Source organism: Mobula hypostoma, chromosome 19 (genome assembly GCF_963921235.1).
Source record: "Mobula hypostoma chromosome 19, sMobHyp1.1, whole genome shotgun sequence".
Classification (NCBI taxonomy): Eukaryota; Metazoa; Chordata; class Chondrichthyes; order Myliobatiformes; family Myliobatidae; genus Mobula; species Mobula hypostoma.
The window spans coordinates 8,034,256-8,178,434 of record NC_086115.1 but is presented as its reverse complement, the minus strand read 5'-3'; the positions used below and the strand labels follow the sequence as shown (position 1 = coordinate 8,178,434).

The 144,179-nt window shown below is 41.6% G+C and overlaps 1 protein-coding gene across 1 annotated transcript; it reads right to left on the bottom strand.

Annotated features, from left to right (window-relative positions):
• Nucleotides 1-22,747: 22,747 nt before the first annotated feature.
• On the bottom strand, nt 22,748-132,469 carry sufu (suppressor of fused homolog (Drosophila)). The gene is made up of 13 exons (XM_063071283.1): nt 132,135-132,469; nt 120,184-120,318; nt 98,114-98,250; nt 76,543-76,685; nt 66,245-66,330; nt 64,997-65,069; nt 63,481-63,634; nt 54,940-55,060; nt 40,499-40,543; nt 36,253-36,387; nt 34,295-34,433; nt 28,762-28,830; nt 22,748-25,110 (listed from the first exon to the last, which is right to left on the bottom strand). Exons 1-13 carry the CDS (start codon nt 132,269-132,271, stop codon nt 25,021-25,023), a joined length of 1,464 nt encoding a protein of 487 aa, XP_062927353.1. The 5' UTR covers nt 132,272-132,469; the 3' UTR covers nt 22,748-25,020.
• Nucleotides 132,470-144,179: the final 11,710 nt, after the last annotated feature.

Below are 144,179 nucleotides of genomic sequence, written 5' to 3'. Positions count from 1 at the left end.
CACCCAGAGACCTGGGTTTACAGTAACAAAACACGCAGAGACCCGGGTTCACAGTAACAAAACACTCAGGACCCGGGTTCACAGTAACAAAACACCCAGAGACTTGGGTTCACAGTAACAAAACTCCCAGAGACCCAGGTTCACAGTCACAAAACACCCAGAGACCTGGGTTCACACTAACAAAGCACCCAGAGACTTGGGTTCACCGTAACAAAACACCCAGAGACCGGGGTTCACACTAACAAAACACCCAGAGACCTGGGTTCACTTTAACAAAACACCCAGAGACCCAGGTTGACAGTCACAAAACACCCAGAGACCTGGGTTCACAGTCACAAAACACCCAGAGACCCTGGTTCACAGTCACAAAACACGCAGAGACCCGGGTTCACAGTAACAAAACACCCAGAGACCCGGGTTCACAGTAACAAAACTCCCAGAGACCCAGGCTCACAGTAACAAAACACCCAGAGACCCGGGTTCACAGTCACAAAACACACAGAGACCCAGGCTCACAGTAACAAAACAGCCAGAGACCCAGGTTCACAGTCACAAAACACCCAGAGACCTGGGTTCACAGTAACAAAACACGCAGAGACCCGGGTTCACAGTAACAAAACACTCAGGACCCGGGTTCACAGTAACAAAACACCCAGAGACTTGGGTTCACAGTAACAAAACTCCCAGAGACCCAGGTTCACAGTAACAAAACACCCAGTGACCCAGGGTCACAGTAACAAAACACCCAGAGACCCGGGTTTACAGTAACAAAACACACAGAGACCGGGGTTCACACTAACAAAACACCCAAAGACTTGGGTTCACCGTAACAAAACACCCAGAGACCTGGGTTGACAGTCACAAAACACCCAGAGACCTTGGTTCACAGTAACAAAGCACCCAGAGACTTGGGTTCACAGTAACAAAACACCCAGAGACCGGGGTTCACACTAACAAAACACCCAGAGACCTGGGTTCACAGTAACAAAACACCCAGAGACCCTGGTTGACAGTCACAAAACACCCAGAGACCTGGGTTCACAGTAACAAAACTCCCAGAGACTTGGGTTTACAGTAACAAAACACCCAGAGACCCGGGTTTACAGTAACAAAACACACAGAGACCGGGGTTCACACTAAAAAGCACCCAAAGACTTGGGTTCACCGTAACAAAACACCCAGAGACCTGGGTTCACAGTAACAAAACACCCAGAGACCCAGGTTCACAGTCACAAAACACCCAGAGACCTGGGCTCACACTAACAAAGCACCCAGAGACTTGGGTTCACCGTAACAAAACACCCAGAGACCGAGGTTCACACTAACAAAACACCCAGAGACCTGGGTTCACAGTCACAAAACACCCAGAGACCCAGGTTCACAGTCACAAAACACCCAGAGACCCGGGTTCACAGTAACAAAACACCCAGAGACCCGGGTTCACAGTAACAAAACTCCCAGAGACCCCGGCTCACAGTAACAAAACACCCAGAGACCCGGGTTCACAGTCACAAAACACACAGAGACCCAGGCTCACAGTAACAAAACACCCAGAGACCCAGGTTCACAGTCACAAAACACCCAGAGACCTGGGTTTACAGTAACAAAACACGCAGAGACCCGGGTTCACAGTAACAAAACACTCAGGACCCGGGTTGACAGTAACAAAACACCCAGAGACTTGGGTTCACAGTAACAAAACTCCCAGAGACCCAGGTTCACAGTCACAAAACACCCAGAGACCTGGGTTCACACTAACAAAGCACCCAGAGACTTGGGTTCACCGTAACAAAACACCCAGAGACCGGGGTTCACACTAACAAAACACCCAGAGACCTGGGTTCACAGTAACAAAACACCCAGAGACCCAGGTTGACAGTCACAAAACACCCTGAGACCTGGGTTCACAGTCACAAAACACCCAGAGACCCAGGTTCACAGTCACAAAACACGCAGAGACCCGGGTTCACAGTAACAAAACACCCAGAGACCCGGGTTCACAGTAACAAAACTGCCAGAGACCCAGGCTCACAGTAACAAAACACCCAGAGACCCGGGTTCACAGTCACAAAACACACAGAGACCCAGGCTCACAGTAACAAAACACCCAGAGACCCAGGTTCACAGTCACAAAACACCCAGAGACCTGGGTTCACAGTAACAAAACTCCCAGAGACTTGGGTTTACAGTAACAAAACACCCAGAGACCCGGGTTTACAGTAACAAAACACACAGAGACCGGGGTTCACACTAAAAAGCACCCAAAGACTTGGGTTCACCGTAACAAAACACCCAGAGACCTGGGTTCGCAGTAACAAAACACCCAGAGACCCAGATTCACAGTCACAAAACACCCAGAGACCTGGGCTCACACTAACAAAGCACCCAGAGACTTGGGTTCACCGTAACAAAACACCCAGAGACCGAGGTTCACACTAACAAAACACCCAGAGACCTGGGTTCACAGTCACAAAACACCCAGAGACCCAGGTTCACAGTCACAAAACACCCAGAGACCCGGGTTCACAGTAACAAAACACCCAGAGACCCGGGTTCACAGTAACAAAACTCCCAGAGACCCCGGCTCACAGTAACAAAACACCCAGAGACCCGGGTTCACAGTCACAAAACACACAGAGACCCAGGCTCACAGTAACAAAACACCCAGAGACCCAGGTTCACAGTCACAAAACACCCAGAGACCTGGGTTTACAGTAACAAAACACGCAGAGACCCGGGTTCACAGTAACAAAACACTCAGGACCCGGGTTGACAGTAACAAAACACCCAGAGACTTGGGTTCACAGTAACAAAACTCCCAGAGACCCAGGTTCACAGTCACAAAACACCCAGAGACCTGGGTTCACACTAACAAAGCACCCAGAGACTTGGGTTCACCGTAACAAAACACCCAGAGACCGGGGTTCACACTAACAAAACACCCAGAGACCTGGGTTCACAGTAACAAAACACCCAGAGACCCAGGTTGACAGTCACAAAACACCCAGAGACCTGGGTTCACAGTCACAAAACACCCAGAGACCCAGGTTCACAGTCACAAAACACGCAGAGACCCGGGTTCACAGTAACAAAACACCCAGAGACCCGGGTTCACAGTAACAAAACTCCCAGAGACCCAGGCTCACAGTAACAAAACACCCAGAGACCCGGGTTCACAGTCACAAAACACACAGAGACCCAGGCTCACAGTAACAAAACACCCAGAGACCCAGGTTCACAGTCACAAAACACCCAGAGACCTGGGTTCACAGTAACAAAACACGCAGAGACCCGGGTTCACAGTAACAAAACACTCAGGACCCGGGTTCACAGTAACAAAACACCCAGAGACTTGGGTTCACAGTAACAAAACTCCCAGAGACCCAGGTTCACAGTAACAAAACACCCAGTGACCCAGGGTCACAGTAACAAAACACCCAGAGACCCGGGTTTACAGTAACAAAACACACAGAGACCGGGGTTCACACTAACAAAATACCCAAAGACTTGGGTTCACCGTAACAAAACACCCAGAGACCTGGGTTGACAGTCACAAAACACCCAGAGACCTGGGTTCACACTAACAAAGCACCCAGAGACTTGGGTTCACCGTAACAAAACACCCAGAGACCGGGGTTCACACTAACAAAACACCCAGAGACCTGGGTTCACAGTAACAAAACACCCAGAGACCCAGGTTGACAGTCACAAAACACCCAGAGACCTGGGTTCACAGTCACAAAACATCCAGAGACCCAGGTTCACAGTCACAAAACACCCAGAGACCCGGGTTCACAGTAACAAAACACCCAGAGACCCGGGTTCACAGTAACAAAACTCCCAGAGACCCGGGTTCACAGTAACAAAACTCCCAGAGACCCAGGCTTTTTCCCAGGGCTGAAATGGCTAGCATGTGAGGGCACAGTTTTTAGGTGCTTGGAAGTAGATATAGAGGAGATGTCAGGGGTAATTTTGTTACGCAGAGAGTGGTGCGCGGTATAGGCTGCCGGCGGCAGTGGTGGAGGCAGATACGATGGAGACTCCTGGACAGGTAAATGGAGCTCAGAGAAATAGAGGGCTATGGGTAACCCTAGGTAACTTCTAAGGCAAGGACATGTTCAGCACAGCTTTCTGGGCCGAAGGACCTGTATTGTGCTGTAGGTTTTCTATGTTTCTATGTTAATTTTACGAAGTGTGCAGAATGGACACAGGGGTTAGGATGGGAGTAGAGATAGTACTGTGCTAGCCATGAAGTACGTGTTCTGGAATCTACACACGGGCTGCGTTGAAGGCAGAGTGGGCATCAGAGACGGGAATGAAGGTGGGCAACTGTAGGCAAAGTTGCTGGTGTTTTGGGCTTTGCCTCTCAGACTCTGGTGAGCTACAATTGGGAGTATTGTGTGCGGTTTTGGTCACCTATCTTCAGGAAAAAATGTAAGTAATATTGAAAGAGTACAGAATCAGGTTTAGTATCACCAACATACATTGTGAAATTTGTTGCGGAGGAAGTACATTGCAATACATGATAATAAAAACCGCGAATTACATAAAGTGTATATATATATATATATATAAAATCGTTAAATTAAATGAGTAGTGCAAAATAAGTAATGAGGTAGTGTTCGTGGGTTCAATGTCTATTCAGAAATCGGATGTCAGAGGGGAAGAAGCTGTTGCTGAATCGCTGAGTGTGTGTCTTCTGGCTCCTGTACCTCCTCCCTGATGGCCCCAGTGAGAACAGGGCATGACCTGGGTGGTGGGGGGTCTTTAACGATGGATGCTGCCTTTTTGAGGCACCGTTCCTTGAAGATGTCGTCGATGATGAGAGGCTGTTGCCCATGATGGAGCTGGCTGAGTTTACAATTTTCTGCAGCTTCTTCCAATCCTGTGCAGTGACTGCACACCACACTCCCACCACCCCACACCCCCTCGGTACATCTCTAGAAATCTGCGAGAGTCTGGTGACATGCAAAATCTCCCCAGACTCCTAATGAAATATAGCCATTGTCGTCCCTTCTTTGTAATTGCATCAGTATGTTGATCCTCAGAGATGTTGACATCTAAAGGATGTAGAGAGAAAATTTACAAAGATGTTGCCGGGTCTGGATGACTTAAGACCATAACACCATAAGATATAGGAGCAGAATTAAACCATTTGGCCCATCGAGTCTGCTCTGCCATTTCATCATGGCTGATCCATTTTTCCTCTCAGCCCCAGTCTCCTGCCTTCTCTCCTTCTCTCTTCATGACCTGACCAGTCAAAAATCTATCAGCCTGTGCCTTAAATATACATAAAGACTTGGCCTTCACAGCTCCCCGTGGAAAAGAATTCCTCCGATTCACCATTCTTGGGATAAGGAAATTCCTCTCTGTTCTAAGGCTGTGTCTTCTGGTCTTAGACTCTCCCACCATAGGAAACACCCTGTCCACATCCTCTCTATCAATGCCTTTCACCATTAAATAGGTTTCAATAAGGTCACCCTTTATTCTTCTGAATTCCAGTGAATAGAGGCCCAGAGCCATTAAACATCTTCATATGACAAGCCATTCAATTCTGGAATCATTTTTGTGAACCTCCTTTGAACCCTCTCCAGTTTCTGCACATCCTTTCTCAGATACGGGGCCCAAAACTGCTCACCATACTCCAAGGAAGGCCTCAACAGTGCTTTGTAATCCTTCCTTTTATATTCAAGTCCTCTTGAAATGAAAACTAACATTGCATTTGTGTTCCTCACCACAGACTCAATCTGCAAATCAACCTTTAGGAAATTATGCACAAGGACTCCCAAATCCCTTTGCACCTCAGTTTTTTTGTATTTTCTCTCCACTTAGAAAATAGTCAACCCTTTCATTTCTTCTACCAAAGTGCACTTCCCGACACTGTATTCCATCTGTCATTTCTTTGCCCATTCTCCTAATCTAAGTCCTTCTGTATCTTCTCTACTGCCTCATAACTCCCTGCCCCTCCACCTACCTTAATATGGTACTGAAACTTTGCAACATAGCCATCAATTCCAAATAATTGACATACAATGTAATATGAGGTGGTCCCAACACAGACCCCCGTTGAACACCATTAGTCACCGGCAGCCAGTCAGAAAAGGCTCCCTTTATTCCCACTCTTTGCCTCCTGCCAATCAGCCACTGCTTTATCCATGCTATAATCTTTCCCGTAATACCATGGGCTCATAGTTTGTTAAGCAGCCTCATGTGCAGTACCTTGTCAAAGACCTTCTGAAAATCCAAGTACGCAACATTGCCTGATTCTTATCTGTCTATCCTGCATCCTATTTCTTCAAAGAATTCCAACAGATTTTTCAGACAATATTTTCACTTGAGGAAACCATGCTGACTTCGGCCTATTTTATCATGAGCCTCCAAGTATCCTGAGACCTCATCGTTAACAATCGACTCCAACACCTTCCCAACCACTGAGGTCAGACTAACTGGCCTATAATTTCCTTTCTTCTGCCTCTCTCCCTTCTTAAAGAGTGGAGTGAAATTTCCAATTTTCCAGTCTTCCAGAACCATCCAGAATCTAGCGATTCAATAGGTAGGTACATTTAATGTCAGAGAAATGTACACAATATACATCCTGAAATTCTTTTTCTTCGCAAACATCCATGACAACAGAGATGTGCTCCAAAGAATGAATGACAGTTAAATGTTAGAACCCCAAAGCTCCTCCCCAGTCCCCCCTCCCACACATAAGCAGCAGCAAGGCAACGATCCCCCCCACCAGCAAAAAAGCATCAGCACCCCCCCCCCACCGAGCACTCAAGCGTGCAGCAAAGCGCCGGTAAAGAAACAGACTTGCAGTACTCCAAAGACTACTCGTTCACCCGGTATTCAACATACCTCAGGCTCTGAGGTATTTCACAGCGAGAGGGGAGCCAATACAAACAACTCACTGACTTATGGTGTTAAAAGTCTGTTATGCAGCTTTTTGCAAGCTCCAGAGGGCTCAGCTCTCTGGACACACAGCCAGCAGCTAACCCACTGCTCCCGATGTTACGTGTTCTCCCGCGACGCCTCAGTCAGGGACACCAGCCTTGAATCAACCCGTCTCCAGAGCCACGAAAATCCGTCATCCTGAAGGCATGCTAGTCTTCCAGGCCGCGTCCTTGGCATATCGAAAAGTGGCCGGTCGTGAGGCCCCAAGAGCGGGTCCCATTCCCACAAAGAACCAAAGTCAGAGTGTAACTCCAGGTCAGGGTCCTCAAAAGAACCTTGAAAAGGGAAAAAATGGATATCAAAGATAGAAATGGAGCTGTGTCTGAAGATACAAGCAAAGGAGTCGCCATTTAGCGCCATCTTGACTTTGCTCCGCTGTTGTTTTGAAAGATCATTACTAATGTATCCACAATCTCTTCAGCCATCTCTTTCAGAACCCTGAGGTGTAAACCATCTGGTCCAGGTGACTGAACTACCTTCAGACTTTTCATTTTCCAAAGAAACTTCTCCCTAGTTATGGTAACTTCACACACTTCATGCCCCCTGACACCTGGAACTTCCACCATACAGTGAAGACTGATGCAAAATACTTATTCAGTGTGTCCGCTATTTCGGTGCCCCCCATTACTACTTCTCCAGCATTGTTTTCCAGTGGTCTGATATCCACTCTCACCTCTTTTTTACACTTTATAGGAGCTATAAGGAAAGATTAAATAGGTTGGGACTTTATTCCTTGGAACGTAGAAGATCGAGAGAAGATTCGATAGAGGTATACAAAATTATGAGGGGTATAGATAGGGTAAATGCAAGCAGGCCTTTTCCACTGAGGTTGGGTGGGAATACAACTAGAGGTCATGGGTTAAGGGTGAAAGGTGAGAAGTTTAATGGGAACATGAGCAGAAACTTCTTCTGTCAGAGGTGGTGAGAGTGTGGTATGAGCTGCCAGCGCAAGTGGTCCATAAAAGCTTGATTTCAATGTTTAAGAGAAGTTTAGATAGGTACATGGATGGTAGGGGTATGGAGGGATATGGTCCGAGTCCAAGTTGATGGGCTTAGGCAGCTAAATCATTCAGTACGAACTAGATGGGCTGAAGAGCCTGTTTCTGTGCTGCAATTTTCTATGACTCTGTCACAATCTTCTGCCCGATGTGAGTGAGAGAACGGAGAAGAGAAGATTGCATGCATTTCCTAGGACTCTCTGACTCTAACTGAACAGCAGACCAAGATGCAATGAATTAGCAGCAAAGAGGTGGAGGAAGGAGACACAAAGGAGGCAGGAGAGAAAACGTAAAACACACCTGTATCATGAAGCAGATGAACAAACTTTGTGATATGTTAAGGGTGTGGCTGAATTTACCTCTGAGATGGCCAACACTACTGAGGCTGATCTCCGGTCAAGATCTGAGGACGTGAGTGAGCGTGCTTGTGCGGCAAAGCAGGGTACCTAATTTTTAAACAGAATGGATTGTGCAGATGCCGGAAATCCAGAGTAACAAACACAAAATGCTGGAACTCAGCAGGTCAGGCAGCATCTGTGGAGAGGAATAAACTGTTGACTTTTTGGGCCAAGTCCCTTCATCAGGACGGGAGGTCAGAGAATGTAGGCTGGCGGAGGGGAATGGGTAGAAACCAGATTGGGGGGCGGAGGGAAGTAGGTGAGGGAGGGGGCGAAGTGTGAAGGTGGGAAGTGAGAGGTGGAAAAGGTAAAGGGCAGAAGGGGGAATCTGATAGGAGAGAAGAACAGAGCATGGGAGAACGGGAAGGAGGAGGGACAGCAGAGGGAGGTGATGGGTAGTGAGGAGGGGAGAGAGGGGACCCAGAATGGGAATGGAAGAAGCGGGGAGATGGGAGGGGTAGAGAAATGACTGGAAGTTAGATAAACTGATGTTCACGCTGTCAAGTTGGAGGCTACTCAGATGGAATATGAGGTGTTGCTCCTTCAACCTGAAAATGCCCTCATTGTAGCAGTAGAGGAGGCCATGGACTGACATGTCGGAATAGGAATGGGCAGAGGAATTTCAATGGCTGGCCACTGGGAATCCCCAGATATTTTTTCTTGTCTCACGGCAAGAAGTGGAAGGAGTTTTTGCCTGGCCGAAGCAAAAAGCAGAACTCTCTTTCAGACGGGAACTTGGAAAACATCAGTACAAAACGAGGCTATTCACTTTCTTGAACTAATTCTGCCATGTGTAATTTGTGACCCGACTTTAAAAATCTGTTAATCCTAAATTCAAATTTAATGGCCCACTTAGAAGGTGGCAGATTAACTTGGAAGTACTGGCTTTCGCCTTCAAAACCAAGCAGAGGTTCAGCACTCTTAAGCTAAGGCACAGCTCTAATTAATATCGAATCCAGAGCACTCGTCATAGATGTCGGTGGGGTAGCACACACCCCAGCAGGTTTCCCCAACTTCAGAAACAAGAAGGAATGATTGCAAACGTTATGTTAGTGCAAATATGCTGTCCCCGTTTGCAGATGTAAGTAAATTTGATTTAAATAACTGTAATTGCTTCCTAGTGTCATTTTTACATTTACGAACTAATCTCATGTTACTCTTTTTTTAATTTCATAATTTTGTGTTTTTTAAATGCTTGTGAGCATTCAGATTTTGGTATGTGGTAAGCCTGAGAACGCCACTTAACAAGATCTCACAGCAATTCTGTGGTCAGCGTGGCATTTTATTTGCCAGGAACTCACCAATGTGGAAGCAACAGGCTTTGGAGAGTAGGACTGGACCCAGACACTGACCGAGTTCTCAAGACAATTACCAACCCTTACAATGAAATGCAGAGCTAAAAAAATGTAACACTTCAAACAAATGTACTACATCTTGGTGGCACGGCCGCGTAGTGGTTTCCATAACCACGCCAACAACCCGGGTTCAATTTTTTTTAGGTTATGAGGACACTCAGTCCTCGTTTATTGTCATTTAGAAATGCATGCATTAAAAAATGATACAATGTTCCTCCAGAATGATATCACAGAAACACAGGACAAACCAGGACTAAAACTGACAAAACCACATAATTATAACATATAGTTACAACAGTGCAAAGCAATACCGTAATTTGATGAAGAGCAGACCATGGGCACAGTAAAGAAAAGTCTCAAAGTCCCAATAGCCCCATCATCTCACGCAGGTGGTAGAAGGAAGAAACTCTCTCTGCCATAAACCTCCAGGCACCAATAACTGTCGGTGCATTGGAAGCACCCGACCGCAGCCGACTCTGAGTCCGTCCGAAAACTTCGAGCCTCCGACACAGCCTCTCCGAGCACCATCTCTGCCGAGCGCTTTGACCCCGCCCCGGCCGCCGAGCAACAAGCAAAGCCGAGGACTCGGGGCCTTCTCCTCCGGAGATTCTGGACCACACAGTAGCAGCAGCAGCGAAACAGGCATTTCAGAAGATTCACCAGATGTTCCTCTGTTCTCTCACGTCCATCTCCAGCAAATCAGGATTGTGCACAGCACCCTCCTTGACAGAAACAGACATCACCACCAGAGTGGCCGCTGCGAGCTGCGTCGCGCCGCCATCTTCTCCTCCCAATGCTGTCCATGAGAAGTTATCCGTTCTCCCGTGACATGACCCTCCAGATGCTCCAGTTCCTTCCCACATACAAGGTTAATTGTTCGACACGGGCTTGTTGGGCTGGAAGTCTGTTACCTCAAATAAATAAATTAACTAAACTCTGAAAGGGTGAATTTCCGTAACTTGGCTTGCTGTCCCATGCGGGATGCCTGTGTTGTATATCAACAGCACTTGCTACACGTTCAAAGAACTTCCACATCTTCAAAGAACTATCTCTAAATAAAAATAATAAAAATAAATCATTCTAATAACTTTTTGTTAGTGAACACAGCTGCAATGTCTTGTAATTTAACCCCGGTGTCCATCTGGAAAATCTATTGCTCATTTCCTCCTGGAGAAGTGCATCTTCCCTAAGCTTCAGGGCCAAGAACTGCTCTGAACAGGCCAAGGCTGTGTCCAACTGAGCACATCCTCTCGCTCCTTGTTGAAAGCTTTGCAGAACTGGAAGTTAGCATTCTCCAAGAAAACTTGTTTATTCCATCCTTAATGTTCTAACGTTTCCTGCTGAAGGGCCCCAGACTTTTTCGTCTGTTAACGGTGAATTTTCTTGCACCAAACGCTTACTCTTCCCAAATTGTCACCTTCATACTTGAAGCATCTCTGACTACTGTTGTCAGCTTAATGAGCTATGCACAGTTACAATAGTTAACTTGGCTTCCGGCAGATAAAAATACACTGGTATCCAACATGAGTGGCAATTTATGTTAACATCATAGGACTTTACAGTAGAGGCCATTCAGCCTACGATGTTGTACTGACTTTTTAACCTACTCTAAGATCATTCTATCTCTTCCCTCTTACGTAGACCTATTTTTTTCCTATAATCCACGTGCCTATCTAAGACTCTCTTAAATGTCTCTAATGTATCTGCCTCGATCACCTCCCCAGCAGCCTATTCAATGCTCCAGCCACTCTTTGTAAAAAAAAAATACTCCTAACATCCCCTTTTACTTTTCTCCTATCACCTTAAAATCATGCCCCCTGTAATAGCTATTTCCACCCTGGGTAAAAATCTCTGGCTATGCACGCAATCAGTGTCTCTTATCACAACTGCTGAAGAGCATTTAATCGCTTTTCAATGATTCAAAAATAAAATGAATACCCATCGAGACAATATGCTTTATGTTTTCCCCCAAATGGAAATGTTCGCATTTCAAGGTCAAGTGGCATTCAGAACTCCCTTTTCTCTCCACCAGCAAACGTAGCTACCCTGGGTTTTGGAATTGGCAGTTCTTTGTAGATGATCTTATTTACACCATATATCTATTATCATCACTAGTTTGTGATCCGGAACCCTGGATGAGCTCCGTGATCTGCAGCCTCCTGAGGGCCAGATGAGAGGTATTCTAGTCTGGCCACCAAGAACATTACAAGGTGCTCCAGTTAAGATGGTGCCAGCATACAATGCTTGCCTGGTCAACGTCTTCCAGGTAGTCCACACAACTGTTTATTTCACCTCTTTTACATCTGCTTTTCATCTTCAGTGTGTTTCTGGGAACTGTTAGAGCCCGCGATTTACAGTTTGCATATCCAGTGAGCGATCCCGTGCTTTGCTGCCTCCGGGAAGATTCCAGGAAGTGAGTGCGAGCTCGTGATGAAGGAGCTCAGAGACAGGGCGCGAGCCGATGATTGACTCCATTTTGCTGATTAAACTGAAACATCGAGGCGAATGTGGAAAGCGAGCGAGGGTTCAGCTCTGCCTGCCTGCCTTTTGATCTCTCAGTATTGTGGGCCAAATCAAAGGTGGTGACAGATCAGTATTTAGGAGGAAGTCTGACAATCTGGCTGAGTGATGCCACAACAACAAACTCTTACTCAATGTCAGCAAGACCAAGGAGATGACTATAGACTTCAGGAGGAGGAAGCCAGATGTTCATGAGCCCGTCCTCATCAGGGGCTCAGAGGTGGAGAGGGTCAGCAACTTCAAAATTCTTTAGTGTTGCAATTTCAGAGGAGCTGTGCTGGGCCTCGCAAATAAGTGTATTTACAAAGAAAGCACGGCAGCTCCTCTACTTCCTTAGGAGTTTGTGAAGATTCAGTATGACATTTAAAATTCTGACAAACTTCTATCGATTTATGGTGGAGAGTATATTGACTGGCTGCATCACAGTCTGGTATGGAAACGTCAATGCACTTGATTGGAAAATCCTGCAAAAAGTAGTGGATACGGTCCATTCCATCTCGGGTAAAGCCTTCCCCGTCATTGAGCATATCTACGTAGAGATCAGTCACAGGAAGGCAGCATCCATCATCAAGAACCCCCATCACCCAGGACGTGCTCTCTTCATGCTGCTGCCATCAGAAAGAAGGTACAGGGGCCTCAGGGCTCACACCATCAGGTTCAGGAACATTTATTACTCCTCAACCATGATGCTCTTAAACCAGAGGGGATAACTTCACTCAACTTGACTGCCCCATCACCAATCTATTCCCACAACCTATGGACTCACTTTCAAGGATTCTTCATCTCAAGTTCTCAATATTTATTGCTTATTTATTAGTATTACAGTATTATTACTCTGTTTTTGTATTTGTAGTTTGTTGTCTTTTGCACACTGGTTGTCTGCCCTGTTGGTGGGGTCTTTCACTGATTGTATTATGGTTATTGGATTTATTGAGTATGCCTGCAAGAAAACGAATCTCAGGATTGTATATGTACTTTGATAATAAACTTACTTTGAACTTCGATTGAGGCAAATATCAAGAAATGACAAAAAATCAAGATGTTAACAGTAGTTTAAATCTGATAACTCAAGATGCTGGGACTTTTTTTATGCATCAAGATTAAAATGCCACAGCTTCAATGAGAAGCACGAATCAGCTTTTTAGCACCTTGCCAGTAGGTTGTTTTGTAGAGAAATTCAAAATAGCTGGTGAAGTCAATCATTACTGAGTTCAATTGTTCTCGTAGGATGACCTATCCTGCGCTCCTGCGCACAGATGCATTCATAAGGAAGGCACTTGAGCATCTTTCTTTCTTAAGATGGTTAAGGGGGTTTGGCTTGTCATGAAACACTGCTTACATCACAGTTGTGTTCAGAAGTTTAAATGCACGAGACTGTAAAAAGCTGCAGAGCAGTGGACTCAGTTCAATACACGACATGCACATCTTCCCCGACGTCTATCACCAAAGATCCTCTACTGTCCGGCGTGAGGTACAGAAGCTTCCCACACAACCAGGTTCAAGAGAATCTACTTCCCTTCATTGGGAAAATCAGGTTGGTAATGGATCTCAAGAGGGTGAGTTTGTTGAATGCCTACGAGATGATTTTTTTTGTGCAGTTTGTCATTGAGGTTACTAGAGGATCAGTTATACTGGATTGGTGTTATGTAATGAACCAGAGGTGATTAGGGAGCTTAAGGTAAAAGAACCCTTAGGAGGCAGTGATCACGATATGATTGAGTTTACCTTGAAATCTGATAAAGTCTGACATAGCAGCATTTCAGTGGAGTGAAGGAAATTACAGTGGCATGAGAGAGAAGCTGGCCAAAGTAAATTGGAAGGAGCTGCTGGCAACAATACAGCAGAGCAGCAATGGTGTGAGTTTCTGGGAAAAAAATGAGGAAGGTACAGGATAGATGTATTCCAAAATCAAAGAAATACTCAAATGGCAAAATAGTACAACTGTGGCTGACAAGGGAAGTCAAAGCTAATGTAAAAGCAAAAGAGAAGGCATACAACACAAAAATTAGCGGAAAGACAGAGGATTGGGAAGCTTTTAAAAACCTATGGAGCGCAACAAAAATAATCATTAGGAGGGAAAATATGAAATATGAAAGCAAGCTAGCAAATAAAATCAAAGTGGATAGTAAAAGCTTTTACAAGTATGTAAAAATATAAAAGAGAGATGAGAGTAGATATAGGACCACTAGAAAATGAGGCCAGAGAAATAATAACAGGGGACAAGGAGATGGCAGATGAACTAAATAAGCATTTTGCATGTCTTCACTGTGGAAGACCCTAGCAGTGTGCCAGATGTTGAAGGGTGTGAGGGAAGAGAAGTGAGTACAAGGGAGAAGGTACTCAAAAAGCTGAAAGACCCAAGGGTGCATAAGTGACTCGAACGAGATGAACTGCACCCAATGGTTCTGAAAGAAGTAGCAGTAGATTGTGGAGGGGTTAGTAATGATCTTCCAAATCTCATTGGACTGTGGCATAGCGCCAAAGGACTGGAAAATTGAAAATGCCACTCCAGTGTTTAAGAAAGGAGGAAGACGGCTATAACACTGGAAGAAATTATATCAGTGATTAAGACCTTACCTACTGGGAAAGCTCCTGGCCCAGATGGATTTACAGCAGAATTTTTTAAATGCTATGCGGAGGAGCCAGCTCTATCACTGCTGAATATGTACAATGAGTCTATAGAGCGGGGTAGTTTACCCCCTACTTTATCACAAGCGCTAATTACATTGATTCTGAAAGAGGGTAAAGACCCATGTGAATGTAAGAATTATAGACCAATTTCCCTAATCCAAAATTTTATCAAAGATCCTTGCAAACTGTTTAGATGTAGTAATAACATGGTTGATACATAGTGATCAGATGGGATTTATCAGGGGCTGCAGCTCATCTGATAACATAGGGTGTCTGGTGAATATTATGTGGTTGGTGGCCGATAATCAGTCACCTTTAGCAGCTATCTCACTCGATGCTGAAAAGGCATTTGATCAGGCGGAATGGGGCTATCTGTTTAAGATTCTTCAATTTTTTTGGATTTGGACCCATCTTTTTATAGTAACCCTGAAGCAGTGGTTCAAACTAGTGGTTACATTTCACCTTACTTCTCTCTCGGAAGGGGTACCTGACAGGGCTCCTCACTTTCTCCAATGTTGTTCTGTCTAGCTTTGGAGCCCCTGGCAGCAGCTAACAGAGAGAATGAGAACTTTATAGGGATACCTGTGGGAGGACAGATTCATAAACCGATGTTTTATGCGATGATATTTTATTATTTGTGTCGGACCCGAGTCGATCAGTGCCATGTCTTTTTAACATTATAAAGTCTTACTCTAGATTCTCAGGTTATAAGGTTAATTGGACAAAATCAGAAGCGCTACTGTTGACTGCATATTGCCCTGCATCTGCTTTTCACCCAGGCCAATTTCACTGGCCAAAGAAGGGTATACGATATTAACTTTCCCCTCAGTTGAAGGATTTAGTGAAGGTAAATTTTGATCCATTGTTGCAGAGAATTTCATGTGATGTAGACAGATGGTCGTCATTGTATTTGTCAATGTCCGGAAAAGTAAATGCCTTAAAGATGACTAGCATTCCAAAGATTAATTATCTGTTCCAATAGTTACCAGTGCAAATCCCATTAACATATTTTAAGCAATTTGATAAAATAATTAAGGCTTTTATTTGGAATGATGAACGCCCATGCTTAAATTTTAACAAATTACAATTGCTAGTTGAAAGGGGGGCCTTAGGTTTGCCAAAGTTAATATATTATTACTATACCTTTACTCCTAAACATTTAGCACATTGGTCTCTCCCTCCAGAGAGAGCGCATCCTTCGTATCACATTGAGTGTTCTGCTCGTCCTCCCATCCCTCCATTACAATGTTTGTCTATCAAGTTACCTCCTGAGGCAAGGTCTCACCCAATTATATCGCATATGCATTTGTTCTAGAATAAACTAGCCAGATTATTTAAATTTAATCCATATTTGAATGAAGCCTCGAGTATCTGGATGAATCCAAAGTTGTGTATTGATAAGTCCCCTTTCTTCTGGAGGGAATGGCAAAGGAAAAGCATAATTAAATTGGGAGACCTTTATAATGGTGATAGTTTAAAACCTTTTAATCGATTAATCCAACAGTACGATATCTCAAGGTCACAATTTTGGAGATATCTTCAACTGCGTCATTTGCTGCATACAACTTCTGGTTCTACACAACAACCCCACAAGTTGCTACAAGTCTGTCTACTGTACTGGCTGCATATGGTAAAGGTCACGAAGCCTCAACTTATTATTCAGCTTTAACACAAATCTTCGGGGACAAAGTTCTGTTGGGTCTTAAAAGAGCATGGGAAAAAGACCTGAGTGTGACTTTTGAGACAAAAGAGTGGGACAAAATTTACAAAAATGTCAAAACAATGTCAAGAGACCTGAGGGTGCGCCTTATTCAGTTTAAGATCCGACACCGTTTCTGTTGGACTCCAGCAAGGTGACATAGATTAGGGTTGAAAAACACCCCTGAATACTGGCACAGTGAGGTGGATAAAGGGGACTGAGTACATGCACTCTGGTCCTGTCCCAGAATTCAAGAATTTTGGACTATGATACATAAGTATATCGGTGAAGTTTTGGGTATTCAACTCCCTTTCTGCCCCTAGACTTTTAGTCTTGGGAAACACACTTGGGTTACTTGGGGATAAACACTCTCAAAATTGGATCCAGACAAGTATAATGGTAGGAAGACAAATTATACTCAGAGGTCGGAGGAACTTGGGGGGGAACCATCATTTCAGGAGTGGGCCACAGAAATAGCCAAAGTGGCAGCTTTTGAACACGTCTTACAAACAGTTTGATACATTGGACATCCATACACAAAAATGGGGCAAATATTTAGGTTTCCGGGGGGGGGAGGAGATAGTGGTGAATGTGTGGTGAAGGATATTACTGAACGGCAACCTTTTCTGTTATTAGAGGTCTAAATAAACACACATGTTATATTGATATTTATTTCTGGAAAAAAAAATTAAGGAGGAACACAGCAGAAAGGAAATTATAGACCAGTTGGCCTGACCTGAGTATTTGGGAAGATGTTGGAGTCAATTGTTAAGGATAAGGTCATGGAGCACTTGGTGACACAGAACAAGATAGGACAAAGTCAGAATGGTTTCCTTAAGGGAAATTCTTGTCTGATGAACCTGCTGGAATTCTTTGAGGAGATTACAATTAGGATCGATGAAGGGAATGCAGTGGATGTTGTATATTTGGACTTTCAGAAGACCTTTGACAAGGTGCCACACATGAGGCTGCTTACCAAGTTAAGAGTCCATGGCATTACAGAGAAGTTATTGGCATGGTTAGAGCATTAGCTGATTGGTAGGAGGCAGTGAGTGGGAATAAAAGGATCTTTTTCTGATTGGCTGCCAGTGACTAGTGGTGTTTCATAGGGTTCGGTGTTGGGACCGCTACTTTTTATGCTGTATATTAATGATTTAGATTATGGAACAGATGGCTTTGCTGCAAGTTTGCAGCTGATATGAAGATTGGCGGAAGGGGGCAGGTAGCGTTGAAGAAACAGGAAGGCTACAGAAGGACAGACAGATTAGGAGAAAGGGCAAGAAAGTGGCAAATGAAATACAATGTTGGAAAATGCATGGTCATGCACTTTGGTAGAAGAAGTATATGCGCAGACTAATTTCTAAATGGGGAGAAAATCCAAAAATCTGAGATGCAAAGGGACTTGTGCAGAACACCCTAAAGGTTAACTTGCAGGTTGAGTTGGTGGTGAAGAAGGCAAATGCAATGTTAGCATTTATTTCAAAAGGGATGTGATGCTGAGGCTTTATAAGGCACTGGTGAAGCCTCACCTTGAGTATTGTGAACAGTTTTGGGCCCCTCATCTGAGAAAAGATGTGCTGGCATTGGAGAGGGTCCAGAGGAGGTTCACATGGATGATTCTGGGAATGAAAGGGTTATCATATGAGAAATGTTTGATAACTCTGGGTCTGTACTCACTGGAATTTAGAAGGATGAGGGGGATCTCAGTAAAACTTTTCAAATGTTGAAAGGTATAGACAGAGTAGATGTGGAAAGTATGTTTCCCATGACGGAGAATCTGGAACAAGAGGGCAGAGACTCAGGACAGAGGAGCATCCATTTAAGACAGAAACGTGGAGAAATTTCTTTAGCCAGAGGGTAGTAAATTTGTGGAATTTATTACCACAGGCAGCTGTGGAGGCCAGGTCGTTGAATGCATTTAAGGCAGAGCTTGATAGGTTCTTGATTAGGCACAGGATCAAAGGTTACAGGAAGAAGGCTGGGGAGGGGAAGAGGATCAGCCATGATTGAATGGTGGAGCAGACTTGATGGGCCAAATGGCCTAATTCTGTTCCTATGTCTTATGATCTATACGGTTCTTGGGGTATTTGACCCAAACCTAACTTGCAACACAGTTTAGGAACATCATGACCACTATGCATTAAAATTGATTTATTTTGTTCTAATTGTGCTTCTTTGTAAAAAAAAAGTTTAATTATGTTTTTGTAAATCATAAACCCAAGAGATTCTACAGGTGCTGGAAATACAGCACACACAGTGCTGGAGTAACTCAGCAGGTCAGGCAGCATCTATGGGAATAGATAAGCAGTCAACGTCCCAGGCCAAGACCCTTCATCAGGACTGGAAAAGAAGGGGACGATGCCAGAATAAAAAGGTAGGAGAGGGGCTGTTGGACAAGCTAGGTGATGGATGAAGCCAGGTGTTGGGGAGGGAGGGTAGGTTAAAGTAAGAAGCTGGAAGGTGATAGGTGGAAAAGGCAAAGGGCTGGAGAAGAAGGGATCTGATATGAGAGAGTGGGCCATGGGAGAAAAGGAAGGAAGAAGGGTACCAGGAGGAGTTGATAGGTAGGCAAGAGGCTGCAATAGGCCAGAGTGGGGGAAATAAAAGAGGGAAGGGGGAGGGAAAAATTACTGGAAGTTGGAGAAATCAATTTTTGTGTTATTAGGTTGAAGGCTACCTTAACAGAATGAGGGATTGTTCTTCCACCTGACGGTGCTTTCATCACGGCAGGAAAGCAGGCCATGGACCAACAAGTAGGAATAGGAATGGGGATAGGAATTAAAATGGCCAGTCACCGGGAAACTACACTTTTTTGTGGATGGAGCAAGGATGCTATCTGCCTGTGATGTTGCTGTGAATAAGCTTTTCACTTCACCTGTGTACACGTACTTGTAAATACGACAATAAACTGGACTTTGACAATTTTTTCCAGTTCCTTGGAATAAAATCAGAATTCATAATATTGACCAGCTTGTCTAATATCCAACTCCAAACTCAAAATTAAGTCACCCACACCAAATCAGCATTGTCAAAAAGTTTCGCCATTGGGCAGGAGGTCCTACTGGTGACATTAGTTATTAAAAGAGCTGACAAACTCATTCAGGACCCAGTAATAAGACTGCTTGGATCTTATCCACCCCGAGGAACATGGACAGTTCTAAACAGGGTCTGAATGAGGAATGGGCATTATGAACACTGAATGCAATGATTGCAGGACCAGACAAGCATCAGATTTATTATCAGACTTAGATATGTCAAATTTGTTTTGTAGTAAAGGAACAAGGTTAAAAAAAGAAATAACAAGGTAGTGTTCCTCAACTATTTAGAAATATGACAGTAGAGAGAAATAAGTTGTTTCTGTATCATTGAGTGTAGGTCTTCAGGCAGAGAGGTACCTCCTCTCCAATAGCAGTAACAAGAAGCGTGCATGTCCCAGATTTTTAAGGTCCTTAGTAATGGATGCTGCCTGCTTAAGGAACAGCCTCTTGAAGATGTCCTTGGTGTGGTTGTGATGGAGCAGGCTAAATTTACAACCCTCTGCAGCCTCTTGCCAAGAGGGTCATCCTGTGCATTGGAGCCTCCACACCAGGCAGCCAGTTAGAATGCTTTCTACTGCACATTACAGACACATCAAGTCTTAATAAGTTCACATTTAAGATAAATTCCATTTTTGAAAAAACTATATAGTGCCTTATGACCCAGGATTCATGTTGCTACACTGCTAGCAGCCTGTAATAAGCATAGGTAACTTGCACTGAGAGTCACTGTGGTGACAGCAAGGATTCTTGGAGCATGCTGGAGGAACTCAGCAGGTCGGGCAGCATCAGTGGAAACGACGAGTCGACGTTTCGGGCCGGAACCCTTCGTCAAGGAAGGAGGAGGAAGGATTTGAAGAATGCTTGTAGGTCCAGTTGAAAGACCAGTAATTTGAAAGACAAAGGGGTGGGGGAGGGGAAGCTGGGACGTCATAGACAGGAAAACAATGAGTAGTAGGAGGCGGAACCATGAGGGAGGTGATAGGCAGCTGGGGGAGGGGGCAAAGTGAAATAGGGATAGGGGAAGGGAGGGGGAGGGAATTACCAGAAGTTGGAGAATTCTATGTTCATACCAAGGGGCTGGAGACTACCTAGACGGTATATGAGGTGTTGCTCCTCCAGCCTGAGTTTAGCCTTCTTCTACTACCCATTGTTTTCCTGCCTGTGCCGTCCCTGCTTCCCCTCCCCCACCCCTTTGTCTTTCAAATTACTGGTCTTTCAACTGAACCTACAAGCATTCTTCAAATCCTTCCCCTTCCTTCCTTGTTCAGTCCTAACGAAGGGTTCCGGCCTGAAACGTCGACTCATTGTTTCCACTGATGCTGCCCAACCTGCTGAGTTCCTCCAACGTGCTGTGAGTGTTGCTTTGATCCAAGCATCTGCAGATTATTTTGTGTTAGCAAGGATCCTTGTTATGTTGAACATCAACCTTGATCAGCATGGGAGAAGCAGCATTTTTTTGTTGATTATATTTTAAATTTCATTTCTCAAAATGTGATGCAACTTTTTTGAGGAAGGAGTGTGTGGTGGAATAAGTGGTGTGGACGTGCAGAGTCAACACTGGAATTTAGTGAGTTCAACTATGTTTGCAGCTGAAATACTGAAGCTTAGAATATAAAACTCAAATTCATCATCTTCAAATGTTTCATACACCTACTTTATTAAATGAAATGCTCATTAGTTTAACACTGGATTCACACCTACCAATGGTTGAGGTTCCACCATTACACACACAGGTTTTGAATCATGATTTCTGATACTTGACCTGCTACTTCATTATAACACCATTTTACTAGTCAATCCTTAATGGCGTAAAGGATTAGTTTTCCCATAAATGTTGACCGACGAGGTATTTCCCAGCTTGTTCAGTTTGTTTTTAGAAAAGCAAATGATATTGCCCTCTATGCAAGGAGAATGTCACAAAATCAAGATTTGTGAAGCCAACTGCAAAGTACGATTCTTGATAGGTAGCAAGATCAAACCTGAAATTCCACAGTATGTACTTAAATTTCCATGCTTTCAGAAAAAGTGAATATTGTGACTGTACAGATTAAAATTAGTGACATGTATGATCAAGATCTAAAAAACTTTGATCAGAAGGACAAGGGAAAATAGGTGTCGAATAAACTTAGGAGAGGATGAAAACAGCAGAAGTTCCAAGGATAGGAAAAACATAAGACAAACGATAGTGGTTGGTCAATGATTTCAAAAAGTTGATGAAAAGGACTGAAAACATTTTAAATAATAATGAATACTTTATTGATCCTGAGTGGGCAATTCTTAACAAGAGTCAAACCATTACTTCAAATTCCAATAATCTACTATAAGACTACTTAGAAATCCTGATGTTTTAGCATCATGCTCACAGGTAACATTTCCCACACTCCCATCCAACTTACCCAGGTCCTTGTTCCCACCTTCCCCATTCCCGCACTAGGGCCCTGTTTTCCAAGCTCTTTCTCAGCTGACCAGCATCTCTTTTTTCTCACTCCCATTAAACTTCCTATGTTAACTGGGAAATTTACTATATCCCAAAAATGAACACAAATATACTGGGGCAAGGCCTGCATCAATATTTCAAGTGTGCTGGACAATTGAAGATATTACTGTATTTAAATTTACAATGAACATCCTTGTCATCAGTCCCAATACTTAGTTCTCCTTTACAGGTACTGAAGGAGAGAGATTTTAGTTTCAACTAGGTTGCAAGCAGAGCACCAGTCAAGTGAGACAAACTAGAGCAATAGGCAAATGAAGTAATTAATGACAAAGGACAATTTCTCAGTACCAGCACAAAATGACAAGATACTGACCTCTGAGCTTTGGGTATTACTGAATATTGAGAATTACCAACCTGAATAATACTACCCAAACGCAGATAACAGACTGGGACATGCATCTCTCCAGAGAGTGACTTCAGGGGGAAATTAATTATAAAGTACACAGTGGGGTAAAAACCCTAAAGAGGAGTTTTCTTGAAGCTGGCATGTACAGAGTTAGCAAGAAAAGGTTTTTGTATGCTTCTGAGTAAGAAGGAAATAAAAAGCCAAGTTAAGAATTATTTTCCTATAATAGTGTAGGAAATAACTCCACAGATAAAATATAAACTAAATATAAACAATAAAAAATATAAACTTCAATGAATTCAGGAAGTGAGAATGGTGTGAAATGTAGTTATATAGAATAAACCTTTATTTTCAGATAAATGGATCATTGTACAGACAAAAAAATTAAACAGCTTGAAATATGTTACCTTAATGCACAGATTACTGGTGGAATCAGTTACCTTAACACACACATTACTGGTGGAATAGTTTTAGTGATTCAAAAAATATTACAAAAGTGCAAGACAAGCTGCACTACACACAAGGTAGAAAAATTTACATTAGACAACTACAATAAAAACACCTGCTAGTATTCTTCATTTTAAAAATAGTATCTAAAACATGAATTACACCGCAGTTCTGCAGGTGATCCTCAATGAAATCTGTAGTGTGACAAGATCTATGCAAAACAAAAGCTGCACACAAAGATGAACTACAAAAATGTCCATCTAGAATGCCAATTACAAGCTACTACTGAAGTGAATTGAACTTTGAACTAGCCTTCGAGACTGTGGCAGGACAGCATCAGGCTTTATCCATTAATGTCAGCAAACTCATTAAATACATGTCTAATCTTCTAAAGCCACATGGATGACACGGGTGACAAAGTTACAATTATTAATTCTTAGCTGCTAGTCTGAAACAATCGTATCTGAATGCAGATGACATTACCGGACTTTGTGTCATAAACAAGACTGCATAGTAAGAATCATCGTGGAGTAATCACTCCCTCCGTCACTGATTAGATGTGATTGCTGTACATTCCACGTGCAAGATGCACTGCAGTAACTTGCCTAGTCTTCATTGGGAATTCCCTAATACTTTCAAAGCAGCTCCACCGTTAGGCCTGCAGTAGTTAAGGGAGGTGGATGATCACCGTCATCCCAAGGGCAGTTAAGAATCAGTAATAAATGTTGTCCTTACCAATAATACCCCAAACCCCAATCTGTGGATTAATAACAAAATGATTGCAAGACATCTCATCCTTCTTCCGCACAATTGCCAATTACTTCAGAAAGAGAAATCTTCCTTATGCAAAGCTTTTATAAGCAATTAGTGAATCCTCAGCTAGAGTAGTGTTCAAGTTGGTCACTCAACTTCTGGAAGAACACCAAGAAATTGAGTAGAGGGATGAGGAAATATGCTACAACAAAAATCATGGACAAGGAACACCAGCTCCAAGACCAGGGAAGTCTGGTTTAAGAGAAAACTAAGGGGAGAATTAATGGAGGTACTCAAAAATCCCTCCCCAGAAGTAGAGGAGGAAGAGTAAATGGAGGACACAAGATTCAGATAACCAGCTAAAGTATCATGAGGTTAGGAGAGTTTATTAAATGTGGTTTCATTCGATTTCGATTTATTTATTGAGATACAGCACAGAATGGGCCCTTCCGGCCCTTCCAGCTGTGCTGCCCGGCAATCCCCCGATTTAACCCTGGCCTAATCACAGGACAATTTACAATGATGAATTAACTATCAACCAGTAAGTCTTTGGACTGTAGAAAGAAACCCACACGGCTCACAGGGAGAACATACAGGCAGCGGCAGGAAATTAACCTGTGTCACTGGTGTTGTAAACCATTGTGCTAACCACTACTCTACCGTGCAGATACGTTAGTGAAAGGTGAAAATATTGTCATGTACTGTCACCCCACTATGCTGTTAGAGGCTATGACCCAGTGGTGTGGGGAAAATAAAATAACCCATCAAAAATTGAACTACTGATAATTTCACGTATTTAAAAGTGTGTTTAAACAGAGAGACAATTATAATTAAAGGAAAAAGTTAAATAGGAAATGCCTGAACATCTTTCTTTTCACGGAGTTACTCCAGCGATCTCTTATAATTTCTCACCCCGCCCAATAGTGCTTTGATTGTGGTGAAAACATTGTAATAAAATTGTACAAAAGTAATAAATCTTGAGGAAAAGAACAAGTCTCCTGCTGTGGAACACACCTTTGGCATGATCCACACATCAACCGGACAAGTACAATTTTAGACAAGCCGTACTTGGTCAGCACTTAAGTCGTCAGAGATAAGATAGGCACAATAAGCTATAAAAATACTATGTGCAACCCATTTTCTTGCTCCCTTCCCATACTAGTCATCAATAACAGGTACGGTGAGCTAAAGTACACACGTCTCCAGTTTAGTCGGAATGGATTTAACATTAGTGTGACTTTTTAACAGTTTTAAACTACATTGACTAGGTAGCCATCCTTTATATAACTACTATATACTGCAAAAATTATTTTTGCAAGTTTGGAAGTGGAACATAAAGACAAGGCATTTTTACATAGATAACATTTAGTCTTGATATTCTCCGCTACTGCAGAGGACTGTCAAATGCTGATTCGGGTAAAATTGTGATTTTCAATTTTTTCTCTGGCCAGCTGTACTCCTTTGGCAGTTTCACCTGAAGAAAATAATAAACATATTTAGTGAGTAAAGTAAAACTGGAAATGGCATCAATAGAAAATTAAACATTTAATAAGCAACAGTAGAGCTACTTGTTCTTTACTGACCTACTAATAAACCCTTAACTTAGAAGGAAGAAATATTCTGTGAGCTGCTAATCAGAAGTTGGTGGCTGGTTTGTGATGTTCTGCTTGTTTCATAGAAACAGCATCATCAATTTACGATTCTGAGGCTTCAGTAATCACCACACTTGTATGATACCTACTGATTTAATTTGCATAGACTGAGCAATCTAACTTTCAAGAATATAACAAATGTTTGTGAATCAACCTCATCCCCGGGATTGTGGACTCATTCCTTCAGTGAACTGTTATTCGTTTTCAAATTGCCATGATTTAATTTTTTTTTGCTTGCATTTCCTTTATTTGATCTCTCTGCACCCTGCCCCCCACCAATCTCTGTTCCTCTACATCTCTCTTTCAACATCCATTTCCACTACCATGGCCTGAATGACTTCTGTCCAGTTGCACTCACCCCCATCATTGCAAAGTGCTTTGAGAGACTAGTTCTATCACATCTGAAATTCTGTCTGCCCACTACCCTGGACCCCCATCAATTTGCCTATCGCACCAACAGGTCTACAGAGGACGCCATCTCCATGGCACTTCACTCTGCCCTGACCCACCCGGACAGCTCCAACTCTTACGTCAGAATGCTATTCATTGACTTTAGTTCGGCATTCAATACCGTGATCCTCTCCAAGCTGATCGTCAAACTTCGCCAGCTTGGTAACAGCTCATCCCTCTGCAATTGGACCTTGGACTTTCTGACTAACAGACCCCAATCAGTTAAGTTAGACAACCTCTCCTCCTCCACTCTCACCCTGAACACCGGTGTGCCTTAAGGCTGTGTGCTGAGCCCTCTTCTGTACTCCCTTTTCACCTATGACTGTGTTCCTGTATATGGTTCTAACTCCATAATCAAGTTCGCAGACGACACCACGATGGTTGGCTTGATCAGAGGGGATTACAGGACAGTCTACAGGGATGAGGTCCAGCACCTGGCTGCATGGTGTGCCAACAATAACCTGACCCTTAACACCCAGGAGACCCTTAAGACCAAGGAGATCATTGTGGACTTCAGGCATGCTAGAAGCCACATTCACGTCCCCATCTACATCAACGGAGCTGTAGCGGAGCGTGTATCAAGCTTCAAATTCCTTGGTGTCCACATTTCCGAGGATCTCACCTAGTCCCTGAACTCCTCCATCTTGATCAAAAAGGCACAACAGTGCCTTTATTTCCTGCGGAGCATGAAGAAAGCTCACCTCTGTCCCAAGATACTGACGGACTTTTACCGCTGGACCACTGAGAGCATACTCACCAACTGCGTCTCAGTGTGGTATGGCAATTGTCCTGTATCGGACCACAAAGCACTCCAGCGTGTGGTGTAAACTGCCCGGCGGATTATCAGCACCCAATTGCCCACCATTGAGAACATCTACCATAAACGCTGCCTGGGCAGGGCAAAAAGCATGGATCTCACCCTAACCATGGACTTTTTACTCTCCTCCCATCCCAAAGACACTACAGAAGCCTCTGCTCCCGCACCAGCAGGCACAGGAAGAGCTTCTTCCCTGAGGCTGTAACCCTGCTGAACCTCACATCACAGCGCTAAGCAGTATTGCACCCATATTGTACTGTCTCAGTACTTTCACATTTGTGTGCTGTATTTTTTACTCGCAGTTATTTTGTAAATAACACTATTCTTTGCAGATGCTAACTGCATTTCATTGGCTTTGTATCTGTACTCGGCACAATGACAATAAAGTTCAATCTAATCTAATCTAATTTCATTTTGAAACCATCTACCCTAATTCACCATTTTCAGTCTGTGTGTGTATATGTATGTATGTATATATATATATATATATATAAAGCCTCCAATTGATTATGCAGATACTTTTTTTCTGTTCATCGAGTTTACCGAAACATTTGTTGTCCTATTACTACCTTGCACTTCCAGCAACATTGTAAGCAAAGTATTTTTGAGATGCAGGAATAGACTCTGAGATGTCATACTTACTAATTTAATCTAAAATTCATAGGTTAAATTAGTTTTGTACATCTTGCAAAAATATAAGAGAATCAACCAGAACAAGCGGGATCTCCCAGTGGCCACCCATTTTAATTCCATCTCCCATTCCAATATGTCCATCCATGGCCTCCTCCACTGTCGTGATGAGGCCACACTTAGGTTGGAGGAACAACACCTTATATTCTTCTTAGGTAGCCTCTAGCCTGATGGCATGATCATTAATTTCTCGAACTTCTGGTTATGGTCCCACCCCCCGCCCCACTCCCTCTCCATTTCCTATCCCTTTTTCCCTCTCTCAACTTATCTCCTTGCACATCCATTGCCTGCCTCGGGTGCTCCATTTCCCTTTTTCTTTCTTCCATAGCCTTCTGTCTCTTTTACCAATCAACTTCCCAGCTCTTTAATTCATCCCTCCCCCTCCCAGTTTCACCTGTGCTTCTCTCCCCTCCCCCCACCTTTTAAATCTACTCAATTTTTTTCTCTTGTCCTGCCGAAGGGTTTCGGCCCAAAACATCGACTGTATTTTTTTCCATAGATGCTGCCTGGCCTGCTGAGTTCCCCCAGCATTTTGCAAGTGTTGTAAGAGAATCAATCTTACTTTTCATAGATAATAGTGAAATTTTTAACATTTCTTCTCCCCACTACAACTATGTTTCACTTATAAAACCAGAAACAGTGGCATTACCAAAGGTAAACATCAAGCAATTAATGCCTTAAGGCACATATTACAATTATAATAATAGATCCAAGTGCTATTTAAATTACTGGCACTTAAGTTGACGATAAGTATTCTCGACTCCCATATGGGACTCCAGGTTAAAGATCTTCCCTGCTTCTCCAACAACTCAGTAAGAGCCTCAGAAGAACGAAGATTTTAAAAAAATCATTGCTCAAATTTGATTACTGAAATGATCAATAATTGCTTGTGCTACACTATTTGATCATACCAAAGAACAGCAATTTTACTCCAAAATATTGGAAAGATTTGAATAAATTCTAAAAGTGCTTAAAATGTACTGTAGCATTTAATTTCTCTAAATTACCAACTGCTTTTAAACAGTGAGGACAAAGGAGGAATTTCTACATTTACTTAAATCCAGGCAATCATGACTTTGCTTCAATGTTATTTTTAAGATATCAAAATTTACTACTGCAATACTTATAGCAGAAAACAATAGTAATTTTGACTATGAAATTGCAGTTTAGGGAGAAAGTTTTCTTACAACATTTTATGAAATGTTGAAGACTGTTTACTTGTTACTGCTGCCTGACAGTGGAACAAGAGAAAACAAAGTTCTAGTTAAATTGGGGGGTGGGGGTGGTGTTGTAACACACATACTACATTAACAATATTCCAATAAAATCAATGCTTTGAATAACCAAATGAAGGTATGTAAATTAACCTGATGGTAAATGTGGTTGCATTGAACACAAAATCAATATTGTACAAACTGGGACTCTAAGGAATACATATACTGTACATATTTCTCTTTATACATGCACATAAACCAAGTTTCCCTTAATCTCTAATGACTTGTTTATGAAATCTTACTTCTTCTGGGGAGGTCAGGTCTTCCAAATCCTCTAACATCCTTTCCACAAATTCTTCATTCAGCAGAATCTGCAAACGGTTACAACAAAGTTGAGGTGAATAGACACTTCCTTCCACATGTCTCATCATATAATTGCACTCTGAGCAAACTATTGGGGCACAGTCTGATATCATCTTCATTCAATGAGGTAACGTCACATCAAAATTGAGAATTTTTACAGATTCTACAATTAACCCATTATGAATATCCCTTGAAGCTTAAAAACTGCCTTACCTGCAGATGCTGGAAATCCGAGCAACACTGTCAAAAAGCTGGAGGAACTCAGCAGGCCAGGCAGCATCTATGGAAAAGTGTACAGTTGACGTTTCGGGCCGAGACCTTTCAGCAGGTCCTGCTGAAGGATCTCAGACTGAAATGTCGACTGTACTCTTTTCCATTGTTGCTGCCTGGCCTGCTGAGTTCCTCAGGCATTTTATGTGTGATGCTCCTTTTCACTCTCCCTGGTCCACCCATAGTTTTATACACTTCCATTAAGTCTCCCTTCACTCTCTGTTCCAAAGTAAACAACCCTCAGCCTTATTTCTAACTTCAGGTGTAGTCCTGGCAGCATTCTCTCAAATCCCCTTTGCAACCTGTTGTCCTGTCACATCTATTCTACCAAACCAAAGACTTTCTTTGGTTCTAGCAGAATTTGAACTCCATTGTTTTCCAGTGCAATAAATACAGACATCCCACCTCTCCCGGAACTTCCGGAAGTCTCCCACATATTAATAGTGGCTCCCTGATGCCCGCAAATTATATACAATATCACAGAAATCAATTTTTTTGAGAGCGAGCGAGAGAAAAGCAAGAGAGCGCGCGAGAGCGACGAGAGAGTGCGCGCGCGAGCGAGAGAGAGAGAGAGCGCAAGCGAGAGCACGCACGCGCGAGCGCCATGGCAGAGTGTTCCAAAAAAAATATAAAATGTACGTCACCCCAGACTACACTAAAGTGTACCCCTGCCTAATACGGGTCCAAATAATGACAGTGTTGCTCGCTGCACTGTTTGCAACAGTGACTTTTCTATTGCCCATGGTGGGTTAAAATGTAAAAGACATGTTGAGGTGAGTTTAACAGGTGTCATTTGTTCATTAGCATAGCTAACGTTATTTAAACTAGCTGGCCAGCTGCTAAGGAGCTACTCTATTGCAGACGTCCCATCTCTCAGTCTCCCGCAAATTGATGGTGCTACCTCCCTGAAATGAGTTTTTGCAGGGTGGGATGTCTGTAGACATGAAAACCAAAATATATTATTTTTCTGGATTATCTTAGGATATTAGTGATCTATTTACATTAACTCTGAAGTCTTTTGCTTATTTGTCATTGATTTTTTAAGAACACAAGCAGCTCCAGCCACTCCTCCTCACATATTTTTAAGCACAGAAATGGCATTTGATTGAAATGTATGAAACATATATTTGTGCACCCTCCTAACCCCCAGAAAAACAATTCCTGAGGAACACGGCTAGAAGCCATATGCAAAAAATGAGATGATTTATTTGTGACTTTTGGGATCTCTGCAGGTAAATTGAAATGTTATTCCCTTTTTCCATTTACTTTTAAATTCTTTGTCAAGTTTCCTTTAATGCCTTTAAATGCATGAAGGACTAAATTGATAGATGGGATCATTAGTGGCTCCTGGTTGACAGGGACTTTTAGAGCAGTGCACAAATGAGTGTGTTCCAGTGAGTCTGAGTAGACAGAGCAAATGTATACACATCCTGAAGGTTTGTGCTGGTGCAAATTAAATGCCTAGGAGAAATTTCCTTCTGCCAAGTCCTTTAGTTGAGTGATGTATGATGAGAGCAAAATTGAAGCTTGTCAGTGCCATCACAAGTTTTTAAATGTTCCAGGGGTATTCTGTGCATTGGACTTTTTGAAGGTGATTTCTTTCATTTCTGATTACTAATGCTAAACTGATGCAAGTATCAGGGTCACACATGCAAATTTAAAATCTGCAGATCTTCAGCATCTGAAAGATCTCCCGTGTTTATGATTTGCAAGTTTCAGGACAGGTTCTACTCTTCTGTCATCCAACTAATAAAACATTTCCACCTATCATTGGAACTGGGCGCTTTAAGTAATGTGTAACTGCATGTTGCAGTACCGCCCGTAACTATTTGGGCTTTCCATATGTAGCGGTTCTTTAAAAGAATGTCTAATTGTGTTGAAAGCACCAGTTTTTTTTTATAAAATGCATTGTAGTTCACTTAAGTTTATGGATGTTCTTTTAAAAGCTCAATAGAATGTACTTCCACTACACTTTTACATTCCAAACATTTTAAACAATGTAAAACAGAATCTCAATTATTCATTTTGTATCATTGTAAGCTGACTAAGTTAAATTTATGACTTTTGGTTATGGAACTTGCAAGAGGAGAGAGTTTCTCCCTAATTGCTCTGCTCTACCAAAACCCTTAGCTTTTGAAACATCCCACTTTCTCCACTTTAAAGATAAGTGATCCTAGTTTTTAAACTATCTTTCCACAAAAACAGGCTCCCCTGACTCTGCTGTCATCCTGTTTAATCTTTCACTGCTTTCTAGTGCTTTGAACCTTTCATGTGACGTTTAGTATTATACTCCAAACTAAGTTGGGTCTTATCATTGAGCACCATGACTTCCTTATTTTTCTATTCTAAAGGCCTATATATTTATTTAACTTGCTCAACCTGCCTTGCCGTCAAGGATACGTGACAAGTCACTACCTCTAACTGTGCTCTTGCAAAATCTGAGAGCCATATCATTTAGATTACACTGCTCTTCTATTTATTTGCAAAACATTGTTTAGTGGATGCCTATTTTCCCAGCTGTATCTGTAGCAGATTTTTAGTGTGTACAGAATGTCCAATATTAAAGTTAGTGATGAATAATGCCCAATTTTAGCTCTTTTGCCAAAATAATGCTACTGCACACTATAAAGTCCTAAATCTGAACATACAAAGGAAAATGGTGAGAGAGCTAAATTTAACGAGGTGCTAGTGGAGTTTAGGTCAAAGCATGTAACAGTGTCACATCAAAGGTATTGATTGGAAGTTTTAATGAAGTACTAAACAAAAGAAGTAATCTATTAATAATATGGATTGAGAGAGTTGTAGTTTTGCAATACTTGGTACTTTTGGTACTTGGCTACCAAAAGACTGGGGGAAGGACTTTGAACACCTCAGCTCTGTATATTTTAGACCAACTGTTCTGTAATTTCTTTAATGTTGGTTAAAGCTTATGGAATAAAATTGGTGCGGGACTGTGAGAAGGGATTTCAAAATGAGAATTTTTTGCAAAATTGTGTGAGCAGATCTCTATTAGATATAGATTAACAAGAGATTCTGCAGATGCTGGAAATCCAGAGCACCACACACAAAATGCTGGAGGAACTCAGCAGATCAGGCAGCATCTCTGGAGAGGAATAAACAGTCGAAGTTTCAGGCTGAGGCCCTTCATCATGACTATGAAGGATCTTCCTGCTGAAGGTTCTTGGCCCATTACATCGACTCTTTATTCCACTCCATAGATGCTGCCTGACTTATTGAGGGGCTCCTGCATTGTGGGTCCGTCAGATTTGGATTGAGACAACTCATTTGTTCTGGAAATGTTCTCTGATTTTCTCCCCCCCCCACCCCCGCCATGTTTTTTGAAATAATTTGGGAAGCAGATAGTTCAAAAATTTTACTGTGTATTTGGGAAATGAGAATGCACAGCAAATAAAATTAATGTAGCAGGTTCTGTAAATGTTTTCATTATGCTGTGAAGTCCTTGAATGAATTGTTTTCAATTAAATTATGTTTATTCTTGAAATGCCTAAATATCTATGAACTGAAAGTGCTATGCTTTGCATTCAAGATTGGTTGAAAAATCACATAGGTTATAAACTAGCTACTTGGGTACTGCTGAGAATCATTGCCATTCATCTAGTGTCCTCTTGTTTGAGGGTGAAAGGGAAACCTACTTCCTCTAGTAGTGAAAATAATAATTATTAAAGTTTTAAGCCATATGGTATTAGCAGAGCAGAGTTGAGGAACTTGCTGCTTTCCACAACCTAGTAGTGCAGGTCCAGTGGTGGTTAAAAGCCCTCAGCAGGTATAAACGTAAACACGAGGAACTCTGCAGATGCTGGAAATTCGAGCAACACACATCAAAGTTGCTGGTGAACGCAGCAGGCCAGGCAGCATCTCTAGGAAGAGGTACAGTCAACGTTTCGGGCCGAGACCCTTCGTCAGGATTAACTGATGGAAGAACTAGTAAAAGGACTATGAGCAAGAGCTCTTACTAGCTCTTCCTTCAGTTAGTCCTGACAAAGGGTCTCGGCCCGAAACGTTGACTGTACCTCTTCCTAGAGATGCTGCCTGGCCTGCTGCGTTCACCAGCAACTTTGATGTGTGCAGCAGGTATAAATTTTCATTTTACATAGACCTATGCCAAAGATGTATAGGTAAGACTGTAAATATAAATTTGGTTAAGAAAGTCATGAGCTTTCATAGGCAATTCATTCCATGAGGATCACCAGACCCAGGCAGTTACTCTCCCAAGTTGCCAAGGCTGATCACTGATAACCCACCCCACCACACCCACAACCAGTAGTTTATTATTTCCTGTCAGTGTCATCTTACGTACAGTCACTTCTGTGCCGAGTGTCACTTTATGTACATACAATCAGTCTATGTATACAAGCTGACCTTATGTATTTGTATTTAGTGTTTTTTATTGTGTTCTTGATGTTTTTTTTTACGCTGCATCAGATCTGGAGTAATAATCATTTCGTTCTCCTTTATACTTGTGTACTGATAAATAACAAAAAAAATCTAGAATCTTGAATAATGCCAAACTTATATTAAAAAATTTAGAAGTTACAGTTTAATTTTAAATGAGGACAAAGAGAGAAAGACAAAAATAGAAGTAAGGCATGGTCAAACAAAAATGCTTAAACAAAACTCCATCGGTTAAAGCATGCCGGCGAGGGTTTTGTAAGGAATGCCCAGAAACTGAGTATCATCCGGAGGCACAGCCAGCAGCAATGCCGGGATTTCTGCACAGATATAACGGCAGAAATGATGATCAGATCAGGAACCTTAATTAGGGTCATGTAATGCTTGTCAAATTATAAAAATATGGAAGTAAAACAGCTTTTAGAAACGTGTCAGATTATGACAGAGAACCTGCCAACTCCATGTTCTTAATTACAGATTTCTTTTTGTATGTTAAAACAATACTTGTACTAACTTAAAAGTGGACAATTAATGCAAGTGGGAGAGCAACAGAAAAATGAAGATTATATTTTAAAAGAATAATCACTAATAAAACCTTTAACGTGATTTGCAAGGTTAAGATTCTTAAGAAGAATATTTACGTAACCAGCCAGGATGGTTAGTTAGAAGTGGATAGTTATTTAACTTCACAAGAGGAGGAAGGCAAATTATTTTCTGCTATTGGCATAGTAATAATTGATTGATCACTTAGCCATAATGAGTAAAAGGCATGGCAGTAAAGCAGATGCTCACCTGTAGCCATGGACCGTGGGCTGCATATGGATGGTCCTCTGTGGCAAACGCCCCTTCAACTCCAGTAGAGACAAATGTGATCGCTGTATCTCCTGTTATGCTTTTGTAAGTAAAGTGCCTTCCATGTAACAATCTACCTCTAAAATTTAAAAAAAAAGCAAATTTCATCACAGACTTGTATTTGCTTTCACATATACAGGCTGCTTCGATTGAAACTATTTCTGAGAAGCAGCATAATACATTGACTAGGTTTCCACTAGGACTGGAAGAGAGATCCGTGCCTGCAGTCATGTGCTGTGGATGCGCTGTTGGACCAGGGGAGCCAAAGATATACATTTTGGCACACAAACCTACGGCTGGGTCAACTTTTACTTGAATTTTTTTTGGTGGGGGGGAGGGAGGGGAGAGTTCCACGTCTAAAGTGGAATGAAATTATCTGAGGAAGTAAAAATTAATTCTTTGTTGGGTGCAGGAGACTTTCACTTTTATTTATTTAGCCATCCAGTGCAGAGTAGACCCTTCCGGCCCTTCGAGCCACACCGCCCAGCAACCCCACAACGACAATGAACCCTGACTTTATCATGGGACAACTTACAATGACCAATTAACCTATCCGGTAGATCTTCAGACTGTGGGAGGGAACTGGAACACCTGGGGAAACCTCACGCATCCCACAAGGAGCATATACAGAGACTCCTTACAGAACGGCATCAGAATTGAACTCTGGATCACCTCGAGCTGTAATAGCCTTGTGCTAACCACTACGCTCCTGTGGTGCCGATTGATAAGTATTTCATTGTAACTTTAAAATATACTAAAAAAAGGAAGAACTGGAGTAAAGATGTTTAATTTTAATCAGGAAGTTTGTACAGATAATGATGACTAGACTGTTCTATTACATCTTAATACCCTGACGACTGTGCAGGAGTTGTGATAAAACACAGAATAGTTTACCAAAGTCTCCTAAGAGCTAAAACAATGTGAATCTCTTCTGGATCAAATTGTACTTTTTAAAAAATATTCAGGTAGGATGTAATTCAACAAACTTAAATGCTGAACAGTTCTTTTTATCAAAGAATGTGGACGCATTAAATTTGATCCTAATCTCGATGCAGATTCTGAAGAACATTCATGGATTTTGGAAATAAAGCAATATGGAAATCCCACTAAATTTTACTGAGATGGCCAAAGCTACACTGGAAAGGAAAATTGCAACTTTGAATAGCTTTTAAAATGGTGCAGAAACTAATTTAATTCTTCACAATTTTCTAACAACACCAAAGCACAAACTTACTGCTTTGCAAATGTCTAATTATCTTATTTGTCCCATTGTTCATCCCGCCAAAGTTCATATCTATTACTTTATGAAATAGAAGGCCATTTGGCCCACCGAGCTGAGTCAGCTCCCGGTGTTTCCATTGTCCCATTCCCTGATTTCCCCGCAGCCTATCTTCTCCCATAGAGACATGCCACTTTAGGCCCATATCTCTCCCAAACCTCCTGCCACCTGCCTACACAAGGAGAAACTTACAGTAGCCATTTAACCTACCAGAATACCTTTGGAATGTGGGGATACCAGATGCAAGGCAAGAGCATGCAAATGCCACACAGACAGCACCTGAGGTTAGGATCAAAGCCGGGTCACTGGAGCTACAAGAGCATTAACTGCTGCACTGCTATGCTGCCCAAGAGTAATAAAATGCTTTCTTGTGATTGAAAGGTCTTTTCAAAGCTACTCTGAAAATTGTTAGAGTACATTTTTTTCCTCTAATTTTCCTAGCCCAAACTGCCAGTTTTTACCTCAAAGCCCATAACTAAGTCGTAACATTCTGCCATACAAGATTCAATCTGCATGTATGGATTTTCTTTGATCCTTACTAGTTCAAATAATGTTTATAGTGTTACGATGAAAGCTTTCTAGATTTCATTTCTTTCAGCAAAACTTAGCAACTGTTCACCTCAGTGACAGTGGAATAAGAGTTCCTGATTCCTGGTTGAATTTAAGGTGTACACTCTCCAGCTGCCTGGTGCGGATCAATTCGTGAGGAACAATAGCAGCAGAACTTTCACTCTCCAAACTATCTTTTCTAGTCCTAGAAAGCAGAACAAGGAAACAAATTAAAATTATTTTATCACAAACAAGAGAAAATCTGCAGATGCTGGAAATCCGAGCAACACTCACAAAATGCTGGAGGAACTCAGCAGGCCAGGCAGACAAGAGTTTGGGTCCGTGGCATCGACTGTGCTTTTCTCCATGGGTGCTGCCTGGCCTGCTGAGTTCCTCCAGTGCTTTGTGCGTGCTGCTAAAATTTATTTATGATAGTTTAATACAATTAAAGAAAATATCAAAAACTAATATTAATCTAATAAAAATCTAAAGCTTGAAATTAGGCAATTATGCACATTGAAATCCTGGCATGAATGCCACAGGACTGGACACAATTTAGTGTAAGTTGTGTAAGATGACACTGGAGTGTGGCAACTTGTTGCAAACTGCTCCCAGCAGACCCGCTTCTTAGCACGCTGGAGGAACTCAGCAGGCCGGGCAGCATCCGCGGAAAAGTCTGACCTGCTGAGTTCCTCCAGTGTTGACCCCAGCATCTGCAGATTACTTTGTGCTTACGAGACCCACTTCTTACTTCTATTTCAACTCCAACTTATTAACAGGAGCCCGTTGGCCATAGTGTGGGGACATGGCCTCCAAATAATCAAATTCCAACCAGCAGTTATTCACTCAAAGCAACAAAATGCCCCTGTATTTCATCAGGCTGGAACTGCACACATTACCAGGTGATCAAATACATGTTTACACATTTCTTCTATTTTAAAATAAATTGGCAGGCTTGATAACTGAATTATGCTGAATCAAGTATCAAGGATCACGTAATACCCTCAAGTTTCCATAGACTCCAGAATCATAAACAGTATTTAACACATTGGAAAACTGGTTTATGATCACCTGCAGAACTCTCAATGAAAATTAACACAGAAACATTTTTCAGATCACTTGCTTGAAATGTTATATGTTCAGTACCATATAGACAGAGCTGATTACACTGGGGAGGGGTGGAAGGGATGCAAATATTCCTATGTTCACAGAACTCAATGCCCAATCTAAATGGAGTAAACCCATTTCTCTTTATCCTCTAACGAAAACAGTAAAATAAACAATACAGATTATTACACTAAGGAGTTAGCCATTTCCATATTAGTGCAATTTTGAAATATAAGCATAACAACATTTTCAGAGTTCAATGAAGGGAACACAATAAAACAACAATAAATTAGTCCAACAAGTTATTTTTTCCTAGTGAAACTTTAAAACATTTAAGACATCCCAGGTACTTCTCTTTGCTCCATTCAAAAGTAGTTTGTCATAAAAAAAATCTGTAAAAGTATGAGTAAAGGTATTTCAAATTGCACTAAGTTCCCATTTGAACTTTTTTCAGAAGTCTCATTTTCCTCTTGAAACTATCACTCCATCTGATATCTTGCTCAATTTATTATTATTTTTGGTCTTTTAAAATCAGTGTTATTTGACTGACTGACCATGGGGAGGAACCATTGTGACCAAACCCACCTCCATTCCCAACGTTCATTTCCAACAGATCTAGATGGGTCTTCTTCAGGACCAGCACCCCTTGTCTGAACTTCAATCAGTCTAACCTGGTCAGGTATACTTTGGATGGTACAACCAGAATTCTGCAATTTATACCTTTATCCCTACTTCCATTTAATAAATTGTTTTAAGGCTCTTCTAGCAGATAACAAAGATATCACAGAGATAACAAGATATCAAAGAGAACACAGGCGCTCACATGTTGAAATAGGGTAACATTATGAGAAGCTCTGGCCTCAACTCCAGGGACCCAAGTTCAATTGCTATCTGTTAAGATATTCTTCCGAGGGATCCTCCAGTCTCTTCTCATATCCAAAAAGACCTACTAATACTGAAATATTCTTTAGTGTAGGCAGGTGTCAAAAGAATCAAAAAAGTGAGAAATTAAAAAAGAATTGGGTTGCATGACCCCAGGGAAATAGGACTGATGCGATTGTTCTGCTGTGAGCCAGCATGGATTCAATGGGCCAAGTAGCCTTCTGCGATATGACTTTAAAAGGAATGCTGTTAGATACCTAAAGTATAGCTGCAAGGTTCAATTTTAGGGACATTTCTAAGGAGGAGAACCTTAGAAATATTTAGAGAACCTAGTCCTGTGAAGACATTATTGTTGCATACTCTACAGCAATTACAATTCAGATGACATAAAAACACACAATGCATCACAGGTAGGAACAGAGTACAGGGCAAAAAGATGGCAGAAGCAGGATCAGGCAATTCAGGCTTGAAGGAATTTCTGAAAACTGGCTAAGATACTGAAACAAGCACATCGAGGCACTGAAGATGAAAATGATTTTAGCAGAAATGCATAAATGAGCCTATCGTCAAAAAGAAAAGGAGAAGCTGAAGGAATTAGGGTCATTACGGAAAATGTACTGAGAGATCACTCAGTACGTAACAGCACGTTCAAGTGATGCAGTTAGGAGTGAAGATGGGCAAAGTTTCTTCGACTTGGATGTGTTAATGAGGTAAAAGATTAGGGTCAAGAGGATAATGTCTATGAACAGTCAGGTTGCATCTCTGGGAAGGGACAAAAATATGTTGTGCTTCATTGCTAAATGTTACAGCAACACGACCTAATAAGGATCTGCAAAGTGAAGATAAAAAGATATTAAACACTACGCCACAGCCGATCCTGTTAAGTTCACTGACAAACAGAAGTAAAGAATTATGAAAGCTTTTAATATGCTGCCAGTCTGAATTACATATCTCAGCTTTAAGGGAGCTGTGGGGGAAGTAGATTGTCACATAGGATTTGTTTCCATGGTGTCCAAACAATTCTTAACACATTAAATGAGTGAAAATTTGATTTACATATGTACTTTTAACTGTAAACAGTTATTTTAGTTTTCTAATTAAGTGGCAAAAATACTGATAACAACCATGATCCAACACAACTTAACTCCATACAGTAAAATTACCACTTAAACCACAAAATGCCAGTGAATCCTATTTTCTCCAAATATCCAAAACCTACCTCTCAAAAACAACCCTAGAAGTACACTGCCCATTTCTTTTGGATTTTAGCCACTCACAACCATAATTTTAGAAAGCAATAATTGTTTTAGATCTACTTAAAATTCAATACACCAAAATCTCTTTCATATCAAGAAATTCAAGCCAACAACCAATTCTAACAAGTGCCTTTTATGGATGGCACCAAATTCTGAAGCTTTTCAGTGGCTAAAAATGTGCAAAATTAAAAATGAATAAAAGAAATGTTTCCATGTGGTTGGAAGGCAAAAACTAAATGATTTATGGTTAGCGTATTTATAATGGAAACATAACCTAATAGCCCACGAATCCAGATTTTCATGCAATAAAATGAATAGCTGGGCTATCCCATGTATGGCTGTGAACTGGACCCTCCCGCAGTAATAGGTTTCCAAAGAGAAAAATAAGGTTCAAAAGTTAATTAATTAACTAACTATATATTTTATTGTTAATTTTTATTTTAAAGGAAGTTCTCTGGTCCAGGTTAATTATTTCCAGCTTTTCATTGCAATGAAGTAAAGCAAACATTATGCTCAACATGTTTTTTTCCAGAAACTAACATTCTAACCTGAATGGGTAGCCACACTTCAAATATTAGTTAAAACAGGTCAAAGTATCCCTGTGGCTTTTATTGTGCATCAGTAAAAGCCAGTTCATGTTACTAATAAAAGATGGCACTTACAGAACACAAACTCTACAATAACTTTGCGTAATGTAGTTTTACAAAATTTTACGATAAGAACCACTAAAGTGTCGAAGAATTCAACTCTGACTTGCCAATTGCAGTATTGTATATTGGTAACAAACAGAAAATTTCCCACTAATTCTAATTCAACTCTACATGCAATCATTAAATTATAACAACACATCTGACATGACATGAAATTTTTAAAAATGTAGTAATTTTTTTTCTATTAACTTTGTAATGAAAATGTGTGACAAGAATATACGCATAGGTTGGCAAAAAAAAACATTTGAAATTTCTCAGCTTAATGATCTTTTTAGCTAAGTAGAAATGCAAGTATAATCTGAGCTTCACAACCCCAGAGAGACTGGGAAAGGGTAAGACAAACTGTGCATTATATTCTTACCTTTCAGTTTGCTTGCTCTGGAAATGGCCCACTGATTGCACTAGTCTATGGAAAAATTATGGGTAGATTTGTACCAAAAATAACCACAATGCCATATTTCAAAAACAAAACTATTTAGATTTACAACTAGGATTAATATTTGATTTTTTTTGATCTGTTATTTTCAAAGGTTGAAACATATTCTATTTCTTTAAATCATATGAAGTTAGATATATTAATCTCAAATTTTAGAAAAATATCAAACTATGCTTCATGGAGTGCAGTATTATATGTTGGAAGCTTACATTATAACAAATACAAAAGCTACATTAGCATGTATACTGCAACATGCTTTAAACTTAGCAAATGAGAATCTATATTTAAACAATCATGAACAGTTCATGGAAGGAGTTCTCATTATGTTGAGGTCATTATTATCAAAAAGCTCAAGGAAAATGGGAGCAAATAATTCAGATTTTACAACAATGGTGCCACCACCTCCATGACGTAGTACAGTTCTTTCTGCATTTTAAAAACAAATATTTATTGACTTAAACTCTCTTCTACTTAACTAGATTCACAAGTAGTGTTACCTAAACCACACATATGACATCCCCATCCTTTCAACATTCTGCATAGCTTGGTGATTCTGTTTATAATTCAAAATTACCATCTGACGCAACAAGGGAGAAATTATAGGTAAACAGGGGTACATCATAATCTTAAACTGTTAACACTGCCCATCTGTTAGAGAACGTGACATAATAGTATTTTCATGTTTGACTGTAATGTCTCTTGCACATCACTACAGTCAGTCTCCATAGTACAGGTGACCCCCAAACTTATGCCCTTATTGAGTTCATAATTCACCATTGAAAATGAAATTGGTTCTCACTGTGCATGTGCATGGGCTAACTAAATATAAAATACTCCCCCCCCCCACCAATTTATGTTTCTTCATACATGCAGGTGGCATAGCTTTATATTATGAACTGTTTGCTAGGAGCGTACCACTCTAACACAAAGTCATTTATATGGCATGACCAACTGAGGCAACTATCTTGTTCATGCTGATGCAAGGAACTAACTCAATAACCTAACATACAAAAAGCTACAATTTACTTTAATAAAATGACGAAGCCAGAAACAACGGAGTGGAAAACAACTGGTATTACAATCACAGGGGCTCTACATACACGCTCCCACGGTCGACATCCTGGATAGACCAAGAAACTATTTATTTCACTTCTTTCATGTGCTTTACAACTGTTTTTTTTTGTCTTTAATGTGGTTCTGGAAGTGTTGGAGCCTGTGATTTGCAGTCTGGAGATTGTTTGGGTGTTTCAGCACTCTGCAGTCTCCGAGAGGATTCCAGGAGGCAGCGGCAGCAAGAACAAGTCTCGTGGCAAGGAGAGGCGCAAACAGATGTTAGACTCCATTTTTGCAATTAAAGCTTCCACTGTTCGCTGGCTGCCTGCCTTCTGATCACTGGTGAGATCACTCTGCTGCTGGAGAGGGGGGAAGACTGCATGGCCTACCACTGGCCCGGAGAATGTTACCCAGGCTTTCTGCCTTCTGGATTTGGATATGAACTTGGACTATGGACTCCACTCCCTCCCACCTTCCCCCCCCCCCCGCAAATCTTATAATTTTTTTATATTTTGTTTTTTGCCTTACTTTGTTTTTCTCATTTTCTTTAAACATGGGGAGGGGTGGGAAGGGGGGGGGGTTGCAATGATCATGCTGCCGTTCTTTTCTTTCTTGGTTTCGTGGCTATCTGGAGAAGAAGATTTTCAGAGTTGTATACTTCGATAATAAATGAACCTTTGAACCTTTATTTTTTGAACCCTGGATTCCCTTTTAAACATATTATAGCAAAACAAAACCATTAATTTTTGATGGGCGTATTTTGAGAGGAAGTATCAAAAAGGAGCTAACATTTAATGAGGAAATTACAACATGGAAACAGGTCTCAAATCAACCAATTTGTCTGGATGTTTATCGTCCATAAATAGTAAAAGTTCTATGAAGCTGCTCTGTTCCCAAGCATCTTTATTCTCTTCCTTCAAACAGTAATCTGACAGTCTTAATCACATCTGTTCTCTCGTTTTCAGTTCTACCATGTACACACTAACACCAACACAGTATCTATTCCAAGTCCAATAAGACAAAGAACACGGGATGTTTTTTTTTAAATGCACCTTTAATGTAGGAAACGGTCCCAGGGTCATAAATTAGATAGACCAATCAGTTATTGGAGCAGGGGAGAATGAAGAAATGACATACGATTGATCAAAAGTGGGTTCTAAGGAGTGACAGAATTCTTGGAAGCAGAAATAATTATGCAGAGGCGTAAGTGGGGAATTTGAGAGCTTGACATTTACAGAGCTGATAACATAGGCAGTAAAGGTGGAAGAATCTGCTAAGATATGTGACTCCAAAAGCATTGGAATGCAGTGATCTTGAAGGAATAGAGTTGCAGAGGCAGAATAGGGCAAGAATGGATTTGAACAAGTACACATATCCTGCATCTAATGTCTTGTATTCTAGGAATGTAGGTTAGCAAGGGAAAGTTGGGATTCTTGCGAGGCGCAGGAAGGCAGAATTTTGATTAGGTGTAACTTTACCAAAAGAAAGAGATGCCAGAGAAGGGAGCATCGGAATAACTAAGTCTTAAGATTTTTAAAAAGGCATAATGAGAGATACAAATGCAGGGGGCAACTTGAGCTCAAGTGCAGTATCCAATGCACAGATTCATTCAGCTGAAAACAGCAAACGGAGAACAAGGATTTGGGGGGGGGGGGGCGGGAATACCAGATGTATGGAATGGCAACAATTTTATTCCTTCATTTATTCTTGAGCATTGCCCATCCCAACAGCTGTCATTTTAGAATCAAAACAATTACATTGACCTAGAACAGTCAAAAGGAGACTTGACAATATTTCTTTAACTAAGTTACATTATTTAATCACACGAGGTTTAATGACAAATAGATTTTTACTTGCAGCTTTCAAGTGAATGAAGATTTTAAAGTATTTGAAATGCCACAGTGGGATCTGAAATTATGGTTTGAATGCCACTCCAGTAGGATAATGACCACACTATTATACCATGTGAATGGCTCTGGTCTTCAGTGTTCAATGCAAACTTCAATTTCTGCCACATTTTGGTACAGGAAATTATTTTAGAATTTTGATGGTGTATAGCACTATAATGAAAAGTATAGAATAATGCCCTAGCTCATGTGCAGTGGGATATTCTTAGATGTTGTATTTCAGGAGTTTCCTGTACTAAACTGACTTGAACGAGTTCAGATAATTTAACTTGAAAACAAAGCTGAAGACTTAATCAACAATTTTAAGTTTGTTTTGAGCCCTTCTGATATGGAGTATTATCAACCACAGTTTAAGATGTACATCTTAAATTAAAATACATCTTTTGGATTTCAATTCAGTAGAAAGGCAGAATTACAAATCTAAAAGAAAAAAATGCCCTCAAATTGTCATTTTAGGCCCACTTGTGATTTAATTCTCTTTTCAATGGATGGGGATGAGTCATATCTAATCTATGAATTCATTCCTGAGACAAGACGACCTGCCTGCTAGGCTAGAAACTCCAGCAGAATATGAAGGTAAGCACTGCTAACCTATAAATGTGTGAATAAAGATTGTTCCATACCCAAATATAAAAATTCTCTATGGTATACTACATATAACTGAACAGCAACCATCTTTATCTTTCAAGAGGAAAAATAAATACTAAATAAACTAAAATTATCATTAATACTATAATCATTGTCCAAACACTAGCAAAATCAGATGAGTGTTTTCTTTAAAAAAGTTAAATTTAACTTTGAAAGCTTCATATAAACATGTACAAATATTAAAGAGAAAGCCTTAAATATAGAATTAATTTGATCGTTTTATTGAAAAAAATTAGTTTAACCTTTATGAAGAAGATCCAATTTTGCTGGTGAACTCAAAGTTCAAAGTAAATAGACGTTACCACATAAAGCTGAGATTCATTTTCTTGCGGGCATACTCAATAAATCCATAATAGAATAATAACCATAATAGATCAATGAAAGACCACTTGGGCACTCAACCATTGTGCAAGAGACAACAAACTGCACAAATAATAAATAAATAAGCAATAAATACCCAGAACATGAGATGAAGAGTCCTTTAAAGCAAGTCCATAGGCTATGGGAACATTTCAATAATATGGCTAGTGAAGTTGAGTGAGGTTATCCCCTTTGGTTCAACAGCCTGATGGTTAAGGGGTATTAACTGTTCCTGAAGCTCCTGTCCTTCTCCCTGATGGCAACACCGAGGAGCGAGCATGACCTGGGGTGGTAGTCCCTGATGACCGATGCTGCTTTTCTGCAACAGCACTCCACATAGGAGTGCTCTATGATGGGGGAAAGCTTTACCCGTGATGGATTGGGTCGTATCCCCTACGTTTTGTATGATTTTCTGTTCAAAAACATTGGCATTTCATACCAGGCTGTGATGCAGCCAGTCAATATACTTTCCACTACACACCTATAGAAGTCTGTTAGTTTTAGATGTCATGACAAATCTTCACTAACTGCTAAGGAAGTAGAGGCGCTGCCATGCTTTCTTCCTAATTGAACTTATGAGCTGGTCCTCCAAAATGATCACACTGAGGAACTTAAAGCTGCATATGCTCTCCGCCTGATCCTCCGATAACGACTGGCTCATGGTCCTCTGGTTTCCTCCTCCTTAAGTCAAAAATCAGCTCTTTAGTCTTGCTGACATTGAGTTGCGGTTATGACACCACTCAGTCAGACTTTCAATCTCCTTCCTATATGCTGACTCTTCACCTTTGATTCAGCCTACAACAGCAAAATCGAAACTGGTATTGGAGCTGTCCTTAGCCACACAGTCAAGTGCAAAGTAAGTAGAGCAGGGGACTAAGCACACAGCCTTGGAATTGCGAAGGAGATGTTGTTGCCAATCCAAACTGACTAGGGTCTGCAAGTGAGGAAATCGGATGTCCGATTGCACAAGGAGGTATTAAGGCCAAAGTCTTGAAGTTTATTGATTAGTTTTGAGGGAAGATAGCATTGAACGCTGAGCTGTATTTGATAAAGAACTTCCTGATGTATGTACCTTTGCTGAACAGATGTTCCAGGGTTGAGTGAAGAGCCAATAAGATTGCATCTGGTGTGGACCTGATGCTCCGGTAGGCAAATTGGAGCGGATCCATGTTGCCTCTTACGGCAGGAGATGATGTTTCCATCACAACTCTCTCAAAACACTCCAACACTAGGGATATAATTGCTACTGGACAATAATCACTGAGGCAGGTTACCACATTATTCTTAGGCACTGGTATAAGTAAATCCTTCTTGAAGCAGGTGGATACCTCATACTGTTGAAGTGAGAGGTTAAATATCTCAGTGAACATCCAGTAAATTGTTTAGCACAGGTCTTTTCATGGGTTCACCCTCCCGAGGAATGCTCTTACAATATTAGCTTGTAAAACTAATATTAACTTTTTAGCAAAACTATTTCAAGCTAGCAAAATTATACTTACTTTAAAGCCTGAAAAAAAACAAGTAGATGCAAATTAGACATTACCTCAAGCCATGGCAAGTTTAGATTAGCTAACTTCTGCAATTTTTACAGAATCATTTTCTTTCAAAATCAGTGTAATAACTTATCCAAGTCCACGCCCATTCATTATTAAGCCAACATTCTAACCTTACTGATATTGCAAAGCAATTTCTCCTCAAAAGATAATAAGTATTTTGTAGTATGTCCTGTGATAGCTTAACAGTTCCACATACCTGATTAGTGTACAAGCCGACTAGCACCACAATAGATTTGCTTATTAGATTTGTCCAAATCAACTTGATAAGTGCTATTTTTCTTGAATATTTAAATGGTTGCAATATGAAATTAGCCATTCTTCCAAAATGATTCAACACCCTTTCAATTATTATGCTTATGGTAAGTTTGGAAATTCACATTAGTCCATGGCATGCCATCTCTTATTAACATGTAAATACATTAATGTAGAGCATTTGCACATTTCCTTCTTCCATTTCTAATACTCTGTTTAAAGGACACTCTCACTGATTCTAATCTTCCCTCCAGATTTATTATTAATTTTGATACATCTTGAATGTTTATACTCAAAGTTTAAAAAATCTTTTGATGTTTATCATTTTCCCTCCCATCTGCAGTTTTTGCCTTTTATTAAGGGTTATTTGTCACGTGTACAGTGAAATGTTGTTTTACATCAACAATCACTGTCCAAGGAATGTGCCCACTAGTGTCACCATACTTCAAGTGCCAACATAGTGTGCTCACACTTTAATGACACTGACCTTTGGAGTGTGGGAGGGGATAGGAGCACCCAGAAGAAACCCACGTGATCAAGGGGAGAATGTACAAACTCCTTACAGAAACGGGACACAATCACAACAGCTGACACTGCAAAGCCTTAAGCGAATTGCTACACTATTTATAGTAGTTTTGTATTTTTCAATTCTTGAACTGTTCTCAAAGATTTTTTCTTTATTGAGTTCTTGCCTCTTAGGAGCTGGTTTTGCATCAAAATCCTTTTTTTAAAAAACTACCTTGTACTGATCTACAAAGTGCTTCGCTCATTAACAGATTTTGTCTGTTTGCCAAGGAGAGTCACTGTCCCATCACACAGAAGAAAGCCTCAAGCAAACCCATCATCTTTGCAGCTGATTTGCATTTTTCAGTTTCAAACAGTCTACTGAAACCAATTAACAGAGTTAAGTGTTAGCACACTGATGTTGGTTGGACTCAAAGAACAAATGAGATAAGAATTTTCTTCCCAAATGAACACTGGTATATCAATTGGGCTTTTAAAACATTTCAACAGATTCATTGTATGGATACAAACTTGAAACTGACTTTATTTATTCCCCAGTTACCAAATTAGAATTTGAACAATGCAGACAACTATTTTGAATACATTTCAGAAATTCACTGCTTTGTTAACTGCTTACCAATTTATATAAAAGTTAAAATAGCTCTTTAAAACCACTCTGACTTTATTCCATGTTTTCTACCATTTCACAGTTTGTCTACATTTTCAAATACCAAGTTGCCATAACTGGATGCCATGAGTTACCAAATCGTAAGTAGATCTCTCTCGTATGACACCATCTACTTTGAGCACCCCACCCTGTTGTACTTCAACCTGATCCCTTGCTCCAACCCAAATATCAACACAGGTCCCAGGTCCCACTAATTCTGCAATTTCAACCTTGTCCGTCATAACTGCCATCTCAAAGTCCCAAGTTTCTTTCCAGTAACTTCAGCACAGAATCTGACCTAGATGTCCACTGCGGCATTGAGGAGCTGCTGCATTTTTGGAAGGTGTCCTTTCCACTTTGGGCATCAAATGAAGACTTGCCTCTTTGGTTGTGATACATTACATAGTATTTTTAGAACACAGATTCAAAATGATTGACAAGTGAGCCGAAGGTCACGAGGAAAAGAAATACTGAATGCGAAATGCACTGTTTGATTGGGCAGTGGCAAAACATTCAACACAACCCCTCAAATGCTAATCAGACAAACCTTTGTAGACAAATGAGAAGAGTGTGCAGAAGTGGGTCTAACTGCATTGATTTTTCCTAGAGCTGAATGCATTTAATGGGCTGAATGGCTGCCTTCCACTCTATTATTTGATTTTACAACAATATTAACAAGAGACTTTTCCTGCTAGACATGTTATAGCATTGAATATGCTTATCCAATCCTTTGAATTTGCACACTTCAATTTTTACATGTTCCAGCTATTAGAAATATATTCACACCTTTAATTTCCCTTCACAAGTTGTACAACAGTAGTTGCTAAATAAATATGTCACAATATTAAACATGTCTTCTGTGAGCCAGCTCATGGAATCCATCCCATCCATCTGAAGATTATGCCAGGGTTCTAGATGATCTTGTCTGTAGGTTGAGGATGGGATATTGATAAATTTCACTACCCTGACCAAATTCATTCCTGTCAGATGCTTATTCAACTCTTTAGAATGCTGTTAATGTAACTGTTTCCACTTCTAACCCAGACTGAATATTCCAGACCATCTAAAAAATGCCTTAATGCCACTTTCGGTTCTTTTATCTATCAACATTCTATGCCTCTTGTCCTCTAGACCTTGACCCCTTTAACATTATTTAGGTCCAAGTGGAAGCTAACAATGAGTTAACCCAGATCAAAAAACCTCAGTGCTTTAAAATGAAGGCACTACAAATAATAATGAAAAATGGCTGTGCACAAGACTCTTTCTGGAAAATCAGATCCAGACGGCTATTGAAGTTGACAGTTTATTGAAAACTGGTTACTTGGGTATGCCACGGGGATTAGTGTATTTTTAATTGATGTTTCCCCCTACCCCTAGCTCCAAAGCATTTGTCCAAGTCACTTCTAAAGACTGATGATTTTGAAAAGTTAGAGCACAGCACCCCCAGCCAGCATTTTATACAGCACGATCTGTTACAGGGAAGATACATCTTTCTCTCATCTTTTAGTTAATTTATAATAGTATTGTTCAACAAACTTTGCTTTACTTAGATATATCTCCTTTCTAAAGTCAGATTGCCGTAAAGACAAAAGAAAGTAACACATGCAAAAAGCCAGAGGAACACAGGAGGTCAGGCAGCATCTATGGAAAGGAGTAAACAGCCGACAATCCAGGCCAAGGCCCTTCTTCAGGACCGAGTCCCGAATAACGGTCTAGGCCCAAAACGTTGACTGGTTACTCTCTTCCGTAGATGCTGCTTGACCTGCTGAGTTCCTCCAGTGTTTTGTATGTGTTAATTCAGAATCCAGCATCTGCAGACTTTCATGTGTTTGTGATCATAGAAAGTATGAGCCCATTTGAATACCCCACAGCATCAAGCATGGGCAAAATTTGTCAAGTAATCAAAATACTTCCTTCTTTGGTGCATCACTCCTTATTTGGGTAATTAGGTCAATATGGGAGCCACATATAGCCAACAGAACAAAAGGGTTGCTAGTTTATGAGGCAGTGCACTGCTAATGTAGGGCTTCTACATACCCCGGATCCATGCCCTGAGAACGTCCAAACCATCCTAAATGATCTGCTTCCATTTTCAATGGTCCTAATTCTCAGCCTTTTCCAAAAAAAAAATAAAAGCTTTGAGTACATCCCTGAACCATTTTCTTTACCTGCCTGGTAGTCGCGTTACGGAACAGAGTTTGGAACCATGTCCCTTTGTCGAATCTGGTGTCTAGCATGGAAATGAGCAAGGTAGCTCTATACAGTTGAGTGAGAAACAGAGGCCTCAATACTGGTAATATTGACCTGAGACAGCCATTAACATTGGGTTGTGTATCTTTTAGCTGAGTTGCGGATTTTATGAAACGAGCACTGCTGACTTGTATCTAGTGCTTAAAGATGCCAGCTATAGGTAAACCGGATTTCGGAAGCAGGAATCACTGTTACCCAGAGACGATGAGATCAGTACCAAGTCTTGGGTGTTGATATTCAAGGATACTTGACCTCAATAACAAAAAGGCAGTCCTGGTACACTGAAGGTGGTTGGGAATTTCATCCCTGGTATCCATCTTCACCAAGAGGGGAATTCTGAAATATGAGTAGTAGTCTGTGCATTCCAAGATCTTGTAGAGAGGGCCTTTATTGTCAGAGGGCAGTGTTGTACATCTAAGGCAGGTTGGCAGTGGATCTAGGCCTTGCAGATACAGTCGGCCCTCCTTATCTGCGAGTTCCGCACGTGCGAATTCAACCAACCATGAATTGAAAAAACCCGGAACAGCTCTTCCAGCACTTGTTGTTCGAGCATGTACAGACTTTTTTTCTGTCATTATTCCCTAAACAATGCAGTACAACAACTATTTTACATAGCATTTACATTGTATTAGGTATTATAAGTAATCTAGAGATGATTTAAAGTATACGGGAGGATGCGCATAGGTTATCGTGGATCAGGATCGAAAAAAACCGCAAGTAAGTAAGTCGGAACAGGTACATCCAGTATTATTTAGTGTCAGTCAGTCAAACGTTTGTCTTAGTATATATTTTACCTTTCTATGCATATAAAACATTTAAGAAACGTATGTTTCAGCGCCGTGCTCGGGAACAGAAGTTCCTGAGTTCGATCCAGTGACAGACCGCTACCAAGCGCGCTCTCCATCCATGCCGGGTTGATGTGGAGGATCAAAAACCCAAAACACCAAAACCCAATAATTAAACCACTGCATTGCTTAGTAATAATTGTAGCTTTCATCGGGGCAGGGCCTTTTTCACTTTATCCTTTAAAATTGTTCCAATCGTTGACCGACTGTAGGCTAACACTTTTCCAATGACCAATGGCATTTCACCTCTTTCCAATCGCTTTATTATTTCCACTTTATTTTCAATCGTGATCGTGATTCTTTTCGTGAACAGAAACACTGCAAATTCAGAGCTCCGCCGCGGGTCCTAATGTCCACCGCACTGAGACAGGTTAAATAAGGTCCGGGGTTCTGCTGGGTCCTAAGGTCCACCGCATTGAGACAAGTTGAATAAGAGACTTGAGCATCCACGTTTTTTGGTATCCGCGAGGGGTCCCGGAACCAATCCCTCGCGGATAAGGAGGGCCGACTGTATTGAGCGTAAAGGTAATTTCCTCTCATGCCTTGAAAAATTTGATGATATCTTGGAGCTCAGCCTCTCAGTGTGCACAAATGCAAGTATCACTTGCATGTTGTATCTTGACTTCAGAGGTTCAGGTGACCTTGGATCTAAAATGCTGGTTAAACAGTTTCCCATTAATTCTGAAGATTAGCTCCACTCCCCCTAACAATGAACTTGTCTCTGTTATATAAAATATGGATAATGTCCTGTCAAACAGGTGAAGCAGCAATTTGTTCTGGAATTAATTTCACCAGAAAAGATTTCCTCTAAATGAGCTACACGGCTCTTTTTAGTTTAATCTTCCACTATGAGAAGCCCGAGAGGAAGTTCCCACCTAATATTACCATACTGCATGAAGAATGCATGGGAGCAACTGCCTGATTTCATAAGGGCACTTGAGGAATTTCCAGCAGTCTCCAAGGGACCCAAAGACATCTTTACAACAATGAACATTATATCACTGCAATTTTATGGGTACTACATTTTACCACAGTGCCAACTGTTAAGTTTGATTACTAAGAAAAGCAATAGGGTAGGGTAGCTGGGCACAAGACAGGTCCTCTGAAATGATAACACCAAGAATTTAAAGTTGCTGACCCTCCCCACCACTGATGCTCTGATGAAAACTGCTTCATGGACGTCTGGTCTCCTCCTCTTGAAGTTAATAATCAGCTCCTTGGTCTTTGACATTGAGTGAGAGGTTGTTGCTCTGAAACCATTCAGCCAGATAGTCAATCTCTCTCCTATATGCTAATACAACATCACCTTTAATTCAGTCTACAACAGTGGTGTCATCAGCAACCTTGAATATGGCATTGGAGCTGTGCTTAGCCACACAGTCATTAAGTGTAAAGCGAGTAGAACAAGGACTAAAGTACAGCATTGTGGTGCTCGTGTGCTGATAAGAGATTGTGAAGGAGATGTTGTTGCCAATCCGAACTGATTGGGGTCTGCAAGTGAGGAAACTTGAAAATCCAATTGCACAAGCAGGTATTGAGGCCAAGGTCTTGAAGCTTATTGATTAGTTTTGAAGGGATGATAGTATTGAATGCTGAGCTGTAATCAATGAAGGACATTCTAATGGATGCATCTTAGCTGTCCAGATGTTCCAGGGTTGAGAGAAGAGCCAATAAAGTGCACCTGCTGTGGACCTGTTGCTCCGGTAGGCAAAATGCAGCTGATCCAAGTTGATTCTCAGGCAGGAGTTGGTATGTTTCATCACCAGCCTTTCAAAACACTTCATCACTGTGGATGGAAGTGCCACTGACGATAGTCAGTGAGGCAGGTTATGATGCTCCTCTTAGGCACCGGTATAATTGAAGCCTGCTTTAAACAAGTGGGTGCCTCAGAAAGCCGAAGTGAGAGGTTAAAAATCTCAGTGAACACTCCCAGCCAGTTTATTAGCACAGGTCTTCAGTACTTGGCTAGGTACCTCACCTAGGCCAGATGTATTTCATGGGTTCAGCCTCCTGAAAGATGCTTGCATGTTGGCTTTAGACTGAAATCACAGCATCATCAGAGACTGTGGGAGTGCTATTTCCATGTTTGTTTGTTGTTTTTTTCCCCCCAACAGTCAAAGCGAGAATAGAAGGCATCGAGGTCATCTGGAAGTGAAATCCTGCTGTCTACTTCGCTTGATTTAACTTCATATGTGATAATAGTATTCCAGTCCTGCCACAACTGTCGCACATCCTTAGTTGATTCAAATTTAGTCTGAAATGTCACTTCACCTGCGAGATTCCAGGTTTCTGGAGGTCATACCTGGACCTCTTAACTTTATTGGTCACTGGACTTGAATGCCTCTAACAAGGCCCCCAGCAAATTGTAGCTTCTGGTTGAGGAACACTCAGAATGATTTTGTAGGGACACACCCATCTACAACTGTTTTAATAAAGTCCGTGACATCCATGGTGTATTCATTCAGGTCGACAGACAAGTCCTTGAACACGGTCCAGTCCACTGGCTAGAAGCAATACTGTAGCCGCTCCTCTGCCTCCTGCAACCTCCTCTTTGTTGTCCTAATCGCTGCAGCCCTGCTTTTTAGCCTCTGCCTGTATGCAGGTAGGAGAAGGACAGCCAAGATTTCCAATTTACAAAAATTCAGTCCGGAATGGTAGGCATATTAACAGCATTCCAGTGTACTGGGACGTCTGGTGCTACAGATTATATGCTCATAGTAATTGGGCAGTGACTTCTTCAAGCAAGCCTGGTTGAAGTCCTCAACTATGATTTAAAATGCATCGGGATAGACTGTTTCTTGTTTAGAGACAACATCATGCAATATTTCATGTTTGATCATAGTCGACTGCTGCTGGCACATAAATCATGGTCAGAATTATGAAGGAGAACTCCCTAAATAAATAGAATGGGCAACATTTTACCATTTGGTGTTCAGGGATTGGGGAACAAGTTCAATAAAACCACCACATCGGAGCACCACAGAGGCTATCAGGAAACATACATTTTGCATTTTCTGAATCATCCTGTGAATCAGGAAGTCTTTGGATCTCCTCACTGTATGTGGCGTGCTAGGAGTAAGCCATGCCTCAATTACACATACAACACAACAATCTCTCATTTCACTCCAATACAGCAATTTTACCAACAACCCACATCAAAGTTGCTGGTGAATGCAGCAGGCCAGCAGCATCTCTAGGAAGAGGTACAGTCGACGTTTCGGGCCGAGACCCTTCATCAGGACTAACTGAAAGAAGAGCTAGTAAGAGATTTGGGGGGGGGGGGGGGAGATCCAAAATGATAGGAGAAGACAGGAGGGGGAGGGATGGAGCCAAGAGCTGGACAGTTGATTGGCAAAAGGGATACGAGAGAATCATGGGATGGGAGGCCTAGGGAGAAAGAAAGGGGGAGGGGGGAAACCCAGAGGATGGGCAAGGAGTATAGTGAGAGGGACAAAGGGAGAAAAAGGAGACAGAGGAAAAAAAAGAAAGAATGAAATATTATATATATATATAAATAAAAAATAAATAATGGATGGGGTACAAGGGGGAGGTGGGGCATTAACGGAAGTTTGAGAAGTCAATGTTCAGGCCATCAGGTTGGAGGCTACCCAGACGGAATATAAGGTGTTGTTCCCAACCTGAGTGCGGCTTCATCTTTAGATTTCCTCGTGTTTGCAGCAATTTTACCCCCAGTTTACTAACAAGATGCTGGGTAAAGGGGGTCTCATTCCTCTGTTTCAGTCTGATTTGGAGAATCCCCCCCGCCAACCCCTCCTGCCTTACTTCTAGCCATGGTGATGAACCTCCATCCGCTTAAAGGTGCCATACCTACTTGTTAAGTCTACCGAGTCTGAAGATTGCAACGTTTGTAGTTCATTAAGTCAATTTAAAAGTATGTTGTTCAAAGGAAACTTGCATGCTGCAGATTGCAGTGAGAGTAATTCAGAGAGATACATTTCGAAGTATTGTACGTAGCCTGCAGAACGTTGCTGTGATTCACTGGCGCCATCTTGCAACTCTTCAATGGAATCTAGTTTCCCATGTTCTCATTCTAATCCACCATTAAACAAACCTGTATTATCTCAGCTTTGTAATAAATAACTAATTTTGTGAAAACATTCGAACTGTTAAATCAAATATAAAATTTATATTTGAAGGACCATAGCCTAAAAAAATCTAAGCAGAATTAGGATTGAGGAATGTCAAATGGGAGGTATCAACATAATGTAACAACAAACATTCTCTACACTCCCAAAATTCTCAAATTAATTCTTGATAACTCCAGGCTATTGGAACTAATCTATTAAAGTTGCAAACAACTTACTGTGCTCGATCATGATTCATCCCGTTCTGCTGCTGGGGTTTTTGGGAGCTGATTGGTGGCAAAACTGGTTTGGTATTCATTTCAAGGCCCCTACGCAGGACCTCTCTGATTTGCTCTGTATCTGAAATTAGAAAAGTAACTTCTTGAAGCTGGTTTTAAGGCTGAAAGACTGAACAGAGGGATCATTAATTTCTACCATGTCTCCAAGTTTACATAATTAAAACAAACCTATAGTGGTTTTGCTGGGCCAAATTTGTTTAAAAATTGATAAAAAGATTTTGGAACATGGAACAAGTGTCAACATATCATTGCCACTTAGCCAAGAAGAGAAGGACGAGCATGGAAACATTAAGTACATCCAACTTGTTGATGCAAATACTTGGCCTTTAAATACAATACTACTTGCATTAAAGTACAGGCCTCCTCTGCAATAAACAGCAGCATGGAGCATAGAAATCCTTCCCATAAGCTTCTAAAATATATTAAAAGTATAAGAGTTTTTAAAGCATTTGTGAATTTTCATAAGTTTATTCAAAGCAAAAATTCAAATCTTTCATTTACCAAGTTCAAAGTACATTCATAATCAAAGTATATACACATTATACAACCTTTGGGCTCGTCTCCTTACAGATGGCAACAAAACTAAGTAACCCCAAAAGAACTCATTAAAAAAGACCATCAACACGAAGTGCACAGAGAAAAACAAATCGTGCAAACAATAAAAGCAAGCAAATAGCATTCAGAACTGAAGTTTTACAAAATGCACAAAGCCAGACGCCGGACATCACGGCAGCTGGATGCAGGCCACAGCCTCAGTTCATCACAGCACGCAAAGCTGAACAAACTTTACGCAACAGCTAGAATCACCCCGTCCCTTGCCTCCAGACCCACCACCCTGAACCTTTAATTCTGGCTAGGCACTTAAACCATCCAAACATCAGGTCATTCCTTGCTCTTGGACAGCTCTGGGGTTGGAACTCACCACCACGATTTGGCCCGAACCTGACCTTTCCAATTCAGTCCAGCGCTCAAAGTCGATCAGACATCAGGATTTTCCTTGCTGCTGCCTCCACCATGCCTCGCCTTCACCTCCTCCTGCCTCTGCTCACCTAGCCTTGTCTCTTCATATTTCTCCATAGGTACCGTTGATCGTAATGAATAGGCGCTTAGCAATTTTCTGTTTCGTATTTTACCTCCAATAAGTACTTGCTGGACATCACAAGCACCATCTTAAACCAGATGTTAACATTTATTACTGTGATACACAACACTCTACAGCTTGGGCAGCTTTCACAAAATTTCTAGCTTTCTCACACCAACTGCATCTGAACTGTGACTAGTTGCAGCGTGATTCAAGTTGCTTTACGTTAGACAGCTACACTGCTCTGTCTTGAGATTTGCCACTTTTTAAGTGATGTATTGATGAAATTGTTTACAAGCTACATTAGATTTTGAGTGATTCAAGTATTTTTGCACATGCAGTAAGGGTCCACATCAGAAAGTGAACTTATATCCATTGTATAATGATCGGTGGATGAGCGGGTAGGAGCTGCATTGTGGAAGAGAATTTCCATTAACAGAGGTGGTAACCTGTGATTGTGGTGCCTGTACAAAACTTGCTTGCAAGGGAATGAGTGTGGTAGAATGTGTGTGACTTTGTGATTGCAGGCATCTCTCTTCAGGTCATCCAAAGGTCAGTTATCTACATCCTAACTTACACCAAGCCTAGTTCACCTTTGTGCATAGTGAACTACATTCCTGTTAGATCGCTGGCAGATGGCAAGAGTGGGCTCCCTCACCTCTGCCCCTCAACACAGGTGCCTCTCAGGGTTGTGTCCTAAGCCCCCTCCCGTACTCTCTGTATACCTGTGACTGTGTCACCACCCACAGCTCCGATCTGCTAATTAAATTTGCTGATAACAGGCCTGAAACGTCGACTGCGCCTCTTCCTATAGATGCTGCTTGGCCTGCTGCGTTCACCAGCAACTTTGATGTATGTTGCTACACTGATTAGCCTGATTTCCAATAATAATGAGGCAGCCTACAAAGAAGTAATCACCCTGACACAGTGGTGTCAAGAGAACAACCCCTCCCTCAATGTCACAAAAACAAAGGAGCTGGTTGTGGACTACGGGAGGAATAGAGACAGGCTAGCCCCAATTGACATCAATGGATCTGGGGTTGAGAGGGTGAACAGCTTTAAGTTCCTCAGCATAAACATCACTGAGGATCTCACGTGGTCTGTACATACCGGCTGTGTGGTGAAAAAGGCACAACAGCGCCTCTTTCACCTCAGACGGTTGAAGAAGTTTGGTGTGGGCCCCCAAATCCTAAGAACTTTCTACAGGGGCACAATTGAGAGCATCCTGACTGGCTGCATCACTGTCTGGTATGGGAAATGTACTTCCCTCAATCACAGGACTCTGCAGAGAGTGGAGCGGACAGCCCAGTGCATCTGTAGATATGAACTTCCCACTATTCAGGACATTTACAAAGACAGGTGTGTAAAAAGGGCCCGAAGGATCATTGGGGACCCGAGTCACCTCAACCACAAACTTTTCCAGCTGCTACCATCCAGGAAACAGTACCACAGCATAAAAACCAGAACCAAGGCTCTGGGACAGCTTCTTCCACCAGGCCATCAGTCTGATTAATTCATACTGACACAACTGTATTTCTGTTATATTGACTATCCTGTTATACATACTATTATAAATTACTATAAATTGCACATTTAGACAGAGACGTAAAGATTTTTACTCCTCATGTATATGAAGAGGGTAATTAATAAAGTCAATTCAATTCAAAACTAAGTCTCATTTTTAGAATAATCATATTCTCAAATCCTCCCTATGGCCTTGGATCTCCTACGCCATTTCTACACTCTTAAAGTAATGGCTTCTTGTACAATTCTGATTTTAGCCACTGTCCCTGATCCCTATATCCTAAACGCTACAATTCCTTCCCTAAATCACTCCTCACTCTTTCCCTCTAACATACATCTTCATACATGCTTGTACAAAACCATCTTTGAATAAATTAATGCAAGTGTTGTGAGATAACACTCTTGGTACGTCCTACTAAATTGGATGCGTTTAATAAAAACAAGTAGTCAAAAGTTAATTTTCAAACAAATTTGTATGCAGAGAGCTAAGAGGCGGTGCCTCAGGAAGGTGGCGTCAAACACTGAAGAACTCTCACCTTCCAGGACATGCTCTCTTCAAGTTCCTAAGAGCAAGGATGAGGTACAGGAGCCTGAAGACCCACACTGAATGACTCAGAAACAGCTTCTTTCCTTCTGCCATCAGATTTATGAATGGTCCACGAACCTTACCTCGTTTTTCCCTTTCTCATGCACTAATTTTTGTAAATTATAGCAATTTTCTCTATGCAAAACAATAAATTTCACATCATATGCATCATTAATAATAAACCTACTTCCAGAAGTGCACTGATAACATTCCAACAGAAGCTTTCATCTTTTGAAATACAGGGCATAGGAAGCACTTTAAAAAAAAAACTGGCTATGCAGCTTGCACTGCCAGCATATCAAATAGCAAGCATATGTGTTTCTGGTTCATGCAAAGAGGACATGTACAATACTACAGGAGATTCTTTACTTAATTTCTTATGTAGGTCACCTGAAAAAACAAGCAACCTGAAATACCCATGTGGGTCTGACTGAACGCTGGGCTGCAAACGAGATGATAGAAAAGCAGAAGCCTTCGTGGCTCTCAAAAATCAACAGTGAGGGATTAGAGGTGATGTCACAGGTTGAAATCCTACATTGTTGTACCTAATGAAACCATCACTAAAACAAATGTAAAGGTATTCCTCCTCCAGTGAATTGATAGATTGTAGCCCCTTCATGCCTTCTTTTCTGTTTAGTGAGCAAAATGTAAAATATTTTTATTCTGCACTAATTTTGAAACTGTGTGTGCATCTTTAATTCAAAAGCCACAGTCTTCAATTTATATTTTTTTCCTTCCAGACAAGGAAAAGCTCCCTGCAGTACATTAATCAAATATTTATTTTAAAAAGCTCCTGCATACTCTTTTCACTACCATTACCACCTCAATGTGCAGCTTTCTCCTATATTGACAGTATAATGATTCTACTACTTTAAAGTCTAAATTTCCAAAATGTTACTTCACTGCTTCATTTTATAAAAAAAGTTGAATTAATTAAAAAGTCAAGGCTGAATTATTCAACAGGTAAATCTAACAATGCAATTTTTTGAAAATTCAGATCCTTCTTTGAAAAGACATCCTTGCCATAGAGCAGCGGTCCCCAACCACCGGGCCGCAAAGCACGTGCTGCTGGGCCGCAAGGAAATGATATGATTTGGCGGTATGAAGCGATATGGGTCAGCTGCACGTTTCCTCATTCCCAGTCACGCCCACTGTTGAGATTGAACGCACGAGAGGTCATTACGCACGCCTGGTCATTACGGCCACGCCGGAGGTCATCAGCCAGTATGAGTAAAAAACAAATGTCGCTTGAGAGTTTCTTTGGAAGAGATGGTAGGGGACATAAAAGGCCTAACGATGATGATAACGCAGAGACAGCTAAGGCCGAAACTGCAAAAAAAAAAGAAAGCTTCCTTCAACAGAAAATACGAGTCGTACATAAAATATGGCTTTATTGCGACCGGTGACTCGCACGCTCCAAGCCCCCTGTGTGCAATATGTGGAGACAAGCTGTCTAATGAGGCAATGAAGCCCTCAAAACTGCTTCGGCACCTTGAGTCCAAGCACCTTGCACTTAAAGACAAACCCGTTAATTTTTTTGAGCGGAAAACACATGAGCAAGCGGGACAGAAGCAAGTGCTGAGAGCCACCACCTCCATAAATGCTGCTGCTCTGAGAGCGTCGTACTTAGTGGCTAGCCGTATTGCTAAGGATAAGAAGCCTTTCACCCTTGGTGAAGAATTGATTCTGCCTGCTACCAAGGACATGTGCCGTGAACTGTTGGGAGAAGCTGCAGCTAACAAGATGGCACAGGTTTCTCTTTCAGCTACCACTGTTTCAAGGAGAATCGACGACATAGCGGAGGACATCGAAGCACAGCAGTTGGAACGGCTTAACGAGTCACCATGGTATGCTATCCAGGTCGATGAGACTACCGATGTCGACAATAAGGCAACGCTGCTGGTTTATGTACAATATATATTTCAAGACGATGTTCAGGAGGATATGTTGTGTGCACTGCCACTGCCAACTAACACAACTGGGGCAGAACTATTCAAGTTTTTGAATGACTACATGTCAGGCAAACTGGACTGGCCATTCTGTGTTGGAATATGCACAGACGGGGCTGCAGCTATGACTGGACGTCTGTCTGGTTTCACTACCCGAGTCAAAGAGGTTGCTCCTGAATGCCAGTCTACACACTGTGTCATACGCAGGGAAATGCTGGCCAGCCGAAAAATGTCACCAGATCTTAACAGCGTATTGAGTGACGTTGTTGAAGTTATCGATCACATCAAAGCAAAAGCCCTTAACTCACGTCTGTTTGAGCAGCTTTGCAAGGAAATAGATGCAGAGCACAAACGCCTTCTCTTTCACACTAAAGTCAGGTGGCTATCAAGGGGGAGAGCCCTGGCCAGGGTTTTTGAGTTAAGAGAGCCGCTACAGAGATTTCTTTCAGGAAAAAAGTCACCACTGGCAGCACACTTCAGTGACGAGGAGTGGATAGCAAAACTCGCTTATCTGTGTGACATCTTCAACCTACTCAATGAACTCAATTTGTCACTTCAGGGGAGAATGACAACTGTCTTCAAGTTGGCAGATAAAGTGTCTGCTTTCAAAGCCAAACTGGAAATGTGGGGACGGCGAGTGGACAGGGGCATATTTGACATGTTCCCAACATTAGCTGGGATTTTGGGAGAGACTGAGCCTGCACCATCTTTCTAACAGCTGGTGCGTGATCGCCTAACTTCGCTGTCGATAGATTTCGAGCGTTATTTCCCAACCGCAAATTTCCCACATGCAAAGGAATGGATCCGTGACTCATTTGTTAATGTCCCCGGTGAATCATCCATGTCAGCGCGGGAAGAAGATCAACTCCTTAAGCTTGCAAATAACGGGGGGCTGAAAAGTATGTTTGACATAACATCTCTGCCGGCATTCTGGATCAAAGTCAAGGGTGAATACCCTGAGATAGCCACAAGAGCAATGAAAACATTGCTTCCATTTCCAACATCGTACCTTTGCGAAGCAAGATTTTCTGCAATGAATGCAACGAAAACTAAATTGCGGAATAGACTGGACATAAGGAACCCCCTTCGAGTATCGCTGTCTCCCATCACCCCTCGATGGGACTGTCTCGTTGCAGGAAAACAAGCCCAGGACTCCCACTGATTCAGCGATATTGGTGTGTTGCAATGATTTTATATGCTCATACGGGGAAAATATGTGCTGTGTGTTTAATATCCAAACGTTACTTAAAATATTATGATGCTATTGACTTTATAAGTGACTTATGATTACCATTAATTTATATGGGAACATTTTTGAGCGTTCGCAGACCCGAAAAATAACCTACCAAATCATACCAAACAACACATAAAACCTAAAATAACACTAACATAGAGTAAAACCAGGAATGATATGATAAATACACAGCCTTTGTAAAGTAGAAATAATGTATGTACAGTGTAGTTTCACTGAACAGAATCGCTAAGAACGATTTTCAAAAAAAATCGGCACATACATGCATGTGCACTTCACGATTGCGCACACAGGTACCCGCGCAAGGCTTCGTGGTCATTGTAGTCTTTTTCGGGGTAAACGCAGCGCATTTACTGTCACTCTTGTGCGCTGGCAACCTCCTCCCCCCCCGCCCCGGGTCGGCCTGTCCGCAAGAATATTGTCAATAAAAAACCGGTCCACAGTGCAAAAAACAGTTGGGGACCCCTGCCATAGAAGGAGTACAAAGAAGGTTCACCAGATTGATTCCTGGGATGGCAGGACTTTCATATGATGAAAGACTGGATCACCTAGGCTTATACTCGTTGGAATCTAGAAGATTGAGGGGGGATCTTATTGAAACATATAAAATCCTAAAGGGATTGGACAGGCTAGATGCAGGAAGATTGTTCCCGATGTTGGGGAAGTCCAGAACGAGGGGTCACAGTTTGAGGATAAAGGGGAAGCCTTTTAGGACCGAGATTAGGAAAAACTTCTTCACACAGAGAGTGGTGAATCTGTGGAATCCTCTGCCACAGGAAACAGTTGAGGCCAGTTCATTGGCTATATTTAAGAGGGAGTTAGATATGGCCCTTGTGGCTAAAGGGATCAGGGGGTATGGAGGGAAGGCTGGTACAGGGTTCTGAGTTGGATGATCAGCCATGATCATACTGAATGGCGGTGCAGGCTCGAAGGGCCGAATGGCCTACTCCTGCGCCTATTTTCTATGTTTCTATCCTAACTAAGATGGTTCAGCTTGAGTTAATCTGATAATCGGTCTTTTTTCCCGAAAAAAATTTGCCATGTTCCCTAACTTCTGGAAGTATTTAACCTGCTTTCATCCAGCATAACATTCCTCCGATCAAGGTGTGCATCACAGTACATAAAACTCCCACACAATACAAAGGCAATATTACACAATGTACAGTGGATTCTGATAAACTGGGACACATCAGGATCAGTACATTTTGGCCCAATTAAGCAGCTGTCCTAATTAGCCAAAGTGTCATGAAAATTAATAAAAGGTATAAAAAAGATAAACTACCATTTAATTGAGTATCAATGCATGTACTTAAATGAAATATAGAACAAATTAAAACCTTCTCAATACCTCTACAGTAGTATTAGTTCCTAATAGTTATTGACACAGGAATTAATCAGCTGTGCTTTTTTGATGACTGTAAATGAAAAAAAAATCAGCACAGACAACTCGTGCAGATATTGGATTGCCTTTCTCCAAATCTTCATTTTCATTGTACCATTCACAATGATTGTCATTAGCCTCAATTTCTTCATAATTCCTAACGAGGTCTGGAAATTCTTCCATTTTCACTCCGGGCCATTTCTGGCATCTCTAAGCCTGAATACTTGAAACCGCGGTGAGCAAAACAGTTCAGAATTCTTATTGCTTATTTCTTGCTAACTATCAGTGACAGAAATCACTGTTTTGAACACAGCACACACAACTGACACCATTTAAAAACTGATTGCCTTAATCAAGCTGTAGTGTCTGATGGCCACGCAAGTTAGAAACTGCTCCAATTAAGTAATAGTGTCCCAAGTGAACAAGAAATCCCAGCTATTCTCTCAATTTAGTTTTTGTTCTTTAGGTGTTATCCCAAATAACCAGAATTCGTTGGCATTGTTGAGTACATTTGTGATGCCACTTAGCTACTGGAGACTAACTACTAAACTGAACTGTAAAACCTCAAACTGCTGGAGCTTTTCGTCTCCCCCCCCCCCACCCCCATTTCAAGATCAAAAAAAAACAAAAGAGAATAGATAGCAACTAAATCCTGTTATATCTCCAATGATTTTGAACTGTGTTATAATAATACTATAAATAAAATACCTTTATCGGACAAACGACGTGGCTGCATCTCAAGATAAATACTTCTGCTATCTTCTTCATCTTCTGGGGGACGGCTCAGATCAACCCACGCACATTTTGCACTCACACCACTCAGGTTTGATCCATCAGTCGCTATGCCTTTGTCCACCCTCTCCTAGATGGAAAACAAAAGAAAAATCAGGAGAAATTTCAATTCATGTAAGCACAATCATATTATTACAATCACGTAGGGACTTTAGTCAGATGGTTATGAGAAGCTCTAGTTCTAATGTATTTTATTTGAATGTTTGCAACAATTGTTGACCTATTGAATCCTGAATAAGAGTCTTGGCCTGAAACTTCGAGTCTCTATTCATTTCCATGAGCTGCCTGACGTCTGAGTTCCTCTAGCATTTTGTGTCTTACTTTGGATTTCCAGCATCTGCAGACTTTCTCATGTTTATAATAGCTTACCTATTTGTCTTTTGTTCTATTTCCCGAATATAAACTGGGTACTTTAACAAAATCATGGTCATTTTTAAAATCACAGTAAATTACTTAGTGCTTAAGGTTTAAGAAAGTTAAATGGTTACCAAAATACCTGTGACACAGAAAATTGTTATTTTAGGTTATACTTCTTTACCACATAGAAGGCTGTAATTCAGTCCTTCAAGTCCATGCCTATTCTCATAACTATAACAATTTATTTGCCACACGTATTGTTCAGTGACCCATGTGCTTTCACATACCCATTAAACTCCTTCCAATTCTCCTGCATTAGACAAACACTGGGGCCAATTAGCTTGTCAATCAAAACTTCTCGGCATGCTGGAGGACACCAGATAGCACTGTGATTTAGTGTGGGTTGTGATGAAGTGGAGATGGTCAGGGATCGGAATCAAACTTGGGTCACTGGAGCTGTGAGTCAGCAATACCACTTGCCATACCATGGTTTCTCAATGCATCATTCAATAACTCAAATTACCAGCATAAAATGCATAAAGATAAAGATTAGCTTTACTTGCCACATGTACATCAAAACAGTGAAGTGTGTCATTTGCGTCAAATCAAATCAGAAAGTGTCACACTTCTAGCACCAACACAGCATACCCACAACCCATGATCCTAACTGTACATCTTTGGAATGTGGGAAGAAACCAGAACACACGGAAGAAACCCACATGGTCATGGCGAGAATGTACAAAGTCCTTACAGACAGTGGCAGGAATTGAATGCTGATCTTACAGCTGGTGCTGTAATGGCCTTGTGCTAACCACTATGTTACCTATGGTTAATGTTAGTATAACAGTTCTGCAGGCTACCCACAGTTTATCCCCAGTGATGTGAAAGTATGGGAAATAGCAAATCCAAAGCAACAGTGCTGCTTAATTTTAAGATGTTGTAGTCAAATAATAGCAAAGTTGTAACTTTAAGTGGGGTAGTGCAAACTGGTGCTGAATTAGAGACTGCACTAAAACACTTATCCCCAGCAGACATTACAGCGGTAAGGACGAACAGAACCAAAGTTAATGGTTACCTGCAAATGTGGATCAGATTCAAATATAGTTTCTCCTCTTCGCATATCAGTGATTAGCCAAGAGCCACCTGCCCTGTAAGACAATTTATGATACGTTGGAGCTACATGAATGATCTTCGTTTTCTATTTTTTGTTTATTACTTTGCTCAAAAGCAGACAAAACTGATTCAATATAACAGTAAAGCCTAACACAACTACAAAGTTTTTCCTTCACTTGATGAAACACAGTCTAAAATTGAGTTTTGACAAGTGCATACTGGAATGAATCACTGTAGCCTGTCTAAAAATAAAAGTGTTTACTTTTCATACCAAGACATTTTGTGCTTACAAATTTGTCCATATTATGATAGATTAATAACAAACATCTGATGTAACCACAAAAATCTTTTAAATAATTACCATAATCAGTATCATAACACAATTTTCTGGAAAGTTACTGATGTTTGGTGGGTTTAAAGGAAAATAAAGCCCCAGGGCCTGATGAAATATATCCCAGGCTGCTAGGGAAAGGGAGAGATTACCGGCAGTGTGGCCAAAGTTTTCAGATCTTCCTTGGCTACAGAGGGGGCAAGAGATGACTGGAAAATTTTGTGGTCGTTTTATCTTACATGTGCAGCAGAGATGTTAGCTAATTACAAATTGGCAAATCCTACATAAGTGGTAGAAAATGTATGAAAAAAGTCCCGAGATATAGGCTTTATCTGGAGAGGGAAAAGACAATCAGGAATAGTCACTTTGTTAAGGAAATTTTTTGTATGACTAATTTGATTAAATCTTGAGATGCTTAAGTGTGACAGCAAGGTAGGTGATTGATGTATTTACACTACTACGCTTGGCGAGGCATTTTAAAATTTTAAATGCTACAGAAGACTTCTTATTGGATGATCATCTGATTGAAGAAAATATTTTAAAATTATTTTTCCATTCCAGAAGATAAAATACTCTGAATTCCAGGTTAAGATGAAAAGAACTAATTATTTACACACATCCAATATGGATATCTGATTGTTTGATATAAAAATGAGATCAAATGTGAAATAATCAGAAAATCACTGACATGACCTAGTGTACAAAATAGTTGGTCACGTGCCCTCTTAAACATTGTGCATCATGCAGTAAAAAATCATGATTTACTCAACTCCTACATCAATGGAACTCTGAAAAATGTCAATCTAACATTTCACTTTTCTCACACCTAATCGATCATACTTCACAAATTCAGGGTGAACGTTTTATGATGACACTTACACAGGAACAGTCCGGAGCAGCTCCAAGATCCCTTGACCATTCCACTGCTGTGCTGCTTGAAGCTCTTCTGTACAAACTCCAACAATCTAACACAAATTGAAAGCATCTTTTTAAAAAAAGATAACTGAGAAAAGGAACAGGACATGTGATTGTACAAAAACCATGAAGGAAAAAAATACATTCTCAAATCAAAAAGGATGGAACTTGGCACAGAGAAGTGAAAACGGTGGCAGCTGAGAGGATACTCAGAAGTCACATGGAAGCGCAACCCTTCAGAGGAAATTTGTATACAGTTGAAACCACTATTGAATTGGAGCAATCAATATTTTATCCACACTCTTGTTAAAATCTAACTGTTTACAAAAACATTAAAAGATATAACAAGAATTGTTTCACAGTTCAAAATTTACTCAAAACAGTAGATGGAGCTAAGCCTCACTACTGTTCCAACAGTTTTGGCTATACCATAATGTTGTTGTTCGTCCATTGTTGACGTCGATGAGGACCTCGACACCATAATGATGGTGTCGAGACTAGCGCGTGGTTTGGATTTAAGTGAGGGAGAGTTGCGCAGCGTCAGCCTCATTCTCTCTTCCCAATTCCCATCTGGATCCAGTGGCAAGACAGAGTCTAGACGGCTGGAGATGGGACTAGGAGCAGTGGATGACCAGGACGTCCTCTGTGTCTTGTCCTGCTCTACACGTTCCACGACGCTTGCAGAGACCGCCTTCTTGACCGTTGGACCTTCCATAGGTCTCGTCCGTTCAATCCGCCGGAGTCTGTCTTCACATGCTGGGATAGACAACTCCCTATCTCACCAAGGGTTTGAGACCCGTCGGCTTCCCTCACCTGGTTTAGCCGGCTTGTCGAAGCCGTTGCCCGGGGTGTGGCCGCTGTCGCATGCAAACAGCTACAGGGAGCCACAGGTGAGAGTTGAGTGCCAGGTGGGGACCAAAGGTGGACTAACTGCCCTGAAAAGGACGCGACATGTTCCCCCACCAGAGGTGCTACCCCTCCCTGACACCCCATACACCATAATACTGCCTCATTGAATAATTGCTGATCCAGTTATTTTTGTTTCAAATGAAAGCTCACCAAAAGGGAAGTTCAACATATTCATATTTCCTATCTTGTTTTAAATGCAACCTCTGACAAAATGAACAGATTTTCAAAAGAAACAACTGCTGAATTCATTCCAGTAAAACAAAATGGACGCTGTATTCTGTTCTACTGAGATGCAAGTGCAATCATCACGATCGATGCCTGAGCATAATAAGGAAATAAACATCTTAGCTCCAACTGCATGTTGCAGATGTAGAACCACACCTTGCCACTATGTGGTGCTGTGCATTACCATTTTAACAGAATTCACTTGCAATGATGCTTATTCCAAAAAAATCCAGAGAACAAAACAAAGTCTAAGTCACAACTGGCTTGTGTTCTTTGCATATTAAACTTCCAATCTTAAATTAACTTTCATTTAAGTTCCAAGTTAGAGGTAGAACCTAGCAACATCTTAATAAACTCCCTAAAATGGGAACTGTATCATTTGGGTAGATCAGCGGTCCCCAACCACCAGGCCACGGACCGGTACCGGGCCGCAAAGCATGTGCTACCGGGCCGCGAGGAAGCGATATGATTTGGCGATATGAGTCAGCTGCAGCTTTCCTCATTCCCTGTCACGCCCACTGTTGAGCTATTACGCATGCGAGGTCATTACCCGTGCGTCATCCATTTCAGCGCGGGAAGGAGATCAACTCCTCGAGCTTGCAAATGACCGCGGGCTGGAAAGTATGTTTGACATTAACATCTCTGCCAGCATTCTGGATCAAAGTCAAGGCTAAAAATCCTGAGATAGCCACGAAAGCACTGAAAACGTTGCTTCCATTTCCAACATATCTCTGCAATGAATGCAACGAAAACTAAATTGCAGAATAGACTGGACACAAGGAACCCCGTTCGACTATCGCTGTCTCCCATCACCCCTCGATAGGACCGTCTTGTTGCAGGAAAACAAGCCCAGGGCTCCCAATGATTCAGTGATATTGGTGCGTTGCAATGATTTTATATGTTCATATGGGGAAAATATGTGCTGCGTGTTTAATATCCAAACATTACTTAAAATGTTATGATGCTATTGACATATATAACCATATAACAATTACAGCACGGCAACAGGCCATCTCTCCCCTTCTAGTCCATGCTGAACGCTACTCTCACCTAGTCCCACCGACCTGCACTCAGCCCATAACCCTCCATTTCTTTCCTGTCCGTATACCTATCGAATTTTTCTTTAAATGATAGTATCGAACCTGCCTCTACCACTTCTACTGGAAGTTCATTCAACACTTACTTCAAGCTCCCCTGTCCTCCCCGATAATTGACTTATCACTATATTCATGCGAGGAAAATATGCGCTGTGTGTTTAATATTAAATTTGTTAGATAAACCCTTTTAGAAAGGAAATTGAGTGCATTAGCCACTCATCACCGATATTCCGGTAGCGATTAACCCCCCCCACCACCCCTCTCCTCTGAAGAGAATCGCCAAAAATGATTTTGGGGGGGAGGGGGAAATCGTACACGCATGCACACTGGTGCCCGCGCACGGCTTCATGGTAAATGTAGTCTTTCTCGGGGTAAACCCAATGTATTTGACTGCACTGCTATTCTAGTCCGTTGGCAACCCTACCACCACCACCCCCTCCCCGCCCCGGCACTAGTCAGCCGGTCCGCAAGAATATTGTCAATATGAAACCGGTCCGCAGTGCGAAAAAGGTTGGGGACCCTTGGGGTAGATGACTATAAAGCAGCCTAAGTAAAAGGGAAGCCTTAACCTCATTTACATTGGCAGCTAGCTGTCTGTCCCAAACAGAAATTTCAAAACCATTCACTGGATTCAGACCAGTACAATTGAAAGAATTCTGAACTTGTAGGTTAAGAAGTGCCTGTCAGTTTAACATCAGTGTGGGCAAGTATCTGGAAACATTTTGGAACACAATTGACACCTGGGAAAAGTTTGAGTTAATAGAATACAAATTTAAAAGCTAATATCTTTCACAAACCCAGAAGATTTTTTTAATGAGTTAACAGAGACAGCTAAGGGATAAACAGTTTTTCTACACTATACAGCTTTTCAGAAGAAATTTGATACAGCCACACAAAAAAAAAGCTACAAGAGTTAGGTAGCTGTGTGGATAAGTAATTGGCTGAATAGAGAAAGATGGCACATAAAGGCTTTTCAGATCCTGCCTAATCTTCCCTCCACTCCATATTGTGACCTTCAGTACTCCATTTTCCTGTTATTAATAGTCTACCATGGATATTTGCAGCTTTTTTCTTTCTTAGCTCTTTGAAATCGCAGACTCACCCAGAGCTTTCAGCAGTCCACCCAGCCAAATCCAGTCACTGGTATTCTAGGTACTCTGCTTCTCTGTAGTAGTGTCTTCAACTCCAGGCATCTCACACACTTTGCTTATCCTGCCTCTATCAAGTCACTGGGACACAGGATAGTGTCAAACTATAATGTAGTTACTGTGTTAATTGCAAGTACGGAGGAAGAACTACAAAACTTAATTGATATAATTGTTAAAAAATATGCAAAAATGGGTCTATCAATTGCAAAAAGACAGAACGTATGGTGATATCCAAAAAGAAGGAGAATCCTATCTGCAAGTTGAGAATAAACAGGGAAGACATAAAACAAGTACAGAACTTTTGCTACTTAGGAAGCTGGGTGACATCAGATGGCAGGTGCGACATGGACATCAAAAGAAGAATAGGGAAGAATAGGGATGGCAAAAGACACCTTTACCAGAATGAAGAGTATACTGACCAATACTAAACTAGGCATGACAACCCGCCTCAGAGTACTGAAATGTTACCTTTTAATAGTTATTTTTAATAGGCAGTACTTATTTTTCCCCTTTCAAAATGTTTTGAAAGGGAAAACAAAACTACAGCTACAGTGGTGTTAGAAAGCTGTAGAATTTTCTCTATTTCTGCATAAACATGAACTAAAACGTGATCAGATCTTCACCTGTTCTAAAACGAGATAGGGAACCCAATAAGCAACACAAAAACATTATATTTATTCATTTATTTATGGAGAAAAATGATCCAATATTACAACATTTGTTGGAAAAAGTATGTGAACTTCTCGAGTAATGCCTTCTCCAAAAGCTATTTGGAGTCAAGTGTTCCACTCAATGAGATGAGATTGGAGGTGTGGGGTGTAGAAGTGCCCTGCCTTATAAAAAAGGCACATGAAGTCACGTTACACAGCCTGCTCTCCTCAAGAAATCTGGGCACCATGCCTCAATCAGGACAACTTTTAGAGAATCTTAGAAGAATTGCAGAGATGCATGAAGCTGGAAAAGGCTATAAAAACATTTCTAAAGACCTGAGTGTTTAGCAGTTCACAGTAAGAGAAATTGTCTACAAATGGAGGAAACTCAGTACTGTTGCTACTCTCCCTAGGAGTGGGCATCCTGCAAAGATCACGCCAAGACTACAACGTGTAATGCCGAAGGAGGTGAAAAAGAACCCAAGGGAGACAGCAAAAGACCTGCACAAATCTCTAGAACTTGCTGAACTCTCTGTTCCTGTGTACACTATAAGGAAAACACTTAACAAGAATGGTGTTCATGAAAGTACACCACAAAGGAAACCACTGCTCTCCAAAAAACATTGTTGCATTTATCAAGTTTGCAAAAGTTGAATTTTTTCGCAGAAATGCACATTGTTGTGTTTGGAGGAAAAAGTCCACTGCACACCAACACAAAAACTTCATTTTTCAACTGTGAAGCGTGGTGGAAGGAGCATCGTGGTTTGAGGCTGCTTTGCTGCCTCAGGGGCTGGACAGCTTGCAATCATCAAGAAAACAATGAATTCAAAATTGTATCAAGACATTTTACAGGAGACTGTCAGGATAGCATTCCATCACCTGAAGCTTATTAGAAGTTGGATAATGCAACAAGACAATAAACCAAGAGTAAATCAACAACAAAATGGTTTAAAAAGAAAAACTGTTTTGAAATGGCATTGTCAAAGTCCTGACCTTAAAGTTTGGCTCGGCTAGGATCTCAGGGCTCTGGAGACAGGGGGATCGAAGGTCAGTGTCCCGGACGGGTATGTCGTGGGAGCTGGAACATCTTGGCTGTGTGTCCAGATACCTGAGATCTTTGGGCACAGAGCTCAAAAAAAGCAACGCAATGGACTTTTATCATAAACCAGCGAGTTGTTTGTTATGTCTCCCCTCTCACTGTGAAACGGAAACACCTCTTTCTCACTTATTAGGGAGAGAGAGAAAGGCAGTGGTATGTCGAAAGCCGGGTGAACAATGTAGTCTTTGCAGTACTGTAGGTCTGTGTCTTTACTGTTGCTTTTGCTGCACACTTGAGTGCTTGGTGACTGGTGCTGCTGCCTTTTTGCTGGTGGGGGGGGGATTGTGCTTGCTGCCACCTACACACAGGGAGAGAGTTGAGTGGGGGGGAGACTTTGGGGTTCTAACATTTAACTGTTGTTCATTCTTTGGGGCACTCCTCTGTTTTTGTGGATGGTTGCGAAGAAAAAGCATTTCAGGATGTATATTGTATACATTTCTCTGACATTAAATGTACCTTTGAAACCTACAGAAATGTGGAAGGACTTGAACCAAACAGCTCATTCAAGGAAGCCACCAGCATCCCAGAGTTGAAGCAGTTTTGTAAGGAATGGCCTAAGATTCCTCCAAGCTGATGTACAAGACTGATCAACAGTTAAAGGAAACGTCTGGTTGAGGTTATTGCTGCACAAGGGGGGGGGGGTCACACCAGTTACTGAAAGCAAAGGTTCACATACTTTTTCCAACAAATATTAGTTATATTCAATCATTTTTCTCAATAAATAAATGAGCAAGTATAAAAATTTTTGTTTCATTGGGTTTTCTTTATCTAGTTTTAGGACGTGTGAAGATCTGACCACATTTTAGGTCATATTTATTCATAGATAGTGAAAAGGTTCACAAACTTTCTAGCACCACTGTTATGAGGATCCCTGCAGCACCCAGTGACCCCGCGATCTCTCGACTTGGAGGCTGACGTTAAATTGTCTTTCAAGAGGGTAACCCTCACATGGCAACAGTCCACGATGGAATACCCACTAAGGCTCTGAAAACTTGTGCAGACCAACAGGAGGGACACATTTTCAATCTCTCATTGTTGCATCTGGAAGTTCCCACCTGCTTCAAAAGGGCAACAAACATACCAGTGCCCAAGAAGAGCAGGGGGAGCTGCCGTTAACAACTATCCCCCAGCAGTACTCACATCTACGGTGAAGTGCTTTGAGACGGTCATGGCTAGAATGAACTCCTGACTCAGCAAGGACCTGGACCCACCGCAATTTGCCTATCACCACCATAGCTCTACAGCAGATGCATGCTCACTGGCTCTCCGTGCATCCTCGGACCACCTGAACAATACCAATATGCATTTATTGACTACAGCTCAGCATTTAAACAATCACTCCTACAGTCCTGATCAGAAAGCTCCAGACACTGGGCCTAAGTACCTCCCTCTGCAACTGGATTCTCTAATTCATCACCAGAAGACATTCATTTACTGTCAGTAACACCAAGGAACTGATTGTGGATTTCAGAAAGTAAAGATAAGGGAATAGACACCAGTCTTCATAGAGGGATCAGAAGTGGAAAGAATGAGTAATTTCAAGTTTCTGTGTGACAACATCTCTTGAGGAACTATCCTGGGACCAATGTATTGATTCATTTACAAAGAAGGCACAACTGCAGCTACATTTCATCAGGAGTCTGAGCAGACCAATTTCCACAAATTTGGAGAGCATTTTTCTAACTGAGTGCACCACCGTCTGGTATCGGGGGGCGGGGGGGGCCGGGGGGGATTCCACTGGACAGGATCGAAAGAAGCTGCAGAAAGTTGTGAACTCAGCTGCATCATGGGCCCTCGCCTGCATAGTGTCCAGGACATATTCAAAGTGCAAAGCCTCAAAAAGGTGGCATCTATCATTAAGGACCTCTATCAAGCAGGATACACCCTCTTCTCATTGCTACCACCAGGAAGGAGGTACAGGAGCCTGAAGACACACACTCACTATTTCAGGAACAGCTTAATCTGATTCTGAGAAAGAATCAGAGAAAACAGTGGATAGCAATTACATTTTCAAGAATGCAGTACAGGAGCTGATCCAGATTTTAAACTTTGAGAGCTTTGGCAAAAGGTTTCAAGCAAAATAATTCACTGATGTGAGCTCAAAATCAAACAACAGTAAATTTAAAAAATATGTAGATGCTGGAGACTTGAAATAAAAACAAAATGCTGAAAATGCTCAGCAGTTCAGACATAACTGTGAAAAGAGAAATAAAATAACATTTCAAATCACAAACCCTTTGTTCAAACTTGAAAATTCTAATAAATATTTGTAGTGCAGAGTTAGCACTGGGAAATCTTTCCAATTTTTTTATTAGTTTCTACATAGAAGAATACAAAGTACAAGAAAGTATATATAAAAGGTCAAAAAAGATTTTTTTAAACTACCAATTACATTATATCTATTCAGAATAACAATCTCATTATCCGGTATTCATGTAAGTTAATCAATAGTTATATTGAAATATACTAATTTATTACAAAAAAAAGTCTAACCCCTACCAAGACCGAAGCTGTTTATTAAGGAGAAAAAAAAGGTAAAATACCTTCTCATATAATAAAAATTAATATTAGCCAACATCTAAATTTAAACAACGAATTTAAGATTTTGCAAGTTTTGAAAATAATTCAGAAAACGTCCCCACAATGTTTGAAAGTCTTGATGAGATTCAGAAATTGAACAATGAATCTTCTCTAAATCTAAGCATGACATAACGTTGCATAACCATTGAGCATAAGTAGGAGAAAAAACATCTTTCCATTTAAACAAAAGCGCCCTCCTAGCTATAAGAGAGCTGAAGGCCAAAATATGTAAATCAGATGTCTTCAGCTTGATATCCTGTCCTGCAACAATACCGAATAGGGCCGTCAGAGGATTAGGCTTAAAACCTGACTTTGAAAAGTAAAGAAAATTTTGCAAAACTTCCTTCCAATATTTTTCAAGACTTGGACAAGTCCAAAACATATGAATTAATGTAGTTTCTCCATTGCTACATCTGTCACAGTAAGGAGATATATCCGAATAAAAACGAGACAGCTTATCCTTAGCAACACACATCAAAGTTGCTGGTGAACGCAGCAGGCCAGGCAGCATCTCTAGGAAGAGGTACAGTCGACGTTTCAGGCCGAGACCCTTCGTCAGGACTAACTGAAGGAAGAGTTAGTAAGAGATTTGAAAGTGGAAGGGGGAGGGGGAGATCCAAAATGATAGGAGGAGGGGGAGGGATGGAGCCAAAAGCTGGACAGGTGATTGGCAAAGGGGATACAAGAGGATCATGGGACAGGAGGCCTAGGGAGAAAGAAAAGGGGGAGGGGGAAAGCCCAGAGGATGGGCAAGGGGTATAGTCAGAGGGACAGAGGGAGAAAAAGGAGAGTGAGAGAAAGAATGTGTGCATAAAAATAAATAACAGATGGGGTACGAGGGGGAGGTGGGGCATTAACGGAAGTTAGAGAAGTCAATGTTCATGCCATCAGGTTGGAGGCTACCCAGATGGAATATAAGGTGTTCCTCCAACCTGAGTGTGGCTTCATCTTTACCGTAGAGGAGGCTGTGGATAGACATGTCAGAATGGGAATGGGATGTGGAATTGAAATGTGTGGCCACTGGGAGATCCTGCTTTCTCTGGCGGACAGAGCGTAGGTGTTCAGCAAAGCGGTCTCCCAGTCTGCGTCGGGTCTGACCAATATATAGAAGGCCACATCCGGAGCACCGGATGCAGTATATCACCCCAGCTGACTCACAGGTGAAGTGTTGCCTCACCTGGAAGGACTGTCTGGGGCCCTGAATGGTGGTGAGGGAGGAAGTGTAAGGGTATGTGTAGCACTTGTTCCGCTTACAAGGATAAGTGCCAGGAGGGAGATCAGTGGGGAGGGATGGGGGGCATGGATGGACAAGAGTAGCCTCCAACCTGATGGCATGAACATTGACTTCTCTAACTTCTGCTCATACCCCCTCATACCCTATTCATTATTTATTTTTATACACACATTCTTTCTCTCACTCTCCTTTTCCTCCCTCTGTCCCTCTGACTATACCCCTTACCCATCCTCTGGGTTCCCCCTCCACCTTGTCTTTCTCCCTGGGCCTCCTGTCCCATGATCCTCTCGTATCCCCTTTTGCCAATCACCTGTCCAGCTCTCGGCTCTATCCCTCCCCCTCCTGTCTTCTCCTATCATTTTGGATCTCCCCCTCCCCCACCCACTTTCAAATCTCTTACTAGCTCTTCCTTCAGTTAGTTCTGACGAAGGGTCTCGGCCTGAAACGTCGACTGTACCTCTTCCTGGAGATGCTGCCTGGCCTGCTGCGTTCACCAGCAACTTTGATGTGTGTTGCTTGAATTTCCAGCATCTGCAGAATTCCTGTTGTTTGCAGCTTATCCTTAGTCACGTGAGCTCCATGTACCACCTTAAATTGTATGAGGGAATGGCGAGCGCATAACGATGAAGTATTAACCAGTTTAAAAATTTCATTCCAAGTTTCCTCAAATATTGATGTCTGTAAATCTCGTTCCCAGAGATTCTTAATGTTGTCTAAAGGAACAGTCCTCATCTCCAGTAACACACCATAAATATTAGATATTGAACCATTATGAAAAGGTGTCAAATTAAAAACTATGTCTAGTAAGTTCTTATCTGAGCTCATAGGAAATGTGCATAATTGAGATCTTAGAACGTCTCTAATTTGTACATATCTAATAAAGTGAGTTTTGGGTAAGCTATATTTAGCTGACAATTGCTCAAATGAAAAAAGATTTCCTCCAACAAACAGATCCCAAAAACATTTAATACCCAACCTGCCCCATTCTTTAAAAACTAAATCAGTTATGGAGGGTTTTTAAAAAATTAGAATAGCTGGGACTTGAAAGGGAAAATCTCAATAAACCAAAATGTTTTCTAAATTGTATCCAGATCCTCAGAGTATGTTTAACTATTGAATTATCAATTAAATTACTTACAAATAAAGTGAGGATCCAAGAAGAGAAATCTTAAAGACAAAGTGGAAGTAACACTGGGGATTAAAAAACACCTTAATCTTGTTGAAGATGTTTGAACAACTACAGTGAATTCTGAATTCAAGTTCACTCGCATTGAACACCAATGATGATTAGCATCAGAAACAAAATTTGTACACCCATACCTGCAAGAATGCAACTGTTCCAAACGGGGTACGCACAGGCTGCAGCTGTGGGTCCTCTGTCAATAACATGTGTTGGATGCGAGATTCACTGTTGTCCAATGGGCTGTGCCAAGAGACATGGTCACCACTGCATAATGTGTTTTCTGTTTAGTGACAAAAAAATCAAATGAGTTAATTATATTTGATCAACTATTCCTAATGGTTTCAAGGTTACAGATTTGCAAAATACACAATTCATGAGTGCAGAAAACTAATTATTTCCTAACTGCAGTAACAAACTCATAATCAGGTTCAATAACACTGACATATTTCACATTCAAGATCAGTTTATCGTCAATTCAATCGTACACAGGCATACCATCAATGAAACAACATTTTTACGGACCAAGGTGCACAATGCATATATTTAACTCACACACATAACACAAAGTAATACCACCAGTAGTAAAGTAATGAATAATAAGGTGCTTTTGCGACAAGTTAAAAAGTACACAATATAACACTACTGGCACTTCATGTGTGATGAGACCCGAGAGGTAAAATTTGTTGTTTTGTGGCAGCGGTACATTGCAGTACATTATATAAAAACTATGTTACAATAAGAAATCTATTTTAAAAGATTAAAATCAAATTAGTGCAAAAAGAGCAAAAAAAAACTACATAATGAGGTAATGTACATGGGCTCATCATCATCATTCAAAAATCCAGTGGCGGAAGGGAAGAAGCTGTTCCTAAAACACTAAGTGCATGTCTTCAGGTTCTTGTGCCACCTCCTTGACAGTAACAACGAGAAGAGTCCTGGGTGATGAGGGTCCTTAATGATGGACACTGCCTTTTTGAGGCATCACCTTTTGAAGACATTCTTGATGCTGGGGAGGCTAGTGTCCATCATAGAGCTGTCTGAGTTTACAACTTTCTGCAGCTTTTCTCCCTAATCCTGTGCAGTTGCCCCTCCAAACCAGACAATAATACAACCAGTTAGAATGCTCTCCACAATACATCTGTAGAAATTTGCTTGAATTGTTGATGCCATATCAAGTCTCCTCAAACTCCTGATGAAATATAGCCACAGTCATGCCTTCTTTGTAATTGCATCAATATGTTGGGATCAGGATAGATCTTCAGAAATGTTGGAACATGAAACTGCACACCCTTTCCACTGCTGATACCTTGAGGACTAATGAGTGTTACTACAACTTCCCCTTTGCAAAGTCCAGATCAATTCCCTGGTCTTACTGATGCTAAGTTCAAGGTTTTTATTGTGACACCAGCTACCTCTGTGCCTCTACATCGCCATCTGAAATTCTGCCAATGGTTGTCATCAGCAAATTTAAAGATGGTGTTAGAGCTGTGCCTAGCCACACAGTCATGGGTGTAGAGAGAGTGGAACAGTGAGTTAAGCACCCATCCTTGAGGTGCATGTGCTGACTGTCAGTGAGATCTTAATTCTGATCCACACTGACTGTGGTCTCGCAATGAGGAAATCAAGGATGCAGTTAAGAGGCCCAAGTTTTGGAGCTTGTTGATTAATACTGAGGGTATGATGATGTTGAATGCTGAGCGATAAAACAACAAACAGCAGCCTGATGTAGGCATTGCTGTTGTCCACGAGATCCAAGCCCAAGTGGAGAGCTAGTGAGACTATATGTGCTGTAGACCTATTGTGGCAATAGGCAAATTGCAGCAGGTCCAGGTTCCTGCTTAGGCAGGAGGTGATTCTGGCCATGACACTTTAGCACAGTAAAATGTGAATGCCACCAGACAATAGTTGTTGAGGAGGCTCACCCAGTCTTCTTGGATGGACACTGATATGATTGCCCATTCCTAAAGTCAAAGAGAGACCGCAGATGCTGGAATATGAAATTAAAAACAGAACTCTGTAAGAATACATTGAGTCAAGCATTTGTGGAGGGATCCTAATACAGGGTCTCGACCCCCCGAAACGTCGATTTGCAATTTATGCCTCCACAGATGCTGCCTGATGCTGCAGTCTTTAGAAGGCACATTATTAAGAATCAGCTAATGGTATGAATATGAACAGAACGCTGGTGCCAACCTCTTTTTAAATAAAGTAAGTTAATTAGAGCCTATCAACACTTTACAGATTATTAATTCTCTGAACCTGTGGTCAATCATTTTCTTTAACAAGATTTCAGTAATGTTCCAAATGATATCTGATAGAAAGGTTCAAATGCAAGAGGTAAATGAAGGGATTGCATGTACAACGTATAACATTAGCAATTTTCCAGTCAAAAAGGGATCATTTCTTACACTGCAAATTAATGCATCTGTATTTTTCTCATCTACATATTATTTTCTGGTATAGAAATAACAGATACTAGATACTTTTAAAGAGCCATTGTTTTCTTCATAATGGATTTATTATGAAGAAATAATAAAGTTGATCCCCCTTGACTCATTTTTAGATTCATCTGTTCCACATTTTTCTCAAGAATACTTATTTAGCAGGTTTGCTATTTCCTTATTATGCATTAGAGTATTACTGACATCTATTTTTAATGGCCCACATTGTTCTTCCCACTCTCAAGATAGCTGCAAAGCTCTTTTGTATCACTCTCTGTGCCTCTTATTAATTTCCAGTGTGCTCTGGCTGTTTATAGCTTCGCTAGTAGTTCTTATTAAGTTCTTATACAAAAATGTATATTATATAAGAACTCAGGAATTCAAATACCTTTCTGTCGGTACCCCCCAGTTGATATGCAAAGTATGCCAAACTCTTCCTTATAATTAATCAAATATGTTTAGTTTGGGAATGACCTTTAATGTTTTTACATAACCAATTTCACTGGCAGCAACTGTACATGATCTTATTGCAATTCTGCTTCAGGGATGTGAATGATTGCCATGCCAGAGCCAATATTGAGTGAAGAATATTGACTAATGCTTCGTTTACCAGTGTTCAGCTTAAGGAAACTTGCGGTCGTTCAGTATCGAGTACCAGGCAAAGAATGCTAGAAAGTAAACTAAATCATAAATCATGTATCTACTGAAACAGGATCTTTTAATTGAAGATCAAAGAATAATTGAAATAAGCTCTTTAATCAACTGGTAATCATCTCATGGGCGATCCTCCATGCATACCTCAGGTAAAGCATCTCATGGAAGGCAAAGGTGCTGTCCCTCAATCATTCTAGGAGATAACGGTACAAATGTAAGATCAACGACAAATCCAAGTCCACTGCTGGTATTGTACAACAAATCATCGATAGCCCAGTGATTCAATTATAGGCACAGAACTCCCCATTTATTTGGAATACATTACAGAAGGGAAAGAGAAAGCAAGGACAGGTGGGAGTGACGTGGTTATCTAGCAGCAGTATCATTCTGATTTGTTTCAAGGATTCCTTCCTGTAAAATTTAAATTTGCAGAAAATATCATGTGTTGAAAGCTGCCAGATGGTTATCATTATTTTATAGAAAGCATTTAGGCTGCATCTTACTAGAAAGAGTGGTCACTGCTAACTTAATGTTTAATGGCCCACACTGTTCTGCTAACTTATTGCTTAGTTCAATTAGCCTCTGTTGGATGTGCATGAATCTACCCAACCGAGGTGAAGAATATCTTTAGAAGGCAGAAGCTGGTAGGAGGGAAAGTAAAATGAATAATTACATTGATGCTTTTTAAAACAAACTGAGGGCAAATCAGGTTGCTGCTGTATACATCTTTCCATATCAAAATATATTAAACTACTACAACATGAGGAATTCTGCAGATGCTGGAAATTCAAGCAACACGCATCAAAGTTGCTGGTGAACGCAGCAGGCCAGGCAGCATCTCTAGGAAGAGGTACAGTCCACATTTCAGGTCAAGACCCTTCATCAGGACTAACCTGACGAAGGGTCTCGGCCTGAAACGTCCACTGTACCTCTTCCTAGAGATGCTACCTGGCCTGCTGCGTTCACCAGCAACTTTGATGTGTGTTGCTTATATTAAACTATTATTTGTTTTACTTAGTAACTGTAGCTTAATGATTTGCCATTCAATTGCTAAATACTGTTCCTGATTATATTCACGTTCACCTGTAACATACTTGCATGCACAATTCTAAACTGTGATTTATAATCAAAATTTATTGCAACAGAGTTTGAGGACAATCAGAGGGGTTGAAATTTTTAACTTTGATCTGAGCTGGGCCTGTCAGAAGACAATCTGGAAAACAAGTAATCCACCATTTACCCCTGGACTTAGATTGGAGATAAAACTATATCATCAGAGAATTTATGCACTTCTTTGTAAGGATCCTGAAACAGAATTTTGGCATGAATATGAAACTGACATGAATACTCAAGATAGCAATCCAATCCAAAAATATAACAATGCTATCCTCTACTCATTCTTTTTTAATTTAAAGCCAAATGAAAAACATGGCTCCAACTAACTGCTGGTTAAACTTAAAACAATTTCATTTTAACAGACTATGGAAATAATTTCTCTTAAGAATTTGAATCCTTGAAGATCAGATTCAATGCAGAGACTGAACTGCATCCAAACACATAAAGTCTTCAATAAGAAGACCGAAGGCCAGAAGTTAAACTCCTTCTTGGAGCCTGCAAGCAACATTTTGAAATGGACTGTAAACTGAAATACTATTTCAAACTTTCATTCTTGCATTTTGTTACTGATTAAGAACATATACAAATAGCTCTTAAAATGCATCTCCCATTCCTTTAATAATGGAGTCAAGACTCCCTCCAGCACTTAACATAGTTAACCGTATACAGTGTCACTCAACTGCCGGACCAATTTAAAGCAAACTTGCAGAAATACACTCTGTGGTGTAGATCATGCATATAACAATCATAAATAAACTAGTGATGCAGGTAGAAAATTTCGCATTGCATGCTGTGTTGCCAATCAAGTTATCAGCTGTGTCAAGGGTGGTCAACTTCAAGCATTTTTCCTGCATTAATGTCCTTTGAATCAGAGTTAGTGAAGTTGCTTCAAGCAGTCAGAACTGACTTTGTTATTGCAGAATGCCCATCTCTATCCAGCTCTAGGCTGATCTTGCTCCCTTTCTAATCAGTGGTAACTCTTGAACCACTGAAGGTGAGGCCTACAGAAGTGGAAGGCGAGGAAAAAAAAACTTTGCTCTTTTTGTATCCCTTAGCATTGAGTTTCTTCTTGAGTGTAAATAAAATTATAACTACAAAATCAACACACACACACACTCACTCAGGTAGTTGATAAGCACAGTCAATGTGTGTTTAGGAAATATCCTCAGTTTCCATTTTCACTCAAAGTGTGACATGTTCTTTTCTCTACATTCAGAGCCACTTCCTTTAGGTACGTGAGTGGAACCTGGTATGGTCATTTGTTGCCTTAGCCCATCCACTTCAAGGTTCAATGTGTTGTGTTCAGAGATGCTCTTCAGTACACCACTGTCATAAAGCATGGTTATTTCTCTGTCCACTTGAACCAGCCTGGCTATTCTCCTCTAACCTCTCTCATTAACAAGGCATTTTACCCAATTACTGCCACTTGCTGGATTTTTTTTTGGTTTTTCACACTCCTCTCTGTAAATTCTAGCGACTGCTGTGCATGAAATTCCCAGATCAGTTTTGTGATACACAAACCACCCCATCTGGCACCAATCATACCACAGTCAGTCACTTAGATCACATTTCTTCCCCATTCCGAGTCTGTTCTGAACAACTGAACCTGTTGAGCATGTCCACATTGATTTGCTGCCACATCATTGACTGATATTTGCATTAATGAGATGTGCAGATGTACCTAATAAAAGTGGCTACTGAGTGTATAACTAATACATCATTACTTACTAACTTTGACAAGTTTTATTTAATACCTGCAAGCTTTTAAATACCTCTTAAAATTATAAAGTTATAGAATGTAGACAGCTTCACTGAAATTCATTTCACCATTTGAAAAACACCTAAATGCTACCGTCTTTTACTTCCTCTCAGTGGAGCAATTGTGAGCCCACATGACCAATTACCCCCTAATAGTAAGTCACCCTGTGAAGCACTTAGTTGGATTCTTACTGAAAAGTCCATAGATTCTACATCTAGTAAATAAGATTTTTTTTAAATATTGGCTTGGCAGATGACTTGTAAAAGAACAGCCAGGTTGCTATTTAACTTTAAGGTTTTAACCACACCTAATTAATATTAAAGTCTTTACCAGTCCTCAGTGCCTATAAAATATGACCAAAAGGAAGAAAATCTGTTCCAGTTGAGAACCATGGGATTAAAACATAGGCTGCATTCTTAAAGCTGGAAAACTGCAGCCAGTTTGCATAAAATTACCAATAATAGTTTTAACAGCAGTTCACCAAAAAATTATGAATATTCTACCACCAATGCCTCATCTTCCAAGTTAGCCTAAAAACAGCTACTTTAAAAACAGAGTATACTTGATCAAAAAAGTCATGAAACGGGTCAAACACATGAAATGTAAAACTACAATGTCTGTTCCTGGCTCCCATTTCTCTGGCCGAACATTATAGATGCCAGATTTTAACTTGATTGTACAATGATTGACCCTGTAAATGCACTTCTACCATGGTCCTTCATGTAAGGAGATCACACCTAACAAATGTTTTGTAAAATTAAGCCAGCAATTTTAAAACTTCTTTTTTATGGATGTTTCTTTTGTACCAGTAATTCAAGTATATTCATATTGACCAGCAGTTATAAATAATAGTAAATAATTCACGGTCAAACACACTGTGAAACGTCTCATCACATACTGGTCTGATGTATCCAAAAGATTTTTTTTGTGTGCATACAGAATTTGATTGCCGGCAAGAAGACACTCTCAATTTGCAGATCCAAAACAAGGACCAATATACTGTTAGCGAACAAGCTGGTCAGTTCAAGCTTGACAGCCAGTAACAGCACATTTGCAAGCAATATATAGAGAGCAAAACATCAACTTCGTTCTCTACAAATGCCTGGATACTTTCCAGTGTTCTTCCCCAGTAAAAATATAAATTTCTACCAAAGCTAGTAGATGAAAGCAAAATAAGACGAAAAACACAAAGAGATGCCAAAAAAGAAAGCAAAAAGTTTGCACTTATATGATGTTTTTAAATCATCAGAATGTCCAAAGCATTTCAATTAATTATCTTTAAAGTATTGTAATGCCCGAAATAGCAAAGTACGTGGTCATAGCTAAACACCATAAACAACAATAATCCGTTTGTGACTGAGGGATAAACATCAAAGCAATACACAGACTAACTTTTCTACTCTTCAATAAAGTGGCATGGGATCTTTTGCATTTATCTCAAAGGGTCCAGTGTCGACATCTTTAAGGTTGATTCCTCCAGCACTGCAGTGTGCACTGAACACTACACTGGAATTACAGACTAGCTTTTGAACTGACGGCTCCAGAGTGGGATATGAAAAACAGTTCATTCATTGAAAGGTATTAATTTTCAAATTAAATAAGCTAAGAATGCAAAAAATAGTGAAATAAGCTGGTGAAAAATAGATTTGTAAAATTTAGATAGCACAAATGATTTCTAAAATATGACATCTAATAGCAGTGTCATGGTAAATGTGTCATTAATTTCAGACTGTAAATTAAAAATTAAAAATTCTTCAGAGCAATATAGAATTTATTGATCTTCCCAACTCTTGACTCTACCACCAGTGGTCATGAATTGGTCCCAAAATTTAAAAAGCTTAACCTATATAGCTTAACCAGGTATATGGAGGAATCTAAGGTGGGGGCTTATATGGGAGGCAGGGTTTGAGGGTCGGCACAACATTGTGGGCCGAAGGGCCTGTACTGTGCTGTAATATTCTATGTTCCATGTAATGTCATTAATAATTGTATAACTAACAGGCACAAGTCTTCCCAACTGGGTTTATACATTATAGTAAGAGACTCTATATTATAAACTGTGGAAGCTGACTTTTGGCAATTAATTTGAATTGATTAAAACAGTTATAATTGGGAAAGGTTTTGAGTTAACCTTGAGTTAATACTGATACACATGTACTATATAAATAAATTCCCAAATTACTGGCTACTCTTTGTTAAAAAGTTAAGCACATGGTTTAAAAAAAAGTAGAAATCTGGTATGTGCTACAATTAATCTTTGATTATAACATCCACTTCATTAACAAAGGCATTGCCTTCAATGAACAAATAATCTACAATGAATTAGAAAAGTAGCACTGATTTTAAATATTTATACAAGTTTTAATTATTTTAATTACAGCCAAACAAAATAGGATTCCTCCTAGATCAAGGTGCAAAACACAGCACCAACAGTCATACACAACACAAGGCACATAAAGCAGTAAACATACCATCACACAAAAAAATAAATAATATAGCCCAAGTCTTTGAGAGCCATATCCTGCAGATCGATGGTGCATGAATGATTTTGGAAAGAATTCATCCTCAGCAGTCAGCAGACAAGCACACACAATCCACCTTGCCATCCACTGAGCGAACACTAGAGGGCAGCATCGACAGGAAGAACCAGCCCCCAGTTCAGCATGGGTGCCGCACCACAGTGTCTCTGGTGTCTCCTCTCCTGTGGCTGCAACAGGCGAGCCCGATGCATAAGGCAGAGTCCATGCTACAGCTGAGGTCATGCAGTTCCTCTATCGGTCTCACCAATAAACCAGTGAACGAGACTTGCAGTATTCTACATTACTAATGTCCGACAGTCTTGCGATCATAAAAATGATGCTTGACAAAAACATCTTTGGTTGACCCCTGCAGTGGTCATCTTATTGGAAGTGGTAATATAAAATTAAACTACACAAATACTTCATAGTGAAGTACTATTCACAAAGACTGCTCTATAAAACTGTCTAAAGTCATTGCTGATAGACAAGATGTCACTTTCAGTACTTAAGACTTTATAATGTCTTTCAGTATTGTTCAACAATTTGCCAGAAAACTTTAGACATCCAGCATTACTGAATAATGGCATTTCAGCTTCACTTATAAAACAGCTATATTTTAGGAACAGTTGCTGAATCCTAAGCAAACTTCACTATTATCAATTTGTTGGATCTGTTTAATTCTTAGACTATTGAATTATTCCTGTCACAGTATGTGGACAGGCCGACCAAGGGGAATGCCTGGCCTTTAGCATTATCATGGAAAAGGATAGAATCAGAGAGGACAGGAAAATTTTTAATTGAGGAAGGGCAAATTATGAGGCTATAAGGCTAGAACTTGCGGGTGTGAATTGGGATGATGTTTTTGCAGGGAAATGTACTATGGACATGTGGTCGATGTTTAGAGATCTCTTGCAGGATGTTAGGGATAAATTTGTCCCAGTGAGGAAGATAAAGAATGGTAGGGTGAAGGAACCATGGGTGACAAGTGAGGTGGAAAATCTAGTCAGGTGGAAGAAGGCAGCATACATGAGGTTTAAGAAGCAAGGATCAGATGGGTCGATTGAGAAGTATAGGGAAGCAAGAAAGGAGCTTAAGAAGGGGCTGAGAAGAGCAAGAAGGGGGCATGAGAAGGCCTTGGCGAGTAGGGTAAAGGAAAACCCCAAGGCATTCTTCAATTATGTGAGGAAAAAAAGGATGACAGGAGTGAAGGTAGGACCAATTAGAGCTAAGGTAGGAAGATGTGCCTGGAGGCTGTGGAAGTGAGCGAGGTCCTCAATGAATACTTCTCTTCAGTATTCACCAACGAGAGGGAACTTGATGATGGTGAGGACAGTATGAGTGAGGTTGATGTTCTGGAGCATGTTGATATTAAGGGAGAGGAGGTGTTGGAGTTATTAAAATACATTAGGATGGATAAGTCTCCGGGGCCTGACGGAATATTCCCCAGGCTGCTCCACGAAGCGAGGGAAGAGATTGCTGAGCCCATGGCTAGGATCGTTATGTCCTCGTTGTCCACGGGAATGGTACCAGAGGATTGGAGGGAGGCGAATGTTGACCCCTTATTCAAAAAAGATAGTAGGGATAGTCCGGGTAAGTATAGACCAGTGAGCCTTATGTCTGTGGTGGGAAAGCTGTTGGAAAAGATTCTTAGAGATAGAATCTATGGGCATTTAGAGAATCATGGTCTGATCAGAGACAGTCAGCATGGCTTTGAGAAGGGCAGATCGTGTCTAACAAGCCTGATAGAGTTCTTTGAGGAGGTGACCAGGCATATAGATGAGGGTAATGCAGTGGATGTGATCTATATGGATTTTAGTAAGGCATCTGACAAAGTTCCACACTGTAGGCTTATTCAGAAAGTCAGAAGGCATGGGATCCAGGGAAATTTGGCCAGGTGGATTCAGAATTGGCTTGCCTGGAGAAAGCAAAGGGTCACGGTGGAGGGAGTACATTCGGATTGGAGGATTATGACTAGTGGTGTCCCACAAGGATCTGTTCTGGGACCTCGACTTTTCGTGATTTTTATTAACGACCTGTATGTGAGGGTAGAAGGGTGGGTTGGCAAGTTTGCAGACGACACAAAGGTTGGTGGTGTTGTAGATAGAGTAGAGGATTGTCAAAGATTGCAGAGAGACATTGATAGGATGCAGAAGTGGGCTGAGAAGTGGCAGATGGAGTTCAACCCAGAGAAGTGTGAGGTGGTACACTTTGGAAGTACAAACTCCAAGGCAGAGTACAAAGTAAATGGCAGGATACTTGGCAGTGTGAAGGAGCAGAGGGATCTGGGGGTACATGTCCACAGATCCCTGAAAGTTGCCTCACAGGTGGATAGGGTAGTTAAGAAAGCTTATGGGGTGTTAGCTTTCATAAGTCGAGGGATAGAATTTACGAGTCACGATGTAATGATGCAGCTCTATAAAACTCTGGTTAGGCCACACTTGGAGTACTGTGTCCACTTCTGGTCGCCTCCCTATAGGAAGGATGTGGAAGCATTGGAAAGGGTACAGAGGAGATTTACCAGGATGCTGCCTGGTTTAGAGGGTATGGACTATGATCAGAGATTAAGGGAGCTCGGGCTTTACTCTTTGGAGAGAAAGAGGATGAGAGGAGACATGATAGAGGTGTACAAGATAATAAGAGGAATAGATAGACTGGACAGCCGGCGCCTTTTCCCCAGGGCACCACTGCTCAATACAAGAGGACATGGCTTTAAGGTAAGGGGTGGGAAGTTCAAGGGGGATACTAGAGGAAGGTTTTTTTACTCAGAGAGTGGTTGGTGCGTGGAATGCACTGCCTGAGTCAGTGGTGGAGGCAGATACACTAGTGAAGTTTAAGAGACTACTAGACGGGTATATATATGGAGGAATTTAAGCTGGGGGCTTATATGGGAGGCAGGGTTTGAGGGTCGGCACAACATTGTGGTTTGAAGGGCCTGTACTGTGCTGTACTATTCTATGTTCTACAGTTTGACATTTCATAACTTGGGTAGCTTTTGAGTATTTTATACTTAAGGTATATATCATAAAATTTTCTGCCTTGTGAATTTTCAGATGCAATGATTCTAAATGTGTGATTTAGAATTAAAAAAGGGAGGGGAGATTATTAGATCTTAGCTTTTTGTCTCTCCCTTCACTCAGTAGACCTCCATTACTGTTCATTTCAATTTCTCTTTGTTCTGTTAACACTTAAGAAAATTGTGAAGCAACAAATGTTGTGCCCTTTTCCTGACTTCTGAAAGAACCTTGGATGAAAACATCAGAATCCAACATATTCTAGGATCACCATTCCAGAAGATTCCAGGTTAAAAAAACATGAATAAAATATTAATGCTGCACTATAAACAGAGATAATCCGAACAGCATACAACACAGACAACTATAGAATATTGATGTCTATGATAGTAATAATCAGGGATTGTCAATAAGGGCAGCGGTCCCCAACCAATGGGCCGCGGACCAGTACCGGGCCGCAAAGCATGTGCTACCGGGCCGCGAGGAAACGATATGATTTGGTGATATGAGTCAGCTGCACCTTTCTTCATTCCTTGTCACGCCCACTGTTGAGCTTGAATGCATGCGAGGTCACTAAGCACGCAAGGTCATTACCCGCGCATCATCCATGTCAGCGTGATAAGGAGATCAACTCCTCAAGCTTGCAAATGACGGCGGGCTGAAAAGTATGTTTGACATAACATCTCTGCCGGCATTCCAGATCAAAGTCAAGGCTAAATATCCTGAGATAGCCACGAAAGCACTGAAAACGTTGCTTCCATTTCCAACATATCTCTGCGATGAATGCAACGAAAACTAAGTTGCGGAATAGACTGGACATAAGGAACCCCCTTCAAGTATCGCTGTCTCCCATCACCCCTCGATGAGACCGTCTTGTTGCAGGGAAACAAGCCCAGGGTTCCCACTGATTCAGCGATATTGGTGTGTTACAATGATTTTGTATGTTCATACAGGGAAAATATGTGCCGTGTGTTTAATATACAAACGTCATTTAAAATGTTATGATGCTATTGACTTATAAGTGACTTATATAACCATGCAACAATTACAGCACAGAAACAAGCAATCTCGGCCCTTCTAATCCGTGCCGAACGCTACTCTCACCTAGTCCCACTGACCTGCACTCAGCCTATAACCCTCCATTCCTTTCCAGTCCATATACCTATCCAATTTTTCTTTAAATGATAATATCGAACCTGCCTCTACCACTTCTACCGGAAGTTCATTCAACACTTACTTCAAGCTCCCCTGTCCTCCCCTGATAATTGACTTATCACTATATTCATGCGAGGGAAGTATGCGCTGTGTGTTTAATATTAAATTCGTTAGATAAACCCTTTTAGAAACGAAATTGAGTGTATTAGCCACTTATCACCTATATTCCGGTCGTGATAAACACCCCCCCCCCAAACAGAATCGCCAAAAGGGATTTGTGGGGGGGAGGGGGGAAAATCGGGACTTACACACGAGCAAGTCACGCATGCGCACTGGTGCCCGCGCAAGGCTTCATGGTCATTATAGTCTTTCTCGAGGTAAACCCAACGTATTTGACTATTATTGTTGTCCGTTGGCAACTCTACCCCCTCCTACCGGTCCACAACAATATTGTCAATATTAAACCGGTCTGCAGTGCAAAAAAGGTTGGGGACCCCTGATTTAGGGAGATGACGTTAATATAACATAGCAAATACTTGAGTACTTTTTAATCTGCTTCAAAATACACACCATACTTCTGGAAATCAATTTTGGCTTTCTCATCAAATCCTCAATGACAGCAACCACATTTTGCCAGTGCCAACAATTGAGAATTGTTAACTACTTAATTCTTAGTTTAGAGGCCAGTTTAATCATATTTTACATGAGAAATTTTAAAAATGCCTAAACTACAACATTTTAAGGCTAGTACCTACAGAAAACCAGACAACAAACCTACAGATCAGTCCAAATGCTACTTCTTCCAACAATTTGTACCCGAATACAAACAAACAACAGTAGACAGTCAGAATCACTATGACATTCTTGCACCACATATCAATTCCTAGCATTTAACATTAGAAACCTAACAAATTGTTGCAAATATTTTCTGGAAGCCTTATTTTGGAGATTTGTCCCTGCACTGATAAGCCAACAGCTGAATGCTCTTGGGAATACTATAATATTTGGGTGGTCATTCATATTTGATAGTTAATAGATAGGCCAAACAGCTATAGCTTCATGAATGTAAATGGTGTTTTCAAGATGAACTAATTGACAGCTTTGGTTTTACACGATCATAGCTGCAAGACGAACTGTAGGGATAGGGAGGGGGAAAATGAACAAAATACATGAATTTTCTCAAGGTAAAGTTTATTAGTCCAGCAACTGAGTTATGCAACTTCATTCTCTGGCAAGCTCTCATTATCCATCCTTGTGCAGTTCTATTTTCAAGCAAAGTTTCATCTGGTGACACTTAATGTAAACTCAGAATGTGAAAGTAACCATCTTCACACTGACAATTTCCATTTATCTATTATTTAGTTCAACCTTTTTATGGTGAGGGGGAGCTTGAGATGCTGCATGTGCCAGTGGAGACAGACTTTGTGCAGAAAAGTTAACTTATACACAATTAATTCACGTTATGGATTCACTCATTTGCTATTATTGACTAGCCACTGAAATGTTCTTCAAATGCTTGTAGGCTGTAAACATTTCAAAGTACCAGCTCTCTAATTCAAAAGGTATACAGAATTTGTATTACTTAAATCTCAAAAGATAATGAGCAGTGTTTCATATGATGGTCCAATCTCTCAAGAGACCTATACAACACAAAGTTTGGACAACACACATAAAAGTTGCTGGTGAATGCAGCAGGCCAGGCAGTATCTATAGGAAGAGGTACAGTCGACGTTTCAAGCCGAGACCCTTTGTCAGGACTAACTGAAGGAAGAGTGAGTAAGGGATTTGAAAGTTGGAGGGGGAGGGGGAGATCCAAAATGATAGGAGAAGACAGGAGGGGGAGGGATGGAGCCAAGAGCTGGACAGGTGATTGGCAAAAGGGATAAGAGAGGATCTTGGGACAGGAGGTCCGGGAAGAAAGACGGGGGGGGGGGAACCCAGAGGATGGGCAAGGGGTATATTCAGAGGGATAGAGGGAGAAAAAGGAGAGTGAGAGAAAGAATGTGTGCATAAAAATAAGTAACAGATGGGGTACGAGGGGGAGGTGGGGCCTAGCGGAAGTTAGAGAAGTCGATGTTCATGCCATCAGGATGGAGGCTACCCAGATGGAATATAAGGTGTTGTTCCTCCAACCTGAGTGTGGCTTCATCTTTACAGTAGAGGAGGCCGTGGATAGACATGTCAGAATGGGAATGGGATGTGGAATTAAAATGTGTGGCCACTGGGAGATCCTGCTTTCTCTGGTGGACAGAGCATAGGTGTTCAGCAAAGCGGTCTCCCAGTCTGCGTTGGGTCTCGCCAATATATAAAAGGCCACATCGGGAGCACCGGACGCAGTATATCACCCCAGCCGACTCACAGGTGAAGTGTTGCCTCACCTGGAAGGACTGTTTGGGGCCCTGAATGGTGGTAAGGGAGGAAGTGTAAGGGCATGTGTAGCACTTGTTCCGCTTACACGGATAAGTGCCAGGAGGGAGATCAGTGGGGAGGGATGGGGGGGGAACGAATGGACAAGGGAGTTGCGTAGGGAGCGATCCCTGCGGAATGCGAGGGGGGGGGAGGGAAAGATGTGCTTAGTGGTGGGGTCCCATTGGAGGTGGCGGAAGTTACGGAGAATAATATGTTGGACCCGGAGGCCGGTGGGGTGGTAGGTTTGGAGAATGTTTTCTTGTTATACTTGCACCTTGCCATTCAAGAGGTTTCAGAGCTCCACAGAAAATCTGTTGCTAATTTGGTTGCAACCCATTACCATTCGTGCTCAGTTAAAGCAAATGAACAAATTTACATCTGTACCCATGAAACTAAAGTGTCATAACCTGGGAATTGGAACTATAGTCTCATGCAAGTTTGAATTGTGTAAGACCATAGTTCACATTCACCAGATTACTAAAAATCTTAAAATAGGCATTCAATTTTAATTTCTTCACATTAGCAAAATTCTCATATTTTAATTCTATTTTTATGCATCATTATGAATAATTCAAAGTATAGCTGCACAGATAATTTGAACAAAATAATGGCTGTATGTAAGGAACTTTTAAAAGTTGATTTTTAAAAAACATGAATAATTTTATTTTATTAATCTCTAATACTGCTGGCACTCTACAAACTCTATTGGTGGTCAATGCATTTAAAATAAATTAACTAATTAGTATCTAGAAACAGGAAAAATAAACAAAAACATCAGATTGCATACATCAAGTAGTAAATTATTTAAGGTATTAGAGGTAGCTGGGCTCAATGAATCCTTCCTCACCATCAGCCACTCAAGAAAAATCTGAAGATGTACAAACTGAATCATACCTAACTAAAAGACAAATCATGAAGTTATAGAATTGTTATGATTAATGAATCTTAAAGTTTCAGAATGATAGTATGCCCCATCAAAAAAAAATACCCAGCTCTAGCAACTTAGATAAAATGTAAATAAATGGAAGGAGTTTATCCCCCACTGACCATACAGCATTTGAATATGTTACTATTCTTCATTTCAGAAGACAGTTGGGTTAGGAAGTCGAGTCAGTCCTAAGACTACACCAAGCCTCAAGCATCTCAGCTGCAGCCTCCTTATGTTCAGGTCTTCTGTCATCCTTGTACGTTTGTCAGTTTGAAACCTAACCAACCTTTGTAGTCGGCGTCCAACTTGTTCTAGATTTCCTCTTTTTAATTCATCTATTCACAATAGCTTGCAGAAAGGCTCTGATAAGAGTTGCAGAGGTTCTTGTTACCTGTCAAACCAATAGCTCTTTTTCTATCTCAGTATCAACCTATGATTTGATATTTCAATGATTCATTTGTTGTAGAAGTCTCATGAAACTATTTTAAAGTTCTCAATTCATTCTTCTAGTAATTTGGCAGCGTCTAGTACAGCCAGGAGAGAAACCAAAACAACAACAGCACATAGCAGGTAGTTTCATTTTCACTCGCATGTTGCTGCAAATTCAGATTTCCCCTCAGTGTCAGTAAAACAAAAGAACTGATCATTGACTTCAGAAAGGGGGCTGGTGGTACACATACTCCTGTCTACAGCAATAGTGATAATATTGGCAACTTCAAGTTCCTAGGTGTGAACATCACCAATCATTTGTCCTGGTCCAACCATGTAACGTCAAAGCCAATGGGTGTAAAATTGGCTTTCAAGACTTAGAGTCATGAAGCATCAGAAGACCAAATACAAAGAACTGAAGGAACATCATTGTTCTCCATCTCAAGTTTCTGAAAAAGATGTGACTATAATTCACTCATTCCTGCTCTGTATTCAGAAGTGCCTGAGGACACTGCTAAAAATGCAACAGCTATGTCTTCTGGCCAAAGTTTATTAACACACAGATGCACTGTTTTTAAAATTCACCAACTCGTGTTCTACTCATCCAGCAAGACAGGATGAGTACAACTAAGAGGAAGACAAACAGCAATTGCTTTTGAGACACAGATATACTTGGCAGGCTCCAGTGAGTCAACAAGCAGTTTATGATGTGACACAGAGGTACGAAGACAGGGTGAACTACCCGTAGAATATGAATATCGTAAGAACTGAAGATCAAACTGAAGATAGTTATGCTCCTCAAAAGTCAGATCTGCATTTAGGTTAAACCATTTTGCAACTCAAATTTTCTACCATGCATATAATCAACACCTTTCAAAATTATCAAGGTTCTTAAGCAGATTTTAATTGTCTTTGCTAATCAGAAAATAAAAACTGTCAAGATTACTTTAAATTAAAAAACAATTATAACAAAAATTAAAACAATAATCAAGTATATGAAAGTAAAAAGTTGTTCTTCTGCCAGGAATGCCAGCATGATTTGTCACTGCAATGGGATCAGTCATAGAGCAGAGTGATGGGTTTGCTTTGGCCCAAAATATTTACAAAGCTCAAGTACTTTAATGACCGGAAAATTCTAAGCATACAATCATTTCTCATGTACCATTACTTTCTCTCACATGGAACATCCCAGATCAACAAAATTTATTTCAATTACCACTTGAGAGCACAACAATGCAATCTGACATTCTGGTGCAATTCTGCTCATGTGCTCTATTGTCAGATGTGGAATCTTTTTGGATATGAAATTAAAACATAATCCTGGCCAATATTTAACTCACGGTTAAAAGCAACAGGAACATAAACATATGCCAGAAATCAGAAGAAATGAAAGAAAATCCTGAGAAGATTCCAGCCAGGGAGCATAAATTTCATTTCTCTGTACTGACTCCCATTATCACTTTACTCTTGGTGGAGATTTTACATGACAAACGGGCAAGCACATTTCCTATAGCATTAAAAGCTGCTACACTTCAAAGTTACTTCTGAGGAAGTGATTATACGAGATGTATACAACACTAGAATTCAGTTTTCTCCAAATGCCATTCTAGGTGTAATCCCTGTTTCAACTACTGCTACCAGAGTTTCTAACTAATGTCATTTCCATGAGTGACCATGCAACACTACATCGTGCTTAGAACAAACAGTTTTTAAATAGCAATATACACATACACACACACAAAATGCTGGAGGAACTCAGCAGGCCAGGCAGCATCTATGGAAGAGTATAGTCAACGTTTTAGACCAAAACCCTTCATCAGGACTAGAGAGAAAGAGATGTAGAGTCAAAGTAGGAAGATGGGAGGAGTAGGCAGTATCTATGGAAAAAGAGTATAATCGAAGTTTTGGGCCAAGAAACTTAAATTCTTGAAGGGTGTCAACACATCGAGTACACTCTTTCCCAGAGATGCTGCCTGAGCTACTGAGTTCCTCCAGCACTTTTTGTTACGTAATAGGTGAAACGAGGAAGGGGGGCTGAGGTAAAGAGCTGTGAAGTTGATTGGTGAAAGAGATACAGGGCTGGAGAAGCGAAATCTGATGGGAGAGGACAGAAGGCCATGGAAGAAGGCAATGGGGGAGGAGCATCAGAGGAAGGTGATGGCAGATAAGGAGATAAGGCGAGAGATGGGAATGGGGAATGGTGAAGGAGGGAGAGGGGCAATTACCAGAAGTTCAAGAAATCGATGTTCATGCCACCAGGTTGGAGGCTACCCAGACGCAATACTAGATGTTGTTCCTTCAACCTGAGTGTGACTTCACTGCAACAGTAGAGGCGGCCATGGATGGACATGTTGGAATAGGAATGGGAAGTGGTATTAAAATGGTTGGCCATTGGGAGATTCCACTTTTTCTGGCAGACGGAATGTAGGTGCTTGGTGAAGCAGTCTCCCTGTCTACGTCGGGTCTTACCGACATACAGGAGGCCACACTGGGAGTACCAGATGCAGTAGATGACCCCAACAGTATCAGAGGTGAAGTGTCACCTCACCTGGAAGGACTATTTGGGGTCCAGAATGGTAGTGAGGTAGGTGGCGTAGGGGCATGTGTAGCACTTGTGCCGCTTGCAAGGATAAGTGCCTTGAGGAAGATCTGTGGGGAGGAAAGGTAGACAAGGGAGTCACGTAGGGAGCATTCCCTGCAGAAAGCAGTAAGTTGCGGGGGGGGGGGGGAGAGAAAGATGTGCTTGGTGGAGGGATTCCTTTGGAGATGGTGGCAGTTGTGGAGAATTATGTGCTGGATGCGGAGGGTGGTTGGTGAGGACAAGAGGAACCCTACCCCTGGTAGGATGGCGGGAGGATGGGGAGAGGGCAGACATGCTTGAAATGGAAGAGATGCAGTTGAGGGCAGCATTGACGGTGGAGGAAGGGAAGCCCCTTCCTTTGAAAAAGGAGGACATCTCCTTCATTCTAGAATGAAAAGCCTCATCCTGAGAGCAGACGCAGTAGAGATGGAGGAACTGAGAAGGGGATGGCATTTTTACAAGTAACAGGGTGGGAAGAGGTATAGTCCAGATAGAATCAGTGGGTTTATAAAAGGTACCTGTATACAAGCTGTCTCCAGAGATAGAGACAGTGAGATTGAGAAGGGGGAGGGAGGTGTCGGAAATGGAGCGGGTAAATGTGAAGACAGGAATATGGAGGTAAAGTCGATGAGCTCAGCATGGGTGCAAGAAGCAGCACCAATGCAATCATCAATGTACTATAGGAAAGGTTGCAGTGATACCAGTGGAGGCTTGGAACATAGACTGTTCCACGTAGCCAACAAACAGGCAAGATTAGGGGGACCCATGCGAGTGCCCATAGCTACACCTTTTGTAATGGAAGTGGGAGGAGCCAAAGGAGAGATTATTGCACGATGAGAAGTACCACTCGGCGGAGGAGAGTGGTGGTGGAGGAGAACTGATTGGGTCTGGTGTCCAGAAAAATAAACGCAGAGCTTTGAGGTCTTCCTGGTGGGGGATGGAGGTGTATAGGGACTGGACATCCATAGTAAAAATGAGATAATGGAGGCCAGGGAACCTGAAATCATTGAAAAGATCAAGAGAATGCGAAGTGTTAGGGATGTAGGTAGGAAGGGACTGAACCAGGAAGGATAAAACAGAGTCGAGGTATACAGATACAAGTTCAGTGAGGCAGAAACAATGGGTCTACCTGGACAGGCAGGTTTGTGGATCTTGGTAAGAGGTAAAAACGGGAGGTGCAGGGTGAGGAAACTATGAGGTTGGCAGCAGTGGATGGGAGATCCCCAGAGTTAACAAGGTCATTGATGGTGTGTGAGACAATGGCCTAGTACTCCTTAGTGGGGTCCTGTTCAAGAAACAAGAGATGTCTGAGAGTTGCCACCCGGCCTCACCAAGGTGGAGGTCAGTACACCAGACTACTACAGGAACCCCCCTTATCTGCAGGTTGGATGGTGAGATCAGGATTAGGGCAGAGAGAGTGGAGAACAGTGCGCTCGGAAGGAGTGAGATTAGGTTTGGAGAGAGGAGTGGTAAAGTTGACACGGTTGATGTCCCGTCAGCAATTGGCAATGAAAAGATCCAGAGCAGGGTATCCAAGAAGAAGAGGAGGGTTGAGGACAGGCGAAGGTATCATTGGTTCAAGGTGGAGAGTCCTTGCTGAAGTAGGCAGTGGCAGAAGAGCTCAGTATAAGGATAGGTGCAGAACTCACTAATGTGTGGGCACAGGGAGTCAAGGGCGAGGCCCTTACCGAGGACAGAGTGTTCCACTTCAGAGAGGGGAAGGTCGGAGGGGATGTTGAAGGTCGGCACAGATAAGAGCTAGGATCAGAGAGGGGGAAGAGGGCGTAGAAATGAAAAAAATCTAGAACAGGCAGAAGACCAGAGCGGGGTGTCCAGGAAGAGGAGGAAGACCGTCAGGTAGGGGTGTGTGTGTGTGTGTGTGTGTGTGTGTGTGTGTGTGTGTGTGTTCGTTCGTGTTCAAAAAGCAATGATTTTTGTCACTGATAGTTGGCGAGAAATAAGCAGTAAGACATTGCAGGCTTTTGCTCACTGCAGTTTGAAGCATTCATGCTTAAAGATACCTGAAACAGCCAGGAGTGAAAATGAACATTTCACAACTTCAACCAGTTAGGTACTTTGAAAAATTTGAAGGTATCAACAATCTTAAATGTTACAAATGAAAAGTAATGTTTGGAAGGCAATCAATGAAAGCATTGTATGAAGGCAGTCTGTTATCTGCACTGGGTGCCTGCACTGATTTTGTTCATTTATAGTCAAAATAACATGGCAGAGTACACTGGATGAATTCCTCCATTGATAACTATTAGGAACTAACACAGCTTTAGGTTCCTTAGTAGTATTGATAGTGTTCTAATTTGTTCTGTATTTCATTTAAATGCATAATTTGTTGCTCAGTTTGAATTTTTAATACATTTTTTTTTAAAAACTATTTCCATAAAACTTCAGCTATTTGGGCAGACAGTTAATTGGGCCAAAATATACAGGTCCTGATATGTCCCGTTAACTGGAATCCACTGCATTTTAAAATGTTTGTATATATAAAAAACAAATCAACAGAAAAATTCTGCATTTGAGAACCAAAGCACTAGGATCTCCACAACATTACTCCACAGGAATTCAGCTCCAAATCTGCTGTACTGTACTACATCATGTTCTCCAAAGCTGTAGAAAATGTCTTTTTTGTAGGAAGACTTGACATTCTTTCTACATTGACCATTTGTAAATGCAATAATTATGGAAGTTTACCTGACTGGAATACATATCTGGCCAAACCCTGCATCAATTCAGCTGGCCACGTTGGAGGCGCAGTTTCCCCAGTTTCTCGTTTTAACCGGAAAGTCAATTCAAACCCAAAGCCACTTGGTCCTTCCACTCCTGTAAATCTGGACAACAGAAGATGTCTTAATTATTTTTATTTGCATGAAGACAATTTTAAATTTGATGACGTCTTAATTTTCAAAATTTGTCGAATGGAAGTTCAGTGAATGTTCATTATAGTAATGCTACAGAGTGAATTGTGATGTTTTATCCACTCCATGATCCACAGACACACCCACGTCCACTAAACCAACACATGTTGAGTGGTAAACGCTGGCACACTCATCACTTGGCTCTAACACTAAACTATACACGAAAAGCCCAATGATGTTAGGGTTGGGAGAAAAGGGCAGTTTAATTTTTAAAAGCTTACTTAATGTACTCTGTTTCTGCGCAATTAACTTCTTTTAATTTAGAAAAATCAACTGTTTTTATGTCTAAACACTGACAGTAAAATATTTCAAAGCCATGGCTAGTTTGACTAGAGGTTAAAGACTACGGCTTGCCAGAGCATGACTTCAGGGACACGCTGACCAAAGTAGTCCTACGATGTTTGCTGGGTACAACAAGTCAGCAGAATTGTCTTCCACATCCCAAGTATGTTTGGAGAAAGGAAATGGGAAGCAATTATGGCTATGTTTAGCTAAGTTTAATTTTGACATCTACAAGATTACATTCACCAACTTTTGAAAATTAAGACACGTCAACCAAATGAAATGATCTATAAATTTAAAGTAAATATACTGACACCAGAGATACACGAGTTATTATCTATGCAAGGCGTGTTTCACAAGCTTAAGTAACACAGCAGTGGCAAGAGATTCTAAAACTAATAACAGGAATTGGAATACAATGGTACTCATTACAATCATTTTCTTCTTAGCAAGTGGGAATAAGTAATATTCTAGTTAAGTAATACAGCAATATTTGATCATTATTGTGAAATTCAATTAATATGGTGCCCACATTAACAAAGTGCCCCCAAAATATAGTCAGCCTGATAGCATGCAATACAATTTGCTCTAAAAACTGTATACATGATGTAAAACAGCTGGAAGACAACAGGAAACATGATTAGAAATTCACATTGATTGTGGTTTTCATCTTTGGTGACTCCAAAACTAATTGAAGGAAATACACGGGAGCCCAGTAGAAATTGTACGCTGTGGTTTCTCTTTAGTGAGGCACACATTTATGACATGGTGGCATAATGATGCATGCCATTCACATACCTCTTAATATAACGCGTATGAATTAGGTAAACAAAGAATGCTTAATCAAACTACTCAAATATTACCAAAATATTAAATACGCAACACTCCTCCTTGCTTAGCTATAAACTCCAACTCAATATAGAATGTATCTCAAAAACATGGCAAATAGTGCTTTCAAGTCGTCTTTATACTATAGAAAACAACTACTATATAAACACCCACAGCTAGTTAATATTAAAATTGTCCCATTCAGGCTGAAAGACTTGATTGCTGTGGAGAGTTTCTTACTCTGGTGGGATAATGTCTTTCCTGACAAGGGGGAAATCGGCCTGCTTGGCAGGTGAGACTTGTGGCTATGAACCAATCGCAGGTTCTGGGGACTCCTCAATGGTGGCTGTAGGAGTTGAATCTGGCTGCTCCGGCCACTTTTAACAACTGACTTTGCTCTCCTCAGCTGATCAATGTGTCATCTCCAGATGACATCAGACACAATCACCATTGTAAGAGAGTGGTCCAGTTCTAGGAAAAGAACACAGAAAAACTACAGCACAATACAGGCCCTTCAGCCCACAATGCTGTGCCAAACATGTTTTTACCTTAGAACTACCTAGGCTTTACCCACAGCCCTCTATTTTTCTAAGCTCCATGTACCTGTCCAGGAGTCTCTTAAAAGATCCTACTGTATCCGCCTCCACTACTGTCGCTGGCAGCCCACTCCACGCACTCACCACATAAAAAACTTAACCCCGACATCTCCTCTGTACTTACTTCCAAGCACCTTACGACTGTGCCTTATGCTAGCCATTTCAGCCCTGGGGAAAAGCCTCTGACTATCCACACGATCAATACCTCTCATCTTATACACCTCTATCAGGTCACCTCTCATCCTCTGTCGCTCCAAGGAGAAAAGCCCAAGTTCACTCAACCTATTCTCGTAAGGCATGCTCCCCAATCCAGGAAACATCCTTGTAAATCTCCTCTGCGCCCTTTCTATGGTTTCCACATCCCTCTTGTAGTGAGGACCCAGCTGGTGGCATAGTGGCAGACTTCGGAACGAAAGGTCCAGAGTTCGAATCCAGCCGGCTTCCCTGCACGCTTTCCATCCGTGCTGGGTTATGAGCTGGTGATCTCTTTGGAAACTCACCCGGCAGAAGGCAATGGCAAACCACTGCTGTAACTTGCCTCATAGGTGGTTCCCCACTACGTCAGAGAGGCATGGAGGGAAATCGTCTGCTAACCAGAGAAACTCCAGATGCGACGTACTTTCCTTTTCACTGCAGTGAGGCTACCAGAACCGAGCACAGTACTCCATGTGGGGTCTTGACCAGGGTCCTATATAGCTGCAACGTTACCTCTCGAGTCCTAAATTCAGTCCCACGATTAATGAAGGCCAATGAACCGTATGCCTTCTTAACCACAGAGTCAACCTGCGCAGCAGCCTAGAGTTTCCTATGGACTCTGACCCCAAGATCCCTCTGATCCTCCACACTGCCAAGAGTTTTACCATTAATACCATATTCTGCCATCATATTTGACCTACCAAAATGAACCACCTGACACTTACCTGGTTGAACTCCATCTGCCACTTCTCAGCCGAGTTTTGCATCCTATCAATATCCCGGTGTAACTTCTAACAGCCCTCCACACTATCCACAACACCCCTAACCTTTGTGTCATCAGCAAATTTACTAACCCATCCCTCCACTTCCTCATCCAGGTCATTTATAAACATCAGAAAGAGAAGGAGTCCCAGAACAGATCCCTGAGGCATACCACTGGTCACTGACCTCCATGCAGAATAGGACCCGTCTACAACCACCCTCTGCCTTCTGTGGGCAAGCCAACTCCGGATCCACAAAGCAAGGTCACCTTGTATCCCATGCCTCTTTACTTTCTCAATAAGCCTTGCATGGGGCACCTTATCAAATGTCTTGCTGAAATCAATATACACTACATCTACTGTTCTACCTTTATCAACGTGTTTAGTCACATCCTCAAAAAATTCAATCAGGCTCATAAGGCAAGACCTGTCTTTGACAAAGCCATGCTAACCATTCCTAATCATATCATGCTTCTCTAAATATTCATAAATCCTGCCTCTCAGGATCTTTTCCATCAACTTACCAACCACTGAAGAAAGACTCACTGGTCTACAATTTCCTGGGCTATCTCTACTCCCTTTCTTGAATCAGGGAACAACATCGGCAACCCTCCAATCCTCCGGAACCTTCCCCATCCCCATTGATGATGCAAAGATCATTAGCAATCTCCTCCCTCACCTCTCACAGTAGCCTGTCTTAAACTTTCCAAGTACTCACTTTTGATTACACCTGTAGTTCCTCACCAGGTCTGCTTGTCCAGGAGTGAAACATCAACCCTCCTTGTTTGAGGAGCCCTCAATTGCCTTAGCTATTTGTCCTGCATACTCCTTCTGAGATTGAGTTTGAGAAAACCTAAGTGTGAACACAAGGGAAGATCCAGGAACAGCATTGTTGGTTGTGGAGTGTGCTGCATTGCCACATCCAAGGAGGGAATTGGTGAGCTTCTGATTCAGTGTCAGTGTAGTGTGTTCTGCTGACATTGCCCACAATGCATTCTTCAGACTCTGGACAAATCTTTCCACCAAGCCATTTGTAAATAGAGTCATATGGTGCAAAAGTAATACGTCTTATTCCATTCATTTTCAGGAATGACTGCAACTGTTCTGCAACAAAATGTTCTGGAATACTAGTCCTTGAGAAGAGGCTTCTTAACACATCAATAGTCTGTGAGGCTGTAGTGGAGGCCATTGTGAATGATTCTGGCCACTGTAGCTACATCCACCATCAAGAAATTTGTGCCCATGAATGATTTGGCAAAATCCACAAAAATCCCAGGGATGCAGAGGTGCTGCTCATGGCATCTTCTGAATGTGTTGGTACCGCAAACAGTGCAGGGAAAGCTGGTCGAAATGCTGATCTACCCCAGGCCACCAGACAACACTTCAAGCCAATGTTTTCATTTTGACCACATCTAGTGATAAAGTTTAAGGGAATGGGGGATTCTCAAGATTCCTCTAAAAAAATGAATTCTGTGACTGCAGTGTGTTTGGATAATGTCTCACAGTTGCTTTCTTTAGAGCAAGATAAGGCTTAAAGTTCGCCCAGATCCACATGAGATGTCTCTGGGCTTTTCACACCTTTTGATTTTGACAAAAAGCAGTACCTGATGGAAATTAGACCGAACATTCCTTTCTTAATTAAAGCACAAATTTGACGGATGTTCTTATCTTTGACATTAAGTTGTGGCTCCAGCAAACCAAGTAGGACATTCCTTTCTTTAATTAAGGTGGCTGGAGTGTCTAACAAATTGATTGTACTTATATATCAATAGTCCATTGACTTGACCGGAATAGTTATCAAACTGATTGTTCTCTGTATCAATAGTCCATTGACTTGACTGGAATGGTCATCAAACTGATTATTCTTTTGTATCGGTAGCCTTATAACTTCTGACAATTCTGACATCGGGCAGTGAACTTGTAGAACTGCCGGGGAGATGAGAAAGGGTCTCTCCCTGATGTCGGGTCCAAGTTCACTCGCTGGCTGAGCTCGAAGAAATAAACAGGTGAAAAGATATGTAACGGTCTTTTTGTGCTGTCGTTATTTGATCCAGCAAAGTTATGTTTACACTAGATGTCCTGCATATTGCTCCTCCAACATTTAACTCTCAACTTGGATGGTACAACAGCTCTCAATCCCGACATAAGGCAACCTCCATCAAAGGCAAGTTCATCCCAGTGCTGGTTTAAAAAAAATGGAGAAAGTAGAATTTCCGTTGTACATTCCAGCCACTATAGAGCCATAAAAAGTGTCTTTTGTAAATTTTTCAGGTATTTCCTTTTCGAAGGGTAAACGGGACAATCCATCAGCACTTCCATGATTAGTTGTCTTCTTGAATTTCACAGGCAAGCTTCACTTGATATGGATTATAATGTTGTGAGTACTGTGTCTGATGTGACGATTTGCTTTACCATTTGGAAGCCATCTCACAGTGCTTTGCCCGTTGCCATTTCCTCCCGATCTACAGTAATGAGTTGAATTACAAGGAATAAAGCATAGTAGCCGGATTTGACAGGAACCTATTATAGTAATTGACAAATCCCAATAAAGATTGCAATTGTGACATGTCCTTTGCCTTGGGGCAACCACCACTGCTTGAATTTTTTTAACACACATGTAATCTTTGTGCATTAAATGTAGCTGCAGTAAGTGATGCTTGCTTTAAAGAATTCACACTTGTTGCATTTGTCTTCTAATCTTTTTAACACCGTTTTGAGAGTTGAGATGTTCCTTATCATTCTCACTGGTAACAATGATGTCATCCAGTTAACACTGAGTGCCTGGGTAGCCTTACAGCACCTGATCCATAGCTTTCTACCAAAGGACAGGAGTAGACACTATTTCAAAAATAAGCCTATTATAGCGATAAAATCCTTTAGTAATTATGGTGAGAAACACTTTGGACTCTTCTTTAGTCTTTATCTGTAGGTAGGCCTCAGCCAAGTCCACTTTACTGAAGTGTTTTCCTCCAGAAAGGTTTGCAAAGATATCCTCTATCCAGGGCAGAAGGTATTGGTCTACCTTCAGTACTAGGTTGATGATGACCTCAAAATCACCACAGATCCTGACAGACCTATTCTTTTTGGCTGCTGTTACTACTGGCGTTACCCTTCGGCTCCACTCAACCTTGAAAATAATTCCTTCAGCCTCCGCACAATTTAGCTCACTAGCTACTTTATCACAGGTGGTGTAAGGAATCAGATGGGCTTTGTAAAACTTGGCTGTGGCATTGTCATTTAGCACCATTTTACTTTTGATATGCTGGAGTTTTCTGATATCATCATTGAACACTCCTGTAGCATCACCCAGTAACTTGCTTAATTCACATTCAGTTGACTATTACAGGGGATGTGGCATACAAATGGTGGATAGATCACCAATCAAGTTGTCTTTGTCTCAGTCAATCACTATCCCACAATACTGGTCCTCCTGTTTTTACCACATACAAATTCAATGTGGCTTGTTAGTTGTTGTATTTCACTGTAAGGAATGTCAGTCCCACAGAAGTTATTGTCTGCCTAGTATGAGTTGGACATCTGCAAGCTTTAGTTCAGTATCTCTGAAATGCTGAACAACTCATTTTGTGGAATAACAAACTGCCGAGCTAGTGTCCAATTCCATTTTAATTAAGTTGTTGTTCACTTCTGGTGTAAGCACATTGCTCATCTCTTTTCATTTTCACATTATAAATCTCAAGGCTACCTAGTCCTATGTCACTCATCAGATTTTCCATCAACAGTATGCAGATTACTGCTGTTTTTGAGCCTGTCACTTACTTTTTAATCTTCTTCTCCTCAGCAGTCCATTTATTTATTTTTGTCTGCCCAACATGCTCTTTGTACCTGTCCTACTCTGTTGTCTTTTCTGCAAAATTTGTCTTGAAACCTGCATTGGTCTGGTGTATGTGAGCCCCTGCCACAATGGTAATAATTTGCTTGACTAGGCAGGTTTCTGTTTAGACGTTGCAACTTCACTCATGCTCACTTTCATTCCTGACAGTAACTCAATTGCATCTCTGGTTTCCATTGTTACAGCAATTCCAACTGCTCTTTTAAATGGTAGCTGTGTTTCAGTTCGAAGCAGTTTTTGAATATTTTCTTGAATGATTCCACAAACTAAACAACCTCTCAGTGCATCATTAGCCCCAATACCAAACTGACAATGCTCAGTTCAATCTCTTCAATTCAACCATGTAAGCTGAAATGGACTCCCCTTCCTTTTGATTCTGCTTATGAAACCTAAATTGTTCTGTAATAAACAATGGTTTTGGTTTTAAAAGTTCCTGCATTACTTTCACAATATCAGCAAAGCTCACTTTGGCTGGAGCAATGAAACTTCTAAGCAAACTGTATGCTCTTCCTCCAAGTAAAACTGGTATTCGTTTTCCATTGGCTATTTCATTCACTTCAAAATACCGCTCAATTTGTTCAGTATACACCACCCAGTTATGTGTCATGCAATCAAACGCATCTATCTTTCCAAAGTAGTCAGACATTGCTGATTTTTTAAAAATTTATCACGATAAAAACTTTATCGTAATTTTTTTTAAATTACGACTCCGTTAATTTAAACATTTTTAGGACCCAACTGCCTTTCTCCCCTTCCAAAGAATAAAAAAGTGATCACTAGTACAATCGGCACAGGTTCGTTTTAAAATTCTTTCATCACCACAGTTATGTTTTGTAACTTCCAAACCAATCGGAAGAAAATTATAGGAGCTCAAGAGAAGATGTACTCTTTAGTGAGGGACAGATTTATGTGGTGGTGCAATGACGTACGTCATTCATGTACGAACAAAAAGGGAAAAGATGAAATATGACAGCAAGCTAGTCAATAATATTAGATTATGAGGACACGCAGTCCTCTTTTACAGTCATTCAGTAATGCATGCATTAAGAAATGATACAATGTTTCTCCAGAATATCACAGAAACACAAGACAAACCAACTGAAAGAGTGACAAAAACCACATAATTATAACATACAGTTACAACAGTGCAAAGCCATACTGTAATTTGATGAAGAACAGACCATGGGCACAGTAAAAAAAGTCTCAAAGCCTCTTGAAAGTCCCGTCATCTCACGCAGACGGTGGAAGGAAAAAAAAACTCTTCCTGCCATGAGCCTCCAAGCACCACAAACTTGCCAATGCAGCATCCTGGAAGCATCTGACCACAACCGATTCGAGTCCGTCCGAAAACTCCGAGCCTCCGACCAGCCCTCCAACACCGAGCACCATCTCTGCCGAGTGCTTCGACCCTGGGCCTGGCAACAGGCAAAGCCGAGGATTTGGGGCCTTCCCTTCCGTAGATTCTCGATCGTACAGTAGCCGCAGCAGCGAAGCCGGCATTTCAGAAGTTTCTCCAGGTGTTCCTCCGTGCTTCTCACAGCTGTCTCCTGTCAAATCAGGATTGCGCACGGCATCCTAGTTAACACATACGATATCATTCGGAGCGGCTGCGCACGCTGCGTTGCACCGTCATCTTCTCCTCCCTCCCAAATATTAAGTAGAATGTTAACAGTTTTTTCAGTTATATAAAGAATAAAAGGGCGAGAGACGATATTGGACCACAGGAAACTGATGCTGGTGAGGTAATGGGGAACAAAGAAATGGCAGATGAACCAAATAAGTACTTTACTTCAGAAGACACTAGCTGCATGCCAGAGATCCACGAGCATCAGGGAGCAGGAGTGCCATTGCTATTACAAAAGGAACTATGGCAGATGGAATAGTGTTGGAAAGAGTATGATATTGCAATTTGGTAAAAGCAGACTATTATCTAAAAGGGGAGAAAATTCAAACATCAGAGATCCAATGGGGATTAGCAGTCTTTGTGCAAAGCTCCCAGAAGATTCATTCACAGGTGGAATCTATGGTAAAGAAGGCAAATGCAATGTTGGCATTTATTTCAAGGGAAATAGAAGGTAAAAACAGGAGATAATGCTGAAATTTTATAAGACACTAGTCAGGCCACACTTGAGTGTATTGTCAATAGTTTTGATCCCCTTAGCTCAGAAAGGATGTGTTATCATTGGAGAGAGTCCAGAGGAGGTTCACGAGGATGACTCCAGGAATGAAGGGGTTAACATACGAGGAGCTTCTGGCAGCTTTAGGCCTGTACATACTGGAATTTAGAAGGGTGGGGGGAGGAAATCTCATTGAAACCTACCAAATGTTGAAAGGACTAGATAAGGTGGCTATGGAAAGGATGTTTCCTCTAGCGGGGGGTATCCATAATTAGAGGACACAGACTCAAAACTGAGGGGCAACCTTGTAGAAAAGGAAGGAAAGAGGTTTTTTTTTAGCCAAAGAGTGGTGAATCTGTGGAATGCTCTGCCACGGACTACGGAGGAGGCCAAGTCCATGGGTATATTCAAAGCAGGAAGTTAATGGATTCCTGATTGGTCGGGGCATCAAGGAATATGGTAAGAGGGCAGGTGTATGGGGTTGAATGGGATCTGGGATCAGCCCTGATGAAATGACAGAGCAGATGCAATGGGCTGAATGGCCTAATTCTGTTCCTGTTTTATGATTCTTACTTATAAACCATAACAAGTTATGTAGACAAAGAATGCTTAATTAAATGATGTATTTATAGTATTACTCAAATATTACTGAAATATTAAAAACACTACACACAGCACCATTCAAAACTTGGGTGTGAACTACTACTTGCCAGTCGATATTTAAATACCTTTGCACGTACTCAAATTCCAACAAGATCAAAACTGAAAGGTTTTTGGTATGGAATGTCTGAATGTCTGAGATGATGACAAACCCATGTACTAATTTGCTGCTGGCATTGAGAGTGAAAAGTTGCTAGACCACAACCTGTGGAACTCACTCAAATTCAGTGGGGTATGTTTTAAATAAAACAAAACCAAACCAAACCAACCTGATATTTCAACACTTTAGCAACCATAAAGTACCTCTTTCCAAGCCCTCACAAAACTCGCCAACACAAGCACTTAAAACTAAATTATGCACATCATCTAGAAAGTAATCTCCATTAAGTAACAAAACTTAAATTTTTCCCCAAATACAATTAATTAAAAATTTAATCCTGCACAGCTAAGACAAAGTCATTAATAACATTTATTTATTCTGATAAAGTTTAAAGGAAAGGGGGATTCTCAAGATTCCTGTAAACAACAGATTCAGTACTATGTCTATGACTGCAGTGTGTTTGAATAATGTCTCACAGCTGCTTTCTTTGGAGAAGATAAGGCTTAAGGTTTGCCCAGATCAACATAGGTGTCTCTGGGCTTTTCACACCTTTTGATTTTGACAAAAAGCAATACCTGATGGAAATTAGACAGAACATCCCTTTCTTAATTAAAGCACAAATTTGACGGATGTTCTTATCTTTGTCATTAAGTTGTGGCTCCAGCAAACCAGGTAGGACATTCTTTTCTTTAATTAAGGTGGCTGGAGTGTCTAACAAATTGAGTGTACTTTTATATCAATAGTCCATTGACTTGACCAGAATAGTTATCAAACTGATTGTCCTTTTGTATCGGTGGCCTTAAAACTTCAGACAATTTGGACATCGGGCAGTGAACTTGTAGAACCGCCGGGGAGATGAGAAAGGGTCTCTCCCTGATGTCAGGTCTAAGTTCACTCGCCGGCTGAGCTCGAAGAAATAAACGGGTGAAAAGATATGTAACTGTCTTTTTATGTTGTCGTTATTTGATCTAGCAAAGTTCCGTTTACAATTCTGCACTGTAGTACAGTAAGTCCCTTCAACCCAAGCCGCACCGGGCTGCAATCCCCAATTTTACCCTAGACTTATCACAGAACAATTTGCTATGACCAATTAACCTACCAACCTGTACGTCTTTGGACTGTGGGAGCAAACAGAAGCACCCAGGGGAAATTCATGCAGTCACAGGGAGAACGTACAAATATCTTATAGGCAGAAGGTTAATTCACAGGTGGAATCTGTGGTAAAGGTGGCACCAAACCCACATCACCTGTTCTGTAAAGCAGGGGTCCCCAACCGTTTTTGCACCGCGGACCGGTCTAATATTGACAATATTCTTGCGGACCGGCCGATTGGGGGGGGGGGGGTTCAAGTTCAACAGCGCCTGACAAGGAATGAGGAAAGGTGCAGCTGACTCATATCGTTTCATATCGCCAAATCATATTGTTTCCTCGCGGCCTGGTAGCACATGCTTTGCGGCCCGGTGGTTGGGGACCGCTGCTGTAAAGCATTCTGCTAACCACTATGCTATCAGCATGGCTCACCAAGATGGTACAGTTAAGGGAATTTTTAATGTCAAATTTGTTATGACCATCATATGATATTGGTACTTGTAATTGCAAGTGCTTAACTGAAGCTCACTGGTTACAGAAAAACAGTTCAAAATTCTTCATTAATTCTATCTACACCCAGCACACCTACCTAATATGCCTTTTAATTTATCATATTCAAATAATTTTATAAAAAGTTTAAAAATCTAATTTCAAATTAAGTTAAACCAAATCCATTGAGTTGTACACCTTTAAGTGTCTTTACTGGTTAGTTTACTTTAAACCCTCAACTTCTTGCAAAAGCCTCAGCACAAGCTGCGATTGAGTGTTCAACATGGACTGAGTAATCTGCAGTGTACTCAGGTATTGCTATCTGTCAATCATATGGATGGAACACCAAGTTTTAGAAAGTATTTGAAAGGCAAAATGTAATTATTTATTTAAAAATAGGCGCAGTATGCAAACGAACAGATGTCTGCGTTTACCGATTTTTGTTTTCACAAATTAACATCGTTTTACCTCATTTCACTAATCTCCCCCTCCCCTTGGAAAAATTAGGTTTCGTTTTTGAGCAGACTGTAATCTATTTATCTGTCATACTAACTGCTACAACATGTAAATATTATACTTGCCATCAGCCACGAGAGACCAAATCTTTCCCAATTCAAATTTCAAATACAAGGCATTGGTGTGGCATCGGAATCATAAAGAATAGAAACAGCCCACCCGGCCTATCACATCGATGCTGACTGCCCATTCTGTAATAATCCCATCTTCTATAATTTGCTACATAACAGTCTATGCCGAGGTAAATCAAGCCAGCCCTCATACTGATGTTTCTAAAATACTGCAGGCATCTCTGCATCCAGCACGATCAATTATTCAAGGTAACCAATGGTCTGATGAGAAAGGTCTCCTCAGATTCCCTCCCCTCACACACTTTCCACAAATGTCCCTTCAGATTCCACCCCCACCCCCATTCACTCTTACCACTTAAACAGACCTAGTCTCTCCTCATTGCTGAAATGCCCATTCCAGGCAACCTCATCGTGGTGAATATCTTTTCATCCTCTAGTGCTATAACAAATGTGGTGACCAGAACTGCTCAAGTTGCAGCATAACCTACCTGTTGTACTCAGAGCCCAATTACTGAAGGTCAGTACACCATGTGCCTGTTAAACAGATTATCTGCTTGAGCTACCACTTTTCAAATCCATGTGCAAACCCAGCAAGCTTTTATTTATTTTTTTATTTAGAGATAGTGTGGAATAGACCTTTCTGGCTGCTCGAGCAACGCCACCCCAGCAAACTCCTGATTTAATCCTAGCCTAATCACAGGACAATTTACAATGTCCAATTAACCTGTACGTCTTTGGATTATGGGAGGAAACTGGAGCACCCGGAGATAACCCACGCATTCCATGGGGAGGCTGTACAGATAACAGAATTGAACTCCAAGCTGTAATGGCATTGAACTAACTGCCACCTAACTGCCCTTATTAAAATAACAATGTAAGAACAAAATGGCATTTAAGCAAAGCAATAATGGACCAGCATAAAGTAACCAGCACACACATCCCTATGATTCACAACTTGAGTGTAGTGTACCATGCATTAGGGTGGCCAATTTAAATAACAACAACATACTAGCTTAATGTGCCATTATTCTTCTCCTCAGCAAGGGGTTGCCAAATATTACATCAGTCCCTAACATGGCTAATGTCCTTTCCAGCTCTATCTTCACGAGTCAAATTTGAGGATCATTTTGATTAAAAATCAGTTCCTTAGAAAATTTTTCATCAACCTAAAAACAAAATTTGGCACAATAGGTCAAGTCATTTTGGATCTGGCTCACACCGCACAACCTGCTTATTTCTGCCCCCCCAAAAAACTTATCTGGGCTGAAGGTCGAAGGCCCATTTTGGACAATAAACCAATATTCAACGCTACTACTCCATGCCAGCTCAGATCCCCCAGCTAAGCCCATCCTATCTGCCTGCTTTAGACCTCTCTCTCTTTCTTCCTGCTACTTCCATCAGACAGGAGATGTAGGAGTCTTGGGCTATATGCCACCAGGATCAAGAGCAGTTCTTGCCCTGTAGCCATTGGGCTCACTCGCCTTAGCACTGAACTGACTGCAGCCTGTGGACTTACTTTCAGGGACCCTGAAGCTTATTTTCAGAGTATTATTTGTTTAATTATTTTCATTACTTGCATGATTTGTCCTCTTTTGCACACTGGATATTTGTCTATCTTTATTATGTGTGGTTTTTCGTGAATTCTCTTGTACCTTTGTTTTCCATTGGGTGCCTGGAAGGTGTTTAGGGTATACAGACCTTGATAATAAATTTATTTTGAACTTTGATGTCTGCTGTACCATTACACTTGCGTTGAGGTTTGAACAGCAAATAGGCTACAGGTAACATAATGTGTGGGCCTTGAGATTTTAAACAAAAGCAACTGAGAAACTAACTTTCATAGTTCCCACCCACTAAGCACAGAAATGGAATATTGATTCCTAGTGTCCTAGGGCCACCTTATTTCCACGTGGAATTCAACTGCAGGACGAACTGATAAATTTGACTTATCAAAACCATCAGGAAATCCTGGACTCTCAACATATGTAGCCATGTCTGAGACCTACTTCCACTTGTATGACTGAACACCGGCTCCAATAAGGTATTTTAGTTTGATTTATTTGTTAACCTTATCAAAATTAATATAGCCCCATCCTCTTTTTTGCATGCAAAATACACTGATACTGTCAAGTTATTCTCCAGTGTCTTCATCTTCAAGAATGTATTAAAGAATGCCACAATACAGAACTCCTACTGGTTAAAATCTGTGCATACTAACCCCATTTCAACACTTATATCAGTAACGTCAGTGGACCAATACAAAGCTGTAACATAGTTCAAGCTCCTCCCAACTCTGAAGACTTCCCATTCTTCCTTGGATGATTAATAATTCCTAATTATTACAATTAGGCAACGTTACAAGAACAAAGATAGCTATTTCAAAGGTTCAACAGTTCACTTAAAGTATACAGCTCAAATTCTTCTTCTCCAGATAGCCACGAAAACCAGTACAGTGGCACAAGCAAACCCCAAATCCCCCCTCCCCACACAAAAAACAGGAAAACAGAACAAGCACATTGACCCTCAAATCCCCCTCTCCCACACACAAAAAAGAATGAGAAAGATCAGGTGAAAAAACACAATATTTAAAAAAAACTACAAGACTGAAAGAAAGTCCAAGTCCACAACAAAAACACAGAAAACCTGGGTAACATTCTCCAGGCACAGTGGCAGGTCTCTTCCTCTGCGACAGCACAGTGATCAAAAGTCAGTCTCCCCTCTCCGGCAGCAGAGCCACCCCACCAGTGGTCAAAAAGCAGGCAGCTGGTGCTCACCTTCCATATCCACCTCATCGTTTCAATCTCCCTCGTCACTTTCGTAATGTATGGACCTATTTCTTTCAGATGAATGACCCTTCCCCCCCTTAGTGCTACATATTGATCTATTGTCTACACGTGCACTTTGTTCTCTCTCTCACTGCAATATGAATACACCAGTTAAAGCCAACTCTACTTGTGCCCTATTATTTAATATACAGGTAGTTGTGCAAACACAACAAATTGGCAATGAGTACAAACCTGAATGTCAAAAAAAACATCAACTGCACTGACAGTTACGGCATGATTACGGGACAAAACAGCATGAGAAAGCTGTCACAGACGCTAACAAACACTCGAGTACAGTGAATAGTAACAGAGAAAGACATGCTGAATTTAAAGTGAAAATAACCTGGGATAGCTTCAGTCTGGAAAGCTAACGAATGCGATATCGTTAATGAAGTCTGGGAGTCATATCGAGAGGGTTGAACGGTATTGTAATATGAACATGAAGGAGCAGAAGAAAGTCCCTACACTTCTCAGTTTAATGGACCCAAGAACATACAGTCTCTTACATGACCTAGTAACTCCTGAAAAGCCAGCAAGCAAGACATTAAATGAAATGGTTACAATTTCACAAAATAACTGGAGACCTAAACTGCTGGTAATAGCTAAGATATTTAGATTTTACAAAAGGAACCAGTCAAAAGATGAAAGCCTTTCTGAATACATTGCAGAACTGCACAAACTTTCCCAGTACTGTGACTTTAGAGATGGACTTTCTGATGCATTAAGGGACGGGCTCTTATGTGGAATGCATAGTCAAAGCACTCAAAAGAGACTATTATCCAAAACACACCTAAGCTTATTGCACTGACCACTGCAATATCGTTAGAGACTGCAGCAAAGGATGCAGCAAAACTACAGAAAAGTAGGTTAGAATTTGAAATGCACAAGATGTCCCTGAATGGTGCAAAAAGCCAAAAATGTAATCAATGTGCAAATCCTCCCATGATGCAAATGACTTGGTTCAAAGAAAAAGTCTGCAGAAAGTGTCACAGACAATGTCACAGAGAGAATGTGAAAAGTCTCAAACACAAAACTAAGCAAATGCAACACACATAAAAGTTGTTGGTGAACGCAGCAGGCCAGGCAGCATCTCTAGGAAGAAGTACAGTCGACGTTTTGGGCCAAGACCCTTCGTCAGGACTAACTGAAAGAAGCCTCACCCAAAATATCCACTGTACCTCTTCCTAGAGATGCTGCCTGGCCTGCTGTGTTCACCAGCAACTTTTATGTGCGTTGACTGAAATTCCAGCATCTGCAGATTTCCTCGTGTGTGCATGACTAAGCAAATGCAGACAGTTACCAAATGTAAAGTAGAATCAGACAACAGAGTCTGACAAAGGTGAACTGTCATGCCTAGAACTGCACAGTATAACTGAAGCAGATCACAAATCATCTGGGTCACAATATATCTGTCTGGTGTAAAACTGAAAATGGAGCTGGATATAGGGTCAGCTTTGTCCTTAATTCCAGAGGCTGACTACAAGACTGTTTTCTAAGATACCATTAAAGAAGACCTCAGTGATGTTAAAAGACCTACACAGGCAAAAAAGTGTCTCCCAAAGGCAAACTGAAAGCAAATTGACACATGGAAGCCAAGCACAACAATTACAGCTTTACATGTTGAAAAGGGGAGGGCCAGCACTTTTCGGATGTGAATGGTTGAGAAAATCCATCTAGACTGCCACACAATCAAAGCTCTCAAAGTGGCATCAACAGGCAATGGCAGCCCAAATGGTAGCACTAACCAGAGGCTGTCACAGCTGCTTAATGATAACAAAAAGATATTTGAGAAGGGAATAGATAAATAGACTGAAGACTTGGCCAAAAGCTGTTCGGGATGCCAAAAAGTTCAAATTGCACTCCCACAGGCACTATTACACTCATGGGAGTTGCCATCTTCACCATGGCAAAGAGTACATATTGACATTGCTAGACCATTCATAGACTCTATTTCTGATATTTCTGATTGTGTGGATGCTCATTCAAAGTGGCCAGAGGTTATACCAATGAAGTTAACCACCTCAGCAAAGACTGTCTCAGTTCTGAGGACCATCATTGCCAGAAATGGCTTACCAGAACAAATTGTGAGTGACAATGGACGACTATACACATCAGAAGAACTCCGACTGTTCATGAAGAAAAGTGGCCTTTCAAGTCAGCTCCTTACCACCTAGGAATAAACAGGTTAGCTGAAAGGTTCATCCAAACCTTTAACTCCATTAAAGCAATGGACAAGGAGGACATTCCTCTCCAGCAATGGGTGTTGGAGATCAGACATGGAGACACCATGTCGATGCTCAACTGAAGAACACACCTGAGTTGACTGCATCCAACAAGATGGACACATTACAGTCACTAGACTTACCTCTCAGTGATGATGTCACTGACAGCAATGTGACACCAGAAACAGAGAACATTATCGCTGACAAGACATGCCAAACCTGATGCCACTCCACAGGTCGAGGCTATCCTGAAAAAAAGTGTGCCACACAAAAGACTGAACCGTTAGAACTGTGGTTAGTTATGGACTATTATTGCAAAAGCATGTTTTTGTTGGAATATGAGTTTCTGAAAGGGGAATTGAATGTTTTGTACCTACAGTTTTTATGTTGCATAATCTAAAGGGGGAAGTGTAATGTATGGATCCATTTCTTTTAGAGCAATGAAACACCCCCTCCCCCCAGCACTACATATTGGTCTGATTGTCTGCACATTCACGTTGCTTTCTCTCAATGCAATCCCCTGTGTGCATGCTTTTATTTAATTGATATGCAATTGCACACAGGCACCAGCAGCTTTAATCGGGTAACAATGAAAGCTTTAATCAGTAAAATGGAGTCAAACATTGGCTCACACCCCCTCCCGCAATCTTGCCACAAGGTACGCACAAGCTGCCTCTGCCTCCTGGAATCCTCTCGGGAGACTGCAGAGTGCTGAAACACCCAAACGATCTCTAAACTGCAAATCACAGGCTCCAACAGTTCCAGAATCACATTCAAGATGAAAAACAATCATAAAAGACGTAAAAGAAGTGAAATATGGTTTTGTGATTTACCCAGAAGAAGGAGCATTCCACGCAAGGACCATCTTGGCCAGAGTTTCATTTACATGTTGGATAACTACAATGCTTCAGAAGTCATTAGATAGCATGATTTCTGATACCCAAAGTCTGGGACAATCATAATTTCCTTATACATTTGTTCAATTTTCCCCTATTGTCCAAGCAAGTTAATTAACTTAACCGGAACACCATTAATACAAAAACATCAGAAGTCAATGAATAATTGCTAGTAATTGATAGTGTGGCTTTGGAAAGGTGGCAGAAGTTCCATAGGAACTTAAATGCTGTGAATAGTCAAGAGGTCAGGCAGCATCGGTGGGGAGATATATTTAACATTTTAGTTCGACAGCCTTTTATTAAGTGACGAGTGATCTATCTGACCATCTCCCCTTAGACAGTGTCTCAGCTGTGAAGCATTTCATGAATCTTGCTTTTTATATCTGATTTCCAGCACATGCAGTACCTTGCTTTTTTGAAAGAAAGATGCTAAGTGCTACACCACCAGAAAATGGGTCAGTCATTAGACTGTTGTGATTTGAATTTCTGCATCTCAAGTAGGGAGTCCAGCTAAATAAAGCAGCTTTATAAGACTTCTGGAAATAGGCACATAAACCACCTACATAAAACTTTTTAAAAATCTAATCTCCTATTTTTGCAGGCAAATTGCACTTTGGGGTATTTTGATCCATAATCATTTCTGACCAAATTCAAAAGGGAACTTAAGTTCATCAATCAATTAAGACGCGGAAAATAAAACAATTCTTGCTTCAAGAGTTACAAAATAAAAAATTCCAAAGACTAGTTGTGAATAATTTGCTGATTTCAAAGTCAGATACAAGGAACCAGTTCTGCAGTTAGTCTTGATTAAATCAGTTACTAGAAAAATATTGAATAGGATAAACTGTGATTGATCAGTTGAAAAAATACAAGTCAAATATTACAATAATATAGGTCAAGTAAACACATTACAATATATGCTTAAGCATTTACTGCTACAACATTGTACAATGCAGACTACTAAGGAGGCTACGCAGAAAGAAAGAACAAACAAGAACACAGTTCTACAAAGACCCTTTCAAGTCCATTAAAGGTCTCTTCACACCGGAAAAAAAGCGGAACTTTGAAAACATCAAAGCAGGAACTGCAGGAGCGCCTGGAAAACGTTCACACCAACTTGAAAAGGTAGGAACATACGCTCATTCCATCCAACATCGCCCCCCACCCCCCAATTCAGCCCCTCTACCAACCTGGATTTTGACCCTCCAAAATGGAGGGAAGTGGGGAAGGCAGTCCCACGGGCAAGATCGTCATCTGCTCCCGGGCCTAATACCATTGGGCTTTATAAGAATACACCGGATGTCTTGTGGTTTCTCTGGAGGCTCATAAGGGTAGTGTGGCAGAGGCGAATAACACCCAAAGCATGGCGGTGTCCTGATTCCAAAAGTAAAGGTTGCAGAAAAACCTAGGTCAGTTTCGACCAATCTGCCTTCTGAAGGTCAAGGGGAAAATTTTCTTCACTGTAAAGCACAGAGGCTGGCCAGCTACCTGGAGAGAAACAAGTACACTGATACATCTATACAGAAAGCTGGAATTCCAGGGTTCTCTGGGAGTCTGGAACATACAAACATGAAGTGGCACCAGATCCAAGCAGACAGGAAGGGCAAAAGAAACCTCTATGTGATCTTCCTGGACCACACCAGTTCATCTGGCTCAATTCCCCATGCACCTCTCTGGAAAGCATTTGACTTCTTCCAGATACCAGAGCCCATCACAACACTGGGAAAATCGTACTTTCAAAACCTGCTCCACAACAGCAGATTTTACCAAACCATTGCAGAGACTGGAAGAATGTATTATGGCAGGTTGCACTATAATCACCCCTGGCCTTCACAATGGCTATGAGGTCATTATCAGGGCTTCAAGATGGGTGGTAAGCAGTGAAAGAACAAGTGCTGGACTTCGTCTTCCCCCTATTAGGCTGTACGAGGACGATATAACAACACTGACCATTACTACAGCATTCACCAAGTGACTACTTGGAAAGTTGCAGGAGAACATCAAGTGGGCCAGAATGAAAAATCAAACCCAGCAAGTCACGAAGCACCTCCGTAGTCAAGGGAATGCTGAAAGACAAAGTTCTTCATCGGTGATGACTCAGTTCCTACAGTGTCTGAACAGTCTGTCAAAGCATGGGTAGATGGTAGCCTCATGGACAAAGAGCAAGTGCAGCAACTAAAGCAACCATTGCCAACGGCCTGGATAACATTGACAAGACCATGCTGCCTGGAAAACTGAAGCTCTGGTGCTTACAGTTTGGTCTCCTACCTAGGGTGATGTGGCCACACACTGTCCTACTAACAACCGTGAAGAAGCTCAAACAAACCATTACATTATTCGTAAAGAAGAGGCTTGGTGTCCCAAGGTGCATCAGTAACATCAATCTCAATAGTAAAGGAGTCCTTGAACTACCTTTCACTGGCCTTACAGAGGAATTCAAATGAGGAATTCTCAGATGTATCTACAGATGACACTCAAGGACTCTTGTGACAAGACCATCAGTATCGCTGCATGGACCTTATCAAATGGGTGGAAATTGACTCCAGCTGATGCAGTGCAGCAAGCAACAACAGCCCTTATGGATAGAGACATTGTGGGGCAAGTCCAACAGGGCAGGGGTGGCTCTGGCCTGGCAGCAAGTGGACCCACCTGGCACAAGGCCACAATTCCAGAGCAAAGAAAGATGGTTGTCGAGGAAGTGCGGTGACAAGAAGAGTCTGACAGAAGTGCAAAGGCTGTCTCCCTGACGAAGCAGGGGCAATGGATGCATGGAAAAGCATTGAGAGGAGCAAAATCAGCTGGAAGGCATAACGGAGGTGGAAACAAACAGACTTCACTTTCTCATCAGAGCTACATACAACGTGCTTCCCTCACAAAAAACCTCCACCAGTGGTTTGGTGAGGACCCAACTTGTGCCCTGTGCCCGATTCCAGCAACCCTCAAGCATATCCCGGCAAACTGTAAAACCAGCCCCACACAAGGCAGATACACGTGGCGTCACAACCAGGTCTTGAAGAGTCTGGTAGCGGCTATCAAGACCAAGAGGACAGCAACCAACTCCTTTCCCTCTGGAATGACTAGCGCTCTGACACCAGCAGCATTCTTCCAGGAGGAAGAGAAAATACCAACATAAACAACTCACCTTTCCACTGGAAATTGCCACCACCAACCTTAGGCAAGACTTGGTTCCCTGGTCCAATTCATTAGATTGTCTACGTTGAGGAACTCAGAGTACTATGGGAGGATTCAGTGGCTGAACCACATGAATGCAAGAGGCTATGCTGTGCAGATTGAGCAGCTGAAGCTCAGTGAAAGGGTTGGAAAACCAAAGTTTGTCCTGTGGAAGTGTGTTGTAGGGGATTTATAGCCATATCCACCATCAAGGTGCTGAAGGAGCTAGGGATCCATGGTCAGACTCTACAGCAAACCTTCAGAGCCACATCAGAGGCGGCGGAAAGAAGCAGTCACTGGCTTTGGATCAGGCAGAAAGACCTCTCCTGGGCTCCCAGATAGCATCAAGAGAGTGGGAAGACAGAACGGGGGGGGGGGGGGGGGCAACTCTGGGATGCCGGAAATCATTATCAAGCCCTCTGGAGATGTAGTAGGCTAATCAATGAAACAAAAGATGGAAGGTGCTCACTTGAAAACCTCTGCGCATCAACCCTGTGCTACTCCCAACATCAAAGCAGTCTTGAGCAAGTGCTCACGACCCATTGGCACAAGGGACATAAACATCTCATCCTGTATTTTTTTATTTTTAGGAAATAAGTTATCATCTGTACATCACAATATACCATTAACCACTCTTTGAAAATGTATCTTTAAACATATATTGTATATGAGACCAAACAGCAAAAACAACGTGGGTTGATAATCTTTTTCATCAGTTCTTCTGACCAGAAAGGTTAATTTTTCTTCTTACCCTGATCTCAATCTGGTACATCAAGGCCAAAAAAACAGGCCATTTGCTTTTGAGAACCTCTAGAATTCCATTTCCTCATACTCGATGGTGACTATTCCATCAGTCAAACAAACCAACCCTCATCAGCAAATTACAATTTACATTTAAAATCTTTCTACTTTACAAATCATGCAAACAATCATTATTGGCATCTTTCATAGTTACATGAGCAGCACCGGCATCAAATTGGTTTGGGTCAGAAACACATCTTTTATTAGTAATAGATGTGTTTCTAGTTAAAATACTAGTAACACTGGCTTTCCAAAAAATTGACCCAGCATGCCATGCTTTCATAGCAACATTCCACAAAGACACAGAAGATTTTGAATGAGTAAATTTTTGGTCATTAACTTGAATTTTTCTTAATTCTTTTTTGTGTGGTACTTACTCGTGTACTCTATTGTCTCCATACAAGTCACTCAAACCAAAGCTGACATAATGCCAATGCTCGGGAACATCCTGCGTTGGACAGCCTGGATTTCTGTACATGCTGATGTAGTCAAGCGGGTCTGGTCCTCCCAACCTTCAGAAAAGGGGAGGAAAAGGACATTATTTTTCTACGAAAAACTGGTAAAACTACAAATTTTCTAGTTTAAATGATGAATTGCTAATTAGTTTGAAAGACATCTGGGGTAAGCAAGGAAATTGTTTATGCTGAAATTAGGTCTATCCAGGAAAAATAATGAAAAAGGAGTTTCTCTGCCAATAAAAAAATCGTTAATGCAAATCATTCCACAATGGATTAGTTACCGAAGATTTGGAAACAATACTCTGAAATCAGAAGTAACGGCAAAGGAAGAGAAAATTAACTCAAAAATATTTATTTTAATATTGTTGGATGCAACAGTTATAGGAAAGGCTTCCGTTAGAAATACGAGGAAAAAAGAACAGCTCACCTTAAATTCTGAATTAGGAGCATCTAAAGGAAAGCCATCACATCACCAGAAACCAAATAAGAAATTTTCCATCTATATGAGAGTACCCTTCTTTGTTTTTGAGCCACTCCTGCTGCAAAAACAAGGGTTTATGCCCATATAAAACTGACATAATATGGCATAATATGATTAGGAATAGTCAGCATGGTTTTGTCAAAGGCAGATCGTGCCTTACGAGCCTGACTGAATTGATGAAGGCAAAGCTGTAGATGTAGTGTATATGGATTTTAGCAAGGCATTTAATAAGGTACCCCATGCAAGGCTTATTGAGAAAGTAAGGAGGCATGGGACCCAAGTGGACATTGCTTTGTGGATCCAGAAATGACTTGCCCACAAAAGGCAAAGAGCGGTTGTAGACAGGTCAAATTCTGCATTGAGGTCGGTGACCAGTGGTGTGCCTCAAGGATCTGTTCTCGGACCCCTACTCTTTGTGATTTTTATAAATGACCTAGATATGGAAGTGGAGGGATGGGTTAGTAAACTTGCTGATGACACAAAGGTTGAGGGCGTTGTGGATAGTGTGGAGGGCTGTCAGAGGTTCCAACGGGACATTGATAGGATGCAAAACTGGGCTGAGAAATAGCAGATGGAGTTTAACCCAGATAAGTATGAGGTGGTTCATTTTGGTAGGTCAAATATAACGGCAGAATATAGCATTAATGGTAAGACTCCTGGCAGTATGAAGGATCAAAGGGATCTTGGGGTCCGAGTCCATAGGACATAGCTGCTACGCAGGTTCACTCTGTGGTTAAGAAGGCATACGGTGTATTGGCCTTCATCAATTGTGGGATTGAGTTTAAGAGTCAAGAGGTAATGTTACAGCTATATAGGACCCTGGTCAGACCCCACTTGGAGTACTGTGCTCAATTCTGGTCACCTCACTACAGGAAGGATGTGGAAACCATAGAAAGGGTGCAGAGGAAATTTACAAGGATGTTAACAACAAGAATTCTGCAGATGCGGGAAATTCAGGCAACACACATAAAAGTTGCTGGTGAACGCAGCAGGCCAGGCAGCATCTCTAGGAAGAGGTGCAGTCGACGTTTCAGGCCGAGACCCTTCGTCAGGACTAACTGAAGGAAGAGTGAGTAAGGGATTTGAAAGTTGGAGGGGGAGGGGGAGAACTTTCAAATTCCTTACTCACTCTTCCTTCAGTTAGTCCTGACGAAGGGTCTTGGCCTGAAACGTCGACTGCACCTCTTCCTAGAGATGCTGCCTGGCCTGCTGCGTTCACCAGCAACTTTTATGTGTGTTGTTTACAAGGATGTTGCCTGGATTGGAGAGCATGCCTTATGAGAAATAGTTTGAGTGAACTCAGCTTTTTCTCCTTGGAGCAATGAAGGATGAGAGGTGACTTGATACAGGAGTTTATGACTCGATACATGCTGCCTGGTTTAGAGAGTATGGATTATGATCAGAGATTAAGGGAGCTAGGGCTTTACTCTTTGGAGAGAAGGAGGAAGAGGAGACATGATAGAGGTGTACAAGATAATAAGAGGAATAGATAGAGTGGATAGCCAGCGCCTCTTCCCCAGGGCACCACTGCTCAATACAAGAGGACATGGCTTTAAGGTAAGAGGTGGGAAGTTCTAGGGGGATACTAGAGGAAGGTTTTTTATTCAGAGAGTGATTGGTGCATGGAATGCACTGCCTGAGTCAGCGGTGGAGAGAGATACACTAGTGAAGTTTAAGAGACTACTAGACAGGTATATGGAGGAATTTAAGGTGGGGGTTATATGGGAGGCAGGGTTTGAGGGTTGGCACAACAATGTAGGCCGAAGGGCCTGTACTGTGCTGTACTATTCTATGTTCAAGATAATGAGAGGCATTGGTCATGTGGATAATCAGAGGCTTTTCCCAGGGCTGAAATGGCTAGCACAAAAGGGCATACTTTTAAGGTGCTTGAACATAGATACAGAGGAGACGTCAGGGGTAAGTTTTTTTTAAAACGCAGAGAGTGGTGAGTGTGTGGAATGGGCTGCCGGTGGTGGAGGCGGAAACGATAGGGTCTTTTAAGAGACTCCTGAATGGCTACATGGAGCTTAGAAAAATAGAGGGCTATGGGTAAAGCCCAGGTAGCTCTAAGGTAGGGACATGTTCAGCACAGCTTTGTGGGCCGAAGGGCCTGTATTGTGCTGTAAGTTTTCTATGTTTTTATGTTTCTAACTCATTTTTGTACTTTTGGACCCACTCTTGTACACTTAACAGAACAAGATACTGCTCAGATTTAAGATATACTTCAAAATGGCAACTACCTTAACAGAAGCCCAGACAAGACTTTAAGGGATGACAGGCATTAGTTTAGGAATATTCTATTAAATGTGTTAAAATCCCCTAGCAAAATGAGAACTTGAAGATGCAAATGGTAAGCTTGCAGATGCTGAAGCTGCCTTATGTACAGAATTCCAGGTTTAACAGAGGTGGAAGAGTGGTGCAGCAGTGAAGCAAGCTGGATTACATATCCTCTCTGTGGCCATGAGGGATCCCCAAAATGATCCGGTTTACTCCCTCTTCCCAAAGTCATGCTGATTGATTTGTTAACTGACTGCAATGAATCAAGAATGGAGTAGATGGGCACAAGAGAGAAAATAGTTAAGAGATCCAATGAGGGAAAGCGACTGATAGGATTATACATAGACAAGATCAGATAAATAACGCCATGTTGTAAAGGTATCTAAAATTTGAGAAATGGGAAAGAGGCAATGAAAAATAAAACCTGCAGATGCTGGAAATCTGAAGCAAAACAGAAAATACTGTAAAAACTGAGTAGGTCAGAACCTTTGGAAAGAAAACAGTTAACATTTCAGCTCTGAGACCTTTATCAAAACTGACAAGAATAAGCTGTGTTGAATCTAATACAAAATACCAAATAGGTCACATATGGAATACCATGTTCAATTGGTCATGCAATATTTTAGAAAGAATGTAAAGGTCCCAGAGAAAATGCAGAAAAGATGCACTACAATGAGTCTAGGAAAAAGAATTTCAACTGAAAACAGAGAAGCTCTGAGAATATCATGACTAGTTGCAGCAAATACAAGGAAGCAACCACCATTAGCAAATACATAAATGGCAAGGTATGCATATGTAAAATTTTGATCCAAGGGAGTCTTGAACTTTTTTTAAAAAAATCAGTAATTGTGATTTATCATTCACTACTAGTAGAATTAGTGGAAGCAGAATAACACAGGTGCCATTAATAAAATTATTGGACAAGCATTTAATAGAGAAACACTGTCAAGTGTTGGGGAAATGGGCAACATTCCTCAGTTTAGAGCTGAGTGGCATGTACTTCATGTGTCAAACTGCCTCCTCCTGCATTATTTCCAAGATTCAATGAGAGTACGTTCCAAACAGTAATTTGCTGCATAACTCTGATACTGAATTCTCATATAACTGTAGAAAGCTCAAATGCAGACAGCATCTCATTGGTCACATTCACCTGATTTGGACATTTCAATAGCCTGCCACTGCCTTCCACAGAGCAGCCTGCAGATCTTTTAACAGGAATTGCTCCTCCTCCTCTACAATAACTTGTGCACATTTGGGTCAAATGCCGGTGATATATAGGCACACTTAAATTCTTCCAAGCCCTGTTTTCACTTTATTTTTAATGCAACACTCACAAGAAGCTCCACACCCGAGGCCATGCAGCTCCCCCACCAACAGTATCACCAGTGAACCAGTGAATTAGACTCATATTCTACATTACCAATGCCTAACAGGGTCATGCAATCACAATAAAAATATCTAAGCCAATCATTTCCACCACTGGTTAGAATGCACACTGCCTCTGACATCTTCACCTTCTTCCCTGGGTGGCTGAGCAGGCTGCAACAAGCTTTCAAGCAACTCAGTAGTGGGGTACTTGATGTTCTTGATAATCAGCAGTGCCTTGCAATCGTAAATCAAAGGAACCACATCCTTGTTTGACCCAGAGATGCTGCTACATCCAAGCACACCCCCATCTTAACTGAAATAACTAAACCAAGTCCTGAAGAACATGTAAACCAACTTTTTTGTGAAAAAATTATTCTAAGAAACTTTGAAGTTATTCATGTTTTGCCATTACATTGATCACAATGACTATAAATGCTAGGGCATGGGGAGTGTAACAGAACAAAGGGAACCTTGGCGTGCAGGTGCATAGTTTGTTGAAAGAGGTGTCACAGGTAGGCAAGGTGGTGAAAGGAATTTATTTTGCTGGTCTTCATTTGGGGCAGAGAATAGGAGTTGGGACATTATGGTGCAGTTGTACAAATCATTGGTGAGGTCACAATTGGAGTACCGTGTACAGTTTTTGTCACTGGAAAGAGTGCAGAAAAGATTTACAAGGATGCTGCCAAGACTGGAGGGCCTAATTTATATGAAGAGGTTAGCCCGGCTAGGGTTTTATTCGTTGGACCACAGGAGAATGAGGGGTGACCTTTCAAAGGTTTATAAAATCATGAGAATAGGAAAGGTGGATGGTAACACACACAAAATGCTGGTGGAACGCAGCAGGCTAGGCAGCATCTATAGGAAGAGGTATAGCAGTCTTTTCATCAGGGTAGGGTGTATAACATAATATATATTATATTGAGAAGGGAAACATTTTAAAGGAAATTGAGGAGCAACTTTTCACATGGAGGATAGTGAGTATATGGAACGAGTTGCCCAAAGTAAGGCGGGTACAATAGTATCATTTAAAAATCAGTTAGATAGGTACATGTAGGAACAGGGCTCGGAGGGATATGGGCTGAATGCAGAAAATTGGGACTAGACAGATAGGCACCATGGTTGACATGGACCCGATCGACTGTGAGACCTGTTTCCATGCTGTCTTGCTCTATGACTTCATTTAGCAACCGAACGAAGCGCTACCCCTTCCACACCAAAACGCAGAAAATTTAAGTCCGACTCTTGAATTCTGCTCAAGTACTCTAGAATACAAATATGGTAAATCTGCTAGTGAGTTCTCAATTTAATTCTGGGGTAGGCACAAAAGTCAGCCACATTTTGCCCATGTAGTTGTTGGAGACTGCCAGCCCTATTGCAAACTCATTGGACATATTTGTTTTAAGGGACTGCAGATGCTGAACATTAAGAGGACATCGTGCACTTGGAAACTGAATCTTCCTTCAGTCTAATGGTTTGCACAGCTTTAACCACATCAGCTTAATGAACAGAATGCAAAATCCAAATACTGTCCATGTACCACATGCTTGGCACTGAATCAAGAGTCACCTAGTGGATTTAACCACATATGAGAAAAATTGTATCAAGGAAAAATAAACCATTCCTTTCCATCACTGCTCATGAAAATCAGATATTTAAAAAGGTTATCAATTAAGTCAACATACATTATATTTTGATATTGAATTCCAAATAGACACTCAAAAATAATCCCATTTATCATTGCTTCTCAATGATGCTAATGTGACAGATTCCAGAGAATTAGCATTTTGAATCAATCCATTGCTGGACATGGTGAAATAATGACTGCTCTATACTTAAAACTAATAAATGTTTCAATTTAAATATGATTTTAATTGGCTTTCATTAGTGTTAGAACATTTTTGGATATTAAGGGATATGGAATTAGGACAGAAAAGTGAATGAAATGGCAAACTGGTGAAAGTCTGAGGGGTTTAGCCCTGGTTCTTACTGATTTCTTTCTACAAACACAATATAATTTGCAAGCACAGATGTATTTGCCAAGTAAAAAGCAGCAACCTGGTTTCTCAGTTTTCCCAAGTTATAATAAGACTGCAAGAAAAAGCAGCAGAATTAGGCTATTTGGCCTGTGTAGTCTTTGCCTCCACACCCATCTGTGGTAATGAATTCCACAGGTTCACCACCCTCAGGCTAAAGAAATTCCTCATCTCTGTTCTAAAGGAATGTCCTATTCTGTGACTGTGTCCTCTGGTCCTAGACTCCCCTACTATAGGGTCCTGACGAAGGGTCTCGGCCCAAAACTTCGACTATACCTCTTCCTAGAGATGCTGCCTGGCCTGCTGCGTTCACCAGCAACTTTGATGTGTGTTGTTTGAAATTCCAGCATCTGCAGATTTCCTCGTGTGAGCGGGGTCATTGTCTATTCAGAAATCTGATGGCAGAGGAGAAGAATCTGCTCCTGAAACATTGTGTGTGAGCCTTCAGGCTCCCGTACCTCCTCCATTTGCTTTACCTTTAAGTTACGACCATCTTTAAACATAAAGTGCTCAATTCTGATTTGTTGTTATACTTCCCTTTGTCTGACTTGAAATTCTCCTTTACCTTTATGCAAACATCTGAAAGAGAACACTGTCCGGTAGGCTAACTGGCTATTCAACCCAAGTAATACGTGCAAGTACTTGCTTAACATGAGCTTGCTTCTAACCCCATTATTTTCTTCTCCCCAGTCTATCTGCTTTTCTTCAAACGCCTCACCCATCAGATTTCTGAATACACAATAAACACTACTTCAATTTTTTTTGCTTTCTTTTTGCACAACTTAATTTATATATTATAATTTACAGCTTTCATTATTATGTATTGCTGCTGCAAAGCGACAACTTTCATGACAGATGCCAGTGATATTAAGCCTGATTCTGCTTGTCTGCTGCTTCTGCAAACACATTCCATTGTCAGCTTACTTCTGGGCAAAGGAAGTTTCTCGTCAGCTCCTATGAGCTTTACTGGAGAAGCCTTGTATTCACAGCACCCAGCTTCCATCCAACCTACAAACAGAAATAGTTCTACATCTGTTCTATCAAAGCACTTTGTCAGCTTAGATCACTCGGATCGCAGCATGGCTTTTCCCGGGAGGGAAAAAATGCCCAAACTATTCAATTCTTTTTTGACAGATATTACCACTCAGATTTGGCTTCACTTTCAATTTTAAGTATGGATCAATGGTTCAATAGTTCCATGTAACATCAAAGAATGCATACAATATACATCCTGAAATTCTTACTCTCCACAGACATCCTCAAAACATTAAAAACCCCAAAGAATGAATGACAGAAAAACATCCCCCTAAGCAGCATCAACCTCCCTATCTCCCCACTTATTCTAGCAGAAAGCATCAACGTTCCCATCACCCACCATGCCAGCAACAGCAAAGCCCTCAAAGAGAGACCATGATCTACAGAAGATAAAAACTAACTGTTCATTCCAGCAATTCAAGATCCCTCATGTTCTGTCTCACTAACAAAGGAGAGACAGATATCGCTCCTTCTGCAGCGAGAGAGGAGACAAACACTCACTGTTACAGTCAGTCCACAGCGTTGCTTTTAATTTTGAGTTCTCCAACTCAAGAACCATCTGCAAACTCTCCTTTACCATCGACAGCAGGAGTGACCACCTGAGGGCAGAGGCCTCCGACAGTCGCTTTCGCTCTCCCCATGTTCCGTCTCCCCATGACTAATCAACGCTGGATAAACAGAGTAACACACGAAAAAATGCGCAAGAACTCAACAGATCAGGCAGCATCAATGGAAATGAATGAACAGTTGCCATTTTGGACCAAGACCCTTCTTCAGGACTGGAAAGGAAGGGAAAGACGGCAGAGTGAAAAGGTGAGAGCAGGCTAGCTGGAAGGAGATAGGTGAAACCAGGTGGGTGGGAAAGATAAAAGGCTGGAGAAGACAGAATCCATAGGAGAGGAGAGTCTACAATGGGAGAACGGGAAGGGGTGGGGGCACCAGGTGATAGGCAGGTAAGAAGAGGTAAAAGGGAGAGTGGAGAAGGGGGGGGGATGCTTTTCTTTAAACCAGAAGGAGAAATCAATATTCATGCAATCAGGTTGGAAGCTACCCAGATTAAATGAATTATTGTTCTTCCACCTTGAGCATCATCATTGCAAAACAGAAAGCCACGGTCCGACCGGAATTAAAATGGTTGGCCACCAGGAAATTATGCGTTTCACAGATACAACGGAGGTGCTTGACAATGCAGTACCCCAATTGTGTTTATGTTAAACATAATAATACTTCATTGCTCTTGAATACAAATTCTCAGAAATAAAACCCACTGCCTTGAGCGTATTTTTTCAATGACCCGCTTAAATTGCTTGGCTTCATTCAGACATTTGTGGATTTGTACCCTCAGATTTCTTGGCTTTTTATTGCATTGATAGTAAATTTAATGCTTACATGAACTCCCTATTCCAGCTACTCATCACCCTTTGATCACTTGACTAAAAGATGAAATGGTACTTTAGCAATCAGCACCAGATCGTCAGTGTATTACTTATAGAACATAGAACAGTACAGCACAGTACAGGCCCTTCAGCCCACAATGTTGTGCCGACCCTTAAACCCTGCCTCCCATATAACCCCCCCATCTTAAATTCCCCCATATACCTGTCTAGTAATCTCTTAAATTTCACTAGTGTATCTGCCTCCACCACCAACTCAGGCAGTGCATTCCACGCACCAACCACTCTGAGTAAAAAACCTTCCTCTAATGTCCCCCTTGAACTTCCCACCCCTTACCTTAAAGCCATGTCCTCTTGCATTGAGCAGTGGTGCCCTGGGGAAGAGGCACTGGCTGTCCACTCTATCTATTCCTCTTAATATCTTGCATACCTCTATCATGTCTCCTCTCATCCTCCTTCTCTCCAAAGAGTAAAGCCCTAGCTCCCTTGATCTCTGATCATAATGCATACTCTCTAAACCAGGCAGCATCCTGGTAAATCTCCTCTGTACCCTTTCCAATGCTTCCACATCCTTCCTACAGTGAGGCAACCAGAACTGGACACAGTACTCCAAGTGTGGCCTAACCAGAGTTTATAGAGCTGCATCATTACCTCGCAACTCTTAAACTCTATCCCTCGACTTATGAAGGCTAACTCCTCATAAACTACCCTATCCACCTGTGAGGCAACTTTCAGGGATCTGTGGACATGTACCCCGAGATCCCTCTGCTCCTCCACACTACCAAGTACCCTGCCATTTACTTTGACTCTGCCTCGGAGTTTGTCCTTCCAAAGTGTACCACCTCACACTTCTCCAGGTTGAACTCCATCTGCCACTTCTCAGCCCACTTCTGCATCCTACTAACGTGTCTCTGCAATCTTCGACAATCCTCTACACTATTCATGACACCAACCTTTGTGTCGTCTGCAAACTTGCCAACCCACCCTTCTACCCCCACATCCAGGTCGCTAATAAAAATCACAAAAAGTAGAGGTCCCAGAACTGATCCTCGTGGGACACCACTAGTCACAACCCTCCAATCCAAATATACTCCCTCCACCACCACCCTCTGCTTTCTGCAGGCAAGCCAATTCTGAATCCACCTGGCCAAACTTTCCTGGATCCCATGCCTTCTGACTTTCTGAATAAGCCTACTGTGTGGAACCTTGTCAAATGCCTTACTAAAATCCATATAGATCACATCCACTGCACTACCCTCATCTATATGCCTGGTCACCTCCTCAAAGAACTCTATCAGGCTCGTTAGACATGATCTGCCCTTCACAAAGCCATGCTGACTGTCCCTGATCAGACCATGATTCTTTAAATGCCCATAGATCCCATTTCTAAGAATCTTTTCCAACAGCTTTCCCACCACAGACTTAAGGCTCACTGGTCTATAATTACCCGGACTATCCTTACTACGTTTTTTTTGTAAACTTATGTAAAATCGTTTTGCAGTTAGTCATCCGCGGAGCAAATTAGGTTGTTGCCAGCTTCACTTGCAACGTTCAAGCATCTTTCACTGTCCCCTTCGCACCGTACAATGCTGACAGAGCAAAGGCAGCATTGAAAACAATCAGTATGCATCAACGCTTTACATCCAGTTTCCCCAATTTCAACAGGCAATACTCTTATACTACAACAGATTCTGAAACAGTCCATCCTGCAACTCATTCCTCACGCTCTGCTACATTTTAGAACTGACTGACTTAGGCTCTGCATATGGTATATGGCAACATATTTTTCACATTTGCTTTGGCTAAAATACATGATTTTACTCATGGGAGAAACCAGTGGCTGGAACAATCATTGACAACGTAGCCTAATGCGGGAAGAGTACACACACTCAATCAACCTTAACACACCCAACCAAAAGAGAAAACTCCCTTTAAATTTATCCAACTGTCTCTCAAATGAGGCAAATGTTTTCATCTATACTACCCTACCTGGAAGGCTGAGGTCTAGCACCTAGGTGCTCATTCTAGGCCTTGAGATAAGAGAAAAGGAAACAGAGCATTAAAGATAAAGACAAAGCAGACACTAGCAGTAAGAGGAAAATCTGTCGGACCAAGAGGCAAAACTTTTACTAGGTTACAGTCTCACTATTTTTATTGCTATTGATTATAAAATTTCACAAACTTTTGTTAGAAGGTAAAACTAGATAAAACAATAAGATATAGATTAATTATAAGGAATTGAATTTTGATTGTCTCAGGTGATCAGATTTGTCAGAATGAGGTGGCTTTACAGATCTGTACAGTGAATATGCCCCAGACCTTCAGCCAGGATTCCAGTTTTAAAAAAACACAAAATCAGAACCTTTCCCTTCATCAACTTAAACAAATTGTGTTTCCTGTAACATACAACTACTTAAATAACTTTGGCACAGTTTCAATGTTAGTGTAAAGACAAACCTTCTAATTTAACTAATGAATTGATTGAAGAATGCATCTTAATCCATAACTAAAAATGCAATGTGTCTGAAACACCTTGTAGAAACACAAACTCAGTAGGTATCTGTGAAACAAATCTACACAAAATTACATTAAAATCCATAATTTTAATCAAAATTGCTTAACATTAATACACCACATATTTCACACGAATTTTTTACACCAATAACACACAGGAACATTGGAAATCACTTTTATTTGAGCTATTTTAACCAGCAATATAAATCTAAGTTAAGACAAACAATGGGGGGGGGGCGGAATCACTATCCATCCATCAGCAACACCGTCTTGTTTCTTTTAAAATCGCTAAAAAAGCAGAGAAATTTTGTTGAGGCACAGTGAGTTTACAGGATTCACGATGGAATAAATTAAAGACCATAAAGAGATCTAAGCAAAATGCACGTCAGTTCTTGTACTGTACACAGAAATTTCAACATGTTCTGTTACTTTACTACTAACAACTATCTGTTACTTTAAAACACCATAATGAAGCTTTTCTCCCCCAAAGGCTTTAAACCGTACAGTAACTTTCATTTATTTCATACTTAGGCAAAAAATTGAAAATCAGACACTGAAGGTTGCAATAACTTTTATAAAGAGCAGGGTTAAACTTGGCAAATAATTTCGCGTAATAAAATGAATCGAGGAAATTAATCTTTTTATAGTTAGGTGTAATATTTAAAAAGTCTATTTAAATCAAGCCTGCTGCATGGTAACTTATTCTTTTCGGATGTGGGGCCTCGGAAAAGGGCTCAAGCCGACAATATTGATATCAAGGCGACCTACCAATACTTGACGATTGCGGTAACTTGCAGTGGATTCGGCTGATCCGAGTACAAGCGCCTACATTCTTGGTAGATAGCGTGCAATCCAGGGGGCAGCAGGGCAGCAATGCCCGGGCCGCTAGGCCTCAGTTCCTCCATCGGATCGGCTGCGCTGCGAACTTCCACCAAGTGGCCAAGGCGGTCTGGGCGGCTGTCTAACCCGCAGCGAGAGGCCTTCCCTTACGTTCGGCTCGGCTCCGGACTCTAAACGATCGAACCTCCAGACCTCCGCCTCCCGCCCGTGAGCCCTCCCCCAGCCCGCGGAGCCCGGCCACAAGCGCGCCGCCGCTCGAGCTCGTACTCGCGCAAACGGCGTGCACAAGCCGCAGCGTTAGCACCGCCCCCCACCCACTGACCCCGCCCCATGATGCTGCCCCTTGACCTCACCGCCCCCGCCCCATGATGCTGCCCCTTGCCCTCACTGACCCCGCCCCATGATGCTGCCCCCTGCCCTCACCGCCCCACCTCACTGACCCCGCCCCATGATGCTGCCCCCTGCCCTCACCGCCCCACCTCACTGACCCCGCCCCATGATGCTGCCCCCTGCCCTCACCGCCCCACCTCACTGACCCCGCCCCATGATGCTGCCCCCTGCCCTCACCGCCCCCCTCACTGACCCCGCCCCATGATGCTGCCCCCTGCCCTCACCGCCCCACCTCACTGACCCCGCCCCATGATGCTGCTCCTTGCCCTCACTGCCCCCCACCCACTGACACCGCCCCATGACGCTGGCCCTTGCCCTCACTGACCCGGCCCCATGATGCTGCCCCTTGCCCTCACTGACCCCACCCGATGATGCTGCCCCTTGCCCGCACCGCACCCCACTCACTGACCCCGCCCCATGTTGCTGCCCCCTGCCCTCACCGCCCCCCCTCACTGACCCCGCGCCATGATGCTGCCCCTTGCCCTCACCGCCCCCCCTCACTGACCCGGCCCCATGATGCTGCCCCTTGCCCTCACCGCCCCCACTCACTGAACCCACCCCATGATGCTGCCCCTTGCCCTCACCGCCCCCCTCACTGATCCCGCCCCATGATGCTGCCTCTTGCCCTCACCGCCCCCCACTCACTGACCCGGCCCCATGATGCTGCCCCTTGCCCTCACCGCCCCCCACTCACTGACCCGGCCCCATGATGCTGCCCCTTGCCCTCACCGCCCCCCACTCACTGACCCGGCCCCATGATGCTGCCCCTTGCCCTCACCGCCCCCCTCACTGACCCCGCCCCATGATGCTGCCTCTTGCCCTCACCGCCCCCCTCTCATTGACCCCGCCCCTTGCCCTCAGCCTACCTTACCCTCTCATTCTGCCCTCCAACAATCCTGCCATCTCCCTCAGCACCACCTCCTTGAACTCAGATCCACCCTCTCACTCTCACTCCCTCAAACTCATGCTGGCCTTAGCCCTGACCCTTCCTGCTTTGTACCTAACCCTTGCACTGAGCACCTCCCCCTCACAGTAAGCCCCTCTCCCTTACGCTGCCCCTCATACTGCCCATCTGGTCCCTTTGCCCCTCCCCCTCACACTGTCCATTTAGCCTTCTCTGCCTTGCCCCCAACCGTGTCGGTCCTTTGTCCTTTTCTCTTACGCCACCCTGATGCTCTTCGTCTCCACTGGGCTATCCTAGTACACTCGGTTCCTTCCCCTCAATCTGTGACCGACTCTCTCCTTTCCTCACTTCCCTCATACTGCCCTTGATGCCTTCTTTGCTGCCTCAAATCTCCCCGGCGCACTAGTCCATAAGACCATAAGACATTGGAGCAGAATTAGGCCCATCAGGTCTGCTCCGCCATTCAATCATGGCTGATCCCTTTTTTCTCTTCTTCAACCCCATTTCCCGGCCTTCTCCCTGTAACCTTTGATGCCATGTCCAATCAAGGACCTATCAATCTCTGCCTTAAATATACCCAACGACCTGGCCTCCACAGCTGCAAGTGGCAACAAATTCCACAAATTCACCACCCTCTGGCTGAAGAAATTTCTCTGCATCTCTGTTTTAAATGGACACCCTTCTATCCTGAGGTTGTGCCCTCTTGTCCTAGACTCTCCCACCATGGGAAACATCCTTTTCACATCTATTCTGTCTAATCCTTTCAACACTCGAAAGGTTTCAATGAGATCCACCCTCATCTTTCTAAAATCCGGTGAATACAGACCCAGGGCCATCAAACGTTCCTCATATGATAACCTTTCATTCCTGGAATCATCCTCTTGAACCTCCTCTGGACCCTCTCCAATTCCAGCACATCTCTCCTAAGAGGAGGAGCCCAAAACTGTACACAATACTCAAGATGAGGCCTCACCAGTGCCTTATAAAGCCTCAGCATCACATCCCTGCTCTTATATTCTTAAAGGCATCCGTTAGTCTTGCGAGACCATGGAGCTGCGCTTGGAAAGTCATCACTCTCCAAGGCACAGGCCTGGGCAAGGTTGTATGGAAGACCGGCAGCTGCCCATGCTGCAAGTCTCCCCTCTCCACGACATTGATGTTGTCCAAGGGAAGGGTAAGGGCCGATACAGCTTGGGACCAGTGTCGTCGCAGAGCCCTGTGTGGTTAAGTGCCTTGCTCATGGACACAACACACTGACTCGGCTGGGGCTCGAACTCACGACCTTCAGGTCGCTAATCGAATGCCTTAACCGCTTGGTCACGTGCCCACGTGTCTTGTATTCTAGACCTCTCAAAATCAACGCTAACATTGCATCTGCCTTCCTCACCGTCGACTCAACCTGTAAGTTAACGTTTAAGGTGTTCTGCACAAGGACCCCCAAGTCCCTCTGCATCTCATATTTTTTGGATTTTCTCCCTGTTTAGAAAATAGTCCGCACATTTATTTCTACTACCAAAGTGCATGACCATGCATTTTCCAACATTATATTTAATCTGCCATTTTCTTGCCCATTCTCCTAATCTAAGTCCTTCTGCATCCTAACTGTTTCCTCAACACTACCTGCCCCTCCACTAATCTTCATATCTTCTGCAAACTTGGCAACAAAGCCATCTATTTCACTAACTAAATCATTTATATACAGCATAAAAAGAAGTGGTCCCAACACCAACCCCTGCAGAACACCACCAGTCACTGGCAGCCAACCAGACAAGGATCCTTTTATTCCCACTCGCTGACTTCTTCCAATCAACCAATGCTCTAACTATCTTAGTAACTTCCCTGTAATACCACGGGCTCTTAACTTGGTAAGCCGCCTCATGTATGGCACCTTATCAAAGGCCTTCTGAAAGTCCAAATATACAACATCCACTACATCCCCTTTATCCATCCTACTTGTAATCTCCTCAAAGAATTCCAACAGGTTTGTCAGGCAGGATATTCCCTTAAGGAAACCATGGTGACTTTGTCCCATCTTGTCCTGTGTCACCAAGTACTTCATCACCTCATCCTTAACAATTGACACTAACATCTTCCCAACCACTGAGGTCAGGCTAACTGCTCTTTCTGCTGCCTTCCTTCTTTCTTAAAGAGTGGAGTGATATTTGCAATTTTCCGGTCCCCTGGCACCATGCCAGAGTCCAATGATTTTTAAAAGATCATTTCTAATATTACTTCTTTCAAAACCCTAGGGTGCAGTTTATCTGGTCCAGGTGAATTACATACTTTTAGGTCTTTCAGCTTTTTTGAGCACCTTCTCCCTTGTAACAGTAACTGCAACCACTTCTCTTCCTTCACACTCTGCAACATCTGGTACACTGCTAGTGTCTTCCACAGTGAAGACTGATGCAAAATATTAATTTAGTTCATCTGCCATCTCCTTGTTGCCCATTATAATTTTTCCTGCATCATTTTCTAGCCGTCCTATATCCACTTTCATCTCACTTCTATTTTTTTTTACATACTTGAAAAAGCTTTTACTATCCACTTTGATATTATTTGCTAACTTGCTTTCATATTTCAACTTTTCCCTTCTAATGATTCTTTTAATTGCTCTCTGTAAGTTTTTAAAAACTTCCCAATCCTCTATCTTCCCACTAATTTTTGCTTTGTTGTATGCCCTCTCTTTTGTTTTTACATTAGCTTTGACTGCCCTTGTCAGCCACAGTTGTACTATTTAACTATTTGAGTATTTCATTTTTGGAAAATACATGTCCTGCACCTTCCTCATTTTTCCCAGAAATGCATTCAATTGCTGCTCTGCCGACATCCCTGCCAGCAGCTTCTTCCAATTTACTTTGACCAACTCCTCTCCAATACCACTGTAATTTCCCTTACTCCACTGAAATACTGCTATGTCAGACTTTACTTTCTCCGATCAAATTTCAAGTTGAACTCAATCATATTGTGATCACTGGTGGTTCTTTTACCTTAAGCTCCCTAATCGCCTCCGATTCATTACATAACACCCAATCCAGTATAGCTGATCCCCTAGTAGGCTCAACGACAAACTGCTCTAAAAAGCCATCTCAGGCATTCAACAAACTCACTCTCTTGAGATCTATTTCCAGCCTAGTTTTCCCAATCAACCTGCATGGTAAGATCTCTCATGACTATCATAACATTGCTCTTTTGACACATCTTTTCTATTTCCTGTTGTAATCTGTGATCCACATCCTAACCATCAGGGTCCTTTTACCCTTGCTGTTCCTTAACTCAACCTACAGGAATTCAACATCTTCTGATCCCATGTCACATCTTTCTGCTGATTTGATGCCATTCTTTACTAGTAGAGCCACGCCTCCTCCTCTGCCTACCTTCCTATCCCTCCGATATAACGTGTAACCTTGGACATTCAGCTCCCAACTACAACCATCCTTCAGCCACGATTCAATGATGGCCACAACATCATACCTGGCAATCTGTAATAGCGCACTGACATACAACACCTGAGTACCTTGATTTTGCATCTCTAATGTACTGATACTCACCCTGTTGGCTGTGACTATATCCTATTACCTGCCTGCCCTTCTTGACAGTCTGTCTGCACACTATCTTTACTTTTTTACCATCTGTCCTATCCTGAGTCCCTTCACGCCGGTTCCCGCCTCCCTGCCAAATTAGTTTAAACCCTCCCCAACAGCTCTAACGAACCTGCCCATGAGAATATTGGTCCCCCTCGGGTTCAGGTGCAACCTGTCACTTTTGAACTGGTCATACCTCCGCCAGTAGAGATCCCAATGATCCAAGAATCTGAAGCCCCACCCCCTGCACCAGTTTATAAGCCACACATTTATCTGCCAAATCATCCTGTTTCTACCCTACTTGGTACTTCTGACTGAAGATTGTTGCAAATGCCTCAGCCTTATTTTTTGCACAGGTGTGCTGGGCTCCTCTGTCATTGGGGATGGGGATATTTGTGGAGCCTCCTCCTCCAGCGAGTTGTTTGATTGTCCACCACCGTTCACAGATGGATGTGGCAGGACCACAGAGCTCAGATCTGATCTGTTGGTTGTGGGACCACTTACCTCTGTCTATTCCTTGCTGCTTATGGTGTTCAGCCTGCAAGTAATCCTGTTTTGTGGCTTCACCAGGGTGACGCCTCATGTTGAGGTGTTGTTCTCGGCATGCCCTCCTGCACTGTTCATTGAACCAGGGTTGATCCCCTGGCCTGGTAGTAATGTTAGAGTGGGGATATGCTGGGCCATGAGGTTACAGATTGTGTTGAGTACAGTTGCACCGCTGCTGATGGCCCACAGCGCCTCATACGTGCCCAGTCTTGGGCTGCTAGATCTGTTTGATGTCTGTCCCATTTAGCACAGTGGTAGTGCCACACTACGCAGTGGAGGGTTTCTTCAATGTGGAGATGGGATTTAGTCTCCACACATACTGTGCGGTGGTCACTTCTACCGATGCTGTCATGGACAGATGCTTCCGCGGCAGGCAGGTTGGTGAGAATGAGGTCAAGTGTGTTTTTCCCCTCGTTGGTTCCCTCACCACCTGCTGTAGTACCAGTCTAGTAGCTCTGTCTAGTAGGACCCGACCAGCTCAGTCTGTGGTGGTACTACTGAGCCAGTCTTGGTGATGGACATTGAAGTCCCCCAGCCAGAGTACATTCTGTGTCCTTGCCACCCTCAATGCCTCCTCCAAGTGTTGCTCAACATGGAGAAGTACTGATTCATCAGAGGGAGGATGCTACGTGGTAATCAGCAGGAGGTTTCCTTGCCCATGTTTAACCTGGTGCCATGAAACTTCATGGAATCCAGAGTCAATGTTGAGAGATGCCAAGGCATCTCCCTCTCTACTGTATACCACTGTGCCACCACCTCTGCTAGATCTGTCCTGCCAGTGAGACAGTACATACCCAGGAATGGTGATGGTGGGGTCCAGTATGTTAACTGTAAGGTACGATTCTGTCAGTACAACTACGTTAGGCTGTTGTTTGACTACTCTGTGAGACTGCCCTCCCAACTTCAGCACAAGTCCCCAGTTGTTAGTAAGGAGGACTTTGCAGGATCGACAGGGCTGGTTTTGTTGCTCGATGCCTAGGTCGATGCCGGGTTGTCCGTCCAGGTTAATTCCTTATTATTTTCTGTTTAGTGGTTGGATACAACTGAACTGCTTGCTAGGCCATTTCAGAGGGCATTTAAGAGTCAGCCACATTGCTGTGGGTCTGTCACATTTAGGTTAGACCAGGTAACTTTTTCTGCAAGGGTGGGGTTGGGAGTTTGGGGTTTGCAAGTTTATGTTTCTTTTTCTTTTCGTGCAGGGGGATTGATGTCTTACCTTCAACTACTTATATAGTTTTTTGTATTTTATTGTTATCCGGAGAAGACAAATCTTAGAGTTGTATTCTACATACATACTTTGATAATAAAATGAACCTTTGAACCTTTAAATTAAGGATGACACAAGGTAAGTAGAATTTTTGTTTACCTCTGCTCTTCAATGCAACTTCAGAAAAGCACTTACATTTGTAATACTGTTCACCTCCATCACAGAATATAATCTCTGTCTGAACAATACTATTGATTGGTATGAAATGTGTAGTGCTCTGCTAATAAACTAAACACAAATTGAGTTCAAAAGGTTCAAAGTTCAAAGCAAATGTTATTGAGGTACATATACCATCCTATACAAACCTGAGATTTGTTTTCTTGCTGGCATACTCAGTAAATCCAAGAACCATAATATAATGAAAGACTGCATCCAACAGGATGAAGAAACAACCAGTGTGCAAAAAGCAACAAGCTGCAAATATAGAGAAAGCAATAATAATAATAATAAATAAATAAAATAATCAATAAATTTCAAGAACATGAGATGAAGAGTTCTTGAAAGTGAGTCCAGAGGTTGTGGGAACATTTCAGTGATGGGGGAAGTGAAGTTGAAGAAGTCTGAGGGGTAATAACTGTTTCTGAACCTGATAGTGTGAGTCCTGAGGCTCCTGTACCTTCTTCCTGATTATGTCATTGTAACCATTACACATGGGAGGTTTCTAACCATAAAAATGGCTAGATAATTTCTTAAGTATTTAACCTGAAGGCTGTGGGAGTTACACGAATCTCTTTGGGGGTAGTATGTATCCTAGATTGCAAAATGGAAGATTGGGGCTCAAATATCATCTGAGAAGGACTCGACAATCTAAAACTACAGTGAAAGATTGACCAAACAATCTAGTTTGTTTGTTGAATCTGTTGCCAGGAGCTGGAATTTTTTTTACACTTGGTTAGCCAAGTGAGAAGAAATTTTGCTGGTGATCTGCAAACAGCAATATCCTTACATATAATTTAGCACCCCAAGTCTTGACTCTTTGCTTCTTGCTTTGGATAAACGTAGTTTGTTCACACCATGTTAAGGAAAACAAGCTCTCCATAAATTTTAAGTAACTTGATTGGAGATTCATCAACTGTTCTTTTTGTTTTGACCATTTCTTAAATATCAGATCTCAAGATGGCCAAAACTAACATTTTAATGGTGGAGCACAGTTCTGACTCTGTCATAAGGGGCATGTTGAAGACAGACCAAAATGCAAGACACAGACACTGAAGTACTAGGACTAGAGTTAGGGATGTGACTGGATGCAGACTAGGAGCTGGGATAAGAACACAGACTTGGGCTAGGACTTTGGCTAGGCAAACGGGACCAGGGCCAGGAACTGGGAACTAGGAGCCGGGGCTTGGACTCTGAGCCAGAGACTGGACAAGGACCCAGAACCTGGGTCTTGACTCGGGCTCAGACCACGGAACTAGGCAAAGACGAGACGTGGTCTTGGAAGACAGGACTAGGCAAGGCTACAGGACAGAACAAGAGGCTACAGGACAGGACCAGGTAACTCCAGCACAGGACGAGAACATGAAGCCTTGACTTGGTACTCAGGAACAACCGAGCCTTGGACTTGGGACGACAGGAACCTCATAACCTTAGACTTGGGACGACAGGAACACAGAACACAGAGCCTTAGTCTTGGGGAGGACAGGAACACAGAGCCTTGGTCTAGAGCACAGGAACACAGAGCCTTGGACTTGAGAGACAGGAACACAGGGACATGGAACACAGAGCCAGAACCCCTCCTTGGGAGCAGGTCTAAGGACCTGGACTCATACACAGAACACAGAGCCAGGACCCCTCCTTGGGAACAGGACTTGGGGCCGTGGCTCTACACAGAATGCTGAACACGATGAGATGGTTCCCAACACTAGGTAGCAGCAAACGGCCGGACCTACCTAGCAAAGGCATGGACACAGACAGTTCCAATTCAACAATAGACAGTTCCTTATCTTGACACAGTCTCGCTCCAGTGGTTGAACTTGACAAGGTTGCAGGGCAAAGGTTCCGGAAGGGGAAGGGAAGGGAAGGGAACAGTCCAGCCTAGGGTAATAGCAAAGACAGCCTAGCTTACCAAACAGAGGCAAGGACAGGAAGGGACAGATCCAACCGCAGGGTACTAGCAAAGACAGCCTGATTCACCCCACAGAGGCAAGGACAGGATACTGACAAGACAAACCAGCACCCACACACAAACCCAGGGCCACTTATATTCCCAGACAAGACGAGCATCAGGTGCCTATGATTAAGCCCAATTGAAACAAGGGAAAGCCGGAAGACCCAGAGTCCAGAGTCCACGGACTGGACCGTGAACCAGAATGCGGACTTCACAGACCGGACCATGACAGACTCCCACAAAGAAACAATCCATTGCTTCGCCTAATCATTGAGATTTTTCTTTAAAATATTAAATGCATATTTACATAATTGATATTTTGGGTAGAAGCCATAAAGTATTCCATTCAATTAAAAAAATAAGATTATCTCTCATCTTTCTTAAAGATTAGCTTTATTCATCAGATCTACAGTGGAACATCGAAACCCACAGTGAAATGAGTCATTTGCATCAAATCAAATCAGTGAGGATTATGATGAGAAAATCTGCAGATGCTGGAAATCCAAGCAACACACAGAAAATGCTGGACAAACTCAGCAGGCCAGGCAGCATTTGTGGAAAAGATAAATTTCCATAGATGCTGCCTGGCCTGCTGAGTTCCTCTAGCATTTTGTGTGTGTTGCCGTGAGGATTATGCTGTGGGCAGACCACAAGTGTTGCCAACATAGCAAGCCCACAGCTTTCTAAGCCTAATTGTACATCCTTGGAATGTGGGGGGAGGGGAACAGGAGCACCTAGAGGAAACCTGTGCACCCTTGGGAGAAAATGTACAAGCTCCTTACAGACAGCCATGGGAATTGGACCCCTATCGCTGATTGCTGGTGCTGTAAAGTGATCACACTAATTTCGATACTACTGTGCTGCTGTATGTTCAGACTTAACACTCCAAATTAGATCAACACAAGTATAATTTGGTGTTTAGGATCATTACATTTGTAATTTAAACTAAAACATATATTATGTAATAGAATGCTACATTACAGGATGTATAAAACGCCTTTAGTCCCCACTGGTTGCTGAATGAATTAAGTGAATAAAATTGGCTAGAAACTTGTTTTTATAATGGTGAAGACCTCTGGAGGAGATTATCCACATGTATTTCCAGCTGAACATAGTTGTAAATGCTTCAGCCTTGTCTTTAGCATTCAGATGCTGGCCCTACCATCTCTGAGGATATGAATTGTCTTAGCTCCCACTGCTCATTTTCGCAGTTTATTGTCTACCACCATTTACAAACAGATGTACGAGGACTGAAGGGGTTTTATTTGATCTGTTGATTGTGGGATTGCTAAACTCTTCTCATCAATTACAGTTGAAATGTTTTCATTAACAACGCTAATTTTGAACTTTGAAGTTTAATTGTTAAACAAATCCAGCACAGAGTTCCAAACTCAACACAGCAGAGTCTTCAAACATCACTGAAGAAGTTCTATCTGGAAACTCCCAACACCCTATGGTGTTTACCTACCTACACTGAGACAAGTGACTGAAGCAAGAGTTTCAGCTAACGTGACTGTATTAGACATTGATACACATTTTCCATAGTTTTGCCTCTGAATAAGGAGAAAGTTGGTTCAAAACTCAGTCCACCTAGGCTAACCTTCATTACTGTGCTGGCTTTTGGTTGAAATATACTCCTGTCTATTCAGCTGAATGTGACCCTAACTTTTTTCATTAGGAAGACAACAAGTTCAGTCTTCCTTAAGTGCTTAAATCTGTAGATAAAAATATCGTGCCTATTGCTCAGCGATAACACCACCTAGTTCAGGAGCAATTACAACCCCTCAACCATCAGGCTCCTGAACCAAAGGATATAACTTGTCTCAACTTTACTGGCCCCATCATTTAATGTTTCCACAACCAATGGACTCACTTTCAAGGACTCTTTATCTCAAATTCTCAATATTTCTTGTTTATTTATTTATTATTATTATTTTTTATTTTGCATTTGCACAGTTTGTTGTCTTCTGCATTCTGGTTGATCACCCTAGTTGGGCGGTCTTTCATTGATTTTGTTATAGTAATTATTCTATAGATTTGTTAAGTATGCCCACAAGAAAATGAATCTCAGGATTGTATATGGTGACATATATGTGCTTCGATAATAAAATTTACTTTGAACTTTGATGTTAATAAAGAATAAAAAGTTGTAACTCTTCAGACCAATATTCCTCCTTAAAAACCAGAAAACATTTTCCTTTTAAATAATTCCCTCCTTGTCGCACGTTCCAATGCTCTGACATACAAACACACACAAAGTGCTGGCAATTAAGGCAACATCTATGGAGAGGAATAAGTGGTTGACATTTTGGACCAAAGCCCTTTATCAGGAAACCTGATGTGTGTTGCTCAAGATTTCCAGTATCTGCTGAATCTCTTGTGTTTATACTGCTCCGATATATTTGTTTAGAAAAGCAACAACATGAAAAGCTCAAGTTCAAAATAAATTTACTATCAAAGTATGTACTTGTCACCATTTATTTATTTATTGAGATACAGCGTGGAGTAAGTCCTTCCAGCTCTTTGAGCCACACAGCCCAGTAATCCCCCAATTTAATCCTAGCTAACCACAGGACAATTTACAATGATCAATTAATTTACCAACTGGTACATCTTTGTACTGTGGGAGGAAACCGAGCCCCCAGGGGAAACCCAGGCGGTCACAGGGAGAACGTACAAACTCCTTACAGGCAGCGGCGGGAATTGAACCCAGGTCACCTGTATCATTGCGCTAACCACTACGTTACTGTGCCACACCATACAGATTCATTTTCTTGCAGTCGTTCACAGTAAAACAAAGAAGTGCAACAGAATTGATGAAAGACGACACACAAAGACTGACAAATTGTCAACATGCAAAGGAAGACAAACTGCAAATACAACAAAAAATAAGTGAATAAATAATATTGAAAACATGAGTTGTGTAGTCCTTGAATGTAAGTCCATATATTGTGGTATTACACAAATATAATTTTTTCACCTTTGCTGGCATTAACCAAAAGGTGCATATGAACAGACTTCAACTAATGAACGTTACAAGATTTTGAAAAGACAATTGCCGTATCTCTCTTACAGAAAACATCTTATTCTTAAACTGCAAAACGAAATCACAACCTGTTTTTAGTTGTGCTGCCATGTGGTGATTAACTGCATCCAGGGGCCACTTTATTAGATACAC

Excerpts from the sequence above, each read along its gene's own strand:
- sufu (XM_063071283.1), bottom strand. The coding sequence starts at position 132,271 with ATGGAGGAACTGAGGCCTAGCGGCCCGGGCATTGCTGCCCTGCTGCCC. Across the intron at positions 40,544-54,939 it reads ATGAATCATGATCGAGCACA|ACTAGTGCAATCAGTGGGCC; the intron begins GTAAGTTGTTTG and ends ATTTTTCCATAG. Across the intron at positions 28,831-34,294 it reads CCCACGGTCCATGGCTACAG|ATTCTGCTGAATGAAGAATT; the intron begins GTGAGCATCTGC and ends AACCGTTTGCAG.